At 38.6% G+C, this 144,179-nt stretch overlaps 1 protein-coding gene across 2 annotated transcripts; it reads right to left on the minus strand.

Moving 5' to 3' along the window:
• Positions 1-7,434: 7,434 nt before the first annotated feature.
• ST8SIA4 (ST8 alpha-N-acetyl-neuraminide alpha-2,8-sialyltransferase 4) lies at positions 7,435-113,963 on the minus strand. Of its 2 annotated transcripts, XM_042250791.1 has the most exons (6): positions 113,531-113,963; positions 106,477-106,608; positions 95,753-96,010; positions 71,578-71,871; positions 54,777-54,801; positions 7,435-11,780 (listed from the first exon to the last, which is right to left on the minus strand). In XM_042250791.1, the coding sequence occupies exons 1-6, from the start codon at positions 113,641-113,643 to the stop codon at positions 11,700-11,702; spliced, it is 903 nt and encodes a 300-aa protein (XP_042106725.1). In that variant the 5' UTR covers positions 113,644-113,963; the 3' UTR covers positions 7,435-11,699. The 2 variants fall into 2 exon arrangements, with proteins under 2 accessions (XP_042106725.1, XP_004009144.1); XM_004009095.5 differs by lacking the exon at positions 54,777-54,801.
• Between the last annotated feature and the right edge of the window lie 30,216 nt (positions 113,964-144,179).

Raw genomic sequence — 144,179 nt, forward strand, 5'->3', positions numbered from 1 at the left:
CCTTGGATCTTGGTGTTTCAGGGCCCAGAAATAAACCTGAATGGGATGTGAGAGTTAGACTATAAAGAAACCTGAGCACAGAAGAATTGATGCTTTTGAACTGTGGTGTTGGAGAAGACTCTTGAGAGTCCCTTGGACTGCAAAGAGATCCAACCCGTCCATCCTAAAGGAGATCAGGCCTGAGCGTTCACTGGAAGGACTGATGCTGAAGCTGAAACTCCAATCCTTTGGCCAACTGATGCAAAGAGCTGACGTACTGGAAAAGACCCTGATGCTGGGAAAGGAGGAGAAGGGGATGACAGAGGATGAGATGGCTGGATGGCATCACTGATTCAATGGACATGGGTTTGAGTGGACTCTGGGAGTTGGTGATGGACAGCAAGGCCTGGCGTGCTGCGGTTCATGGGGTCGCAAAGAGTTGGACACAACTGAGCGACTGAACTGAACTGAACGGGATAGTTGCAGCCATTTAGGTCTGTCACACATTGTCGGACACAACTGAGGTGACTCAGCACAGAACACAGGTCTGCCACAGACAAGTCAGCCAAGTGCCAGACTCCTTGAAGGCTGGGTCACCCCTTTGGGCAAGAAACCCACACGAGCTGCATGAAGGAGCTCTAAGGAAGGAGATGATGAATACCAGTTATGACTTGGAACTGTTTACACATGATAGAACTACAGCTGCAAAACATCTTCCCATATAAACTCTTCTGTAAAGCTTACAGCCAGCCAGCAGTTTGGAGAACTGCATGCCGCTTGGGTGCTTTTCTAGCATATGTTTCACCTGTGGGAGCTTAGCTGGGAATTCATGTGTGCAACTCAGAAGTTCAAGGAATTTATGACTCATAAAGGAACACTCAATGGGAGACAGGATCTGATGGGTAATTGCTTCTTCTTTACATTGCTTGAATCCTGAGATCCTTATCATAAATTTCCCCAGATAGTCCAAGTGGGATTACACACTCAGTATTCACAGAAGTCAGTTTGAAAACATATCTTTTATATAGGCTTTTTTTTCTCCTTTATTGTTACACTTTCCCCGCATCTTAGCCCATTCAATATGCTATGTGGGTGTTTTTCACTCAGTCGTGTCTGACTCTTCGTGACCCCATGGACTGTAGCCCACCAGGGTCCTCTGTCCATGGGATTCTCCAGGCAAGAATACTGGAGTAGGTGGCCATTCCTTTCTCCAGGAGTATCTTCCTGACCCAGGGATAGAACCTAAGTCTCCTGCATTGTAGGCAGATTCTTTATCATCTGAGCCACTAGGAAACCAAATATAATAGACTAGGTGGCTGTAATAGAATAGAAACCAAATATAATAAATAACAAGCATTTGTTTCTCACAGTTCTGGAGACTGGGAAGACTAGATTCAAATCACTAGCAGATTGGTGTTACGGTAAGGGCCTGCTTCCTGGTTCAGACACCTGTCTCCTTGCTGTGTCCTCATATGAAGCTGAGGTGGAGAGCTCCCCGGTGTCCCCTCTATCAGGGCACTAATCTCTTTCATGAGTAATCCACCCTCATGACCTAATTACCTCCCAGAGGTCCTCCAAATACTGTGACACTGGGGATTGAGTTTCAACATAGGAGTTTTGGAGGGATACAAATACTGAATCTGCACTCATCTCATATGCTAGTAAAGTAATGCTCAAAATTCTCCAAGCCAGGCTTCAGCAATACATGAACCGTGAACTTCCTGATGTTCAAGCTGGTTTCAGAAAAGGCAGGGGAACCAGAGGTTAAATTGCCAACATCCACTGGATCATGGAAAAAGCAAGAGAGTTCTAGAAAAACATCTATTTCTGCTTTATTAACTAGGCCAAAGCCTTTGACTGTGTGGATCACAATAAACTGTGGAAAATTTTGAAAGAGATGGGAATACCAGACCACCTGACCTGCCTCTTGAGAAATCTGTACTCAGGTCAGGAAGCAACAGTTAGAACTGGACATGGAACAACAGACTGGTTCCAAATAGGAAAAGGAGTACGTCAAGGCTGTATATTGTCACCCTGCTTGTTTAACTTCTATGCAGAGTACATCATGAGAAACGCTGGGCTGGAAGAAACACAAGCTGAAATCAAGTTTGCCAGGAGAAATCTCAATAACCTCAGATATGCAGATGACACCACCCTTATGGAAGAAAGTGAAGAGGAACTAAAAAGCCTCTTGATGAAAGTGAAAGTGGAGAGTGAAAAAGTTGGCTTAAAGCTCAACATTCAGAAAACAAAGATCATGGCATCTGGTCCCATCACTTCATGGGAAATAGATGGGGAAACAGTGGAAACAGTGGCAGACTTTATTTTTCTGGGCTCCAAAATCACTGCAGATGGTGACTGCAGCCATGAAATTAAAAGACGCTTACTCCTTGGAAGAAAAGTTATGAGCAACCTAGATAGCACATTCAAAAGCAGAGATTATTACTTTGCTGACTAAGGTCCGTCTAGTTAAGGCTATGGTTTTTCCTGTGGTCATGTATGGATGTGAGAGTTGGACTGTGAAGAAGGCTGAGCACCGAAGAACTGATGCTTTCGAACTGTGGTGTTAGAGAAGACTCTTGAGAGTCCCTTGGACTGCAACGAGATCCAACCAGTCCATTCTGATGGAGATCAGCCCTGGGATTTCTCTGGAAGGAATGATGCTAAAGCTGAAACTCCAGTACTTTGGCCACCTCATGTGAAGAGTTGACTCATTGGAAAAGACTCTGATGCTGGGAGGGGTTGGGGGCAGGAGGAGAAGGGGACAACAGAGGATGACATGGCTGGATGGCATCACTGACTCGATGGACGTGAGTCTGTGTGAACTCCGGGAGTTGGTGATGGACAGGGAGGCCTGGAGTGCTTCGATTCATGGGGTCGCAAAGAGTCGGAGACGACTGAGTGACTGATCTGAACTGATGGTATCCTGGTTCCACACTTCTGCTTCTTTGGAGCATTTGTCCATTTGACTATTTGCACTAAAATCCCTTTGAGCTATATTTGTAAAAGAACCTAGGCTGAGACGGTAAAGCATCTGCCTACAATGCAGGAGTCCTGGGTTCAATCCCTGGCTTGGGAAGGTCCCCTGGAGGAGGAAATGGCAACCCACTCTAGTACTATTGCCTGGAATATCCCATGCATGGTAGAGCGTGGTAGGCTACAGTCCATGGGGTCACCAAGAGTCAGACACGATTAAGTGACTGCATTTTCTTTCTTTCTATACTGTGAATATGACATATATATGCACATTTTTCTATGAATAGAGTCCTTAATTTTATTTTCTCCACTTGTCCATACATCTGTTTTACAAAGCATCAGAATAGATAAGATCTCTAAAGGTGGCTCACATGGTAAAACGTCTGCCTGCAATGCGGGAGACTCGGGTTTGATCCCTGAGTTGGAAAGATCCCCTGGAGAAGGAAATGGCAACCCACTCCAGTATTCTTGCCTGGAAAATCCCATGGATGGTGCTTGGTAGGCTACAGTCCTTAGGATCGCAAAGAGTCAGACACGACTGAGCGACTTCACTAAACATGTGGAGATTAAAGAAGACAAGAAAATCCTACTGAAACACGTTTTAGATAAGGACATAAAAAAGGGAGCCCACAAAGAGAGAGGGCGTTGTCATTCCCTGAGAGTTAATACAAGAAGGCTCACATTCCGCATCTTGGAAAGTCTAGGCACATGGGATTTTGAAATTCTGGAACCATCCCAAAATCAATCTTAAAATTCATGATAATTTGGAAATATGTTCTGAAGTGAGAGGAATAAATCACTTAACAAGTCATTACTTGGAAGTAAGTACAAGATGCTTTCTTTCATGTGCCATTCCTTCAAGCTGGAAACAAAGTAAATATTGAAACAGAGACATTTGGAAGTGGAGGCTTTTGTGTGGTGGATAATTTCAAAAGGTCTGGTGGCTACTTGGTCTTGGTAGTAAGTGCTGTTTTAGGATGAATTTCAGCTTTATTTAAACTTGTAATTCAACAATGTTTCTGGGGAAATATGGTCAGGAGCTGGGGTGGCAACTGTGTAATTTCCATGAGCAGGGACTGTTGACTGTTGCAGTTTCTTAGGGTAATAGTTTCTCAAACTGGCTAGATTACAAACAAAAGCAAACAAAACCCACAGCTAGATTCTGTTCTTTGGATCATCTGTGTTAAAGGCAATAGCTTGTCTTGATTGGACCACTTGATTACAAATCACACTCAAAGTAGCCTATGTCCTCTGCCTGGCCCCTGCTATGTTCCCCTAACTCTCTGGTCACTCTAGGAATAGAATCCTGGCCACTAAAGGATATGATTATTTATTTTCATGTTTGTTTCTTTCATCTAAATTTTGATAACCATAAGGAAAGGTATTCCTCATGTTTCATGCAATGCCTAGTAGGGAGTATCACTTTATAAATGTTGAATAAATGTAACTATTTTATAAGATAAATTATTTTTAGATAATACTTGCATACTTTATATAATACTTGCAAAGACAGACATATTAACAGAGTTTATAAACTCACATAAGAAAATATGCCATCAGTGTGTGTAGAATTAAATAGAATTACCCCATAAATTAAATGCCTATGTACTGATAAAAAGAAGTAGGACTGAGAACCACAAATACAGATGATTATTCTAACAACTCACAAGAACACTAACAGCTACAACAATGTCCATAGAAAAGCAGAAAGTATACCTACTTTTCTTTTGCTAAGCCTGTTTGACCTTTGAGACGTCAGCAAATAGGGTCTTATTAAAAGCCCATATTTTTTAAAAAGAAAAATCTTGACTTAATAGGAGAGTCTTCAGAAACATTTCTTCATATATGCACATGGTAAATATCACACATTGAATCACCTCCCCTGTGATTGTTCTGTACCCGAGAGACAAATGATCTATTTGGACACAGCGACCTTATGCCCAATCGTGGAGATCAACGCGCTCGGAACCCGAAGCGGAACAGCTCTGGTGGAAGTGCTCTTTCCTGGAAACATCTGCTGCCAGCCGAGTGTGTTTACATTTTGGCAGCCCCGGCAGATGGGTTCTTAGGCAGCCCATCTGTGCCCGGATGGAGGCTGGAGCAGCGGAAGCCGGGCAGGACAGACAGCAGAGAGACAGCTTACTGCCACACACTGAGTGGTTCTAGAAAACGCAAATTAGCACCTCGTTACAGGCTTTTTCTCTTCCTGTGCTATTAATGTTTTAAAGCTAACTTATTTGGTTGCTGTCTGGAATGAGTCATAAAGTTTAGGTTTGGGACTGTTTTTAAGAATGTAGTCATGGTATGATTACTATTATAGAAAAGAGAAAAGCTGTTAGTAAAATTTAATATAAAGATTGTAGAGAATAAATATATGTTTAAAATATTTTCCTATTTGAAAATATTCTTCAAAACTACTTTACTCTACGGGAAAAGAAAAAAAAAACTGAGTTAAGGAAGCATCAACCTTTCTAACTGAAGCTCTTATCTGTTCTCTCTGTACTGGTATTTATATTCAGAAGTGTTATCCAAAACGCTGTTCTGAAGAACATAATTTCATATTTAATAGGATTTTTATACAAATTATGTATGACTTTTAAACAACAGAAATTTCTTCCTTCATTGCCAGATTTTGCCGATCTTGTCCTATGTTAATATATTTTCTGAATCTGCAAGAGACATACAGACTTGTCATCCACCGAGCACATTTTTGTCGTGCGAGTCCGGCACCAGTGTTTGCTTGTATTTACTTGAGAAATTCCACGTTGGGGACTGAGTCAGAAATCAGAAATCTGGAAGCAAAAATATTTTTAACAGAGAGATACTTATGTTAGCATTTCATAATTTGTTGATTGAGATTTCAGAAATTCCGAACCTACATGACTGAAATCTATCTTTTAGGAACAGACTGAACAATGCTGATATTCTTCTATCTGAGATTTTTTATTTTTTGCTTTTATGGGCTCATGCATGATGAAGCCAGTATATAGTGGAAGTCATTAAACTGCTCCTTAATTTGGCGACTCGGTTACTTCCATTCTCAGGAAAAGAAGGAAACTAATTTAAAAAATCAATATAAAATGGGTGAACCTAGTCATTTGCAGAATTTCAACCTCAAGATATTTATGTAAATATTTAGTGCTAAATTGTTAATGGAGAGGAAATAATCAAAATGTTTGTATAGAAATCTCTTAACTAGACTTTAAATGCAGTGCAATATATTTTGTGATACATAAAGTCATTCTAACATAAGAGTAATCCAGCTTCCATGAAAAAATATAGGAAGCAAGAATTAACAGTATTTATGGAGAACCATACAGGAGACACTGCCCTGGAAGGTACAGCTCTGTCATTAGAGATGATCATTCCTTTTTCACTTATTAGACTGCTCCCAAGTCTAAATTATGACACTGCCTATATGACCCTGCCTACAGGCCACGAAGAGGTGGACATGGCCAAGTGACTGAACTGAACTGATAGACTTACCTCAGCTTTTAATCTATGCTCACTGAATAACGACTTACTTGCAAACTAAGTTTCCAAGGGAACTTCTTGCCAGTTTTTACTGGCAAGTATTGCCATCAGTATTGGCATCAAAACCTGATGGTTAAGAAAGTGTACACTGAAGTCAGACAGACCCCTTGAATTCAAATCCTTGTTTTCTCATTTCTGGGCTTTGTGACCTTTAGTGAATCACATAATCTCACATCTATAAAAATGGGATATTGCAGCTTGCATCTCATGGGCTCATGTTGAGGTCTGATTATATCCCAAGAATAAACAGGGACTGCCCACTGTATGTGGATCTTTGAAAGAAAAAAATTACACAAATACAAACAAGATTGATATTCACCAACCTTTGTTCATGGTTCACTGTTGGTCTCTATCAAATATTTTAAAATCATAGAAGGTAAAAAGTGACCTCAAGAAACTAAAGTTAATAATTTCTGGAGAAAATAATGCAGTCTGAAAACAGACTAGTTAGTTCTAGAAAGCCATGAAAACTTTAACAATGCGGTTTTTAGGATCATCCTTTGGAAGATGAACTGCAAACAAGAGCAAGTGGGTGTAATAGCATTTGCAATCACAAGTCACAGGGCAGCCATAAGAACGTGTAAGGAGCCACTGGCTTCTTCAGCCATGAAGCTGGAGTGACTCGCTGACAACAGTCAGTGGGAATACAAATTGGAAATAAATGACTGTAGCTTATGTAACACTCTATTCCCTCAACTACAAACACAATGCACCACACACACACAAAAACTGTTCAGGATTCCCGGATGTCCATGAGAGTTTTGATATTGTCCATACTGCTCTGTATACACTTTAAAGAAATGACTGGCTAAATCGCAAATAGCTGGGGCTGACACGGAGGGAAAACAGGAACCCTGGGTAAAGCTTGTTAAAGATGGTATCACCCACCTTATGTTGACGTGCAAAGTGGAACAGATTTAGTAGATATAAGAGAGAAGAGAAAAATGAAAAAAAAAATGGGGTTTAATTTATTTTACAGTTTTACAAATGATAAAACAATAACACCTGATTGCTATACATAAACAAAAGGGAAACAGTGTTGAAGAGAATGAACTTGACAGAATAAACGTCATTTTTCAATTTCACAAATGATATAAGAAACACTCAGTAGCAATTGTTCTGTGCAGCAATACTATCTCTGTAAACTCTTTTTTTTCCCCTGCTATATACATTTGAAACTCTTGTGCTTTTGCCTACACAAAGAAACAGTAATTATTAAAAGGTGCTACTTAAATGGGGAGACAATGGTTCTGGAGCCACAATCTGAAAACTGCTATTCAAATACATTGCCAGCTTGAAGACTTTTTTTTTTTTAATAATTTTTAATTTTTTTAAAGATTTGGATATACTAGACCCTCATTGTAACTCTAGGTATGAACAACATAGAATTCAGTTACAAAGTAGATCCCTTTAAAGCAGGTTAGCAACTGAAGTTTCAAAAGAACTTCTTAATTCTAAAGAGGTCTTATCTCCAGAGTGTTTCACAGTGCAAACCCTGAAGACATGAGCGTAACACAAATCTAGTGTGTGTATATTACAGATTCAGTGTGTATACACACAGACACACATATATAACATTGTATATATGCATCACACATGTCTATTTGTACTATGTAGCTATATCTATAGCACATATATAATAAAATATCTATTTCTAGGTGGGCTTTATTTGGATTTTCTTTCATCAAATAGGAACGATAACCCTCTCTCACTCAACTTGTCAAACATTGGTATATTGATCATGTCTGATGGGGAAACTCTCTAACTGGTAGAGGTCACAACTAACTACACATAACTCTTCCTACACCCCTTCCACAGTTATGGATACTCCCAACAATAACCACGTGAAACAACTCTTTTATGAACCAAACACCACACTGTGTGTATCATGACTAACTGGCTCAATCAGAAATAAATTACTTTGTTCACCCTCTTCCTGCGTAGTAGCTTAACAACTAGTTGGTATGTACACTACCTACAGCATTATTTAAATAAATTGCTTCTGTAAGCATATATGTAGAAATTCCCATTAGCAACTGATATACATTTCATATGATATATAATACATAAACACATTCGAATGCCCAGCACCTTCTTTCAGATAGAAAAACTTTTAGTCATTTCATCAGTCCTGTGGGCTCAATCATCAGATCTGCCCAGAAAAATCTGTTACTGATTTATTATTTTTTATTCCAGCAACTTAATATTAAGTATAGAACAGGCTGGGACATAATGACAAAATGTTTCCATGGCCTCTTCATGTCAACAGCACAGTTAACAACCATGTTCTCGAAGGGACAGGAGTGTTTCACACTCAGCTGTCTGAGTATTGCCAGGTAAAGGTTTAAATCATGAAAAGGAAATAAAATATTAAAGCTGCGAACATATTCTCAGAAGAAAAAAAAACACAAATATTTCAAGTATGTACTCATAATTTGATTTCATTGTGGTCGCTTTTGCCCCCTGATTGGTTAGATCTGAATACTTTTTCTTATTCTTGCTGTTAGCCTTCAGTAATCTCCCTGCCCCACCCCTGTAAGAAGGCCATAGTGGATGGTGAACGGGGAGAGGAGACGGAAAGCACTACAATAGGGAATGGATTGGTCTTGTACGGTTTGTTTTCTTTGAACACTAAACGCCTTTACTTGAATTCATTCTTGAGTATTGAAAGTTCCCTGAGATGAACAAAAGTAGTCTCAGTCGATACTGAAGCCCTTTTTAGATGCTGAGAATTTTCAGAACTGGGCAATGTATTTAGAGAACATAAAACATAGGGTAACAAAGCAATGCGAAGCTAAAAAGGCACTACTCAATGCATTTATGAGATGAACATCAATGCACGGAACAGTGGATGTCTGGGATGCTTTTGCTGTGGCCTTAAAATTGTCTAAACACATTTGTTGAAAGCGCAGTCAAAATGGCAAGGTACCTTGATGCCGCTTTTTACCTTCAATGAGTTCTGAGATGTATCTTATCTATAAGAATTGACTTGTGATTTCAAAATGTTTATTGAATTTAAATTAAAGACTACTCAAACAGCTTGTCTGCAAGTCCAAATTAAGAAATCGCCTACTTTTGATTGGTTGGGTAAATCAGACTTTTCAACTTTACATTCAAAATATGGACCTAATCCTTTAAAAACTTCCCAATAAGAAGAAGTTCAGTGATAAAAGTACATCATATTCTATCCATTTTTGGCTATGTATCTCCTTTGTGGATTCTATTTTGTTTTGAGACACATAAATTCTCAGAAAATATAATCTTCTTATCCCAAGGTTCTATCATATTTCTAAAAAGAATATCACATATTATTAATATACTGAGAACTGTATTACTATGAATATCCTTTTTCTTGATAACATATATATGTATATATGTATATTCTTTATGCTATTTATTCTTTTTCAGGCCTTCTTTGCCAAGAAACAAAACATATATATTCCTCATGCTATTTCTTCTTTTCGCAGATTGCCTTCCCTAAGAAACAAGAAGTAATCTATGTTGTTTCAGGCCAAGAGTAGAAGTGGGTATGTAGCACTTCTGCTTTCTAAAGAACAATTTACCGTCAGAATTACCTACCAGCGTAGTAATTACCAGAAATTGGCCTGTTGGTCAATTCTGTTATATGTTAAAATTTTCAAAAATCACTTTATTAATAATTTCATGTGCTTCTCTGGAAACACATTAATGTGATAATGTGAATAAATTTAACTATAGAAAAAATATTGGTCAATTTAATCTGAAGTTCAAAATACTGACATACAGTTTCATTGTTAAACCTCTTAAAATTATCTCTGTGATGAAAACAGCACTCTATTAATCATATTATTTCTGCACTGAGAAATTTTAACAGTCATCTACAGAGCAAGTCAATGTTTCTATCTGAATTAACAAGCGGGATATCAAAGAACTGGAAGTCACATTTCAGCCCTACCAGTCAAACATTTACTCTAATGGGCAAAATGCTTCCACAAAATCATTATGAAATGTAAAAGCCATGGAATCTTCCTTCAAACAAAAATGAAGATTGAGTTTGGAAAATTTAAAATATCTAGAGACAATTTTCACATTAGTAGCAGTAGCATCATAATATACTAATATGTTATTTTCATGAAAGGAGACTGGTTTCTCGTGTAGACACATCAGTATAATCTTTGGTACCAAAAGTAATTTTTTTTTTCCTGCTAATTTTACCATCTCAGATGACACAGAGTTTGTCTCTCCTTTAGAATGGCTCGAGATTACTAAGTGAAACAGTTTAGCTGGTACCTTCTACACCACTGGGAAAAAATTGGGAGGTTTACAGTTGTGCAAAATAAAACTTTTTTTACAAAGTTATTGTGTGATAACTGTTTAAAAAATATAAGAACTTTAAAAACAATCACTTAACGGTTATTTATCTCATTCATATTTATCTCAGAAAGGATTTCAAAGCACCCCGATACCCAAACAAAAAGAGACTCCAGAAGGCAAACAAGAACAGAAACAAAACATAAAGTTCATCATGATCAGACTCAGAGTCCTGACTGAAGGCATTTCCTTGAGTTGTTTAACCTTACGGATTTCACTGCTCAAACTGTTTCCATCTTGATTTCTGCTGACAGGACAGTTCAGTTTCCCCAAGGGCTGAGTTGTGTTCCTGGGTTCCTCTTCTCATGTGCTTGGCGTTGCGGTGGCAACCCAACAGTGATGAACATTTTTGCTTCGTTAACTAATGACGAGTGCATTGTTGGATCTTGTAAACACTACTGATTATACATTCAAACTGTGTTCTGAGTGGAAGTGGCACTTACTAGGACCCTTGAAGTCAAAATACTTAATTTTTAGAGCACTTTGCAGGTATTTCATCAGCTGGTAGTAGATTTCTCATGGGTGTCCTTTAATCACCTTTCCGGTAAGTGATGGATGCTGCAACCCAGTCTTACGTTGGATCCCGTTTTTCAAATCTTAGGAAGCATCTTCAGAAAAGAAGTGCATATTCAGTCTGCTTGTGTGTTTCAGGCGTGCTTTACTGCTTTACGCACTTTCCCGTTGTCAATTTCAGAGCTCCTCTATTATGTAGCACATTTAATGTTTTGAATTCTAACGGCATTCTATGAGGACTTGCGTTGGAAAAGTACCTATATTTTAAGTCATCATAGTAATGATATTTGACAGCTTTCCCATTCAAATCCTTGGGGAATGGCCAGAATCCATACAGGTGAATCTCATCACAGAATCTCGTGGCAAGTGTATACATGAGTAGACCTGTGCTGGGTCTTTTGATGGGAACTTTGTTTGTCAGCCAGTAACTGGGAAGAAAAAACATACACACAAGAGAAGAATTTAGAGAAGCATTCAATATAACCTATAGCAAGCATACTATGTATAAAGTAAATGAAATGTGAAAAGTAATTGTATAAGGGACATTAAAAAGATTGCTGAGGAAATAATGTATTTCTCATGCATTTAGAAAATTGAATGCATTTATTTTATCTTTCGTATCTTTTATTTTCTTGCTTATTTTGAGGTCATGTGAATAGACAAGGGACCTAGAATGTGAGTAAATATTACTGTGGAATCTTGTATTTAAAAGAACTAGAAGAAAACATTTATAGAACCTGCAGAGTAGAATTTTCTCAGAAAGGGTTAAAAATGACTGCAAAAGGCACAGTAATTGGGCAGTGATTAAGCAATTTTCTCAGAAAAAGAGGATTTGAAACTATGCCTACAGGTTTCTAAAATCTTTCATATTTCAATTAAAAATCCAAACATAAATGCTTTGCCTGTACTATACTGACTTATTCAACTCCAATTTCTAAGTCACATGTTACTAAAGCTAATTAAGAATACTGCCTCAACCCACAGAAGAGCAAAAACATAGCACAAGTAACAAATATTTGTAAATTGTTCACTGCTTATGCTGTTTAAAATTCGATAGAAAAATATTTTTCAATGCTGGTAAGTATTTTACACTGTTCTTTTAAAAAGGCAATAAAATACTCCAAAATGTTTGATCCACCTTTGTGGCCAAGCTTTGTTCACCTGAACAGCATGCACACTCACAGGTTAATCAGCACCTCAAACAGGAAAGGAGGCGGCCCAGCCTTCTCGCCACAGTTATGATCTTATATGCGATCAGCTAAAGTTAAGGAAGAATGTGGATTTTCTTTGATATAAAAAGTTGTCTAGTTACACTGCCAGAGAACTCCTAATCCCAGGGACTATTCATTAGTGAGAACTTCCAGGAAGGACTATACCTGCATAACAAAGCTCAGGAGCACCCAGCTGCCAATGGCACCCAGTGCAGGACGCCTCTCCCAAACAAGAAGCAAGAAAACACCACAAAACCAGCCATCAGCAGACGGGAGTCCCACAGACACCCCAGATCATACCACCTCACACAGTCCTGTCCGCTGCAGGGGAAAAAGGAAAACTCACCTCCTCCCACTAGATTGTGGGCACAAGTAACCCCCAACACGAAGCCAACACAACCCACTGGACCAACCTTACCCACCGAGGGCAGGAATCAAAAGGAAGAAGGAATACAACCCTAGAGCCTGGGAAAAGGAGACTTCAAATGGAGCAAGTTAGGGGGAAGGAAAAAGACAAGACAGAAATATATTGCAAATGAAGGAACAAGGTAGAAACTCACAAGATCAAAGTTGTCTAGTTACAAATGAATTTAATAAATTTTGTTTTCTTATTTTTGTTTTTATTATCATTTTCTATTCAGGGAAATAAATAACTGGCCATCAAATATGAGGATAAGATTGTTCGATTCTGGTCACTGCTGCGCTTAAATCCTTTCCTTAGATTTTACATAATATTGTTTTCTTTTTTTTCTAAAAAGTAATTTATGAAGTTTTCCTGGCCAGATCAAATACATCTACACTAATGTACACAAAAACCCAAATTTTGTTTCATTTAATTTGGTTAAGGAAATAGTGGACTTTCAAACCTCACTACAAACATTCAAAACAGGGAAAATATACTTAGCTGTTATTATTCCTGTTTTTCTTTTTTTTTTTCCTTCTTTCCCTCCTTTCTTTGAACTAGTATTGACCTGTCACATTTTTTATCTTTCTTGTTGGGTAAAGGGCACGTGCTGAATATTGTGAGCAGCGTGAAATGCGTTATGAACTTTCTGTTAACGTAAGTGTTTTGAGAAAGCATATTCTCAGTAAAGGTTATTAAGGGATTTTTAGAGAAGAACATCTAAGAATTTTCTCAAAACCCAAAGGCATGAGCAAAACCCGCAGCACATATACTGTTAACATCATGAAGAAACCTCAGACGGATTTCGTGGAAGGAGCATAAACTACAGCCTGGAGGCTTTGAAGAAACTTTGATACAGCCTGCAGCTCTCTCCGCTCTGAGAAAGCAGGTGTTTTTAAGATGAAATGGTTATTACAGCAAAGTTTTGTGAGCATGATTTGTGTGTGGTTTCAAATGTCAGCTGAGGCAGTTGGTTAGTTTAAAAAGTGCAAAGTGAGTGAATAAGTTTAGAAGAAAAAAAAAAAAAGATCATTTCCATCAGGGAATGTCAATTACTGGAAATAGTTTGGCCATATATGGGCTTCCCTGGTGGCTCAGACTGTAAAGAATCTGCCTGCGATTTGGGAGACCCAGGTTCAATCCCTGGGTCAGGAAGATCCCCTTGGAGAAAGGAATGCCAATCCACTCCAATATTCCTGCCTGGAGAATTTCATGGACAGAGGAGGCTGGCAGGCTACAGTCCAAGGGGTCACAGAGTCAGACATGACTGAGTGCCTAACACTTGGCAGTATATTGGTCATGCTGAATTATCTTATTTCTAAAGTGGGAGAAAAATAGATAGGAGAAGAAAATGTAACACTATAGCATTTGTATGGGACATCAAAGTCACATTATGCGTAATTACAAGATCATATTATAAATAAACTTTGTGATGTTTGGTTTATAACAACTTGAATAATTTTTAAAAACTGACATTTTTTGAGAAATAATGAAAATAAATCACATCTTATTGATTTCCAGAAAGAAATCACAGGAAAAAAGGCCTTAATAAATGGCATCAATATGTAACAGATAAATTGAAACAAAATCATCTAAAGCAGGTCGAGAACTAAAGTCATAATTATCACTGTAACATTCTGTGAAATTAAAAAAAAATAAATAAGGAGCCAAACCAAACACAATCAGTAAAAGTTTACTGAGTGTTTAATATAGCTCTAATGTTATGCTTGAAATTGTTTAAGTTAGTTAAGTCACTTGCTCAGTTGTGTCCTACTCTTTGCAACCTCATGGACTGTAGCCCACCAGGCTCCCCACCAGGCTCCTCTGTCCATGGGATTTTCCAGGCAATAATACTGGAGTGGGTTGCCATTTCCTTCTCCAGGGGATCTTCCTGATCCAGGGATTGAACCCAGGTCTCCGGTATTGCAGGCAGACGCTTTAACCTCTAAGCCACCAGGGAAGCTAGACCAACCTAAACTATAAAGATTCAGTATTTGTCCAGGAACACAGTACAATTTTAAAGAATCTGTGAGTATCTACTTATACACAAGCTGGCATTTAAAAACTACAAATTTCTTGTGAACAGTTCATCAAAATAGACTGTTAATTTTTTAACTCTAATTAGGAAAAAAGATGGAAAGCAATTAACTGATAAAATAATGAGCTATTCATACTCCAATTTAGTACAAGTTGTCCTAATTTTTATTTCAAATTCTTATCTATTATGGTTTAAAATTCAGCAGTGTTTTCAATTCAGCAAATAATCTAGTTTCCACATATTTATTTCTTTGAAATGATTGCAGAAGAAAAATATTACCTATAATCCAAACACAAATTGATAATTACTGCTACAAGGTGCTGAATCCTTTTGTTTCCCTAGCTGTTTTGAATCAATATATATTACAACCATTCATAGACATACATAGGATATTTTCTATCAGCTAGGCTCAGTTTTATTTCAAAGGCTATTAATCCCCCTTTCCCTCCCTTCCTTTCTACTTAAATATTCTAATACTCTGTCTTGTATGAAACAAGCTCACCTTGGATTTGCCATGTAACTTTCTATAGATATAAAACTTTCCACAGTTATTTCTGCTTCTCAGCAAGGTATCTTATCTTCTCTTCCTCCAAATATCAGTCCCATTTCTTATTTCAAACAAACGCAATTTGAAATGCTTTTACTCACCACATTGGTGTGCTAGAAGGCCAAATTTATTGTCAGAAGTTATGGGTGTGAATCCATAATATAATGCTTATGAGTCCTTGGGAAAACTACTTTACTTCTTCAGACTTTGGTTAATAATATTTAACATATAACATTTTTATAGCTCAGATGGTAATCACTGCAATGCAGCAGATCTGGGTTCTATCCTTGAGCCAGGAAGGTCCCCTGGAGACGGGAAGGTCTGCTGCTGCTGCTGCTAAGTCGCTTCAGCCGTGTCCGACTCTGTGTGACCCTATAGACGGCAGCCCACCTGGCTCCCACATCCCTGGGATTGTCCAGGCAAGAACACTGAAGTGGGTTGCCATTTCCTCCTCCAATGCATGAAAGGGAAAAGTGAAAGTGAAGTTGCTCAGTCAGGTCTGACTCTTAGTGACCCCATGGACTGCAGCCTACCAGGCTCCTCTGTCCATGGGATTCTCCAGGCAAGAGTACTGGAGTGGGGTGCCATTGCCTTCTCCTGAAGGGAAGGTCTACCCACTCCAGTACTCTAGCCTGGACAGTTCCATAGACAGAGGAGCCTGGTGGGCTATGGTCCATGGGGTTGCAAAGAGTCGGACAGGACTCAGTGATGAACACAACATTGTTAGGATAAAGTAAAAGAGGTAGTAAGGACATAAGAACATAGCATAAAGCTTGGCACGCAGTGGTGGCGGGGTTCAGTCACTAAGTCATGTTCTATTCTCACGATCCTGAGGATTGTAGCCCGCCAGGCTCCTCTGTCGATGGGATTCTCCAGGCAAGAATACTCGAATGGGTTGCCACACTCTCCTCCAGGGGATCTTTCTGACCCAGGAATCGACATACAGTGAGTGACAGTAGTTGAACTTTCATGTAGCCCACAAAACCCATTCTTCAATTCCGCGCCTACATCCTACTCTCTCCCAGCAACATCTGAAACTACAAATGGGTTGGACGTGTCATTTCATCTCAGTGGTGCGTTTCCTTAGCTGAGAAACAAAACCATCTGACCGTATGGCTTTAGGGTTTCCTCTGTTTCTAAGATTCGATTACTGTTTCAAATGTTCTCTCTCAGTGAAACTGCATGCTCCCTGAAGCCACGTGAGACTCTGTTCCAGCTCTAGCTTCCCCCTCCCCATTCTGTTCCCTTTACCCGCTTTAGTGTTTAATACATTCACAGCAAATGCATCTGATGACCAATCGATATTATAATGGGTAATCACAAGCTTAAAGTATGGAGTTGAGAGGCCACTGAGGCTCAGGTCTCAGACACATCTCTGCACCACTGAAAACACCAACTGTCTTTGAACTGTACCAGGCCCAAGCTCACCACCAGCTGTGTTCCGAGCAGCACCTGCCAGCTGCAGCATCCAGCTCCCAAGGTCTCTCCCTGTGACTACGCAACCATTTCGGATTCCAACCACGCTTTACTTAACAAGCACCCTTACTTTTTTCCAGGTCTGATTATAATGATTGATACACAACTCATGTAACTAGGGGCTTCCCTTGTAGCTCAGTTGGTAAAGAATCTGCCTAATGCAGGAAATCCAGGTTCGATCTCTGGGTCAGGAAGATCCCCTGGAGAAGGGAATGGCAACTCACTCCAGTATTCTTGCCTGGAAATCCCCATGGACAGAGGAGCCTGGTGGGCTACAGTCCATGGGGTCACAAGAGTTGGACACGACTTAGTCACTAAACCACCGCCACTCATGTTACTAACTGCAACCTTGAGATTTTTTTCCTTTATAAGCCTCCTTTCCTTGTACAGTTCTGTGGTACACAATTCAAGTGTTTCTTGAATATATGTCTCCTGGGCAAATATATGTCTCCTAACAAACTCCAAATAAACACCTTTTTATTTCAATTAGGTCTCTGTTTCTAAAATCCTGCCTAACATACTTAATAGATGCTTCTTGATTTTAAAGCCTGCAACAGGTTACATTTTATCTCATAATCAATTAGATAATAATCAGGAGCCAACATACATGATTGTTTTCAGAAACTCATGTTTTCGAAATGAAAGCAAAAAATGTTAAATTCAAAGTAGTATTTAACATACTAATGATAGCTCAGACTCAACACACTGGCAAACAAGGAATATTAATTTGTATTTATATTTAAACAAAGAAGCCAAAAAGTTTAGAAGTAATATATTTTTTCCTCTTAAAATATTATTCTTCCTGAAATCAACCAAGGAAATTTCTAGAAGAATTTGAATAGAGAGAATGAATCCCCACTGTGCCAACAGTTTTATTTTAATATTTTATTATAAGCAAAATATCCATTCAAGAGTCCAGAAATTATTTTCTCTGGGATGGGAGGTGGAGTACACAGCCCACTGTGCCTGTGCATTCTGAGTTCCGATGAATCTTCTGTATTTCTCCACTCATACTTACACTTCTACAACCGAGCTTTGAGCTTGGCTCCAGAGGAAGATTCTGTTAAAGGTAAACAGGATGGCTTCTGGCTGTACAATGTCTGCAGAAATCTCAGGCATTACAAAAGAATTCGTTTTCATCATCTTTGCAGAAAATGTTTGCATCTTACCAATTCTATACTCCACTCCCCTAAACTAATTCTTTTATAATATCTGAATATTGTATTCTGGAATTGTGTCTTCCATGCTTGTCATTATTTAAGTTCATTGTTAGGAGGAGTATGTGTGTTCAGATTATAAGGTTTAAGACTTCAAAGCAATCATCCCTGGGCATTCTGAAATGGAATATCACCGCTGTTTTATTTTCAACTATTTACATTGTCTTTCCATTGTATTCCCAGTCTGCAGCATACTATGTAACATGATTCGATTTTAAAAGTGCATAAAACTTATTTTTTTTCATAAAACTCTTGTGGTAACCTTCATGATACCTTTTAGGATTGTTGAGATAGCTTGGCTTGTCACAAAACTAGGGTTGGGGATTTTTTTTTTTTTAAAAAAGAACTTCACTGAGTTCTCACTATACTCACTGAGAATAATTTAGTCCACCATGAATTAATTCTATTATTCCAGAGCAGCAAAAAGTGGTAGATCTTATACCTAATTCTTATGTGAGGAAACAAAAGGACAGAGTAGCATATTTAATGTGATTTGGCAAGATAGGAGTAAACCCAGGAGTAAGCAATTTATTAAAAGGTAGTAACAGTAATAATAATGTATTATTTATAATGTGCCAGAAACAGTGTTAAGAGTTCCATATATGTAGCCTTCTTCCTTTAATCCTTACCACAAACCTGTACATGTATTTCACAGATGAGGACACCAAGGCTTGGGGAGGTTAAATAACCAGATTAAGGTCGTGGAATTTGAGAATGACAAGCTCACATGTATCTGGCTATGATGATTTCAATTTCAGCTAAAAAAGAACAGGATTCCTTAGCTTCTACAAAGCCTTCATCTTGGAACAGCAAGTCCTCAGGACAATCTGCAACACACAGTTCACATCAGGAAAAATCAACAACTGTATGGTGTTTTGGTGATTGACAGTCCAGTATCAATAGTGATGTGTTTTATGGAGGGAACTTTCTCGGCTTTCTTTTTTTTTTCAAAGGTAAATAAGAGCTGACCAGTATAAAGTACCCACTTTTCCACATAAGCACTCTCAAAAGTGTTTGAAGTCAGAAGATGATTTCATAGTTTCAATATGTAACTTATTTAACCACATTGAAAATGCCAAAGGCAGTGACACTGAATCAAAGGGTAGGGATTTTCATGCAGATTTGAATAAGTCTTCTTAAAGTATTTTGAAGTGTCATTAAAATGAAAGCAGGAATTTGCAACCTCAAGAGGTCAAATTCATCAGTAATTTTTTCTGTGTGTCCTTTATATGCAGAGTTCTGTACTGAACAGGTGATAAAAAGAAGACAGAAAATTCTTTCTGCTGAGGCCCTTCATAGTATACATACAGAAAATATTTTATCCACCTTCATAAGCCTAATTCATCAGAGGCATAGACAGCGCAGAGCTTACGAAAAGGAATAGGGTTATTACTATTTTGGGCTAATTGTATTCTACATTGTATTTGGTACCTATCTGTTACTTGATGTATACTATAGAAACCAGTGTTTTGCCTGATACTTTGACTCTGAATTCACTTTTCTTTTCATCTGACCAGATACACTGTCAGGTTGAACGTAGATATAGGGTAAGAAAGTCTAGATCCACTTACAGTCTATTGGCTTTGCCAAGAGTCTCATGTTTTATCACTGAATATACAACTTATCATTGTGATGTTACTAATTTCACTTCATACATTTTCAAAGTACTCTCACATGTTCCTCTTAAAATCCTGTGATATATGCTATAGGATATATGACTATCCCTGTTTCACATAAGGTGCAGTTAATAGCTCAAGAAGTAAAAATAACTCGTCCAATTCTGCCCAATGAATGCTGGTGTTGTACACTGACCTGCTGGTAAATGTTTTAATGCAGACACTGGCTAGGGGAGAGAGAGAGTTGCATTTCTGTAGTGCCTGTCAATTTCTGTAGTGTAAATATTCCCATTAGGGCTAATTGCAACTGACTAAGCCGACATCATACTGTAGGGTCCGTCTAGTCAAAGCTATGGTTTTTCCAATGGTCATGTATGGATGTGAGAGCTTGGACAATAAAGAAAGCTGAGCGCCAAAGAATTGATGCTTTTGAACTGCGGTGTTGGGGAAGATTCTTGAGAGTCCCTTGGATTGCAAGGAGATTCAACAAGTCTATCCTAAAGGAAATCAGTCCTGAATATTCATTAGAAGGACTGATGCTGAAGCTGAAGCTCCAATACTTTGGCCACCTGATGCGAAGAACTGACTCTTTGTAAAAGACCCTGATGTCGGGAAAGATTGAAGGCGGGAGGAGAAGGGGATGACAGAGGATGAGATGGTTGGGTTGCATCACCGACTCAACGGACAAGAGTTTGGGTAAATTCCGAGAGTTGTGATGGACAGGGAGGCTGCTGCAGTCTGTGGGGTCACAAAGAGTCAGACATGACTGAGTGGCTGAACTGAACTGAAGCTGACATCAGTGAGCACTGAGCTGGAGGAGGGATGGCAAAATCAGCTCTTGCAAGGTAGTACAAGCCAGCTTCACCACACTACTGGTGGTAGAAAAGAGACGGAAAAAAGTCCTCTTGACCCATGATCTCGTTCCGTTTGCACAATAAAATTCAACACTAAAGAACCTTCCCTTAGAAAGATTCCCAGGTAGGGATTAAAGAGAGAAGATGGAGGTATAATGTGTAACTTTGTAAAGATAACTTCACTATATCCTAAGAGGGAAGCTTAACTTCATTATATAAAGCACAGTGCTCTCTTTCTATTTTTATCACATTATATTTAACTCTGGTGGCTTCCCTGGTGGCTCAGAGGTTAAAGCATCTGCCTGCAATGCAGGGGACCTGGATTCAATCCCTGGGTCAGGAAGATCCCCTGGAGAAGGAAATGGCAACCCACTTCAGTATTCTTGCCTGGAGAATCCCATGGATGGAGGAGCCTGGTGGGCTACAGTCCATGGGATTAGCAAAGAGTTGGACACGACTGAGCGACTTCACTTTCACTTCTATTTAACTCAGTGCTGCATACACACTGAGTACTTAGTGCTTACTTAATGTGTTATTTCTGGCACCTTACAGATCTGTAGTGTTAATGAGATGGAGCATATGCATACCTTGGCCATCTCCAAGTGACAACGGTCAACAGTGGGAAAGTGCAGCAAATGTTGGCGTCTTGTTGTTATGGCTTCAGCAAACTATGTGGTCTTGGGCAAACTACTTAAACTTATTCAGCCTTGGCTTACTTATCAGTAAAATGAGATTCTACATATGGCTTCTCCTACACTTAAAGCTCTCATTTATAAAAGGTCACAAATAATACCTGAATTCTGCCTGAGGAACGTGAGTGTTTATCCACTAGTAGCAGCAGTCCAATCTTTATGTCTCGCTATTAACCATAAATTATTCCGACTTTGACAATGTATCATATGACAGACATGCGGCCTCCTCCTTCAACAACATTACATAGCTCTTTTATAAAAGTCATCCTTGCTGAAAAAACAACAATTCTAGTTTCCTGTAATAGTTGTAATGGGAGAGCAGACGATTTTATTTACTCTCCAAATCACAGTAAAATGATACTTGTTATCTAAAAATTATAAAATCATCCATCACAATTTTAAACATTAGTGCTTAAAATCTTGAACTGGCACATGGACACTATGGTAAAAAAGATAAAAAAAAATAATAATAACGTGGACATAATGCTACAGGCTTTAATGAGTTTCTGTTATAACCCAACTGAACTCTGAAAGACAACTGAATGTATCATCTAAACTCCCAGAGTGAGGAAGTGGTGATGCCCAAAAGGTGAAATATTGGCAGCGTAGAAGGGGGACAGTCTTTTGAAGTATGATGAAGGAATTAAATGAGGTTAACGCTAAAGTGCTTTGTGAATGGTCTTTTTCATGAGGGAGCAGGCGACTTTCTGAAAATGAAAGATTACAGAAACTTTACATTTCTCCTCCTAAAATTAAAAGGAAACAGTGAAGTCCTTTATCATAAGACAGGGAGTCTTACAAGAAAAGAAAGAGGAATTAAGAGTAAGTAGAGTAGGTAATCCTAACACTTATCAAAAATGGCTTAGATACTGGCAGGTGAAAATGATAGCAGTGATTTATCCATGAGATTTTCCCCTTTACATAAACATTTATTCTAAGGAGGCACTTAGAGATTATACTTCCACATTCCCCAGCCAACATAAGCTCAGTTTCTCAACAGAAGTCCATTTTACTTTTCTCCAGTAACAAAATGTAAACAACTCTTCTAATGGCCTGATCTTATTTTAGCTTCATTCAGACTACTTACAAATGGATATGCCCAGTTTACATCAATAACTCAGGTTACAGTAACCTTCCAGGTAGGTCTGGCACTCAAATCTATTTTAAGAAGAGTAAGGAGCAGCAAATGCAATCTATAATCCATTCAATAATAATGTGATCTATAATCCACTAAATAATGAAAAATGCCTACTACCAAAGTGTACAAACTAAACATCAGCCGAAGATCAGTGTTCTCAAAACCCAGTGAGAATCAGAAGCAAGACAGTCATAAGCAAGTTCAAAGTACTTCTTTTAAGCTTTCTCAGCAAGTATAAAAACAATAACATTTGGGGAGGGTAGTCAAATATAGATCAGTATTCTCTATTTTTATTCCTGTCATAAAGCGTGTGACGCTGAAGAGATGGATCATTTAGAAAGCAACACTGTCCTTGGCATCGCACTGTCACTGAATAAAGAGCTTTCTATGAGCATGTAAGCTGAGAAAGGGGTTTCCGGCTGAGAGAAGAGTCCCATGAAGGAATACTGCTGAGACAATTCCAGCAAAGCAGGGTTTATGACCTGTGGTGGCGGTGGTGGTTTAGTCCCTAAGTCGTGTCGATGTCCGACTCTTGCGACCCCCATGGACTGTAGCCTGCAAGGCTCCTCTCTCCATGGGATTTTTCAGGCAGGAATACTGGAGTGGATAGCCATTCCCTTCTCCAGGGGAATCTTTCCAACCCAGGGATCTAACCCAAGTTCGATTCTTTACCGGGAAGATTCTTTACTACTGAGGTGGATTTTTTTACTATTGAGTCACCCAGGGAAGCCCAATATGCTAAAGCTACCTGTCACTAGAAATACTATTGCTGTAATTCTGTTCCACAAGTTTAATTAGGGGATAATTTAAAATTTTCATCTTTAAAAGTTTGAAGGCAATAGGGTGATAAATAATATTTTTCATTATGCCAAATATTAGGGAATTTTACTCCCTCCAGATGTCAGTGTGCAGTTGAAAGTCTAATCTAATGAAATCAATGCTTATTTTCCTATCTTTTCTTTTTTAGTCTCACTTAATGCTGATTCCTTCAACATATTTATAGGTAGAATCACTAAACTTATAAATCACATTTATTAAATAGTTGCTGAATAGAAGACCATTAGTAGATATCAAAAAGATAGTGTTCTGAGGAAATAAAATAATCAAAAACTCAGCTGTAAACACAATTACATTATGTAAATATTATTCTTTGCAAAGGAAAAGTACAAAAGTAAAAAAGCACTACAAAAGCAGGCTGCTGTGTAACAAATTGTACCTTGCCTAGGATTTCCCCCCATTATAATGCTTGTCATAACATTCAGTTAAAGTACAATGCTGAAAAACCGAAGCTGGACCCCTCCATCATATTACATGCAGGAAATAACTCAAAATGGGTCATAGACCCAAATTTCTAAAACTCTTAGAAGAAATACAGAAGGAAAATGCCATGACCTTAGGAAAATCCTTCTTAGGTACAATACAAAATGCTCAAGCTACAAAAGATAAAACCAATTAAACTTCATCAAAATTAAAAATTTTTATGCCTCAAATAAGGCCATGAAAGTTAGAAAAAACCCCACAGAATGGAAGAAAATATTTGCAACATCATATAACTGCTGAGAGGCTTGTATCTAAAACACATAAATAACTTCTACAACTCAATCATAAAAAGACAAAAAACTCGGTTTTTTGTACTTAAAGTACAAAAAGTACTTAAAGGGATAGCCGTTTTTCCAAAGAAGACATACAAATGGTCAACCTTCGCGTGAAAAGGCAATATATATCACCATCCATTAGGGAGATGTGAGAGAATTTTGCAGCTACTAGATGGTTACGATAAAAAAGACAAATGATAATTATTGGTGAAGATGTGAACAACTGGAACCATCATAAATTGCTAGTGACTGTGCCTGAGAGGAAAATGAGGCAGCCTCTTTGGAAACCGTCTGCAAGTTCCTCAAAAGGTAAACATGGAGTTATCTTATCATGTAGCAATTGCCCTTCTCTCAACTAGGCCTCTACTTTTTGGCCTTCTGTAGCCATCTTTGCTGAAGCCAGTTTTAGCAAAAGTCCTGCCCAGGTAGTTTAGTGAGAATCTCTCTACCACTGCTATTTGACCACCACTGATATCTGACCAAATTTCTCATACCCCAACTTTGATGTCCAAGTTCTTGGCCTAACTTTAGAAGAGTCTCATTAAGCCTACTGAGTAAGAATTACCTCCCTGAACATCTTGTCTTCTCTTAGAATTTCCCAACCCATACTCTGTACAATGGCCGTAAATTTCTACCTTTTTTTTTGTCTGCTGTATTCAGAACTAAGCTCAGTTTGATTCTGAAGTCTCTTTTCCCTTATGGCAATAGTTTCTGAATAAAATCTGTTATCATTTTGGCCAGAGTCTGTCTGGCTCAGTTTCTCTTTCATAATTATCAAGAGAACAGAAAACATTTGATCATATAAAAACTTGCAGACAGATATTTATAGTAGTATTATTCATTATAGCCAAAAAGTGAAAACAACCCACATTTTCATCAACTGATAAACAGATAAGTAAAATGTGGATCTATGCATACAATGGAATATTACATGACAGACAAAATGAAATACTAAGGCATGCTACATGGATGTGGATGAGTGATTGCCAAGAGCTGTAGTTGGGGGTTTAGGGGAGAATAAGTATTGACTGTTCTGGAGTGAAGAAAATGTCCCCAAATTGATTGTGATAATAGTTGCCCAGATCTGTCATTATAGTGATTTAATTATATAATTTAAAGACTGAGTTATCTTGTATGTAAATTATGTAGCAATACAGCTGTTATATTTAAAAATGCAATAATGAACATCTATACCTTATATTGGGAAGGAGATAAGGTCCTAAGTCAAAAATTATTTTCCTTTAATGTTATTAATATAAATTCACAACTCAAAAAATTAAAGGGTAGAGAACTATAAGCCTACAGGACCTAAATAACAAATAATTTAAAGTTACAATATCTATCCTCTATTTGGGCTTCCCAGGTGGTGTTAGTAGTAAAAACAAACAAACAAACAAAAAACCCTTCTGTTTGCAGGAGACACGGGAGATGCTGGTTTGATCCTTGGGTCGGGAAGATCCCTTGGAGGAGAAAATAGCAACCTATTCAAATCCTTTTGCCTGGAGAATCCCATGAATAGAGGCGCCTGGCAGGCTATAATCCATGGGGTTGCAAAGAGCCCTCCATGACTGAGCTCGTAAGCACATCATCTATCTCAAAACAAGAAGTGGAACAGTTCAGAAGCGACTATGAAACTGATCTTATTGTGTTGTACAACTATGCGGCTTTGGTACTATGGAAAATCCTAGGACTTAAAATAGAGTCAGCTATCAGAGTGTGCTCTGCTCAAATTGGAATCTGCTTTGTGAGATTCAGCTGCTCCTTGTCATGTCTGTTTCTGTTTCCTGTTCTATAAATTTGAACTAGAACACCTTACCTTCTGGGAATATTGGAGAAATTGAATATATACAAATAAGTGTCCACTGTGAATTCATACACAAATAAATTTTAGGATATTGCATTTGTGCTCAGCTGTGTCCAACTCTCTGCAACACTATGGACTGTAGCCCACCAGGCTCCTCTCTCCATGGGATTGTTCAGGCAACAGTGTTGGAGTGGGTTGCCATTTCCTCCTCCAGGGGATCTTCCCCACCCAGGGATCAAACTTACATCTCTTGCACTGACAGGCAGTTTCTTTACCTTGGATCTACCCAAGAAGTCTTATTCTATTGATGTGATTGTATTAGGTAAGATCAGTAACATTACCTGTGCACACACCTAAGTAACACTCAATTTGAGTTTAGTTTAGTTTACTTTGTTTAAAGAACTTGTTGAATTATTGCCTGCATTATACAACTAGGGCTCAAAAACCATCTAGCAAAACAAAATAAAACAAACAAAAAACCCAGTAGTTACTTTCTTTAAACTTGATAAATTTTAAGAGGCAGGAAGAAGTAATCATTAGGTTTCCATCCAGAATATGAGCTATGCAATTCAACTGAATATAGCAATCATGAAATTCACATAAATTTAGAGGCACTGCCTATAAGAAAAACATTTATTTTCCAAGATTTGTTTTCTTTTAGCCATATCGATATAATAGAAATTCAGAAATGACAGTTACAAAACTTTCTTTTCACACTTTAAACAAGAATATAAGTTGATGGAGATAATTACCTCAGACTTCATAACAATAAACTTATCAAGAGGGTGAAACATAACTCTCTTTAAAATGAAAATGTAACTGAAATGCCTTTTTGTTGTTGTTGTTGTTCAAGAGGAATATTTCCATAATAAAGAATCTCAAATCACTTCTCTGATGATTGATTCTACTTGGGGGAAAAAAAAAGTCTCAAGATAAGCAATTTGTGGGAGTTGGCTTACAAAGCATGTATATAGCATTCCTGACCATCTGCTTCTCTTTGTGTTAACAGATTCATGTAATATTGTTTCGTAGGCTGACCTAAGTTGCATTTCTAAACTTCATTAATTCATGAAACACACGTAGAGTACAGAAAGCAAGAGATGAATCTGGGGAATATACAGGTGCAGAAAGGGAGCAGGCACTTCTGGAGAATAAATTACATTTACATTCTGGAATAAGAGTGATCAGGCTGAAAATATTGAGAAATCTCACACTGAATCTCTATGGTTTTGCTTAACAAATAAAACATCCCTGAAATGTCTCAGTTGCTATCTTACTGTTCATCCTTTCAAATATGGGAGATAAATGAAACACAATCCCAGAAAGGCTGCAAATCATTAAAATTTGCAGAGACTCTGTTGTAAGAGCTAGCCAGAGGGTCCTTCATTTTGTAAAGGCAGGAGCACAAGCCTTTTCATCTTTGGTCTAACAACGGTATATGAAAGCAAACTCAGGAACTCAGGGACGGAGCAGCACATCTGAAGAACACTAAAGTATCGGCTCCAAGAGAACAAAAGGAGCCAACGTAGGGCATTCTGGACAGTCTCTCAATTAAGTAAGAAAATATACCTAATGAGTTCTTGGAAATGTCTGCCTACATGAGAGACTCAGTAAATAAGATCTTTAACCCGCTTCATTAGAACCAGTGATTATTCACGGAAGAAGGGGAAACAGGCACATTTTTGGAGTGAAGTGAAAAAATTAATAAACATTAGAGTTGTTTTGACTGATGGTTTAAGTCATACCATTTATTTTGAAATTGCAAATATAATTAAAGGGTATGAGATTTTGTGGGTTTTAAAAGGGGACAAAGTTTAAAAATGCTTTGAGGATTGTCTACACATTCTACCTAAAATATTTTACTATATTAACATTAAGCTTCCTAAATGATTTCGAAATGTAGTAAGAAGTACAGACACAAAATATGTATGGATAACTGTCTTTGATAATTGGAGCTCCCAAGTTCTTAAGCATTTAAGTATTCTTAATTCTCTAATCTAGACCACTTTCTAATTAATTTAGTCTCAAAAACCTTAAAGAAATTTAAAAACATTCATTATAATTTTTATTCTTATGGCAAGAACTATCAGGTCAGAGACAAGCTCTGGAAGTATAGGACAGTGAATGAATTTAGACATTAAAAGGGCTTTTTAGGCCCCGAAACTGACTACAGTAAGAAAAAGACATTATATTGTTTGCAAATGGATGATCAATGTATAGATACATATGTATTTTATAGCTATAGAATTAAGACCTGTCTTAATAGGTAGATTTTTTAAATTTTTTTTTTTACAAAAGTATATTCAATTTATAGTTTGTTAATAGCTTTTCCTGAAACTGGATTGCCAGTAAGTCTCAATTTAAGTTGACTATATTAAAGTCAAAATATAATTTTAATTTGTATAGTTTACTTAAAATATAATTTGGCACAATAAATCAAATCCTAGCCAGAAGGATAGTTCATTTCCTTTTCTCTTAACATTTCATCAGCACTTTCTGCATTTCCAGAACTCTAGTTCTTTGAAGAGTATTTTAACCACAGAGAAAAACAGGCAATTTTTACACTAGCTAAAAACTGTCCTTTTTTAAATTTTAATTGGAGGTTAATTACTTTACAATATTGTATTGGTTTTGCCATACATCAACATGTATCCACCACAGGTATACACACGTTCCCCATCCTGAACCCCCTCCTTCCTCCCTCCCCATGCCATCCCAGTGCACCAGCCCCAAGCATCCAGTAGATGTAACAGAAGTGTGGTTAGTTTGGAATGACCTAAAACTAATTTTTTACATGTGGTTCTACAGACGAAAGAAACTGGAACTGTGATGCAATGCTAAGTGGTGATCGTCCAGATCTTAGTCACATACTCTGACCAGTTTCCCTGCTGACTGTCTCTTGCCCATATTTAGGAGCTGACTACGTATTCTAATGTGGGAAAATACTATTCCTTTTCAAAAATGAAGTTCTACTTTAAATTTTAATTTCCAGTTGACTTATCAAAACTAAGCTGGTTCAGAAAGGGGAAAAATTATAAATTGCTTATATCTCTTCAACCTAAAACATTATTCATAATCTGCCAGTGATGATGGCTAAGCCATCTGGGGAATATGATGGGTACTTGGGGGGAAAAATCTGTCACAGCACAATGAAGAAATGACGTGTGAAGGTCTTAAGGTTACTTCATAGTTCAGTGATGGTGTTCAGGTATTTTGGAATAGACAAGTTCTGAATTTATATACACACAAACCACAAAATATTTATCTATTCAACAATTTTACACAGTAAGCAAGGACATATTTGTTACATAAAATGAGCTGTTGAAAGCAAGAAATAAATGAGTGAAACAAATTAACAGAGGTTATGACTGGGAAATAGGACATTTTACTATAATTAATAATGTGAATCTCCCTACAAGTATACTATTAAGTATGGCCGTTATATATATATATAGTTATATGGTGCACTGGAGAAGGCAATGGCACCCCACTCCAGTACTCTTGCCTGGAAAATCCCATGGACAGAGGAGCCTGGTGGGCTGCAGTCCATGGGGTCGCTAAGAGTCGGACACGACTGAGCGACTTCCCTTTCACTTTTCATTTTCATGCATTGGAGAAGGAAATGGCAACCCACTCCAGTGTTCTTGCCTGGAGAATCCCAGGGACGGGGAGCTTGGTGGGCTGCCATCTCTGGGGTCGCACAGAGTCGGACACAACTGAAGTGACTTAGCAGCACACTTAAAGTACAATTATACATTAATACCTAGAAATGCACATGTAAATAAACATATATACACAAATATGTGTAATATGCCTCACTAGTTTGCTATGAAAAGATGTATACATACAAATATCTCACATGTGTGCATGCTAAATTACTTCAGTTGTGTCTGATTCTTTGTTACCCTATGGACCATAGCCCGCCAGGCTCCTCTGTCCACGGGATTTTTCAGGCAAGAATACTGGAGTGGGTTGCTGTGCCCTCCTCCAGGGGATCTTCCCGACCCAGAGATCGAACTCGCATCTCTTATGTCTCCTGCCCTGCCAGACAGTGCCACCTAGGAAGCCCACAGATATCTCACAGGTACATTAAATATCAGAATATGTAGGTGACAACATTGCCTTAAAATCAAAAATAGTTTGAGACAGCAAGATTTTTGAACTCTAGTATTAGTTGCATCAAATATTTCTCTCATTTCCTTTTTGCTATTAGAATGAAGTTTGTTAGCTGAAAATGTAGATCTGCATAATTCCTGATAAAACTCTGGCATTTTTGTTATGAGACTCATTTCAGCAGTTTTATCAAGAAAATGACTCTATTTCCTACTTTCTAGAAGCTTTAAAAATGAAATTAAAAGAAAAGAAATTTGCTCTAAAATTGATTTACTGTCATCTATTTGGACACACTTGAGGGACCATGTATGTTAATTCTCTATTAATAAAATGCTCATATAATCACTCATCTTACTCCCTGAACTTCTCTTGACATTAATGGTACAAGTAAGAAGTTTTCAAACCCTATTATAAGTTTTGGTTTTAGTGCTATAAGTTGGTAAAAATGTTGATTAGAATAAGCTCCATATCAAGGAATAAATATGAAATAATTCTTTAAAATCTGGGTTATGGAATCATCTGTTCTGCAAACATTTCTTTAAAACACCTTGGGGGAATCTAGCAATTTCGTCTTCATTGAAGAAAGAGAAGGATACCAACATGTAGTTTAAATCCGTCTGGTTTCCAAACACTGCCTAACCCTCTCAAATACAGATGGAGAGAAAGACTGAACAAATCTGCCTCCAGAAAACGCTCAGCAATCAACGTTGATAAGAGGCACTGGGGGCACTTCCACCCATCTGCATATTTAGTGCAGACCATCCTGTTAGGAAAAAAAAAAAAATCACATTCGAATGTGACAGAGCCCTGCATTTGTATTCATTCCACCATAGAAACGGTTTGAAGGCTTTTCTCCGGAGACTTATGTATCTCCGTGACAGCTGCATTGCCACAATATGCTGAAGTGCCTCATCTCGACAGGTCATATCCTGGATTTCACATTCTGAATGGCAGCTGGGATACCAGAGAGTTTTCTCGCAGTGGGTCGGCCCTGGCTTTAACCAAGCCCTCCCCAGCTTCTGTGACAAAGTTGCACGTGTGGCTACAGGCCAGTCTGAGAAGTTCAAGATGTCCGTTTTCCACTCCCTAAATAGCAGGGACATTCACGGCAGCAATTCCCGCGGCTCTGTGAGAGCCTGATAAGCGTCTTTGCACTGGGACGTCCTTCTTAGCAGTGGGACACGGATTTCCTGTGTCCCACTGTAGAGCTCTCTCCTGATACCACACACACTGTTGGGAGACACTGGTTAAGTGATTCAAGTTTCAAACTGAAGTCTGTGCCTCACATCCATTTATTTCAGTCTATACAGAGGTACGAAGTGAAATTTTAAAAAATCATCTTAATTTAGTTCTGAGACACCTTGCCAACCAGAGCAAATCTGATTTTAATAAGAAAACATGGGCCCCCCCCATTCACGGGAAAGAACTACGTGAGTTATTGCTTCCTTCACTGCTGGAGTTCCTTACCAAATGTGGACTGCATAAACTAACCACTATGCAAGACCCTAACGTGCCTACATATTCAAAACACACGGAAGAAAGAAGTATTACTCTCAGCTTTTCCATCCCCACTTTGTGCCTGAAAGGCAGCTACCCTCTTTGAAGACCTTTCTGAAAGAGGCTTGTAAGGAAAAAAAAAAAAAAAAAAAATCTATGTCAGAGGGGGACATAGGTTGAATTTCAGATTTTGAAGCACATCTTTGCAACAAAACTCCTTTTGGGTCAAAAGTCTAGCCTGGGTCCTAGTTTTTCTCACTTGAGGGACTCCAGAGACATCTAAGGCCATGTTTCATGATTAAACCTGCAATTTGCCTGTGGCAGCTTTAGGTAGATGGCGCCAATATAGTCCAATAGAGAGGATGAGCAATTTGCATGGGGCGTGAAAGATGCTTAGTCTGTAGGTGTCAATTCAAGTCAGCAGAGGTAAAGGGCTTCAGCTCACGTGAAAAAGTGAAAGTTAGCTGATTTGTGTTGAGTTCTTTGCGATCCCAGGGACTGCAGCCTGCCAGGCTCCTCTGTCCATGGATTTCTCCAAGCAAGAATACTGGAGTGGGTTGCCATTTCCTTCTCCAAGAGATCTTTCCAACCCAGGGAATGAACCTGGGTCTCCTGCACTGCAGGCAAATTCTTTACCGTCTGACCCACCAGGAAAGCCCCTTTCAGTTCACACCACTCCCTAACTGAGCAAAAGATGAGAGCTTATGAACCAAGAGTTCTTGCCCAGCACTGTCTCTTTTCCCCCTTCAAAGCCATTATCTTAAGGCTTGATGCCCTCTCCTGTCTTTTTTTTCCCCTCTCCTGGATTATAAATTAAACCTCAGTCTTTTTTCAAACAAGCACATATATCCTGTTTTATCCATTTTTCTTAACTCCTTCTAGCTACTGCCTAAATGCTTTGATAAATCTTTTCATTTACTTGAAGCTTTTCCTTGCCTTAATTCTATTTTAGAGTAATAAAGAAAAGGTTGAAAAGCAAAAGCTATGGACAGTGATAGATCTATAATAGGGAAAGGAAAGTCATAAGTTAAACAGAAAATCGACATAATAAATCACTTATGCTCTTGACCTCTAAAATGCTTGAGCATACTTTTCAGAATTACCACAATGTTTCTATCTAGCAACATATTCTCTTTTAGGCAAAACTAATCTTTCTAAAGTGCAATTCAAAAAGATAAAGATTTATAAGATACTATCTATTATTTATGCTGTATTTACTATTGAGCACAAAAATATAGACACAAATGGAAATTAAAACTGATTTATGATTAAAACTAATTTTTGATTAATTAAAATTAATTTTTAAAAGAGATACAGACATGATTTCTACTGAGGATTAAGCACACAGGCATACGTATTTATATAACCATGCCTGCATATGACCTCAAATCTAAGTATTATTTTTTTATTACATTTGCTTAGGTTGTAACTATATAAGTAGTGTTTCAAGAACAAAATGCTAAAATATAGTAAGGCCATTAGGAACACTAGTTCTTAAAATTTAGACCCACTGTTTCTCAAAATAATCTTACTGTAAATACAGATAGGACTGACTTTGAGTGTACACTGACAACTCTCTTTAATAATATAAACTGAAATTGAAGTTGCTGATTTTACCAGTGGATCATTATATTTTCAACATTATAAATTATTTTGGAAATATTTCTCTTTTTTTGCATTTATGCTCCAGTCCTTAAGTGACCACTTAGCTCTGATGGTCTACTATCTTCCAGGTACTCTGCTGGGGAGCAAGTATAGAACAAGGTGTGCTCTTATCCTAAAAGGAGACTTACAAATCCATCTATTATCCTATTATGAGGATTAAATGAGAAAATAAATGTTCAATAAACAGTTCTTATGACTGTTGTTCTTCTTCCCACACAGAGACACACAGCTCTTCTCCAGCATATTTTCCCATCTCCAACCTGGTTCATCGTATCAATTTTTCCTTCCTTCCCTGCTACTCTGTTACCTAACATTCCACTGGAGGTGGAATACAGTCGTTAGCTAGGTAGACTGCAAGGAGATCCAACCAGTCCATCCTAAAGGAGATCAGTCCTGGGTGTTCATTGGAAGGACTGATGCTGAAGCTGAAACTCCAATACTTTGGCCACTTCATGCGAAGAGCTGACTCACTGGAAAAGACCCTGATGCTGGGAAAGATTGAGGGCAGGAGGAGAAGGAGACGACAGAGGATGAGATGGCTGGATGGCATCACTGTCAAGGGACATGAGTTTGAGTAAACTCCAGGAGCTGGTGATGGACAGGGAGGCCTGGTGTCCTGCAGTCCATGGGGTCACAAAGAGTCGGACACGATTGAGTGACTGAACTGAACTGAACTGAACTGAGAGTGCTCCTAGATGATCAGATGTGACCATTTCTGAGGGGACGAGCCAAAAAAATCATTTAACTTGAAAAATGTTCATCTGCTTCAGTGTAAATTTCCTACACTTTTTTGAGGGGGGTAGATGGGTGACATAGGAGTTGAGACATAGTAGGAAACTATATATGCAAGCGAAAAATATTTGAGTACACTCTCAGGATCTAGAGCCAAAATTCTGTTTAAAATGTTGATTCCTCAAAACACTCAGAATTTATCTTTGAGTTCTTAACAGCAACTAATTTTGCTTAAAAACAACACCTCATAATGGTCTACACAGATACCAGTTATTAATAGTGGAGACTTCATATCTAGATTAGTTAAATGTGCTGTGTTCATTCACACTTCAAACAAGAGCTCTGATAGAAATCAGTCCACACTTCGGGTTTCAGCTTTCTTTCTTCTTTTTAAAGTTAATTTAACATGGACTAGCTTTTCCTTCTAGGCTCTGTGGGCCCACCACAGTTTTGCAATTAGACCTCAAGTGTGCTACAATATATCTGGGACATATGCCTGAGGGAAGCCTTCCCAATTCTTAAAAAATATTGAAGATATTTCCGTATCACAGATGTTTCATTTTCAAACATGCTTTGGACCACAGCAACTATATCAAGAGGAAAGATTTGCTCTTCTCATCAATGAAGTGAAGGAAATTGTTCTTATTTTCAGTGTGACTCATTCTCTCTCAGATAATACAGGTTAATGCCCTGAACCATGTCGCAGTGTTCTAAAAATTCAATATACCCTTAGCTAAGTTTCACATCTGTTTCCTTCTCATATTTACTGGCCTTCTTTAGACTATGAGAAATTCGTACACAGTTTAACAAATTAGCCTTTAAAATATTCTTATAGGCTCTGGTTACCCAAAAAAAGACTAATTTTATGAAAATACTGCTCTGATCGGATCAGTTCTTGCTCACAAACCTCTGCTGATTCTCTAACTTTCAAAAGAATAAAGTTCTTTGTTACAGGATTTGAAGCTTTCTAGAAACTTACTCCAGTCAGACTCTTTTGTACATTGTCTCACCCTCTTAATTATTCTCCACTGTTCTGTTATTTTTTACCCTAATGATTTTGTTCATCTCCTGTGTCAAGCAAGTTTTGTTTTGTTTTCTTTTTTTTTTTTTTTACATTTTTTTAGAGGTTGATCTAACCGTCTTAGATTAGGGAAATCTAATCCATACTTTAGAGCTCAAAATGTTCCCTTTTAATTAAGTAGTTCATGATTTACACCGATGAAAGTAATTCTTCCCTTCATAACACATTGTTATAATCATTCAACCATTCTGTGTCTAATCAGATGCTAGGCACTGTGTGGCGAATTCAGAGGTGAATACGACAGATTCTCTGCCCTCATATCGCACAGGCATCTATTTGGTTGCATTTGTTGTATCTGACACACTGTTTTTGGTTACCATCTCACTTTCCTGGGCAGAACTGAGAATCCCTGGAGAGCAGAGATTAAATGAATTGCTGCCCCTAGGTCCTAGCAGAGAACACTGCGTGTGGAGGAAGACAGCAGATCTTTGCGGAAGGGAAGTGAGTGCTTGTTCTGTTCTGACTTCTGATTCATGATAAATGACACACAGACTTTTTGGTGATTCGTATTATTTTAGCTATGGTGAACTGGTCTCTAAAATAATCATACTGGTTTTATTAGACTCCAAAGTGAATACCTAGCATCCTAAATGAAAACTGAATTTGAATGCCTTTCCAGTGTAACAGGCACTGAAGAGTGCAGATAATGAGAACAAGCTGCCCAACTTGCGTTCTGGCTCTGCCTTTGAGTAGTTGCGTAAACTTGAGCTAACTTCTTACTTTCTCTGTTTCCTTATTTGGAAAATGAAAGAAACAACAGAATTAGCTTAGTGGATTGTTTACATGGTGTACAAAATCACTTGTAATAGTGACTGGTACATAGTGTTACATGAGTGTTGTAATATTATACAGTGAAATAATTGCAACAAGGCATCTGTCTTTACATATGTCATTTTCTCTGCCTGAAACACTTCCCTCCCCATTCCTTGCATTAACCCACCAACTTTGGGGCTTCCCTGGAGGCTCAGTGGTCAAGAATCAGCCTGCAAATGCAGGAGACACAAGCTGGATCCCTGATCTGGGAAGATCCCACATGCTGAGGAGCAACTAAGATCCCTTGTGCCACAACTATGGAGCCTGTGCTCTAGAGTCCGGAAGAGGCAACTGCTGAGCCCATGAGCCACGACTGCTGAAGCCCCTGTGCCCTAGGGCCCTTGCAACATACAAGAGAAGCCACTGCAATGAGAACCTGTGCTCCACAACTAGAGAGTAGCCTCTGCTTCTCACAGCTGGAGAAAGGCCCGCACAGCAGTGAAAACCCAGCATGGCAAAAAGAAATAAATCATTAATTCACTAATAAATAAATGAAGCACCGAATTCTCCAGCAGGTCTTTCTCTTGTCATCAAGCTCCCATTCTCATTTCTTTTAGAAGTGATCCTCCCACAGAGTCCTTACCTCCCCTTCTCATAGCTCTTGTTACACTGCCCGTGGGCTTCCCTGGTGGCTCAGAGGTTAAAGCATCTGCCTGCAATGTGGGAGACCTGGGTTCGATCCCTGGGTCGGGAAGATCCCCTGGAGAAGGAAATGGCAATCCATTCCAGGATTCTTGCCTGGAGAATCCCATGGATGGAGGAGTCTGGTGGGCTACAGTCCACGGGGTCACAAAGAGTCAGACACGTTTGAGCAACTTCACTATAATTATCTGGTACTAATATAATCATGAAGAGGAGAAACTGTATTTCTTTAGTCCAAGTTGGAACCCTAGACCAAGCAAACTACCTGGCATATAGCTTATGTTCAATAAAAAAACTGAACGAATAGGTGAAAGTAGAAAAGAAAGTGAAAGTTTAGGAAATCATCTTAGTGAGTACTAATATAATAATAAGGGATAAGTATAAGATGCAATCTAAACATATAGGCATGTACAAAATGCGCAGGTGAATATAATATTGATGTCTACTTTTAACAGAATTACAAGAGTCAAAAAAGGAAATGATAATAAATAGAAGTGAAGCATGAAATCCTACAGTGACAAAAGGAGCAACTGTTAATTTGTGGGGCGTAGAAAGAGTAGTGGGACTTCCCTGCTGACTCAGTTTGTAAAGAACCTGCCTGCAATGCAGCAGCTGCAGGAGACCTAGGTTCGAGCCCTGGGTCAGGAAGATTCCCTGGAGGAGGGCATGGCAACCTACTCCAGTATTCTTGCCTGAAAAACCCAATGGATAGAGGAACCTGCTGGGCTAGAGTCCAAGGGTTGCAAATAGTTGGACACAACTGAAGGAAGCTAGCAACACATGCAGAGAGAATAGATTAGCTTAGGATGCAGCATTTCTTAAAACTTTACTAGGATATTAAACAAAGCCACCTCATGGTTGTCTATCTCACATAAAAGAGAAATGTGCTTAAACTTGACAATGCCTGTAATTTGGTATCTAATGGGGACATTTCACAACAAACTGTAGAAAATTCTTAAAGTGAAGGGAATACCACATCACCTTACCTGCCTCCTGAGAAATCTGGATGCAGGTCAAGAGGCAACTGTTAGAACTGGACATGGATTCTGGTTCAAAATTGGGAAAGGAATACATCAAGGCTGTATACTGTCGCCCTGCTTATTTAACTTATATGCAGACTACATCATGAGAAATGCTGGGCTGGATGAAGCACAAGCTGGAATCAAGATTGCCAGGAGAAATATCAATAACTTCAGATATGCAGATGACACCACCATTATGGCAGAAAGCAAAGAGGAACTAAAGAGCCTCTTGAAAGTTAAAGAAGGGAGTAAAAAAGAATTCATTTGAATCAGTTCTGATGAGATGGATGAAACTGGAGCCGATTATACAGAGTGAAGTAAGCCAGAAAGAAAAACACCAATACAGTATACTAACACATATATATGGAATTTAGGAAGATGGCAATGACGACCCTGTATGCAAGACAGGGAAAGAGACACAGATGTGTATAACGGACTTTTGGACTCAGAGGGAGAGGGAGAGGGTGGGATGATTTGGGAGAATGACATTCTAACATGTATATTATCATGTGAATTGAATCGCCAGTCTATGTCTGACGCAGGATGCAGCATGCTTGGGGCTGGTGCATGGGGATGACCCAGAAAGTTGTTATGGGGAGGGAGGTGGGAGGGGGGTTCATGTTTGGGAATGCATGTAAGAATTAAAGATTTTAAAATTTAAAAAATAAAAAAATAAAATTTAAAAAAAAAAAAACCAACATTCAAAAAACTAAAAAAAAAAAAAAAAATGCAGGCTTAAAACTCAACATTCAAAAAACTAAGATCATGACACCTGGCCCCATCACTTCATGACAAATAGATGGAGAAACAATGGAAACAGTGACAGACTTTATTTTCTTGGGCTTCAAAATTACTGTAGATGGTGACCGCAGCCATGAAATTAAATGACGCTTGCTCCTTGAAAGAAAAGCTATGAACAACCTCAACAGCATATTAAAAAGCAAAGACATTACTTTACCAAAAAGGTCTGTCTAGTCAAAGCTATGGTTTTTCCAGTAGTCATGTATGGATGTGAGAGGTGGACCATAAAGAAAGCTGAGCACTGAGGAATTGATGCTTTTGGACTGTGATGTTGGAAAAGATATCTTGAGAGTCCCTTGGACTGCAAGGAGATCCAACCAGTCCATCCTAGAGGAATTCAATCTGAATATTCATTGGAAGGACTGATGTTGAAGCTGAAGCTCCAATACTTTGGCCACCTGATGAGAAGAACTGACTCATTGGAAAATACCCTGATGCTAGGAAAGGTTGAAGGCGGGAAGAGAAAGGGACAGCAGAGGATGAGATGGTTGGATGGCATCACCGACTTGATGGACATGAGTTTGAGCAAGCTCTGGCAGTTGTTGATGGACAGGGAGACCTGGCATGCTGCAGTCCATGGGGTCGTAAAGAATTGGACACGACTCAGTGACTGAACCGAACTGAATGGGGGCATTAAAACATATTTGCTGGAAGGAATTATTGTGACTTACTTTAATTTGATGGCTTTGAATTTCTGAATGCTTAAATTTTTTTTTCTCATTCTCAAGTGATGACTCTTGATGAAACTGACCTATCCTTCTTAAATTAGTTTTTTAAAGGCATAAAACAAAGAAAAATGGGAAGAAGTCTTTCAATTTATATTCTTTCACGTATAGCTATAGCAATTTTGCATCCTATGATAACTCTGCATAGATTTTATCCAAAGTGGATTCAATTGTTGGACATATACTTGTTGTCCAAGGAATTAGAGAACTGGTCACCGGTATCAGAAAACACTCCAGAGTTTACTGTGCGGGGAGTTAGTCAATTGTTTACAGAAATGTTGGATATTCTGACAGCCAAGCCTGATTCTCTTATTTATTTTGAATGATGTTACCGTATTCCCCAACATAATGTGATTATGTGGGTGAAGAAATAGAAAATACATGGGAAAATCATTAACTTTGAAAAAAATGTTTTTCAGTCACAACCTAAGTGGCCAGCTGAAATCGGAACATGTCTGATGTTACAGAAGGTAAACTCTGGACAGTGCGTTTCATGCAGTATCGAAATTACTAGCAGTTGAAGCATGTTTCGTTCTTATTCTTACTAAATGTTGCATCAGAAGTTGTACTTGTCACTCACATGGAAGGTCTAAGATGAAGTTTAAAATGGAAAAAGACATTATGGATGCTGTGGTTGCCAAACAGTATTTCAGAAATAACAGAAAAGATGAGAGAGATTTCCCAGCAACAAATGCAGACCTGTTTCACCTGCCACGTTTAGAATAGACATATTTCCCCTCTTAGTATGCAATAGACATATTCATCCATTATTAATATTCACCAGAATGGAAAGATAAACATCAGTTAACTTCAAACCAAATTGAGGGAGTCATAGAAGTGAAGAGGAATCTAAGCACGGACATCTGGAGCAGTGTACATTCTGATATCAGGGTGAGGCATAAGATCTATTAACAATTACAGTGTCTCCTATTATTTTAGCTAAAGATTTTCATTTATTTCAATATATTTTATTAGAAGTACCTGCTATTAATTTAAATAAATCAGCAGAAAGAAGAGGTTGGCAGCAAAGAGAGGGATATCTGAAGAGAGAAATAAGCTTTTTTTTACAGCAAAGGAAGCCATAAACAAAATGAAATGAGAACTTACAGAATTGGAGAAAATATTCTCAAAAGAGGGCTTCCCTGGTGCCTCAAAGGTTAAAGCGTCTGCCTGCAATGTGGGAGACCTTGGTTCGATCCCTGGGTCGGGAAGATCCCCTGGAGAAGGAAATGGCAACCCACTCCAGTATTCTTGCCTGGAGAATCCCATGGACGGAGGAGCCTGATAGGCTACAGTCCACGGGGGTCGCGAAGAGTCAGACACAACTGAGCGACTTCACTTCACTTCATTCTCAAAAGATGCAACCAACAAGGGCTTACTTTCCAAAATCTGTATACAAACAGCTCATACAGCTCAAGAACAAAAAACAATCCAGTTGAAAAGTAGGCAGAACGATCTAAATAGACATTTCTCCAAAGAAACAGACACAGACAATAGACAAACGATGCTCAACATCACTAATTATTAGAGAAATGCAAATCAAAAGTGCAATGAAGCACCACCTCACGCCAGTCGATGACTATCATTAAAGACTTTACAGATGAGAAATGCTGGAAAGATATACAGAAAAAGGTACCTTCCCACACTGTTGGTGGGAATGCAGATTGGTACAGCCATTATGGTTCCTCCAAAAACTAACAGAATTACCATATGATCCAGCAATCCCTTTCTTGGGCATGTATCCTGACAAAACTAATCCAAAAAGACGCATGCACCCTTATGTTCAAAGCAGCACTCTCTGTAGTAGCTAAGACATGGAGACAACCTAGATGTCCATCGACAGATGAATGAACAAAGAAGCAGTGCACACATACAATGGAATACTCCTCGGCCATGAAAAGCACAAAATAACGCCATTTGTAGCAACATGGGGGCAACTAGCCATTATCATACCAAGTGAAGTGAGTCAGAATGAGGAAGACAAATACCGTTTGATATTGCTTATATGTGGAATCTAAACTATGACAGAAATGAACCCACTTACAAAACAGAAATAGACTCATGGAAATACAGAACAGACTTGCGGTTGCCAAGGGGAAGATGGTGGGGGAGGAATGGAGAGGGGGACTGGGCTTAGCAGGTGTAACTATTACTGATAGAGTGAATAAACAACGAGGTCTCCCTGGGTGGCACAGAGGACATATTCAGCGTCCTCTGATAAACCACAATGGAAAAGAATAGAAAAAAACAATGTGTACACACACACACATATATAACATGTATTTATATATAAATATATACAATTGAATTCATATAAATATTATATATATATACATATACACACATATATATGTGTGTGTATATATGTATATATATATAAAATGGAGTCACTTTCCTGTACAGCAGAAATTAACAGCACATTGTAAATCAACTATACTTTAATAAAAAAAGAAAAAAAAACTTTTCTTAATTGCCCAAAGGGTAATTTATTGAACCTGTTTTTCAGGTATCTGTTAGTTAGAGCCAAGCCTAATTGTTTAGTACTGACAATGTGTCAGGCACTAATCTCTATGCTTTATATATAAGCAATATAAATGCTCCTCTCAGCAATGTTATGAAGTAGATGTTCTTAATAGCCCCGTTTTACAATGAAACCTGAAGCATAGACGAGCATGAAGAATAGGCCCAAAGAGTGAGCAGGTACTGGGTACTGGGAAATAACAATCTCCCTTCAGAGTTTGTGCCCTAGAAACTAGGTTGAGCTTAATATTAGTAAAGCTATTAACTTGGCCAAGCCATTTTTAACTGGCATTACATCAATTCAACTGGAAATTAAAAAACTACTAAAAAGTAAAAAGTGTCTGAGAATCCTATATTCCCTCCATGTTAGAACTTTTGTGAATATTATTCTGGGATTAGTTAGTAGGTATGTTACATTAACTTATAAAATGCAGAGAAGTAGGAATACTTCTAAAATCTAACATAGAAAAATAGGTCAATGTGCTTTTCTTGGTTAAATATATGGCACTCTTATTAAGTATAACCTAGAATTAAAAAACTTTCACTTTTCTATGGCAAATGTTAAATTCCAAGTTTACTTTATACTTGTCAAGGTTATTATGCTATATCTCTAAGGGGGACAAATAATTTTAGGACTAAAAATAAACAATAAACTTGAATTATGCATAATTAGAAAAAATTCTAGGAAGTATTTTATCATCTCTGGATTTTATTTTTACTTAAATTTGGCAGCAATAACATTGATATTTGGAAAAGAATAAAATCCATCAGAGAAAACTGCCACTGTTCTGTGCTGACATTGAAATGGAGTACTTTGGAGACTGACTCTCCAATTTCCAGGCAGAAACACTCCCATGTCAGTTATTATCACTATTGACTTTACTCACAGGAGCTCTAATGGAAGTTTAGGGAATTTTGTCATTAGTGCTAACACACACACACATACACATAAACACACCCATTATACCTGAGGGAAATAAGAGGTCATTCTGATTATTAGCTCTGCTTTCACTTGTAAAATCCAAGTCATCATGTTAGAGGTACTTCGGGAGTCAAGACTGAATTGGTTTACAAAGAAAAAAAAGAGGGCAAGTATAAGATAGTTAGACAGACAGTTTAATAGGTAGATGATAAATAGATAGGCAGAGTCCTGCAGCTTTATTTTCAATATTTTCTCCAAATTTGGGGAGAGCACATAAAACACAGTCATAAGCCAATTTGTCTTATGTATCCAAATTCTGTCTTGAAGATAATTCTAAAATATTAAAGCACAGGCCATTTTACTTTTATGTATTTTTCTTTCATATATTGTTCAACCCAAACTCAGAATACTAGCCCTCTCCAATGTGTGTGTGTACATGTGTGTTAAGCAAAAGAAATTATTTACTTTATGTGATAAGTGGAGAACTATAAATAACAGAAGAAGGTAGAGATCACCAACCGTGCCAAGTGATTCTTCCAGCAGCACAACATACACCACCATGCGTGCACACACACATAAACACCTGCACACACACGTTTTTCCATTTTGTCAGTGTTCTCCACAGAAAAAATAAAATAAATGGTGTCCACAGGTCCTGTAAGCATCAGGAACCTTTCACTAGGATTTACTTGCTCATCTCCAAATACTGTTTCCTGCTTTCCCTAAATCAAACACTATGTCTGTTGCTTCTTGCTGCTTCTTCAGGGTAAAAACAATTAATGGAACAAATGGAACATATTTGATGCCTATAACATTGACTGGTTCTATGGCATTGAGCAAGCCATCTCCAGAGAGTAGGAGCAAAATGTTGGAGATGCAGTGGTTACAATGGAATGACATTCGAGTGAATGTAAGAGGTTTTTAGATAAAACACCCACTATATTATTTTGCCTGTGTTTGCTTGCTAAGTTGCTTCAGTCGTGTCTGACGCTATGTGACCCCATGGACTGTAGCCTGCTAGGCTCCTCTGTCCATGGGATTCTCCAGGCAAGAATACTGGAGTGGGTTGCCATGCCCTCCTCCAGGGGATCTTCCCAGCCCAGAAGTTCAACCCACACCTCTCACCTCTCCTGCACTGGCAGGTGGGTTTCTTTACCACTAGAGCCACCTGGGGAGCCACTATTTTGCCTGTACAGCTCTATACAGTCAGTTTTTCGACAAAAATCCATCCTCAATTAAAATATTAAAACTGCTAAAAAGAGAGTAATGGTGAACTGATGATTTCAAGTATTGGAAAAGGTTTGGTTATAATTCTCTTTGCTGAGAAGCTTTTATTATTAAATAAGAAGAAAACAATATTTCAGTTACTTAACATAAAAATCTCAACTAAATAACTAGTTATAGTAAATCATAGATTAAATGAAATATTTTTCTTATAAATCTGAGCTACTTCACACATAAACTTTTTTTCTATTTTCAAATGAGTCTTAATCTGTCTTAACAATTATTTCCATAGAAAACTGCATTAGCCTCCCGTAATACCTAACATAGAATTAGAAGCACAGTAACATGCACATACATATTTTAATCATGTATTATTATACTAAGTATTAAAACTTACTTCTGCTTTCTTTATAATATTTTTACCCAAAACTATCTTCTTATATTTTTCAGTTATGACTAAAAGAAATGAAAATACAATTTTACTTGTTCAGATAGATAGTTACCATTTTTACATATTATCTTTGTTTTCATGTTATGTCATTAATAAATCAGGAATTTCAAATCATGTAGGTAAACAACTCTCTTACCTGTGAGAATAAATGTCAAAAAGCAGGATAAAATGGAAAATTTTGACTATTGTCAAAACACTTTCAAGCATTTACAATAGAGAAACTAGAACATAAAAATTTTGCCATATCATAGCTATCATTAATAAGATTAGGAGTTCTTACATTTTAGAAAAAAGAACAATATTTAGATAATAAAAAGCTTATAGTACATATCCATTTCTGACAAAATAAAATTGAATGCCATTCAAAGTGCTTAGCCAGGCCAAACTCAATAGCAGATAAAGAACTCAAGTACTTTTTCCTTAGTCAATAACACTCAAAGACTCCACTTTAGAAATTACCATATAAATGGTCCATTATGCATGCTTATATTTGGTCAGAATAATAAACCAAAGAGATGAATTATATCAGAGTGATTGATTTTGCTTTCATATGTATCAGTATTGTCAGTGAATTTCCATTAGCTGATCTAAGCCATGATAACAGATAAAATAAAAGGAAAATATTCTCATAAGTGAGACAGACATTTTTGATAAGGTTTGCCAGTTCAATAGAAAGGATTTTGTTTAATAAGCATGTATGTTAGTCACCTGAATTTCTCTAATATATGCAAGATCCTTGAATCAACATGTATTCTGGAGGGCTGGATGTGGCTCAATGATTAACGATAGCTATTGCTAAATTTTCTTGACTTTTATAAGTTGGTTGATGTCTCATTGGTAGCTTGAAATTGAACATGGTGGGAGTATTTACACTATCAGCAAATGCTACAATCCAGGTTTGTTTTCCCAGAGAGTTGATATTAAACATTTATTCGCACACACTGCCTGAAAAGAAATTCTACTGGTGAAACGCTGAGTAATTTTCTGCAACTATTTCACAACCAGTTTCTTAAGATGGTGAAAAGAGCATGACATTTAGTATCAATAGATGGATATTTGAGACTAAACACCTGTTTATATGCAAATCTTAGTAAGTCACCTAACCTGTCCAAATATGCATAAATGTCACTACTTTTAATGAGAATTTTGGTTAGATGATATGAAAAGTTTTCTCCATTTCTAAGACTGTCTGACTCATTGCCATATATGTTTATACCTCATTCTCCTCCCAGTAGAAGAGTGAAACTAATGGTTAAGAGCTGGATAAAGCGGAAAACTATGATAAGTCAATCAGGCTGACTGTCAGGATGGAAGTGACAAAGGGCTGTGTGAATGATGAATAACAGGATAACAACAGCTAGACACAGAAGACAAAAGTTCAGTTCTGGCTCACAGGCATTTTGAAGAAATGAAGGACCAATCACTGCCAGATGTTCTAAAGAATCAACAAAGATTAAAATTTTTATTTGATTGTTCAAGGATCTTAAATATTGGCAACAAATTACATTTGAAAATATCTGTGTTGTTAAACAGATCAGTAGGCTGGAAACGAATTGTTAGTCATCAGTTTGATAACCCTACTCCAAAATCAAGAAGAGGAACAGAAATAGTGATAGGGTGTTTCTACAAGAGAAATGAAATAAAGCAGGTATTTAGTGAAGTATGAAGTATGAAAGCTGCTCAGTAGTGTCCATCTCTTTGCGACCCCATGGGCTGTAGCCTACCAGGCTCTTCTGTCCATGGAATTCTCCACGTCAGAATACTGGAGTTATCCCTTCCCTTCTCCAGGGGATCTTCCCAATCCAGGTGTCGAACCCAGGTCTCCCACATTGCAAGCAGATTCTTTACCATCTGCACCACCAGGGAAGCCCAACATTATATTGTTTTTACTACTAGCAAAGAGATGAGTGCCAAATAGACACCATGAGTGCCAAATATACACCATAAGAATACATTAAAAAAAAAACTGTTTTGACCAGAAATATTATATAAACTATATTTTTCTTACTCCAGTTGAAAACATTAACAACAAATTATGTTGGGAGCACTAGAGAAAAAACCTGCCAAATTAAACACTAAAGTAGAAGTCCCAGTGTAACTAGCCATTTGCTTATTTATCTATAAGAATGCAGTTAGTTTAATCTGAATTTCAAACAAATACAGACTTGAGTTCAGAGACTCAGGTCTAAGTCATCAACATTGCAGTTACTTAGAATATATTCTCTGACAATTGCCTCAGGTATATCTGCATGAATGATTGTTCTGTACGGAATAATGAATGTATATAATAGAAAACACAGTTGTCACTAGGTATTTTCAGTCAGTTGTGAAACAATGTCATGCACAATAAGCTTTCCAGAAAAATTATTTAAACCATGTGAACAAAGCTAGTTAAAAAAAAAAACCACATTATTTTTTGTTCCTATAGCCTTTTACCAACTTAGAATATGTAAGATTTGTTATTTAGTTATGATACAAATTTCACTGATTCTCTGGGCAAACAATTTTAAAGGTCCTTAATGGGTTTCAAATTTTGCTTAAAATATTTCAAATATACATGGTTTGAGGTTTATAAATAATATGCACAAAATCATTCAGTTTTCTAGAAGAGATATTGATTTTGCTCTGCAGAAGTCAGCTGAAAGCCTAGGTAGATACATGAAGTTCAATTTAATGAAGTGCTTCAGAACCCAGCTATAGGATCTGTGTTATTTCTTTAAGAGTTGGAAAAAAAATGGAATTCAATTTTAGGATTACTTAGAAACTTGTGTCTGAAGTTTGCGGTATAAATCCCTAGCTAAACAAAGTTTCTTCAGTTGTTTCCTCTTTTTGTCTGTGAAAAATAACATTCTTTTATCTCTGGCCAGGAAACACAAGTCAGAAACAGTTCAAGATCTGTGATAAGATATAAATAGGAATGTATTAACTTTTTGAATATCATTTTGGCAAAGAGTACAAAGCTACATAAATTAATACTTTTATTACAGTCAAAAGTCATACATTCAAAAGGAATGATAAAAGGACACAAATATGGTCATGCTAATATAAAGCTACACTCTTCTATAGAGATATTACTGGAAAGTGAGCTGCTGAAATCAGCAATACGGGCTCTGCCACTAATTGAATATCTACAAGCAGTCTTGGATCAGACTGGGTCTCAACAGTCTGCTCTGTAAAATGAGGGGTTTATAGCTCAATTGTGTCTAAGGATCAGCCTCTTAGATATATACTAATTACCTATGTACTATGGCAGAAAGTGAAGAACTAAAAAGTCTCTTGATGAAAGTGAAAGAGGAGAGTGAAAAAGTTGGCCTAAAGCTCAACATTCAGAAAACGAAGATCATGGCATCTGGTCCTATCACTTCACGGCAAATAGATGGCGAAACAGTGAAAACAGCGTCAGACTATTGTTTGGGGCTCCAAACAGGTGGTGATTGCAGCCATGACATTAAAAGATGCTTACTCCTTGGAAGGAAAGTTATGACCAACCTAGATGGCATATTGAAAAGCAGAGATATTACTTTGCCAACAAAGATCTGTCTAGTCAAGGCTATGGTTTTTCCAGTAGTCATGTATGGATGTGAGAGTTGGACTGTGAAGAAAGCTGAGTGCCGAAGAATTGATGCTTTTGAACTGTGGTGTTGGAGAAGACTCTTGAGAGCCCCTTGGACTGCAGGGAGGTCCAACCAGTCCATCCTAAAGGAGATCAGTCCTGGGTGTTCATTGGAGGGACTGATGTTGAAGCTGAAGCTCCAGTACTTTGGCCACCTCATGCGAACAGTTGACTCATTGGAAAAGACTGTGATGCTGGGAGGAATTGGGGACAGGAGGAGAAGGGGACGACAGAGGATGAGATGGCTGGATGGCAACACCAACTCGATGGACGTGAGTCTGAGTGAACTCCGGGAGTTAGTGATGGACAGGGAGGCCTGGCATGCTGTGATTCATGGGGTCGCAAAGAGTCAGACATGACTGAGCGACTGAACTGAACTGAACTGAAAGTATCTCTATATTTAAAATTATATCCTTCAAATATTTTTACCACACCTCAAATATTTTTAAATTATTCCTAATCCTGAACTTTTTTTTATTATGTATGGTTTTATCAATGAGACACAACAAAATTTTCTGATGCATGAAATGACAATCTGAAATGCTTTTCAAGTGAGTTAAAGTTTTCTCAGCAGTTATGCATTTCCTCACACCTTCTTTAATATTTTAAAATATTTTCTACTTATTTTAAGGAAGACTATAGTGATATTTTTTAAAGAAACCCAAGTCAGAGGATACAGTTGCTTCAATGTATGTATATAAATACATGGCAATTTTAGACATTCCTTTATACTCTTAAGAGTCCCTTGGATTGCCAACCTGTCCATCCTAATATTCAGATTGGTCCTGAATATTCATTGGAAGGACCTTCGCTGAAGCTGAAACTCTAATACTTTGGCTACCTGATGCGAAGAACTGACTCATTTGAAAAGTCCCTGATGCTGGGAAAGATCGAAGGCGGGAGGAGAAGAGGACGGCAGAGGATGAGATGGTTGGATGGCATCACCGACTCAATGCACATGAGTTTGAGTAAGCTCTGGGAGTTGGCGATGGAGAGGGAAGCCTGGTGTGCTGCAGCTCATGGGGTCACAAAGAGTCAGACATGACTGAGTGACTGAACTGAACTTAGAGTAAAATATGGGGGATTTTCAAAGAAACTACAAAACTAGTTTTCAATATATTACTCTAACAAAACAAAGAACAAGTTATGAAAATGTTCCCTAAAATCATCAACCATCAGCTTGTTGAGAAAGTCCCCAATCAAACCTAAGTGTTAAAAGGTCCAGAACCCTGAGTGAGGATGTCAAATTCCCCAAACAGTTCACTGTGTTGTGAGTCACAGGCTTGGGCAATGCAGCGTCATTTCCTAACACTAACTGCTGGAGAGGAAACCGCACAGCTCCATCATCTCCTGGCCCGCCGGGACAGCATCACTTTTGAACAGTTCAGTCCGCTTTCAGTCTCCTTCCCAGACAGGCTACGTTTGTGTTTGTGATTTCCCTATCACCAAGTTTCTTCACAATAGAAGAAAACCAATCTACAAAGATTTCCTATTACTTAGATCCAAAAGAATAAAGTGAATGAAAATAGCGGTGTGTCACTATATTTTTTTTTGTAATTGTTTCTTCATCTTCTGTTTTCCAGTAAATCTCTTCCCTCCATGTAATATGCTTGCAGTCCCAGTATGTCTTCTCGTCAATATTTAGTGTCTGGCATGCTGTGAAAAGTCCAAGGACTTAGGTCCTATGCACACCAAGTGAAATGAGAAAACCAGAGCAGGGGAAACTTCAAGCCCACCATATATCATGGCGGAGAAAGAAGAGAGACGCATAAATCTATCTGAATATAATTTTGTTCTGTCACCTTGAATTATTCTAAACAGGTTATTCTTTTTAGTAGCTGTATGCATGCTTAGTCGCTCAATGGTGTCCGAATCTTTGTGACCCCAAGGACTGTAGCCCACCAGGCTCCTCTGTCCATGGGATTCTCCAGGCAAGAGTACTGGAGTGGGTAGCTGTTCACATCTCCAGGGGATCTTCCTGACCCAGGAATCAAACCCTGGGTCTGGGTTTGATTTTGCATTTAGTAATGCAGAAAGCATGGCATTCCTATCAGACTGGGCAAAAAAATGAAACACAAACTTTTCATTACAAAGTTTACATTAAAGTGGCAAAATACTTTAAATCACATAATTCCACATTTGGAAGATATGAACAGATGTGTTTTCTGTTCATATCCTGCATTGCAGGCAGATTCTTCACCGTCTGAGCTACCAGGCTGTATACCTGCTTCCTTCTATCACCTTCCATCCCTTTCTAGAAAAATATTTAGCATGTGGAATCACTGTTTGGATCTTGCAGCTTTTTGTAAACTGGGATTCTAATGAATAGTCTTTCATTAAAAATCAAGCCGTAACGTATTGAAGTCTTTCTATTTATTTCTCTCAAAAGAGGACTATTATGTAGTATTTAGCTATTAGACAATTCACTCCTGTGAATTAGGCACTCCTGTGAATTCTTGGTCTATTCTCTTCTAGTTAACCTTTCATCCTGCTTGGAAACTGTTTTGTGCATCTCTGCTCAGTGAGTCCATTCAGCTCATATATCCCACTGGAGGTTCCAGGCATTTGCCAAATTTCTTGGGCTGGCGTTCACAAATTACCATGTCTCTTCCTTATATGAATCTCTGAATAATGCAGGAGGGGAATCCATCACTAGAGGAAACCCACACTTCTGTTGCTTTCTTTGCAGTTTTAGACCCCGCCCAGCTCCTGGAATGCTGCGATTCATGGAGTCACAAAGAGTCGGACACAACTGAGTGACCGAACTGAACTGAACTGATAATCGGTGAATGGGTCAGCATGCCAAAACGCATCTGTTCATACCTTCCAAATGTGGAATTATGTGATTTAAAGTACATTAAAGTATTAAAGCCACTTTAATGTAAACTTTTTAATGAAAAATTTTGATTTCATTTCTTGTCTAGTCTGATAGGAATGCCATGCTTTTTACACTACTAAAATATTTGTCTGAAACATATTTTGTGTTTATTATTTTCCATAAAATAATCATAAAATAATTACTAATTTTGAAACTGACAGTTAATACTGTTGTAGGCATCTGTTCTAGAGAAAAAAGAAAGAAAATATTTTCCAGCTGAATAAACTACAAAATGTGCTGGCTTTGCCTATTAGTGACTTTTATTAACAGAGACCTGCTGATGGGTTATATGACTACAACTTTATGAATTCTACAAACTGTCAATTTCTTTTTTTTTTTTAATATGGTGACTACCATGAAGCAAAAACAAAGATGAGAGTTTTGGGAAACTGCCAATTTTCCACTCCAACTGTTTCTTTAATTTTTTATTATTTTAAAATAGACACTGCCAAGTAATTATAATGACTGTACAATTTTCCCAAACTCTACTGAAAAATAGACACTTTAATATAAGATCAGGTTGTCATATTGTGAAAATTTTATATATAGCTATAAAGTAATTTCTGTTACAAAGTTTACAAAATTCTGTTGAGTAAGATGATTTAATGCAATAAAATGCAAAATCATGACTTTAGCTGTAATAATTTTGCCTTAAGTAAGATTCACTGAAGCAAAGGAAAAAATAAAGTTAGATTCTATTAGACTAAATCACCAAAAAATATTAATATAGAACCCCTTGCATTTTAAATTATGAAAGAATATCCAGATGTCACACGATTGTTTTAGCTATTTAATTTCATCCAAGTGTGAACTGAAAAGATATCATGGGGTACCTGAAATAAGGAAGCTCTAAATCTGAACTCAGTTGCTTGGTGCTACCGTTTTATTAATTTTGGCCAATTTCTCTGATTTTATGATAAAGGCCAAGGAAAGTCAGTACATATAAGTCATTCAATGGAACCCATACAAGCTAAGTACCAAGAATTCCTAGTTACTTTATTGCACTATTCCCTTATTCAGTCGGTTCAGTTCAGTTCAGTTCAGTTCAGTCACTCAGCCGTGTCCGACTCTTTGCGACCCCATGAATCACAGCACGCCAGGCCTCCCTGTCCATCACCAACTCCCGGAGTTCACTCAGACTCTCGTCCACCGAGTCGGTGATGCCATCCAGCCATCTCATCCTCTGTTATCCCCTTCTCCTCCTGCCCACAATCCCTCCCAGCATCAGAGTCTTTTCCAATAAGTCAACTGTTCGCATGAGGTGGCCAAAGTACTGGAGCTTCAGCTTTAGCATTTTACTTATCTTTTAAAGAAGGAAAAATGGATTCTCCCACTGACTTTACTGTCTCTAGAAGGACATCAAAGGGTGATATTTCTTCAAAAAGCTTGCTTTAAATGAGTAATTAAAGAATAGGACAAGAAGTATGACCCATACTTCCATTATGGTGAAACAATTTGGTGTTGACAGTGGAAATGTATACTGCCTGAAATAAAACCTGTTACATGTTTAGTAAGGAATTAATGATAAGACAGTAACTGCCAGCCTAATCTCTGTAACACATTTCACTTGACCACCAACAAGGTCGTTGGATGATGGTTTCAGGATAAAAGTTAAAGCACAGTGGAACTGAATGATTGTGAGTTCTTAATACACTAGTACTTGACTGACACTGTCTCCAGGAACATTTAATCAGGGAATATAGCTAAATAATACCATTGCTGTGCTAACAAGGTCCTGAGCTGAAAACGCACATAAAACCAAGAATGCAGCAGGTATTTATCCAATACAGAGCAGTGACTTGTCACCAACAGTTTTTTGTAGTAACCTTAACTGAGATCTAACTTCATGATCCAGTTGGATAAAGACACACAGACAGGGTAAGGGCCACAGTAGCACAGAAATATCAGCACTGCTGCTCCCAATGTATGTTCACTGGGCCTTTATGATTACTTTCCTTTAACCCTAGGGCTTCCCTGGTGGCTCAGACAGCAAAGAGTCTGCCTCTTATGTGGGAGACCTGGATTTGACTCTGTGTCGGGAAGATCCCCTGGAGAAGGAAATGGCAACCCACTCCAATTTCTTGCCTAGAGGATTCCATGGATGGAGGAGCCTGGTAGGCATAGGGTCTCAGAGTTGGATGCGACCGAGCAATTTCACTTGTTCCTTTAATTCTAACAATTTATTTTCCACTAAGTAAAAACTACTTATCGGTTATATATAGCTTACTGCTTATCTAAGCTGCTCTCTCCTGAATATCTTAAATTTAGGTAGTTATTTTTCCTTAAGACAAAAATCTGTTCAAATTGCACAGAAGTAAAATCTTTTGAGGGATGAGGAATCCTCATGGCATATACAAAAATTCTACCAAACAGGCAGAATTGTAATTTATGGATGAGGATAATAACAACATATTAGATGGCTAAAATTCATAGGATATGATAAAAACTGTTTGTAAGAATGGAGAAAATACCTTAGGATTTTACGTTCAGTTGGGCCCAGTACAATACTAATTGGAGGAAATGACTGCTTAGATGGTAAAGAATATGCCTGCAACGTAGGAGACCCAGTTTGATCCCTGGTTTGGGAAAATCCCCTGGAGAAGGGAATGGCGACCCACTCCAGTATTCTTGGCTTCAGAATTCCATGGACAGAGGAGCCTGGTTGGCTACAGTCCATGGGGTGGCAAAAAGTCAGACACAACTGAGCAGCTAACACTTTACCACTTTCAAGAAACTGTACATTTTAAAAGATTTATGGGACACTTGATTCAGTTATATTCCTCAGCAAACTTAGACAATATATAGTCATACTGCTTAAAAATTTATTATATATTTGCCTTTTATTTAAAATTCACAACTAATTTTTTACTGTATATAAGAAGTCTCTGAATGTAGTCACTGCTAGATCACTTGAACTTAAATTAGAATAGCTTTATGCAGACTAATTCGAGACATATTCTGCATAGTGATCAGTGTTCTTTTTTCTTTAAAGGTCAGAGAAACAAGGGAATTTCTAATGTTATTTATGTATTTTCTACCACTCATTACAAGATTGGGTCTTCAGAGTAGAAAGGAAATAAAAGAACCAAAAGCAAGTAATGAATACAATCCATGAAATACATTCATGAATGTTTTGTGTAGCTCTTAAAATAGCAGAGAAAACCTTTGTTCTGAATACTAAGTGTCAGTATAGGAATTTTTTAAAGTAATGAAAATAAATGTATTTCCTTCCTTAACGTGTTTAAAATAACCATTTTCTTTCAGAAAGCATCATAATCAAACAATAATAGATACGTATATATATACAGAGAGAGAGAGTGTGAAAAACTATAATGAAGAGAAAACATTAAGTTACTGAATTATGGAACAAAGACAATATTCCTCAGGTGGCCAGGATGAATTCGTAGATGTTTAGTGTGAATGTTCCCATGCCACACTTCGTTATGATGATCTATTTACTTTTTAGTTAGAACTTATTCCTATATTTTCATTCTAGCAACTTAGGCACGTAAAATTTAGTAAGCACTGCTTTCACAATTTTGTGAATACTGAGCACAGGATGGTTCTTTATGTGTACCAGTTGATAAATTAATAAATTGTGGGAAAGACTAGTTATTCTAGTTTTAACCGCATTATTTGAGTTTCAAGCCTTCCTTCTTTCCATGATTTCCTTCTATTTCAAAATAAGCTGAATGGTTAATGTGATTCCCAGTGGTATCCAAATTCATATTAAAAAAAACTCATTTCCTCCTTCTGCTTGCTGTTTTGCTTCTTTGCTCTAAATAATGAACCCTTAAACAAAACTTCAAAGTCTTTTTTCAGCACAACTTGGCTCTTTTTCATGACTCCATTCGCCGTCCCCTTGCACCCAGGCCCCAGGCCCCAGGCCCCAGGCCCCAACATAATGAACACAGGGTTTTCATACTTTTTCTTAGGTATACAAAGGGATGAATAAATCAACCTTTTCTCTCATGAAATATACAATATAAAAAGACAGAGAACAATATAAAAAATAATCATACATTCTGATGATTGTTCTATTCGAAATATACGCCCCTTCTGAAGAGAAAAGACATCCAGGTTAATTTCAGAGAAAGGGACAAGAGTGAGGAATTGTGTCCAACTGGCTCTTACCTTTAAAGTGAAGAAGCAGAATGATCTAGGTGGAGAAAAGAAAAAAAAAAAAATACCTATCAAGGAGAAGCTCCAGGATACATCAATATCAGTGAGTGCTATGAAGGATTCTCTATTCCCCCAAAAGCACTCTAGATACCATGCAAAGTCTCAATGAGAAGAATCAAGAACTGGAAAACAGGCTGGCTGAGGGCATCCTGGCAATCCCACAGGGTCCTGTTGAGCCATACACGTGTGAATGACCTCTCAGATATAAGTTATTTATACTGTCACATTCCACAGTAAAATATGAATGATGGAAGCTGCCAGAAGACAATACCACTGCTCAAGGCCAACTAGATTAAGATATCAAGAAACCCTGCAATGCGGAAGGGTGGATATCAGAGTTGCCAGGAAGGGAAGAAATATTCTATCACGGAAATATCATGATGTTTAAAATACCCATTAAGCAGTCTCTAGCTGCTCAAAAGCATTAAAGAAGGATACATGTTTTACAAAGAAGTATTACAGCTGTGTTGCTCATTAGTCAAGATGGAAACCATATGGAAGTGTTTTTGGCTTAAAACTAAATTTAAAACAAGTAAGCCATTTTCAGAAAGTGTTCCGAGTGAATGTCTCCATTTTCAAAGTTGTCTTTTAAAATTGCATTTCCTTATACAATTTTGAGTTGATTCAATACTTTAAAATAATCCACTTGTATAACAGAGGTAAACTCAAGTTTCCTTAAGTCTAGTATTGGTCTGCTGCTGCTGCTGCTGCTGCTGCTGCTAAGTCACTTCAGTCATAAACGACCCTGTGCGACCCCATAGACGGCAGCCCACCAGGCTCCCCCGTCCCTGGGGTTCTCCAGGCAAGAACACTGGAGTGGGTTGCCACTGCCTTCTCCAATGCATGAAAGTGAAAAGTGAAAGTGAAGTCACTCAAACCTGTCCTACTCTTTGCGACCCCATGGACTGCAGCCTACCAGGCTCCTCCGTCCATGGGATTTTCCAGGCAAGAGTACTGGAGTGGGGTGCCATCGCCTTCTCCGAGCATTGGTCTATATCCGTGTATATTTTTACCGACGATTCTATTGGAAGCCTGGTCTGATTCAACTTCTTCTTCAAGTACATGTCATTCACATGAATTTAGCCTGCAGAGGATCAACCTAATTTTATATAGCCTTTTATCTTTATACTCATTAAAAAGTGACAGATTTTAACATCTAAAAGATAAGTTCAGAAAATAAGGTATTTGATACAGTATTTTTGTTTGAGTCCTACTGGAATAGACACTGATGCTGAAACATGTATGAAAATACAATGTGTTCACCTGTAAGAACCATATTGAAAATCATACACTGTAACAAAGGAACTAATATGCGCTTCTTTTAATAGAAAAGTACACTTGACCAATGAAATAGTTTATAACAGAGAGAGAGAGCTACACAGATAAGGGGTAAGCTAGAGATGCCACTTGATATCATTTCTGTAAGGTGTATCATTCCTTCCTACATTAAAATCCACAGACTAGGAATTACGACTATGCTCACTGCATTGGGAATTAAACACTCAGCTATAATAGTTTACAGGCTGCAAGTTAAAAGAAAACATAAATGATTCAGCAAAACTCTGAGAAACTTGGGAGGTTTCCCATTGTTCAACATAATATTATTTAATAAAAATGAAGAAATAAGTTTACTGATCATGAAATAGATAAACTAGAATATATCTTATATTCTGAATAAGAAGAAAAATTCAAGTTATTTAAACGCTTACAATAATAATATAATAGAAATAATGCAAAGACATAGAGAAAAACAATAGAATGGGAAAGACTAGAGATCGCTTTAAGAAAATTAGAGATATCAAGGGAACATTTCATGCAAAGATGGGCTCGATAAAGGACAAAAATGGTATGGACCTAACAGAAGCAGAAGATATTAAGAAGAGGTGGCAAGAATACACAGAAGAACTATACAAAAAAGATCCTCACAGCCCAGATAATCACAATGGTATGATTACTCACCTGGAATCAGGCATCCTGCAATGCAAAGTCAAGTGGGCCATAGGAGGCACACTATGAACAAAGCTAGTGGAGGTGATGGAATTTAGTGGAGCTATTTCAAATCCTCAAAGCTGATGGTGTGAAAGTGCTGCACTCAATATGCCAATAAATTTGGGAAACATAGCAGTGGCCACAGTACTTGAAAAGGTCAATTTTCATTCCAATCCCAAAGAAAGGTAATGCTGAAGAAGGCTCAAATTACTGCAGGGTTGCACTCATCTCACATGCTAGCAATTAATGCTCAAAATTCTCTAAGCCAGGCTTCAACAGTACAAGAACCGTGAACTTGCAGATGTTCAAGGTGGATTTAGAAAAGGCAGAGGAACCAGAGATCAAATTGCCAACATCCATTGGAATATCGGAAAAGTAACAGTATTGCAGAAAAATATCTATTTCTGCTTTATTGACTATGCCAAAGCCTTTGACTGTGTGGATCACAACAAACTTTGGAAAATTCTGAAAGAGATGGGAATACCAGACCACCTGACCTGCCTCTTGAGAAATCTGTATGCAGGTCAGAAGGCAGCAATTAGAACTGGGCATGGAATGAAAGACTGGCTCCAAATAGGGAAAGGAGTACGTCAAGGCTGTATATTGTCACCCTGCTTACTTAACTTCTATGCAGAGCACATCATGAGAAATGCTGGGCTGGAAGAAGCACAAGCTGGAATCAAGATTGCCGGGAGAAATATCAATAACCTCAGATATGCAGTTAACACCACCCTTATGGCAGAAAGTGAAGAGGAACTGAAGAGCCTCTTGATGAAAGTGAAAGAGGAGGGTGAAAAAGTTGGCTTAAAGCTCAACATTTAGAAAACTAAGATCATGGCATCTGGTCCCATCTCTTCATGAGAAATAGATGGGGAAACCATGGAAACAGTGTCAGACTTTATTTTTTTTGGGCTCCAAGATCACTGTAGATGGTGACTGCAGCCATGAAATTAAAAGACGCTTGCTCTTTGGAAAACAAGTTATGACCAACCTAGACAGCATATTCAAAAGCACAGATATTACTTTGCCAACAAAGGTCCATTTAGTCAAGGCTATCGTTTTTCTAGTAGGCATGTATGGATGTGAGAGCTGGACTATAAAGAAAGCTGAGTGCCGAAGAATTGATGTTTTTGAACTGTGGTCTTGGAGAAGACTCTTGAGAGTCCCTTGGACTGCAAGGAGATCCAACAGGTCCATCCTAAAGGAGATCAGTCCTGAATATTCATTGGAAGGACTGATGATGAAGTTTCAGTAATATGGTCACCTGATATGAAGAACTGACTCACTGTAAAGAACCTGATGCTGGGAAAGGTTGAAGGCAGGAGGAAAGGGGAAGACAGAGGATGAAATGGTTAGATAGCATCACCGACTCAATGGACATGAGTTTGAGTAACCTCCAGGAGTTGGTGATGGACAGGGAGGCCTGGTGTGCTACAGTCCATGGGGTCACAAAGAGTCAGACACAACTGAGAAACTGAGCTGATCCCAACTCAGAACAATATAGAAGGAAACTTAGTCTTCCAGCACAAGATGAAATTACTAGAAATAAGAAATTCAAGATGGCACAATAATTGCCAACAATATAAATACAGAATGGGAGACTGCTATATATTAAGCAATGTAAGACAATATATTATTGAGTATTGTTTGACACACACAAGGTGTAGCAAAGCAACCTGCATGGAATAAGTTCTTATATATGTATTATTAGTATACTGTACTTTATATATGTATATATAAAACAGTGTATAACACATTATTTACTCAGTAAATATACATAAGGTATTAATAATATATTAATATATTTTAATAATATACCCCTTGTCCAAGGTAAGGAGCAGCAGCTGCACTTTGCTGGAGCAGCCGTGAAGAGATACCCCACATCCAAGGTAACAGAAACGCAAGTAAGACGGTAGGTGCTGTTAGAGGGCAGACACACTGAAAGCCATACTCACAGAAAACTAGTCAATATAATCACACTAGGACCACAGCCTTGTCTGACTCAATGAAACTAAGCCATGCCATGTGGGATGGGTCATGGTGGAGAGGTCTGACACAATGTGGACCACAGGAGAAGGGAATGTCAAACCACTTCAGTATTCTTGCCTTGAGAACCCCATGAACAGTATGAAAAGGCAAAATGATAGGATACTGAAGAGGAACTCACCAGGTCAGTAGGTGCCCAATATGCTACTGGAGATCAGCAGAGAAATAACTCCAGAAAGAATGAAGGGATGGAGCCAAGCAAAAACAATACCCAGTTGTGGATGCGATCAGTGATAGAAGCAAGGTCCGATGCTGTAAAGAGCAATATTGCATAGGAAGCTGGAATGTCAGGGCCATGAATCAAGGCAAACTGGAAGTGGTCAAACAGGAGATGGCAAGAGTGAACGTCGACATTCTAGGAATCAGAGAACTAAAATGGACTGGAATGGGTGAATTTAACTCAGATGACCATTATATCTACTACTGCGGGCAGGAATCCCTTAGAAGAAATGGAGTAGCCATCATGGTCAACACAAGAGTCCAAAATGCAGTACTTGGATGCAATCTCAAAACGACAGAATGATCTCTGTTCATTTCCAAGGCAAACCATTCAATATCATGGTAATCCAAGTCTATGCCCCAACCAGTAATGCTGAGGAAGCTGACGTTGAATGGTTCTATGATGACCTACAAGACCTTTTAGAACTAACACCCCCCAAAAATGTCCTTTTCATTATAGGGGACTGGAATGCAAAAGTAGGAAGTCAAGAAACACCTGGAGTAACAGGCAAATTTGGCCTTGGAATGCAGAATGAAGCAAGGCAAAGACTAATAGAGTTTTGCCAAGAAAATGCACTGGTCATAGCAAACACCCTCTTCTAATAACACAAGAGAAGACTCTACACGTGGACATCACCAGATGGTCAACACTGAAATCAGACTGATTATATTCTTTGCAGCCAAAGATGGGGAAACTCTAGACAGTCAGCAAAAACAAGACTGGGGCTGACTGTTTCTCAGATCATGAACTCCTTATTGCCAAATTCAGACTCAAATTGAAGAAAGTAGGGAAAACCACTAGGCCACTCAGGTATGACCTAAATCAAATCCCTTATGATTATACAGTGGAAGTGAGAAATAGATTTAAGGGCCTAGATCTGATAGATAGAGTGCCTGATGAACTATGGAATGAGGTTCGTGACATTGTACAGGAGACAGGGATCAAGACCATCCCCATGGAAAAGAAAGGCAAAAAAGCAAAATGGCTGTCTGGGGAGGCCTTACAAATAGCTGTGAAAAGAAGAGAGGTGAAAAATAAAGGAGAAAAGGAAAGATACAAGCATCTGAATGAAGAGTTCCAAAGAATAGTGAGAAGAGATAAGAAAGCCTTCTTTAGCGATCAATGCAAAGAAATAGAGGAAAACAACAGAATGGGAAAGACTAGAGATCGTGTCAAGAAAATTAGCGATACCAAGGGAACATTACATGCAAAGATGGGCTCGATAAAGGACAGAAATGGTCTGGACCTAACAGAAGCAGAAGATATTAAGAAGAGGTGGCAAGAATACACGGAAGAACTGTACAAAAAAGATCTTCATGACCCAGATAATCATGATGATGCGAACACTAATCTAGAGCCAGACATCTTGGAATGTGAAGTCAAGTGGGCTTTAGAAAGCATCACTACGAACAAAGCTAGTGGAGGTGATGGCATTCCAGTTGAGCTATTTCAAATCCTGAAAGATGATGCTGTGAAAGTGCTGCACTCAATATGCCAGCACATTTGGAAAATTCAGCAGTGGCCACAGGACTAGAAAATGTCAGTTTTCATTCCAATCCCAAAAAAAGGCAAAGAATGCTCAAACTACCACACAATTGCATTCATCTCACACACTAGTTAAGTAATGCTCAAAATTCTCCAAGCCAGGCTTCAGCAATATGTGAACCCTTAACTTCCAGATGTTCAAGCTGGTTTTAGAAAAGGCAGAGGAACCAGTGATCAAATTGCCAACATCCGCTGAATCATGGAAAAAGCAAGAGATTCCAGGAAAACATCTATTTCTGCTTTATTGACTATGCCAATGCCTTTGACTGTGGGGGTCACAATAAACTGTGGAAAATTCTGAAAGAGATGGAAATAACAGACTACCTGACCTGCCTCTTGAGAAATCTGTATGCAGGTCAGGAAGCAACAGTTAGAACTGGACATGGAACAACAGACTGGTTCCAAATAGGAAAAGGAGTACGTCAAGGCTGTATATTGTCACCCTGCTTATTTAACTTCTATGCAGAGTATATCATGAGAAACACTGGGCTGGAAGAAGCACAAGCTGGAATCAAGATTGCCAGGAGAAATATCAATAACCTCAGATATGCAGATGACACCACCCTTACGGCAGAAAGTGAAGAGGAACTAAAAAGCTTTTTGATGAAAGTGAAAGAGGAGAGTGAAAAAGTTGGCTTAAAGCTCAACATTCAGAAAATGAAGATCATGGCATCTGGTCCCATCACTTCATGGGAAATAGATGGGGAAACAGTGGAAACAGTGGCAGACTTTATTTTTTGGGGCTCCAGGATCACTGTAGATGGTGACTGCAGCCATGAAGTTAAAAGACGCTTACTTCTTGGAAGAAAAGTTATGACCAACCTAGATAGCATGTTGAAAAGCAGAGACATTACTTTGCCAACAAAGGTCCGTCTAGTCAAGGCTATGGTTTTTCCTGTGGTCATGTATGGATGTGAGAGTTGGACTGTGAAGAAAGCTGAGTGCTGAAGAATTGATGCTTTTAAACTGTGGTGTTGGAGAAGACTCTTGAGAGTCCCTTGGACTGCAAGGAAATCCCACCAGTCCATTCTGAAGGGGATCAGCCCTGGGTGTTCTTTGGAAGGAATGATGCTAAAGTTGAAGCTCCAGTACTTTGGCCACCTCATGCGAAGAGTTGACTCATTGGAAAAGACTGTAATGCTGGGAGGGATTAGGGGCAGGAGAAGGGGATGACAGAGTATCACATGGCTGGATGGCATCACGGACTCGATGGACACGAGCCTCAGTGAACTCCAGGTGTTGGTGATGGACAGGGAGGCCTGGCATGCTGCGATTCATGGGGTCGCAAAGAGTCGGACACGGCTGAGCGACTGAACTGAACTGAACTGAATATATTTTAATGTATTATAGATTATATTATATAGGAATATATTTTGTGAGTATGTATATACAGCATATATGAACATTACTTTTATTTTTCACATATGCAAAAAAATCACTTCTCCAGAAATAATTTTCCTTAATTTGCATTTATAGAAAGATCTATGCTTTTTAACAATAACTGCAGAAATCAAAGAAATAATAATTCAATAGATAAATGGCCCCATAACAAACATATATAATTATCTCTTCTATATCTTCATATATGCACGTACATATTTATATGTGTATATGAATGTGTTTATGTGTGTGTAACATTCCAATGAGGATCTTAATTAATTCTGGTCTTGAAAAATATGGCGAATATTTAAATTCCTAGACAAATGACTTTAAAGCAGGAATATTTTAGAAAGCTACCTCAGTTATTGTGAAAATCAAAAGTTAAATGATACCTCCCTTAAGGTAGAGAGGATATTCCTGAGGATATGTATGAAAATTCAGTACAAATGTTTGTGGCATTTTGAATATTCATGTGAGTAAGAAAACTAAAGAATAGAACCAGTGAAATTCAAAGCCCAAAGGATCTCGATGATTATTTATGTCAATATCCACATTTTATAGAATATAAATCTGAGGCTCAAGATTGTAAACAGTCTTGTCTATGGTGAGAATAAGAAGGGTTTGTTTTGACTGTCTTTAGAGGTCAAACTCCTGAGTAATTTTTAAAAATTCTGTAAGCCAGTGTTCTCAGTTTGGATCAATATAAAAACATGTTTTAAAGAGAGTAAGTATTTTTTCTCAGAACCTGAGAAATACATCTGTGAACTCCAATTTGAATGACATTGCTGTAGGTCATGAGGGTTATCCCAAGCATTTCAAATAGAAATTCTTAATTCCAAGCAAATTTAAAGCAGTCATATAGTCAAGTTATCTCACATTTGCACATTTCTTTTGTAGTTGCAAAATTATCTTTCAAAGAAAAAAAATCATTTGGAATTTTTCTCAAATACAAGGGTAGATACATATTCTAAGCTAAAAGTTAAGGAAGAAATTCATAAAGAGAATTCATATAAAATATTAAAGAATATGTATGAATTGAATTTATCATTTCCTTAAAAATCGTTTTGGTGAAGATATTTGTTTACAAAATTGTTGGATAACTTTAGAATTATTAACTATGAAGGTTACATCACTGAACACTACGCATGTTTATCAATCTCAATGATCACCAGCGAATCATCAATCCTAGTATTTATTCTGATTAATACAAAGTATTAGCTTGTCAACGTAATGAGTATAGTCCTTATTATAGTATTTATATTAAAACAAATTATTAATTAGAATGTGGTGATAAAATAAGGTAATTGCCTTATTTTTGCTTTGGTAGAATTCAAATAACAAAACTGGATCATAAAAATTTATAATATAATTAAAGGGGATATTTTACTTTTGCTTTAAGTACTTCAATAATAGTTCATAATATTTGCCAGGAAGCAAAGCATTCAAATAGAAATGTTTGAATACTTTTTCCAAAACTATTTATATAAACAAATCTAAAATTTAAATCAATTAATATCTTTAAGGGGCTGCCCAGGTGGTGCTAGTGGTAAAGAACCTATTTGTCAATGCAGGAGACATAAGAGATGTGGGTTTGATACCTAGGTCAGGGAGATCCCCTGGAGGAGGACACAGCAGCCCATTCCAGTATTCTTGCCTGGAGTATCCCACGGACAGAGAAGCTTGGAGGGCTATGGTCCATAGGGTTGCAAGAGTCAGACACAAATGAAGTGATTTAGCGTGCACAAGCTCTTTAAGAGAGATATCTGAACAAAGTTAAGCATATTCTAAGGGAATACAGATGAAAACTACAAATAAACTCTTCAAAGTACAAACTCAAAAGAAATTGCAGAAAGTACACATGATTCTAATTTAGAACACTTTACATATAATATATTTCTGCATACAAAATATAATTTCAAAATATGCTCATTTACTTATTGCCTGGAATTCTTAAGAAATTATCCATTGTAGTTGGTAGTGGAACTGAGAAGCTACTTTATGCACTGCTTAATTTTATTTGATGTAATGATAAAAACAATAAGAAAATAAAAGTATAATCATCCCATTATTAAAAACAGCACTTGACTATCATGAATCAAACTACAGTAATTATAAAACTAGAATTTTTGGTCTATCATTATATATTTTGCAAAAATATATTTAATATATCTTATAGAATAATTCAATTGCATATTAAATCACATTATTGGGTTGAATTCTTTTCAGATTTCAGGTTATACATTGATAAGTTTGTTTTCAATATAGAAAGAAGAAACCTTGATTTTTACATTTTGTAATCACATTTTTAAAATTTCAACAAGTCACTTTAAAGTTTCAAAATTCCTTCTTCACTCTTAAAGTCTTAAGGAAAATTGTTGCATTCTTCAAAGGGAAATCACAACATAGTAATAAGAGTATCAGACATGTGAAGCTTCAGAATAAATACAAACGAATAGCTTGCAATCCCAAACCAGTGTAAACATTGATTCATTCATTTTAATTTGTAATTATAGTTTATTTTTTAAAATTTTCCCCATTTGACTACTCTTTCATTATTTTGTAAGACTGTTTCAAAATTAGAAAATAAGATATTTTCCCCTCCTGTTTCACTTAACATGGCTTGGGAAGAATGACCACACATCCAAAACCATCATCAAATTCTGTGATTGATGGTTATATTCTCAGAGCTTTAAAACACGTACAATTAATTTGATGCTTAAAGTTGGTAAGCCATCATAATTTTCAGAGAGGAAAAAATTTAAATCATGAAGCTTGACAGCATGGAAACTAAATGATTCTCATGGGTGTTCAAGGACTTTTTTGCTTTCCAAATCATTTAAAATTTCTACTTGTAACTGTAGTACTTGGAAGAGGCTTTCCACTTTAATACTGTGATGACGTGCACCATAAAATGCATGGACTGCATGAAAGACCTCTCATGGGACACAACTCTAATAATCCATAGAGGATACAAAACTCTCTGAACTATTTTCCTGAATTGTATTAACCACAGGGTTTCAGAGACATGTGAAAAAATATGTAAATAATATATCTTTGGGGAGTTTGCTCATGGTTTCACATCATGTGAATCTTGTTTCATCAGTATTCCCACTTCCTTATTTTCTTTCTGAGTCTCAGTAACTTTGTAGAGTAAAAATATTATGTTGAAATGCTACATTTGCGTGAATCAATGTGTTAATTTCATTAGTCCCATAAATGAAACAACCTTTGACAAACATCATGTGTACAAATTTCCAATGTACTTGAAAGGTGAAAGGTAAATTTAGGGCTACTTTTTATACCCTAGGCCACAGTTGAGAACTTGACCTTGAGGGGAAAGATGCTGATGTGTAAGCATGAAAGTAGCAAGTTAAGTTCTTTCTGGAGAATACAAAATAAGTCTTGTCAAAAATATCTAAAGTACAGTAATCAAAAGAAAGCGTATCACTGACTTCACTAGTAGTCAGAAGCTTGACTCTGTTGTTCTTTGGAATGAAATGTTTAGAAAATGGTGAGATATTTTATATGTATAATGTTTATGGAAGAAAAGTGAATAAGACAACATCAAAGGAGAGGACTGATGAAGTAATTAGTAAAAAGTTTTGCACTTTCTATGTTTAAAATAAATGCAAAGGGGCTATATGAATTTACTGTTGTTAAAGATATATAATTCTATCTAGAGTCTAACTTATTGAAAATGCCCTATTTCAACCATTCCTCTGATTGGTTTGCTGTTTTCAGTAAATGGAGAGAGAAAAACCAGAACCTAGGGAATAAAGTAATAAATCCAAAGTTTATGCAGAGATGCAAAAACCCAGAATAGTCAACACAATATTGATGGAGGAATAGAGTCAGAGGACTGACAATACCTGACTTCAAGACAATACAATATTGTAAAGTAAAACAAATAAATAAAACTGAGGTGGAAAAAAGACTTACCATAAAGCTTCAGTATTCAGGACAATATAATGTTGGCAAAGAAAAGACAAAATAGATCAAATGGAACAGTTAAAGAGCCCAGAAATAGACCCTCCCAAATTTAGTCAACTAATGTTTGACAAAGAATCAAAAGTAATACAAAAAGGCAAAGACCGTCTTTTTAAGAAATGGTGCTGGAACTATTGGCCATCCTCATTAAAAAATGACTCCTGATAAAGAACTTGACACCTTCCACAAAAATTAACTAAAAGTGGATGATAGATCTAAACATAGAATGCAAAACTATAAAGCTCTTAGATGATGACTCGTAAGACAATCTAAATAACTTTGGGTTGGTGATGACTTCTTAGATACAACACAAAAAGCACAATCAATGAAAAAAATAATTGGTAAATTTGACTTCATTAAGACAATGGGAACAGAATGAAAAGACAAGTCACCGTCTGGGAGAAAATATTTTCCAAAGACAATTCTGATAAAGGCTAGTTATCTAAAATACACACACAAAAAACCTCTCCAATAAGAAAACTAACTTGACTTAAAAAAAATAAAATGGGCCAAAGATTTCAACAGACGTCTCACTAAAGAAGAGATGCAGGTGGAAAATAAGCATATTCTAAGATGCTTCACATTATATGTTATAAAAGAAATGTAAATTAAAACAACAATTGAAAGTGAAAGTCACTCAGTCGTGTCTGACTCTTTGCGACACCATGTACAGCCCATGGAGTTCTCCAGGCCAGAATACTGGAGTGGATAGCCTTTTCCTTCTCCAGGGGATCTTCCCAACCCAGGGATCGAACCCAGGTCTCTGGCATTGCAGGTAGATTCTTTACCAGCTGAACCACATGGGAAGCCCAAGAATACTGGAGTGGGTAGCTTATCCCTTCTCAAGCGGATCTTCCTGATCCAGGAATCGAACCGGGGTCTCCTGCACAGCAGGCAGATTCTTTACCAACTGAGCTACCAGGAAGGTACTACTATATACCTATTAGGATGACCAAAATCACCTATATGTAAACTGAAAACACCAAATGCAGAGAAGGCTGTGGAACAACAGCAATTCTCAATCATTGTTAGTTTGAGTGTAAAATGATACAGTCACTTTGGAAGACAGTTAATCAGTTTCTTACAACACCAAACACTCTTATCATGTTGTTGCTGCTAAGTCATGACAGTCGTGTCCAACTCTGTGTGACCCCGTAGACGGCAGCCCACCAGGCTTCTCCGTCCAGACAAGAATACTGGAGTGGGTTGCCATTTCCTTCTCCAGTGCATGAAATTGAAAAGTGAAAGTGAAGTCACTCAGTTGTGTCCGACTCTTCACGATCCCATGGACTGTAGCCCACCAGGCTCCTCCCTCCAGGGGATTCTCCAGGCATAAGACCCAGCAATCAAATGAGCTGAAAATGATGTCCACTCAAAAACCTGCACACAGACGTTTTTAGTTTAGTTTTATTCATAATTGCTAAAACTGATAAGAAATAGATGAATGAATAAACTGGTACCTCAAAACAATGAAGCATTATTTAGCCCTAAAAAAGGAGTGAGGCACCAAGTGGTAAAAAGATAAGAAAGAAACTTAAACGCATACTACTAAGTGAAAGAAGCCAATATGAAAAGGCTACATACTGTATGGTTCTAACAATATGACATTTGGGAAAAGGCAAAAAACTATGGAGAAAGTAAAAACATCAATGCTTGCTATGGGTTAATGGGAGAAAGGGATGAACAGTCTGAGCACAGATGATTCTTAGGACAAGGAAACTTTATATGATACTATAATGGTGGATACATGTCATATAACATCTGTCAAAACCATGGAATGTACAATTAAGGGTAAACTCTGGTATAAAGTATGGACTTCGGGTGATGATCTATAAAGTCAAGTCCACTAATTGTAACAATATAGGTCTCTACTGGAAGATTTTGACCACAGAGACCATGCATGTGTGGGGGCAGGGATTATATGGAACATCTCTGCACCATCTTCTCAATTTTTCTGTGAACATAAAATGGCACTAAGAATAGTCTACTGGAAAAGTATTCATTCACAGTAACCTTGAATTTTCTTATTAGTTTCCTACAATCAAGGTATCCTTAAAAATATTTGTATTTAATCTTAAGATATCACTGGTGTGTGCGTACGTGTGCATGCTAAGTCACTTCAGTCGTGTGCACCTCTTTGAGACCCTTTGGACTGTAGCCCACCAGGCTCCTCTGTCCATGGGATTCTCCAGGCAAGGATACTGGAGTGGGTTGCCATGCCCTCCTCCAGGGGATCTTCCCAACACGATCCAAGGATCGAATCCGCGTCTGTTATGTCGCCCGGCAGGCAGCCAGGTTCTAAAATATTGCCACCTGGGAAACCCGAGTGTGTATATGTGTATGTATGCACATGTGTATATGGATGTGTACATGTAAGCATATATGTATATGTATGTGTTAGAGTGTGTGTGTGTGTGTGTGTGTGTGTGTGTGTGTATGTAAGACAGGACAGAGTGACTTCTTTGTTTTTCTATGAATCAATGATACTCAATTTTTAACACATCAAAAAAGATGTGTGGAGAAATAAAGATTTCACTAAAGGTAAATTCATGGGCAATTATAAAAGTTAGTATTAGTTTAACAATGGTTGTAACTACTGTCATCTGTTTCTACATGACTTAAGAGATTAATACATTAAAAATTATTAGTGTGAAATCTAGGATTACTGTAACTTTGGTTTATATCTAAATCTTGTTTTCTACATAATTTAGGATACTAAGGCATTAAAAATATTAGTTTATGTTTTGGGACACACTATGTATAAAAATATAATTTTGTGACACCAACAATGGGAAGTAGTGGGGAGAAAACTTTTTGTGTGTTACTGAAGTTCAGCTGGTATAAATTCAAATAAAAGTGTTGTAACTTTAAGATTTCAAATGAAATCCCCATGGTAACCACAAAGAAAATAGCTCTAGAATACACACAAAGGAAATGAGAAAGAAATTCAAATGTTTCACTACACACATAGACACACAAAATACCAAAAAACAAAACAGTAATATAAGAACAGGAGTGACTATACCAATGTCAGACAAAACAAATTTTAACTTAAAAAAATTACAGGAAACAATAAAGGACATTATACTAAGTGAAATAAGCCAGTCATAAAAAGACAAATACTGTATTACTCCACGTATATAAGGTAGTTGAGTTGTCCTGGAGAAGGCGATGGCACCCTACTCCAGTACTCTTGCCTGGGAAATCCCATGGACGCAGGAGCCTGGTGGGCTGCAGTCCATGGGGTCGCTAAGAATCAGACATGACTGAAGCGACCTAGCAGCAGCAGAGTTGTCCAAATCATAAAAACAGATAGTAGCATGGTGACTGCCCGTGAGTGGGGGCAGAAGGGGATGGGGAGCCATTGTTTAACAGATGAAGAGTTTCAGTCTGCGAGAAGAGAGTTCTGCATGTGGATAGTAGTGACAGATGTACAACAAAACTAACGCACTTCATACCACTAAATTGCACACTTAAAATGGTTGAGATGGTAGATTTTCTGGTATGTGTGCTTTATCACAATTTTTAAATGAAGGAAAAAACATAGACCAAATTAAGTGAAGTGAGTGAAGTTGCTCAGTCGTGTCTAACTCTTTGAGACCCCATGGACTACCAGGCTCCTCCATCCATGGGGTTCTCCAGGCAAGAATACTGGAGTGGGTTACCATTTCCTTCTCCAGGGGATCTTCCAGACCCAGGGATCGAACCCGGGTCTCCCGCATTGGAGGCAGATGCTTTAACCTCTGAGCCACCAGGGAAGCCCAAATTAGGTTTTGTTAAAATTAAATTCCCGTACATCAAAGGGCACCATTTAGAGAGTGAAAAGCAAACCACAGACTGGAAAAAATATTGGCAATACACTTGATTAATAAAGAAATTAAAAAGATATGTTCCTAGCACAACACTTTATGAAGTTTCTCTCTATTAAGAACTCTTTTTCTTTTTCCAGACTCAATCTGTAATTACAGGGATCAGTAACTTAAAAAAAAAATACTTATCTTCTGAATGCATGTATTTTATCTTTGTTAAAACTTCATGCCAAATGTCAAGAGAATGAAAGTTGAATAACCAGGATCTAATTGCAAGAATGCAATCTATTTCTGTGCAGAATAACAATTAAAAAAAAAAAAACTGTCTCAAGAATTAAACAAAGAAATGACAAATTCCTGAAGGAAATTATCTCAATAACAAAACAAAACAGAAAACACCTTAGCCCAGTCCAAATGACAGTGTATAAAGTAAGCTATTTTAAACTCTGAGTTTGGAAAGATTTTTCTTTTGGGACATCTGTCCATTGGATTTACTTGGTACCCTGAACTCGCCCATCATTTTCATGTCCACTGACTTTGCTCTACATTTTTATCATTTTATGAGTAAATTAACCAAAAGCCTCTATGATCTTTGTATCTCTAGCACTTTTCCTTGTCAATACAGTCTGCAGTTACAAGATTTAATCTCCTAAATTCACATATCTAATAATGCTTCATGAAGGATAAAACTGATTATCTTCCGAACCAGATCACAAAAGTTATTTTGTATCCTATTGCACCAACATGGACTCCATTATTACAGAAATTTACAATTCATTAAATTATTTTCCTGCCTCAGTTTGCTCTAATGATGCAATAACATTTCCTTCTGGCTTCTTCTTTTTTCCCCTGACAATCACGTTAAAGTTCTTAAAAATCACTTCTTGCATTAAAAGTCCAGTTCAGACGTTAGATTTTTGGGACTTCTTTGTTAGCATGCGGAACAAATTCTACACTTCAGACAATATTCCCCCTTATCATTGTTTATGCCTTAGCTCACTTTACAGGCCTCTATTTCTACCAGAAAGCCTATGCATTCCTCTAAAGCAGTGATCAGCTCTTCAATTTTGAATCTACAGTATCTGACATTCAGTAGATATTTAATAAATATACAGTATTGCTTATCTTTATGTTATACATGTTACACACACACGTATGGGCAACTGAATTTACCCTTTTGGTTATTTGCCACTTTGAAACAAGAGTCTACTCTGAGGTCTTTCTGTTGAGCTTGTATTAATAAAAGGAAAATATTGACATAATCCATAAAAGTGGCATCTGTGACTTTAGTGGGGAAGCATTAAGGCATATTATCTCAGCCAGCTTTATCACTCGTTGGCCTCTTAACTACAGATGGGATTTAATTACTTCTTACAGACATTTAACATTTAAGCTTCCACAACATTGCCCACTAGCTATTTAGCACTTCTGTTCATAGTTTTTACCCCAAATTCATCAGATTATACTATGAATTCTTATTATTCTTTAATGCAGCAACAGATAAAAATCAGTCGTTTGTTCATAAGCAGATAGAAGTAAGTGCCAATATCATATGTTTGCCTTTTCAAAGAAGAGAAGAGCTAAAATGAAGTAGTAGGTAAATAAACTTCAAGTTGGTAAGCAGAGTAGCCATTATAAAACAATGGAAACTATTTCTATATACATATATATATATATATGTATATATAAATTACTGAAGTTCCTTCTGGTCTAGGGAAACTGTGTAGGTATATGCACCATTGTACCCAGGACAGACTGGTCCTTTGCAGACACTTACCCTCTGACAGCATGAATAAGTCTCAGTGATGGATAAGCAGTCCGCACTTTCAGTTTATTCTTAAGGATTAACGCATTAACCCACTCCACGTGCTTCTCTCCTCCTTTGACCATGAAAGCAGGGATCCAAAGGACACTGTCATTCAGCATGGAAAGTCTACGCACAAATTTTTCTCTGTCACTCTCATTCCGAAAGCCTCCAAACGCTCTTTGTACAACTGATGGATTCATGGTAATAAAATCCGATTTAGTTCCCACATCTGCAGCAAACTCCACCACAGGAGCTAGATTACACCTGAAAAGGGAAAAAATTAATGGATAAATGAAAAGTAAGTATGAAGCATTCACTTATAAAATAGCATTCATGAAAAGGAAAAGCGGAATGAGCATGATTTTTGTTTTTTAGGTTTTTTTAACCAGGTAGGGAAAAAAACATCATCTGCCTGGTAAAATTACATTTTCAGCAAGTCAACACACTTTCAGGAATACAGTACTGTCTTCAATAAGGATTACAATGGGGCTCAAATTGTCATTTATACCCACACAACCTGGTGTTGAATAATACTCATTGCTATTATCTTCATAAAACCACATGATATGAATTCCTAATAAGGGAATTTATGATGGTAAATTCATAAGAGCTCTGCCATGAAGTAGGCAGTCTAAGCCACATGTTGTTCAAAAGTAAGTAAAATACACTTGACCTGATAGTCTAACCTGCACCGCTTGTCGAGGCTAAGTCACTTCAACAAGTTTCTAAACATATGTAAGTGGAGATGGCTTTTCGGTACCCTGAGGTTAAGGGAAAAATATAACTTCTTGCAACATTTTCCACAAACCTATTTGTAATTGCTTTCCCTAGGCCTAAATGGGGAGGAAAAGTAAGAAAATGGAGTTACTGCATTTACTATGCCTTTTTGAGATGTTACCAGAGAAAAATCCTCTACCAAGGGATCAGATATCTTTCTGTCCCTTTTGAGGACATCCTCAAAATGCCTGCCTTCACTACTAATCAGACACGAGCCCTTTGTGGAGGAGGACCCCTGTTCTCACTACCCGAGCTCTTGAGCCTCACAAAGTACCTGATTCTGATTCTTCTCTTGTAACCTGATTTTTGCATTTTAAGAAAGCTTTGGAAAGCACCTGGAATTTGTCTTCCACTTGTGATACTTCGATTCTGTCACAAAGAGTTCTGGATTTGATGAAACTTAAAAAACAGGTTTTAAATTGTACAATAGTTTAACTTGCTAAAAAAAAAAAGACACATTTTAATTAGTTGATCAGTGAAAAATTAGATTTTTAACAAACAAGAGTTTGCTATTTGGAAAAAAAAATAATTTGAACCTATCCATTCACAAAAACACACTCTCACACGCACAGATTTTTTTTGTTTTCTTTTCTTTTCGGCTGTTTACATCAGCCTTTCAAGTGAAGGGAAGATAAACTAATTTCCTCTTGCTGCATTTTTGCAGGTTTGACTGCATTATGCAAGTTTCTCACATTTCTCTACCTGCTGCATTTCTCCACATTAATTAAATTCTCAAACCAGTTAAATTTAATTAGAAAGTAAAGTGTGTTCTTCTATTAAAATTATTGGCTTAATATCGTTCCTTATCTCTCTTAATTAATATATCTGATTACTTCCTAGGTCTCTGACAACACTTACCTAACACAACCAATATCTTTCATCTCAAACAATTAAGCAGAGTCTCTGTTCTCTAGGCTGAGCTACTGAGAGAAAACAAAGTTAACACATCATATTATTTAGAAATAATCTCAAGTCATATAACTTTAACTATACCCACTAGATTATGTGATAGAGTATTTATCTGTCTCCATCTGTGATCCATGCGCTGTTGGAGATTAGTTATTACTCATTCCTTTCACAGCAAGAATACTAGCGACGGGACTGCCCTGGGAAAGAACAGCTACATCTTATAGTGTAACTCACGGAAGACTAAGGACATGATTATTTTTAAAGCCTTAAAATGCACTCCCCATCAGCTTCAAAAGTAGTCTAAAATTCTAACCAAGCTGATTATAAGATGGGTTTGGAAACTGTGGAAATACCTTCTGAACAACATGGGTACAGACACTTCCCCTTCCTTAGGTAAAAAATAGACAGGGCTTGCTAGCATGACAGTTAACATGTTCCTGTCTGGGGAGACAGCTTCAGACAGATCTTTCTGCTGTAATGATACCTCAGCCATCCTTTTCAGAGGATTCTACCAGATGAAAAACAATATCTATAAATGTAATTTTCTCTATAATTGTACAAGTAATCAGAGCCAACCCTGTTAAAGACAGCCAAGATAACATCCCAATGAATTAGCTTTTCAGGAAAAAAAAAAAAATGACTTAGTTTATGCTTTTCATTCCTTTTTCTTATCACATGTTTAAAAGCCCCTTCACATCTCGTGTTTGCAAACACCCACTCTTTAGAACAGCCTCAGCTCAGTTTCTGAAACAGGACTGTCTGGCCAGATGTTATTGAAGAGTTATTAAGGTAGTCATCAATAAAGCTGGGTGCTGAAAGGCAGGGACTTTCCACCTGGGAAACAAAAGGAAACTAACAGAATAACAAGATTTCTGGAGAACCGGGGTCATCAAGAGGGAACTAACGTATCTGAGGAGGTAAAAAACGCTAAGTGGCTGTGATGTAAACCGAAAGGGCATCAGGCGATCAAAGAATCATCAGTCCACCTGAGCTTTGCTGTAGTTTCTATGACCCAAGCACAGCCCAATCAGGCCTGGTGAAGGATGGAATTGGAAGTACTGAAAATAGCCCGACAGGACACACTGTAACATTTAGACTGTGCGGGCTCCACAAGCCTGCTTGTTCTTTTGGTTTGGAGTGCCTATGCCTAAGGAAAGATTAATATCATGTCCACATGTGGCCAGCAAATTAACTTTGCTGCGGTTGGATTAGATATGTAGTCATATAATTAGCTGAATCATATAATCAGGGCAAGCATTAAGGAAGCCAAAATAACCAACCAGCTGTGTTGTACTCCAGCAATTCAGGAGACTTGTGAACTTCACAGCATTACTAGTAGCAATGGTGCTGATTGAGCAAGATTATAAATAGGTTTGCAATCACACATTCTTCATCTTCCTTTTTAATAAATCGTCTCAGGAATTACAATAATCAAAAGTAGCCAGAATGGGTAGCAAGCATTTATGAATCATTATTTCACGTTATTCTTAATCTTGTAAAATTAAAGAGTGCCTGACTTTTAAATGGTGGATTTCTGTAAGTCAAAACTACTGAGTATATAAGAATATTTAATGCGCTCAAGTTCCGCTTCTTCAGCCAAGTTAAATTTGTGTGTGTGTGTATTAGATGCTCAGTCGTGTCCAACTCTTTTTCGACCCCATGGACTGTAGCCCACCAGGCTCCTCTGTCCATGGGATTTCCCAGGCAAGAGTACTAGAGTGGGTTGCCATTCCCTTTTCCAGAGGATTTTCCCAACCCAGGGATGGAACCCTGATCTCATGCATTGCAGACAGATTCTCTATCATCTGAGCTATCAGGGAAGCCCCAAATTTTTATACTGACCAACTATTTTGACATATCATAAACATGAAACCATATCTAAGAATTAGGTATGGTGGCCAAACTCACTGCTTATTCAAAGCTGCCCAATTTCAATTTGTTTGTGTTTATTTTCCAAGACTGATTAAAAACCTTTGGGAATGCAGCCAGCTCCATTTCCACCCTAGACCTCTGAAATTTCTTCTGTGATCTCAAGCTAGATGTGATGCCCTCTCAACAGTCCTTTTATGTAGAATTGAAGGCACTTTCATTTATCTCACGGCCATATAAAATATTCTTTATTGCATTTACATTTTAATTCATTTAATTTTTAAGGAAAGCTGTGTTTATTTCACAATAATCGCTCAAGACCACCTAATTCCCCAGCAAGACATATCTTTTAGACTTGTCAATATTCTCTGTATTTCCCTTAAGTTATGGCTGAACAGTTGTCTAAGCAACTAGGAGGTCCCTCTTTCAAAAGCTCAACAGATATGCCTTAAGAGTTCATTGTGCAAATACAACACATTGCTCAGAATTGTTTTCTTTTTTTCGGGCTATCTTACACTTTGTGCTAGTTGGCAATGATGTAATCTGGCCAAAGTATGATCCTGACATTTATTATTAGTAATAGCAATATGAAAATGCTCAATTACCCCCTCCGTCCCCAAGCCAGGGTCCTTATTGCTCTGTGATGTCCAGGGTGGCCTGAGGCCTGCACCAGGCAGAACTGGGACCTTTCGTTTCCAGGCTGGGAGACAGCCAAGGATGCTTGAGCTGAATCACATGTTGACAGTTCTTCAGGCATTTCTACCACAATATTGGAATTGGACACACTGGCCAAATAAAGTTAAAATTTTCAAAAAAAAAAATGCTCAATTAGCCACATGTTTACGTATCCCACAGTGTGAGTTATATACCCTTGTGCTACCTAGAGAACTAGTCATTTGAGACACTGAGGAGAAACAGCAGGCACTGTGATACAGGAGGCTGTTAATAACAACTCAGGGGATCACAGCCTTATCTTTATTTATTCTTTCTCACATTAATGTTCAGACAAGTTCCAATCACATAATTTTACAAACACATCCTTTTTTCTGTTAGCCAATCTCACTGTGTATTTTGCTGTACTAGCACTGAAATCCCTTAACTCAAACCATCATAACCTTGGAACCACATCTGTCAACTGGCAATGAAATGGGAGACGACCTCTTTTCTTTTCTGCCCTGAGAGGAAGCACATGGTTCCTAGCTGCTCCCATCCTGTTTTTGAGCTTGAAGAGTCAAGAGAACACTGACTCTCTAATACCTGGCTTTGTTCTAGGCTTTGTGATTACCCTCTCAAAACTGCTAGGGGAAGGCGAAACATGCAACCTCTCAGCCTCTCTGGCTTTTCCTGAGGTGAAGTCAGTAGAACTGAAGCCAATACTTTTTGCAATACTTTGAGGTCAGGAGGGGTATTATTTCCACTTAGGGGTGAGGAACTAGGTCAAAGCCGATTAAGAAACAAGTCTAAGGACAGAGTGTATAGAAAATAAAAGCATAACTATTTAAAAATTGCTCCAGGACAGGAGTTTTAATTGACACTATTTACACACTGATTTCTTTCAGAATCAGTGAAAATCTCTGTATGCTCATCTTTCCCCCAACCCTCCTGTAAGGAATAGAATGCCTTACCATTTGGTCTCAAGCATATTCTACAAGGCCACTTAGTCACAACATTCCCCAAACACTGAGCAGTTATTGAACAAAGGGGTTTTAAATATCTAACGCAGCGAAACAATAGTTACACTTCAGGTCTCTTGAAAGAAAGGATTTTTTAAAATGCCAGTAAAAGGATTAAATAGCTAATTGATGTCACTTTTTGAAATATGAAGCCTAGGGTTAACAGATGACGTATATGGGGTATAATATTATGTAGCAGACAAAGCATAAGAGTTGGAGATGAAGCATCATGTTGCAGATTTGAACTTTCAGTATGGTAGATGAACACAAAAACACACATCGTGCGCCATGCTTGCTGGTAACAATGAATAAAATCCTCAAGTTGACAGAAATAAATGCAAATGACACATATCATGAAAATGACTAAGTGACTAAGTAGAAAAGAGGTTTCTTTTTCACAAACCCAGATTTGTTTATATGACTGGCAAGGGTGGGAAAACAGTGTCATAGTATTTCTAGGGAAATCACAGAATTGAAAAAAAAAATCAAACTCATTCTAGAAGACAACGATCCATGTAACAAAGAAATATCTTAGATTACGTCATTCCAATACTTCAGTCAAAATCAAAGTAGCATCACCCATTTGGCAAATTTGCTATAACTGCACAGATATTATTCAATAAAACTTAGTTTTTTTCCTGGTGGGGAGAAGGAAAGGGATGCCAAAGAATGAACATATTGTGCTTAAATCAAATGAATTTCCATGCATGTGATTGTTTTCTTTTTCACAAAGTGAATATATATAGTTGCAAGACAATATTTATTTGAATTATACATGTAAGTTTCTTGAAAATGCATATGAAATGAATATTAAGCATACACGCTAAATACTTCCTTTGCAATTAAAAGTGAAGGATCATTTTAACTTTTCTGAAAGGGGTATAAAGGAAAAATTCTGGCAAAAAAAATTCCTGTTGAGGAATTCCTTTTCTCTGGTAAAAATTCATTACTAGAAATATTTAAGACAAGAAAAACCAAGCAAGATTCTTAGGATGTATTTTTCAGCCCTCTTGTCCTAGTCAGGGAACTGAACTACTCCATTTATCAGTGGTTGCTGAGCAGTTACTATTTTTTCTACAGAGGGAAAAACTGATTTAGCATGGAATTTATGTTCTTAAAAATTATGCTGTACATTAAAAGGAAAGAAACAGCATTCATGAAATATTATAGCTGATACTTTAATCACCCACGCCAGAAAACCGAGGCAGAAAAACGATAACATTTTATCTTTGCAATTCATAGTGTTAATAAACTAAGTACCATGTGACCGTTACGTTGGTGGTGGGAAACACACCCGAATTTTCTAACATTTAGTGATGATACCAGCAAACTCGTCACAGTAATATCATGCTGACACAACTTTCTTGTTTAAGAAGACAAAAACTTGTCATTCTAAGCTACAAATATCATTCTAAACTACAAATGTACTTCTCTTGTCATTTGTTTTGAAAGTACAATCCAAGATTAAAAGATGATTTCTTACTTAGTATATATAATCTATTTGACACATGGTCCTGGAAAGACGGTTGATATAATGTTCAGAAGAGTCAGGTATTCTGATGCTCACCAAGCATTCAGAAAAGTATCATACCATGCATGGATAAAAATGAATGTTTCATTTGCTAATATCACAAGGCAGGCCAAGGCCATCTCACATTAATTGCATCATATTTATTCTAAGTGGGTCTTTATCTCCATTTAGCAGAAAGTCACATTCTGACTGACTAAAAGGACTTGATCTCCACAATTCTTTTATCTTCCGTATCTGGTTCATCACAAAGCCCTAAAAATCCATGTTAGAAAATCTCTCCTGAGTATGTTCTCTCTTCTTCATTCTTATCGGTATTTTCAAAGCTTAGGCACCACCATGTGCGTTTGAACTATCACTGGAATAATTTTCAAATTGATTATTACTTAGCTATAACAACTGATGAATCATGAATTAATCTGCAATTTTTATTTTTAAAGATGAAGGAAAATAAAATGGATTATAACAGAACATGACAGTGCTCCATGCACATCATCTTACAGAAATTTATTTCAGGTTTACATGTGTGTAGCATTAATGACAGTAGCTGGGGAAGCAACAGGAGGAGGATATCATGATGTAAGTTGTACTTCTTGCTGTAATATTTATTAAGCAGTACTGAAAAACACTGCTCTAACCAGTTCTATAAAACCCGGACTCCATCTTGATCTGTCAGTTTCAAGGATAGTATCATCTTATTAATAAGCATGCTGCTGCTGCTGCTGCTAAGTCACTTCAGTCGTGTCTGGCTCTGTGTGACCCCATAGATGGCAGCTCACCAGGCTCCGCCATCCCTGGGATTCTCCAGGCCAGAACACTGGAGTGGGTTGCCATTTCCTTCTCCAATGCATGAAAGTGAAAAGTGAAAGTGAAGTTGTTCAGTGGCATCCGACTCTTCGCGACCCCATGGACTGCAGCCTACCAGGCTCCTCCGTCCATGGGATTTTCCAGGCAAGAGTATTGGAGTGGGATGCCATCACCTTCTCCGATTAATAAGCATGTTTGATCACAATACTATCCCAACCAAAAACCTTCAGTGACATCAGTCCAAGGGTTTTCATAACTTGCCCCTACCCTTACTTTCCAGAATTTTCTCTCTACATGCTTGCCTGTCTTGCATCCCAATGGCATCAGACTACTCCATGTAGTTCTCTGTCTGTGTCTCTTTATCTATGATGAACATCTCTGACTGTAATTATTCCCTCTCTAAGACACTCTAGCCTCCAACCTCAAAATGTCCTATCTTTTCCTAAAACCCAAAGGTTAATATCCGTTGCAATGCTTTACATGTTTTCTTTGGCAGAACCGACTGCTTCTGTCGCACTGCTCTAAAATATTTGCCTTATCTTTATTCTACCACGTATGAAACTCCATTACATTTAGTTGCTTGTGTAGGGTTGCTATTTCTTTAATGCAATTAGTTAAGCCAAGAATAATAATAATGTCGGTTACTCTGTGTATGTGAATTGAGACCCTGTTTAATTTACAGTGGTTACTTGATCTCTTAGTCTTCTAGGAGTGCTGCTGAGGCTCTCAACCTAGTCCTGAAAATTCACAGGCCTCTGGGTCACAGGTTAACATAACTCTGAAAAATGGGCAATTTTGCGGGGCTATTTCCCCATTTAAAAGGGACAGGCTCTCGTGGGCTGATGATGATAAATGCCGAAGAAAACAAAACTACCACTTGGTTTGTGCCCCAAGGGTGTCAGTTCGTGAGCTCTGCACTAAATCTTCTGATTCTCTGTACAACCATTTCAGTTTTCACTTTTAACATGTTTGTTCTTTAAATACGTTAAAGGCGTTTCATTAGAAAGCCGATACAGTGTGTGTTTGGGAAAGTGAATTAAGGAACACCAAACATACTAATAAACAGGTGTTAAGCTGAAAACTCTGAAGCTGATAAAATGTTTAACCGTCAGAAGGTATGCTAACTAAAGTACACAAAAATTGGAAAACAATCATCCTTTTTAGCTGGAATTATTTACATTACAATAAGAAATGCAATCTGTTTCACTGATGCACCTATTCTAGGTGACGTGTGTTTTCTATGTACCAAGCCATCATCATTCAAAACAAGCAAGGTAAGGCTAGAGGAGTTCTAAAGGCCGATAATAATTTTTCAGTCTGATATTTAAAAACACTCAGAAGTCAAAATGTACCCATAAGAGAATACACAGGGATGATAGGTGGAGAAAAGAAACTATGCTGCTTAGCATTCACTGACTGGTGGGGTTCCCTCTCCCTTTTATTAAAGTCTCACAGTTTCAGTCCATGGTTTGTATAACTGATACTTTGAGTTATCCTTTAACCAAGACAGTGTTCTGTTTCTTTGTTAAACATCAGATAAAATGTTGAGATATGCCTAAAAGTCTATTATACATTAAAATTACCCAAGACTCTGAAATCTCGGCAGATAATTAAAGAATGGACTGGAAACATCTTTGTATTAAAGGAATCAGACAATACATTCCAAATGTTAATAGCTTTCTTAAGTTACATACAGAAGATCATGCCTAGGAAAGTTGAAAAGATAAACTGAGGGACCAGGCATGTGTATCTATATGTTTACAAGGTAAGTAGGGTTTTTATTAACGATCTCAATCACTGAAGTTAAAAAGCATGAAAAGCATATCCATGCAATCCTTCGATAAGATGGTGTATGCCAAGAGTAGGGGCAAGAATATTCATACGAACACAACATTCTTGGAAAGGGAGGCTATTTTCCTGTCCCAGGTTGAACAGCCTTAAAACTCAGTTTCACTCATTTTTATAATTAATTCCTTTTGTCTACCTGGCAGCAATGCTATGTTCTTAGTTTCATTTTTACTGTTATTATTACTGTTACTGTCCTGTTTTGTTATTCATCTCTCCATTAGACTGTCTCCTCCATCAGACTGTGAACTTCAAACAGAATAGACCACGTAATTTATCCCTATATCCCGAACACCGACTGAAATCCCTCAGATCTTGTCATCTAGTGGCTGCTTGATAATTATTAGTTGAATGAAGAAATACTTGCTGATATGACTACAAATTAATGGAGTCACTGCTTCCATTTAAAACTTCAAGTAAATGCTTCTTGTTATTTAGGAGACATATATTTGTGCCAAATGTGATTTCCGTACTTACAAAATAATTGTGGACCCTAACTCTGGACTTATTTTCTAAACAATTATTAATCACAATAGAAAAGTCCCTCTTACCTCTTTATAGGATCACCATGCTCCTGACATTGTTCAGTCTGATCATTTATATAATTCACTAAACATAATAAGAGCTATCATATTCTACCTTATGCTAGATACTATACATATCTGTTATTCAAACTTACAGAACATCCAAATAATTAAGTACAAGTAAGTAATCATATTCTACAAATGAAGAAAATCGTTTCAGTTTATGAACCTTCAGAGTTGGGATTTAAATCCAACTTTGTATCTAAAACATTATGAATCCAAAACTTACTGCACAATACTGCATGCAAATGATTGTCATTGTCTAAAATACATATTCATTTTCTCCCCGCCCCCACACACTACACTTGGCACTAAAGACAGCATACTAAAAGCAACAGCCTACAAAATCTATAAGTTGCAGTTTTATGTATTTGTTTAAAGAAACATTTCCAGATTTCTCAGGTAGTGATAGAGCTATAACATGACCCCAAATGTCCTAAGTCCCTGTTTATCACTCATCTTATCTATAACTCAGGTTTTTAAGATAATTTTCAAAGTTAAAATTGTTCTCATTTCCAATTTAAAAATAGTATTGGTATTCACTACATGGAAAAACATGCACACACACAAACACTAACAAGAACAGAAGCCAAATTACTTTTCAAATATAGGACACTTGCAAATCTTCCCATAAGACCATCACTATAAACATTTGGTACCAAATTGAATTCTAATATTCTGAAAAAAGATTCCATTAATGGCATAAATCAAGCTGTAGTTCCAAGAATCTTGGTGGATGCCAGTGAAATAGATGGGAAATTCTGAAAGAGATGGGAATACCATACCAGCTGACCTGCCTCCTGAGAAATCTGTGTGCAGGTAAAGAAACAACACATAGAACTGGACATGGAACAACAGACTGGTTCCAAATGGGGAAAGGAGTACGTCAAGGCTGTATATTGTCACCCTGCTTATTTAACTTATATGCAGAGTACATCATGAGAAACGCTGGGCTGGAGGAAGCACAAGCTGGAATCAAGATTGCCGGGAGAAATATCAATAACCTCAGATATGCAGATGACACTATCCTCATGGCAGAAAGTGAACAGGAACTAAAAAGCCCCTTGATGAAAGTGAAAGAGGAGAGTGAAAAAAAATGGCTTAAAGCTCAACATTCAGAAAACTAAAATCATGACATCTGGTCCCATCACTTCATGGCAAATAGATGGGGAAACAGTGGAAACAGTGGCTGACTTTATTTTTCTGGGCTCCAAAATCACTGCAGATGGTGATTGCAGCCATGAAATTAAAAGACGCTTGATCCTTGGAAAACAAGTTACGACCAACCTGGGCAGCATATGAAAAAGCAGACATTACTTTGCCAACAAAGGTCCACCTAGTCAAAGCTATGGTTTTTCCAGTGGTCATGTATGGATGTGAGAGTTGGACTATAAAGAAAGCTGAGCGCCAAAGAATTGATGCTTTTGAACTGTGGTGTTGAAGGCTCTTGAGACTCCCTTGGACTGCAAGGAGATCCAACCAGTCCATCCTAAAAGAGATCAGTCCTGGGTGTTCATTAGAAAGACTGATGTTGAAGCTGAAACTCCAATACTTTGGTCACCTGATGCAAAAAACTGACTCATTTGTAAAGACCCTAATGTTGGGAAAGACTGAAGGTGGGAGGAGAAGGGGATGACAGAGGATGAGGTGGCTGGATGGCATCACCGATTCCATGGATGTGAGTTTGAGTGAACTCCAAGAGTTGGTGATGGACAGTGAGGCCCAGCAGTCCATGGGGTGGTTAAGAGTTGGACACGACTGAGCGGCTGAACTGAACTGAGTGAAGTATACATGAGAAGTGGAAGGTCTTCTCTCCCAGAAAAATGTCAGGGTCCTTTCCCAAAACTGTACTAAGTGATACTGCTGTGAAACAATTTCTCTCTCTTTTGATAGTACTTTTACTCACCAGTTCCTCATGTATTTTGTACATATGGTGACTTCCCAAGGCCCCGACCTCATCACACTTAGAATAATCTGTATAAATCATTAAAACTTAGTCTTGATCCATAAATAACAAACTTATGGAGGGCTACAGTCCATGGCATAGCAAAGTGTCAGACACGAGTCAGCGACTAAGCACAGTACTTAGTTATCAAAAGGGAAAGGTTTATGCACATAAAGTTGAACCACTTCGCTATACACCTGAAATTAACACAGCACTGTAAATCAACTATATTTCAATCAAAATTAAAAAGAAACAAACAAAAACTTAGTCTTATTTTTCTTTGTCTGAGAAGTAAAACCCTTCCCCTGATTTTAGGTCTTAACATTGGCTCGCATACATCAGGAGACAAGGCAATACTCCTGGCCCAGAGGAAACAGAAAACCAGATTAGAGGATACACAGTATTAAGCAGAGAATGCTATTTATACAGGTTGATTGATAAGAAGGAAATTTATTCATAGAACATGACAACCAGAAGGGAAAAAATTCAAACCACAATGCAAGTTGACAGGCTCTATTCCAAAGCTGTCTACTGAATCATAAGAAGATAGTCACAGACTTTTAGAGCCAGAAAGGAATTTACGAGTCCATTTGGTTCAATGGCTAGATCTGGCATATTAGGAAACTGAAGCCCCAAATGGTTTACAGTATTTGTTCAAAGTCACACGGCTATATTTAGAGGCAATGCCAGCCAGGGGATCCAAGTTTCTGAACTCTCTGACGAGTATTATTTTAACTGCACTTCATGAGAGAATACGTACTGCTGAGCAACAACAACCATTTAAGCACAAATATTTACATCTTCTGTGTACCTGGGGCACAGATATAATTTTACCATCATGAGTATCCCACCAATATGTTAATGCTAATACCATCAAAAGGAAGGAAGATCTTTATTTATTGAATAGCTGCTGTGTATTTGGATTTATTCTAGACAATTTCACACATATTATCTATACCCACAGAAAAAGGGAAGAAAGAGATTATTTCCATCATATTACATATAAAGAAACTGGGGTTTAGAAAACTGAAAATAAATTGGATGGAAAAGATGGAACTTGAAACCAGATTTATCTTATTTAAGGGTTTATCACATCTGATTATCTGAGAGAAAAGGTCATGAGTCTCCTCCTCTATGATCTGTCTCTAGAATATTTTGACATTTTTGGCACACAGCAAGTGCTTAGTAAAAGAAAAGAATTCTCATTGGATGATCCACAGACCACAACTGGAGACAATGCTAAACATTATAAGGTTGCTTTGGTGTTTATTTAAGCTTTTTTGCCTTTTTTTGTAGCATTGAAGTGAAGTGTCTCTCTCAGTCGTGTGTGACACTTTGCGACCTCATGGACTGTAGCCTACCACGCTTCTCCGTCCATGGCATTTTCCAGGCAAGAGTACTAGAGTGGGTTGCCATTTCCTTCTCCAGAGGATCTTCCCAACTCAGAGACTGAACCCGGGTCTCCCACGTTGTAGGCAGATGCTTTACCAGCTGAGCCACCAGGGAAGTGAGATATAATTGACATATAGCATTGTATATGTTTAAGGCACACATGGTTATTTTATACTTGTACATATTTCGAAATGATCGCCATATATAGCTACCATCCACACAGCTTTTGCGTGTGTGATTTTATTTGTTGTTCAATTTGCTTTGTTAGCCCAGCCTTTGAAGAATTGCTGGTGCCTCGAGGAAATGTCAGACATTAAAAATGGCCTTCCCTCTTCTGCTTTTCATGTTAAGTCATCAAAATTTGAAATATACCCTCATTAAGATAATTTCTCACTGGTCTCCACATTTCAGAATAAACATGCAACCAAAAACGTCACACTCTAGTGCAACACGATTATTTCTAATTTAAAAAGATAAATGTTTTCAGGGACTTACTGGGGGTCCAGTGGCTAAGACTGCGCTCCCAGTGCAGGGGGGTCTGGGGTCAAACCTTGGTCAGCAAACTAAATCCCACATGCCACAACCAAAGGTCTGCATGCTGTAATCTAAAGACCTGCACACTGCAGCATAGACTGAAGACCCCACGTGCCACAACTAAGGCTTGTGCAGCCAGCAAATAAACAAATATGCAAAAAGACAAGCGTTTCCAATCTTCATTTAAAAATAAAGCATTAGACTCTGAGTATTAGAGGAAAAAGTTCTACTGTTTCCTTCTTCAACTTACTGTGTACACTCAGGAAAGTCATTTAGACTCTCTGATCTATGAGAAAGTGTGGTATGTTAACCTAAGTCTCATTAGAAAAGACCTTGATGTTGGGAAAGACTGAGGGGGGGAGGAGAAGGGGACGACAGAGGATGAGATGGTTGCATGGCATCACCGACTCCATGGACATGAGTCTGTACAAGCTCCGGGAGTCGGTGATGAACAGGGAAGCCTGCTGTGCTGTGGTCCATGGGGTGGTAAAAAGTCGGACACGACTGAGCGAGAGAATTGAACTGAACCTAAGCCTAACTTTCTCAGAGGAAGGAATGGAAACCAGTTTGGATTATTCAAGATCCATTTTCTGCCATCTAAAAATATGTTATGTTTTAAAACATGGCATATTCATGCTCACTATTACTTGCCCTTTCCATGAATTATTTGTTGTTATTCATTCTCTAAGTCATATTGGACTCTTTGTGACCCCATGTAACGCCATATAACAGACCCTAAGCAACAGGCCAGGCTCCTCTGTCCTGACTGTCTCCCAGAGTTTGCTCAAATTCACATCCACTGAGTCATAAATTATACAATTCATATATTCTTTGACTTTCTTAAACTGCCTTCTACCATGTATCCCCACTATCACTCTCTTACTTTACCTCTTATTATCTCCATATTTAGACTATTTTCAGTATTTTCTCATCCTCTGTTGCCATCTTCTCCTTTTGCCTTCAATCTTTCCCAGCATCAGGGTCTTTTCTAATGAGCTGGTTCTTTGCATCAGGTGGCCAAAGTATTGGAGCTTCAGCTCAACATCAGTCCTTCAAATGAGTAATCAGGGTTGATTTCCTTTAGGATTGACTGTTTCGATCTCCTTGCAGTCCAAGGGACTCTCAACAGTCTTCTCCAACACCACAGTTCAAAGCACACACCCCACAGTTCTTTGGCACTTAGCCCTTCTTTATGGTTCAACTGTCACATCTGTACATGACTAGTGAAAAATCTGTAGCTTGGACTATGTGGACCTTTGTTGGCACAGTGATGTCTTTGCTTTTTAATACGCTGTCAGGTTGGACATAGCTTTTCTTCCAAGAGGCAAACATCTTTTAATTTCATGGCTGCAGGCACCATCTGCAGTGATTTTGGAATCCAAGAAATAAAATCTATCACTGCTTCTACTTTTTCCTCCATCTATTTGTCATGAAGTGATGGGACCAGATGCCATGATCTCAGTTTTTGGAACACTGGTAGGCAAGTAGCAAATGCTTTAACCCCAAAACTGAAGCTATATTTTGAAAATCTATGAAATGGTGAACTGCCCACTTGCTAATGCTTCTCTGGCGTCTGGGAAGGATGATCCCCACCATATTTTACATTAGTATGACTCTTACCATCAAAGTCTATCATCTTACTCTGTCCTGTGATTTGTAATTCATCACATCTGCCTCCTCTAGTATCTTATTGAGTGCTCTTTTTCTTTCTTATCTTTGATTTATTCATTATCACGGTCTTTTCATTTGCAAATATGCTGATGCTTCTTTACCTCTGTATTCCTCTCCTGCTTACAATAGGAAGAACAAAACCCCAACAAGAACAAATAAATAAACCAACAAACTGCAAGGCCGTCTTTTGGACTATAGGATATCATGTGAAACCTTCATGTGAAACAATCCTTGATAATTTAAGGCCAGCATTCCTTGCCATTTTCCCTTCCACAGCGTGTCTCATTAAGAACCTAAGAGCAGAGGAGTCCCAAACACCGCCTTCTCCTAAGACCACTGAAGGCAATTGTCTTCGTGCTTACTCATCTCTGCCTGAGATTCCTTTTTCATGTGCTGAATGACGTATCATCCACATGTACTATGGTTTACTCATCCTTTTCTTGCTCTGTGTTATAAAAGTATTTATACTTAAATAGGTGTCCACATTTGGGTAGATTCCTAGAACTGGAAATGGTAAATAAAGCAATCTACTATTTTTAAGGCTTGGAGGACACTGTCAACCTGAGTTTTGGAAAAGTTGTATCAGTTTTCATTTTTAAAAGCATTTCATACGAGTCCCAATATCAACATAACTTTGTGCTGAATATTAAGAATTTTAAATATCCTTGTTGGATTGATAGAAGAAACTGTATTTAATACTGCATTTTTAGAAAATGAGATAAGCATTTTAAAACTTAAAAATAGCTTGTCAATTCATTGTTATTTCCATTATTTTTTTTTTCTTCTGGATTAAATCTTTTCATCCAAGCAGTCACATGATTATAAAGAAAAAAGAGTCTTATCTCACATCACATGTGCTTATTAATCACTTAGTCATATCTGACTCTTTGTGATCCCATGGACTATAGCCCACCAGGCTCCTCTGTCCATGGGGACTCTCCAGGCAAGAATATTGGAATGGGTTGCAATGCCCTCCTCCAGGGGCTCTTTCCAACTCAGGGATCGAACGGAGGTCTCCTGCATTGCAGATGGATTCTTTACCGACTGCACCACCAGTGAAGCCCAACTCACATCACAAGCCACAAAAATTCCATATTTAGTTTTAAGTTAATTTTTAAAACCATAACTAATTAGAATTAAATAGAAATTCTGATTTCTACCTAGAATATGAATTTTATGGTTAAATCAATAGAAATAACAATGGTAGTTTCTTGAAAACGATAAAATTTCATAGATCAAAAATATGAATAACATACTGAATAATCAACATTGTTATTTCTAAAATATAATGTGGTTATCTTAATCAATAAGAATTAAAAAAAAAATCTTTCTAATGCCTGTATCAGATTCACTACCAGAAATTAGCTGTTTGCAGCTAAAACACACTTGAATTAATGACGAACATTCTCAGTGAAAGTGGAAGAAAAAAAAAAAAAGACCATTTTTGTGAACACATGGAAAAGCAAGCATAATTTTTTATCTCAGAAAAGATTCTATTTTGCTATAAAAGAGTTAGCATTTATAGAAGGTCAAAGAGAATGATTTAAAGTTTCCCATAAATTATCTACCAATGGAGAAAGAAACACTGAGTTATAAAAATACATTGGGATCAGTCAACGTAAGTCAGTTCTTCCATCTTTTCATTTTGTGAAACATCTCATCCCTTCTCTTAGGAAGCTAGATCATCATAAAGTAAAACATTTTTACCTTATAATTTGGTTTCCTGAAGAAATATATCTCTTCACTACAATTATTTCTAATTGTATACACTCAAATTTTATAGACACTCTTGAGTAGTGTTCTTGTGTCTTCATGTTATCTCATATGTTATTCAGTATCAACTACAGACATGGTTGGTAAAGCTGACAAATTTGGGGAAGGTCTGACGTCTTGTTTATGAAAGACAGAGATAATCTGCACTTCCAGCCAATGGTCATGGCTATTGGAAAATGCAGTAACAAATTTAACTTTCAACTCTGACACTTAACTCAAGCAAGGTATGCTTTAATATCATTCTTCATTAGTTTAGATTTACAGTTTATACACATCTTTATTATATTTCCCATCTGATACTTGGAAAATCACTTTGAAATTATAGGTCTATTATTATCATCGCCACTGGACACTGGAAATAATAATATTTAGAAATTAAGATATTTTGTGCAATATTAATTTTCTGGCTTTATTTTTCCATTTTATTTTTATTAAATTATAGTTGATATACAATATTATATTAGTTTCAGGTGTACAACATAATGAATCCAGTAATTGTCAGAAGCCCAGCTTTTCTGATTCCCAACATCTAGTACATTTCATTATACTACTCATATTTCTATATTTTCTTGTTAATTGTAAAGGTTTAAATGACCATAAATAACCTTATATATGACTCTTCTTACATATTAACTTTGAAATTCAGTAGTATATAAATTTAATACAATAAAATGTGAATACAAACCAAAAGTTTCTCAAATCCTACCTTAATTCTTTCATTCAATAAACAGCACATGCCTCAATGTATCAAATTTGGTGCTAGGTTCTTGAAGATAACAGGCTACATAAACCAGACTACTGGGTAGTGCCAGCTTCTGTAGAGCATGCTGTTTAGCCATATTGAGAATTCTAGTACATGGCAAACCTTAATGTACAGAAGAAGCACCAAGGCACGGTGATCAAAAGCACATTCTGGCTTGGCAGGCCTTTTGCAAGTTTTGACATTCTGTATTCCCAACAAGCTTCCAAGTGATGTCAAGGCTGCTAGTTCAGAATCTCAATCTGAATGACAAAGATTTCTTTATATAACTATGTATACATTTAAAGGGATATTTTAAGTGATCTTTCCTTGCTGTTCCTGTGCTTTTAGGAAACAAAAACATTAATGAAAAGGAAACTAGAAAGGAACTGGTCAACCATGGCAGGAGTTGAGAATAATGATTAACAAAGGAAAAACGAGCAAAGTTGTCTATCCGAGAGGAAGACAGGGACAAGACAGAATGGGTAAATGAAAGGTGGAAAGAGAGCAATCAATAAACAAAATGAACTGAAATCCCAAGCAGCCAGAACACCACCACAAAGTGTTTTTTCGGCTCTTAGCTAACCATGTCCAAATCACTTAAGTCTTACTCATTGCTTCTAGCATCTCTGTTTAAGCACAACGTGGAGACAGGAGTGGCAGCTGATGGTCAAAACGTGTCAGCTGCGAACTATAACTGTTACTAACTCCTCCCTCAGTGTCCTCCGGGCTTCCCTGCGGCTCAGCCAGTAAAGAATCCGCCTGCAATGCGGGAGACCTGGGTTCGATCCCTGGGTTGGGAAGATCCCCTGGAAGACTACCCACTCCAGTATCCTGGCCTGGAGAATTCCATGGACTGTATAGTCCGTGGGGTCGCAAAGAGTCAGACACGACTCAGTGACTTTCACTTGACTTCACTTCAGTGTCCCCCATACGGCATCAAAGAGCATACTGTGGGCTCAGTTTACTTTAGATGAGGCTGGACGCTGTCCTTCTATGAAGAACCTGCCCTGGCAGATGCTTGCCATTTCCTACCATCCGCACACGCCCAGAAAATGGAAAGAATGCACGATCGCTTCCACACCACGATGGGGGTAGAGAAGAACCAGGGAAGATGGTCTTTCAGCACCTTTCAGGGTTAGTTTTAGGAAATACCTTACTTTTCTGGTTCTCATTAGAAAAACCACTCTTGGTGGTGGTATGGGGAGAGAGATGGGAGGAAGGTTCGGGAGGGAGGGGATATGGGTCTACCTATGGCTGATTCTTGCTGATGTATGACAGAAAACCACACAATTCTGTAAAGCAATTATCCTTCAGTTAAAAGAATAAAGTGGCAGAAAAAAAGAGAAGAAAACTACTCTTGTTAAGCCTATGAAATTCTTGAATATAGACAATACAAATATTATAATGTACTTTTTTTTTGTAAATATACACGGGACTAAAGCATCCAAAAAAATGAGAAAACATTCAAAAACTGCAGGACAATTGAAAAGCAGTTTAAATATCATTTTGCAAAATCCAACTTTGACCACTAAAGAGGTATATTCTTTAGTCTAAGATATGAACTGTTGAAATAACTTTATACCTAACACAAAGCAAAGCAAAAAAAAAAAAAAAAAAAAGACCCAGGAAAGGATTTAAAGATTCTTTTAAACAGACTGCATGAAGGGAACTTCTGTTTTCTTTTACTTAATCTGATACATAAATGATGCATGTCTTCCAAACTCTAAATTCTTGAAATTTTACAGCATACCTTTAGATGAGTATATAGGCTAAATTTAGCACTGACATTGTGCAGTGACAATTCATCACTCTAGGTGTAACACTCCAGGAATAGAGAAACAGTTCATACAATAATATCAGTTTCTAAATTAGAAAACTAAAGTATAGAAAGGTATACAACTTTATCCAGTATCATAGACAATGAATTCTGCTTGAAATCCTGGATTCTATGTTGGGTAATAGTCTTCCTTTGAAGCATTGATTTTCTCTCTCTTTCTTTCCAATATTTAGCATGTCAGGCCATCCAGATATAAAATACAGAATGTAATATCAATGGGACAATGTTTCTAATGCTTACGAGGTGAGAGAAGGTTTTTATCTGACACACTGGTGCCAGATTAAATTGAATTTTTGCTTATCTGGAGCTATATTTCAAGATCTTTAACATCACAAGAACTTTATCATCCTTAATGAACTTTCCCTTTCAGACAGGATTTCAAGTCCAGAAAAGCGAGGTATTTTCAATTTGAGTGAGTGACTGCCCACCTGTGCTCTGTCCTGGCCTCCTTCTTTCAGCACGGTACTCACCGATTGAGGAATTACAGATTAGGGGTCTTAAGGGTAGCACACGTGGACATAATGCTAATATTTGAATTATGATTTTAGGCATTTTTATTAAGAAATAAAAATATTTCTCTGCCCATTTTTCTGTTTTTTAGATACATGTAAAACCTAGATTTTACAAATCAGTTCAATATTTAGTAATTAGAGAATCAGAGTAAGGTTTTGATTTTTCTGACCCTCATTTTTTCCCCTTTAAGCATCCTGATATTGATCGAACTCCCATTTTGTGTAACATCCCTGCAAACCCAGCATTTAATTTAATTGATTAACTTCTAATACAAATAGCCCCTGAGGGAGTATCTCTTCTAAGAGAAGAAATGCATGACAATGTGTGTGTGTGTGTGTCAATTCTTGTGCACAGCTATCACTATGCGTGCAGGCACTTAACATGAGCAGTTTTCAGCAGCTTATTTAAAAATATTGTGGGACATTAAAAGTAACATTCTCCCAAAATACCGATACACTTCACAGGCCAATTATGCCATGCACCTTGCTCTCCTTCTCAACAGGACAACTGCTTGGAGAGAAAGATTCCTGTTTGCATGTAATAATGCATTCTGTACATCATTAAACAAAGAAGACAGCATTTCATTTCTCTAAAGCACCTTCAGAAAAAATACAGATAAAGTTTGAAATCTAATGTTGAACGAATATTTTATCTAAAAAGAAAGCTTTGCTTCATGTCAGAGGTCAAATTGAACATAATACCAGGGTGAATCTGATCCTTGAGGGGTCACTGAACTAACAGTGTCCTTGGTAAGAGCTCAGACATAAGTTGTCTCTCCCATAACAAACTTATTATCTAACAAGAAGAAAAGAGAAACAAACAAACTGGGAGCAATAGGCAATACAGGCAAACAACCAATTAAAACTATATACCTAAGCAAATGCACGTACACACCATATAGCTCGGAGAAGATGGGAAATTTGGAAGACTTTTAAAAATCGTTACTAAAATTTGTGACTTTAACCAGTTTGACCTGGATGGGAAACTATTAATGTTTCAAGGAATGGGGTTTCGATTGAGTTTTAAAGCAAAAATCCTTTCTGTTGTTCTAGAGTAGAACAGACACTTGTACACTAACAAAAGGTCACATACACCTGGGGAAGGAAGATGCACACAGATGACATGCACACACATGCCAGGGGGAAGATTAGAGTTTTAGGAAGGGTGGAGGTCTGGTATAACAATGTGTCACTGAAGTCTCTTGTGTCCAAGAGACTCAAAGGAATGGGTTTCCAAACTAGATATTATGACCAAAAAAACAGGTTTCGCTGCAGGGATTACCTGTTTCTAATGTTAAATGTATTCTTGCCGAAATTATTCTTGGAAAATCAGAAACCCATCCGTAGGCTACACTTTCCTAGTACATATTTTAATGTAGAACATTCCAGCTTCTAGTTTCAGAAACTAGTAAAATAGAAGCAAAAAAAAAAAAAGTAATTATGGCAATAATCTTATGCCTTCATTGAAATGCTTATCCTCAGTGTTTTACACTTCTTGGTAAGACCGTAACACACTTAGGGACCCTAAGAATTGACCGCTATATGGTGTTCTTGTTAATAAGCTTTTAAAATAATCATAGCTGAGGAAAGTATAAAGAACTTCTGAAGTTCAGTTCCTAAAAACACTCTACAATTGCAAATGCTCAAACATCGGTGGGTTAAGCCGTTCAGTCACGTCCAACTCTTTGTGAGCCCATGGACTGTAGCCCACCAGGCTTCTCTGTCCAAGGGACTCTCCAGGCAAGAATGGAGTGCGTTGCCATTTTTTCCCTTAGTGGATCTTTCCGACCCAGGGATTGAACCCACGTCTCTTATGTCTCCTGCATTGACAGGCAGGTTCTTTACCATCAGTGGCACCTGGGGAACCCTCAAACGTTAGTGAGCGACCTGCAACAAACACGGACGTTCAAGAGATCTAATTCAGCCCAGTGACTATAGTCACCACACCGCACTACCCACTTCAAAGTGGCTAAAATACAAGATCTTAATTATTCTCACCACAAAAAAGAAGACACAATTATATGCTCTGGTTGAGGTGTTAGCTGACATTACAATCTTAATTTCAGAGTTAGAGGTGAGGTTGAACCCAGTGCATTATGTAGGTCTCAATGCTGAAGTTTAAAGAGATGTAGGAATAAAGAGTCAGTCCTTATTAATAAGGATACAGGACACATTCGAATCCTGTATCCCTCCAGTATTAATCATCTTTACAGATTATCTACTTTCTGAAATTTCTACTATACTCTAAAATCTTTTCTTCCTCATTTTATCTGAGCTCTGATTTTAATCTCTTCAGAAATTCTAGAAGCCTTACTGTTTCTTCCCAACCATACTTCATACAGACTTCAACGTCTTAAGCTCATTGCTTCCATTTCCACCATCATTCCCTCATCAAACAATTTGTCTCCTCTTTGGACACAATTTTGTTTGTATACCTACATTTTCACAGGGTTTTTCACTCTCAGTTCAATCGATTTAAAAGCTCAGGGTTTTAAAGGGTCAACTGATGTCAAATCTATCACTAACACTTCATGTGACTGAGCAAACTAAGATAGTTATACAAAATGTTCGTAGCAATATTCATTGTTATGAATTGTATTCCCTGAGTGTTCTCTTATGATTTTTCACAGCTATTATTTCTTTATAAAAAACCTGTGGCCTATTTATATTAATATTTATTATATTTATTTTTAATACCATAGTTCAAAAAAAATTTTTTTTCAAGATCTATACTACCACAAGCAGGATTCCTACATAGCTTCAAGACTTCAAGCCTTTTGTCAACATGGAATCAGCATACTTTCCTATCTATCTTTATATTGCCATATTTCATATTTCAATATACATGTTTCATTTATTTAGCAAGTATTTATGAAGAAATAAAAAACCAACAACTCTATTCAAAAATAATAACAGAATTTAAAAATGCTAATTAATATCTATGTCATTATTATAATCCTAAGTCTATGGTTGTCCTTCTTTCAGTTAATCAAAAGCTAACCAAACACATGATTCATCAAATATCTGTTGAACATCAATGAAAAACAAATAGCTATGTTTAATTCCATGAGAAAACTAAAAAATCAAAATATACTAACATTCACAAATACTACATATAAAAAGTGATGAAATCAATTTGGCCCAAGGTATCAAATATAAATTTGCTACAGTATATTCCTAGAATATGTTAAATAATCATTATTAAAACAGTAAAATTAAGTTACACCTGTTATATCATTGCAGAGTAATGTTCATAATTTTGTGAATAAGTAAAATAATTTATTGAATATAAATGGCTTATAAATGCAATTAAGTGAATTAATTCATTCACTAATAGAAAAGAATAATTATAAATATATTATAAATTATACACAGAAGAACTATTCAGTAATAGAAATAAACAATTAAATAAATTAAATTATAACAAGTAATTACATCTATTAGCAAATAGTTTTTCTATGTATTATATGTAATATAATTATCATTTGGCCAAAAAAATTAAAAAGAAAAGCTGGTATGAATTATTGCTATAAGATCACCTTTTCTGTCAATGATATAATTTTAATTTGACATTTCAGGGTAAGTAAATGTGGATATTACACAGATAAAGATACTGTCGATGAATGCTAGGTTTAGCTTTCACTAATTCTTTATTAATATTAGATTTACATATTTCTGTCAGCGTTCTAGTCCTAAGTAAATGGTCTTTGAAGAAAGTACACATTTTAGCAACAGAAGAAAACTCACCTTATTACAAAATTGTGACTGTCGATCTCTTTTCCACACTCACTGTCCAGCAGAATGCCCGAGTTTCCAACAACAGCGCAAGTCTTAAACCTGCGGTTTTTCATTGGCGAAACTTCAGGCAGGAGGCTGTGCAGGTCCTGAGAAATGTTTAGTGTCCGACGCCTGTCCAGCACGTAGTGTATGACGTCACCAGGCTTAAAGCTGCTCTTGACCACGGAGACGTCTCGTTCGGCATCTAGGAAACGAAGAATGTTCTTCCTGCATTTGAGATACAAGCAAAGTTTCCCGTTAACGACAACGCATCCAAGGACTGGTGACATGTTATTGACTGGGGGATTTTCGCAGAAATTCATGCAGGTGTCAAGCAATTTGTTATGTAAGTGAAACTGAAACGTCTCTGGTCAATAATGTTCAGGAAACAAAAGATGCATGAACGTGCCTCTGGTCAATAACGAGGTAATATCATTTATAAAGAAACGCATTTGGTAATTAAACCCACCAATTAAGTTGATACTTTAGGAAATAAAATATATTTTTAAAACGTCATTTACACATAGTTTTTCAATGATTCTGTAAGTAGATATACACTATATACACCTATATGTGGAGTGAAAAAGGCCCCCTATCTATCAAACAGAAAATTAGTTTATTAAATGAAATACTATTGCCATGAGTTGACTTTCCTGAGCCTGATAGTATTCTGCCAACCTTCATTAATTATCCATAATCATCTATTTTGTTCAGTATTGTCTAGTTAAGGTGCATAGAAGAAACTTGAAATTGTTTGGAATTATAGTTAGCTCTATTAAAGGACTGATCATTCCAATAAAATTATTGACACTTACCAAGTCATGTGTATATTGTAATTATTTGAAGTAATGCTAAAGCTACAGCAATATGTACTTATGAAAGTTTCCCTCCAAGCTCAAGAATCCTGGAAACAGGATGGCTATCCTAGAGGAAAACACGGACAGATAGAATACTGGACCTTGTACAGCAGGGACAACTCACTGTCTCTGTGTTCTTTCTTCCCTTCTCTCTTTTCCTAATCGAATCTTCCAAGTTTTACTTGGGGACATGGATGCTCAACTAGAACATGTCCAAGTTTCCAAACCAAAATATAGCTGGATTTGGTCATCTGAGTTAGTTTTCTTAAACAGGATATGAGTGGATCAAGTATATTCCTATAGGAGAAAGAAATAAGCTTCCAACTTGTTTGACCAGCCCATTGAATTTTTTAAAAGTTTTAATCGGAGGATACTTGCTTTACAATGTTGCGGTAGTTTCTGCTATACAACAACGTGAATCAGCTGTAAGTACACGCATATCTCCTCCCTCTTGAACCTGCCTTGCACCTGTCCACCCATTCCACACCTCTGGGTCATCACAGCACCAAGGTGAGCTCCCTGTGACCCACTGTATTTTAAAGTTTCCCTTCTATGGAAGCTTAGCCTATCCCCTATCTACTAAAGAAATTGGTTAACAGATGTGAGAAGCTACATAAAAATATATGCATTTATGCTAAGTTAAATGATGGAAAATGAGAAAATAGATACAGCTGCCTGGAAAGCTGGTGACTCCTGGCATGATACAGGATAGCATCTGCTAAAACTGTGGTCTGTAATAACCTGCGAGTCATATTCTACATATAATAGCTTGTTGCTCTTGGATAACTATGTTGGTTACCCCTTTCAGCAAGGCACTAAAAGAGGTTAAGTCAGACACAAAACAGCCAAGTTGCAAGCTGAGATAGAAGGAAGTAAGTCTAGCAATGGCTTACAATTTAAACTGTGTGAAAGTTCAGTAATTGGGACCTCCCAAATGTCTCCAGTAACTCATGGACAGAGGAGCCTGGCAGGCCCCAGTTCATGAGGTCGCAAGAGTCAGGCACAACTGAGTGACTTTCATTATATATTAACAAAGAAATATCTATGAACCTAGCTTACAAAAGTCTTAGACTGCTTGATCCTCAAGTTACCAAACAGAGACCCACTAGAAGAAATCTGAGAAATCAGTCTTCTGAGTTGGATGCTGGATATTATTTACTGAAGTGCTCTTAACTTCAAGCATGAATTTTCAGAAAGCACGAAACAATGTCATCATTATAATATTCATGATATGATAGATACATTTTCCTCTAATGATATTACTGTTTAAGCTTTGTCACTATTTGTAAATTTTATTATTGAGCAAAAAAATATGATCTCTTCTTAACACTCCAACAAAAGGGAAATTCCCCAAATCCTACTTAAAAGCCAGAAGCATGACTAGCAAAGAGGGATGTAAAACAATTCATATCTTTGCTTATCACCACTCTAATGACAGAAAGTAAAGAGAAACTAAAGAGCCTCTTGATGAAGGTGAAAGAGGAGAGTGAAAAGGCTGGCTTAAAAGTGAACATTCAAAAAACTAAGATCATAGCATCTAGTCTCTTCCTTCCTGGCGAATAGAAAGGGGAAAAGTGGAAGCAGTGACAGATTTTATTTTCTTGGGCTCCAAAATCACTGAGGATGGTGACTGCAGCCATGAAATTTAAAGACACTTGCTCCTTGGAAGGAAAACTATGACAAATCTAGAGAGCGGAAACTATGCCTTTTCCAGCAGTCATGTACAGATGTTAGAGTTGGACCAAAAAGAAGCTTGAGTGCTGAAGAATTGACACTTTCGAACTGTAATACCAGAGAAGACTCCTGAGAGTCCTGAGACAGCAAGGAGATCAAAGCTGTCAATCCTAAAGAAATCAACACTGAATATTCATTGGAAGGACTGCTGGTGAAGCTGAAGCTCCAACACTTTGGCCACCTCATGCGAAGAGCTGGCTCATTTGAAAATACCCTCAAGCTCAGAAAGATTGAAGACAGAAGGAGAAGAGGGCAGCAGAGGATGAGATGGTTAGATAGCATCACTGACTCAATGGTTATAAATTTGAGCAAACTCTGAGAGTTAGTGGAGGACAGAGGAGACTAGTATGCTATAGTTGCATGGGGTCACAAAGAATTGGACATAACAGCTACTGAACAACAACAATCTTTCCTTTTCTTTTTATTTATTTCTTAATTGGAATATAATTGCTTTGCAAATTTTTTAGTGTCTGCTCTACAAGACGAATGAGTTATATGTAAACACATATTCCTTCCCTCTTGAGCCTTCCTCAACCTCCCCCATCCCACCTGCCTAGATCATCACAGAGCAACAAGCTGAGCCCCTTGTACAATAGAGCAGCTTCCCACCAGCTATCTCTTTTGCATATGGTAGTCAAGGTGTAATTGACATTGCAAATGTCAATGCTACCCTCTCAATTCGTCCCACTCTCTCCTTCCCCCACCATCTCCACAAGTATGTCCTCCACGCCTGCCTCTCTATTCCTGCCCTGCAAATAGGTGCATCAGTACCGTTCTTCTAGAGTCCATACGCACGTGTTAATACGTGGTACTTGCTTTTTCTCTTTCTGACTTACTTCAGTCTGTATGGCAGACTCTAGGATCGTCCATATCGCTACAAACGGCCCTCACACTGGTCAGAATGGTCATCATCGAAAAAAACATCAAAAACAATAAATGCTGGAGAGGGTGTGAAGAAAAGGAAACCCTCTTGCACTATTGGTGAGAATGTAAATTGATACAACCACTCTGGAGGTTCCTTAAACAACTAAAATAAAACTATAATATGACTCAGCAGTCCCACTACTGGGCATATACCCTGAGAAAACCGTAATCCTTTGGTTTTACTTTGGTTTGCTTTAAACATATCCCACTTTAATGTGTGATCTAATTAGGAAACCAGATCACTGAATATTTTATTTGTCTAGATTTGACACACAAGGAATATGCCCATTAGCTCTGAAAAAAAAAGAAGATTTTTTGAATTTTTATCAAATATTTGGATTATCAGGCTTATAAGGAGTAAAATTTATACAGGAAAATGTATATAAATGCCCTACAAATGAAAATTTTAAATTAACAAACCTTATAAGGCATCATAATAGTCATCTTAACAAAGTACAGACTACATCAGAAGAGAATTGCTGTTGAAATCAGCAACTATGGAGCATATGAACTGCAGAAAATTAAGAAGCCTTTCATTATGTTAAGCACATGTGAGTCTTCATAAAAGTTAACTAGCGCCAAGAGCAGCAATCAACTTTTGTACATATTAACTCCCACTTACTTCTCTGGTGAAAAAATTAGCTAATGCCTGATACCTGTATTTTAACAATTTTTTTTTTTTCATTTCCTGTGAAAATGACAAGCTTGACTTTAAAGACTGCACGGATGTGGTCGAATTGACAAACTAGATGATGTTTATCATTTTCCTTTGAACATAATTTAAAGGAGTTGCTGTAGGTATTTGAAGATTTAACACAGGAGTTGTGGTATGTTTGCAAGCCAAAGGTGAATGGATTACAGGTCCGGCTTTGAAAAAGGACTCTTTAGCTTGGAAATCCAAAAGGGAAAATCCCCTTACTCATAACGTTAACACTTAAATGTTTGTCAACGGATGGCAAGAGGGACTTTCCAATCACAGTATCTTTGCTGTGTTATAAAAAGTTAGCAGCAAAAATATTTTCCAACACAGGTCTCTAAATCTCTGAGTTTATATAAGTTCATTCTTAGGGAAAATTGACATTTAAAAAGTGGACTCTAAGAGTTCAGGAAAAAATAATGCTTAATGTGATAAATAAGTATTAAGTACAGATGATATTATTGTATGTATTATTCCAATGCTGTCTTATAGGCTCAACAGTGTTTTTTTTTTTTTTTAATGGAAGCAGTAACAATAGTAAAAGTACTTTACAAAACAGAATACAAAACACCAATTCACACAGACTAATTGAAATATAAAAATGTAATCTTCTTAGATAAAACTCAGAACAATTGTTGCCATAGAATTTGCTTTCTTAAGCTGAAAAGGGGAGGTGGACCTTGAATGCCTCCAGCTTATTCTTTTTCCTACATTGAACCAAACTTTTCATTTCTATGGGCTTAAACCTATGCTTTGAGTATTATCTGAACTAAAATTCTTGGTGTAGGGTGAAATAAAGACTGAAAATAATTACAATGAGTGAAAATATTGATGAAAATGCTTGATATTTGTTTGGAAACAGTAAAGAAAATTTGGTTGTTTTTTTTTTCCTCCCCAATAGGTTGTATTTTTTAGATTATAGGTTTAATGTAATATAAAAATTATATGGATTTGCTAAGTCTAATTGTTGTTCAGACTATAAATCTATTGAAGAGAAAACCAGAACAAATAAATTGAGGGGGTGCTTAGTCGTGTCCAACTCTTTGTGACCACAAGGACTGTAGCCCATGAACCTCCTCTGTCCATGGGATTTTCCAGGCAAGAACCAGGGGATCTTCCCAACCCAGGGATCACACCCAAGTCTCCTGCATTTCAGGGAGACTGCTTACTGCTGAGCCGCTGGGGAAGCCCCAGAAAGAAGAAAACTAGTGCTTAAATATAATTAACTGAACGTCATTGGGAGCCTGAAAAGCTCGTGTACTTATGTTGAACTGAAACATGTTAAGTATTACCAAGGGGAACATACATGCTTTGCTTAAAAGATAAAATCGACATGAATGAAAGCAGCTCGTTTAAAAAAAAAAACAAAAACCTACTTTGGAAAGAGATAGAAAACTCCAATTTCTGGACTTGGAAGCATAAATCAACAGAAGCTAACATTGAATATGCAGGCTGTACCAGTGTAAGCTTTCTTAATATGTGGTCAAGTTATTACCAGCTTTTTAAAGCAGAGAATTGTGTTGTCTGTGTGTGACCTCAAAGAACAACACAACGGAAGGGTTTCATCTGAGCCACGGAGGAAGCCGGGAAGACCTTACAGGTCTTTAACTGTTACTTTGTTAGCATAATGTAACTTCTGAAACCTTATTCAAAAGCAAACACCTAAATTCAGCAACTGTCTTAAAGATAAAGATAAACTGACAGAATCAGAAAATATTTTTCACTTTTGGTAAGACTAAAAAGTTAGTCATAAAGATACTATTTTGTTAGGCAATGTTGGCTTAAACTGAAAGACTGGTTTAGACCATGAAACCGACAGGAATAGATGCTATACAGAAACTTTTCAACTGAATTTTCAACTACAACTTCCCTTTCAACGTCACCCACCACTTGAAATAGCAGCTGCAGAGTCCTGGGGAATTAATTTACTAAACATTGTTTTCACTTGTGAAATGTTAAATATAGCTAACCTATCACCAGGTGCCACTCTTTCTTCTCTGTAGGTTTCCTGTCAACAGCAAGCACACGTGCTGTGGCAGCTAAAATTTAATCTAAATGACATTGTTGACTTCATCAGTAAGTATTGTGAGGCTGTGAGGCGAATCTTACAGCTGGAAGGCATCACACGTTGAGAAACGAATTAGGTAGTGATACACATATATTAGGAATCAGTTTTTGCAAACTTTTGACTCTAGACAAAAATCACTGAATCAATTCAATTGTTTTCACTGAAAAAAAAAAAAAAAGTTTAAGAAATGCCAAGTGTTTCATTACGCCTAGAAAAAGCAGACAATTTTTTGTCTCAAAAGATTAATTCTGCAAGGTAACGTGACTTAAAGCTCTGAAACAAACAAACAAACAAAAACATAACCTATAGCTTGTTGGAGAAGGACATGGCAATCCACTCCAGTACTATTGCCTGGAAAATCCCATGGACAGAGGAGCCTGGCTTGTTAGGGCTTCTGAGCTTAGGGTTCTAGCTGTTACAGGAAAGATATTCTAGTTAGTTTAAAATAAAAAAAAAAAATTCTGAACACAACTAAATGAAAAGGCAAAACTGTCTTAAAAAAGCTTGAAGAAAAGCCTGTTTTAGTTTAATTTACACCTCAGGTAGCCATTTGATTTTTGGTTCAGCATTTGGCAATATTGGATGGATACTGTTATATTTTATTATGTTAGAGCAAAAAAACTCCACCTTGTGAACTTTACATAAAGATGCGTTTTAATAGTATGCACTTTTAGTATTAAACTTGAGCCTTCTAAAATATTTATCTCTTAATAAGAGGCTCTGGTTGCACAGTCAGAGAGGCCTGGCTTTGAAGGATGACCAGGGAACTAATGCACTGTGAGACCCAAAATGGTCACTTACTGGACAAGTGGAACGGTACGTGGACCTTCTTCTATAGTAAATCAATGCGTGCAGGAGCAAGCTATTGTTGACAAGCTGAAGCAGGAACAAATCTGCTGCTATGGTTACTCAACCTGCAAACTGTATCCACTGAAGAACTTTGATATATAATGCCACTACCAGTTGAAGATACATTTGCTGACTAATCACGATGTGCTTATTCTGATCCTGATGAGCAGTAGCTGAGCTCATACGTTTCCGCACATTTATATCTGGTATTGTAATTCTTTAGATTCCTATTCAACATATGAAAAATGAGGGAACAAAAAGAAACAACCCAAAGATGAAAAAGAAAGTCAAGTCACAAATGTTGGACATGACTAGTACAATTTCTCAGTACATTGTTCACAAATAGACTGACAACATCTGATGCATCTTAAACATGTCATTTCTTAGCTTACAATATAAAGAACAAGCTGCTGCTGCTGCTGCTAAGCCGCTTCAGTCGTGTTCGACTCTGTGCGACCCCCTAGACTGCAGCCCACCAGGCTCCCCCGTCCCTGGGGTTCTCCAGGCAAGAGAAAGAACAAGCTACTAACAATAAAATCAAACCTTTAACCAAGCTAATTAGTTTAATTGTGAAGTTAGCTGTGGGATGCATAAACTTCCCTCAATCTCGATGAGTTTTCAAAGTACAATGAACTAATATACGAAATCATCTCTCTCAGATAACTCCCCAGAGGTACAGTTGTTTGATGAATATATATGAATCCTTTCTTGATGTGCATATGTAAGCAGCAGAGTGTATATAGGGCTGGGAGAATTAGTAATAAGAAAGAAAATCATGTCTACAAAAGTAGGGGAAAACAATTTATCTTCAGTGACTGTTTCACATTTTAATGTAAATAGATAAATAATTTATTAGGAATGTCACAAGAGCATAATAAGTTTAATGAGATTTCAAAAATGAGAAAGATTTGTAAGCACTGTTCAATCATGTAAGGTCAAAATTGACTAGTTGTAATGTCTTAATCAAAAACTTCAAAGTAGAATTTTGAAAACATAAAATAGGCCCACACCCACTCACTGACACAAATTTAATGTGGTTCTTCATAAATGCTATAGATGTGGGGAAAAACAAAGGAAAATAACCAAAATTAGTTTTAGGTTGGACTTAAAAAGAAAGTTAAGCCACTAACTAGCTATTTTATATTCTACATTTTTGTATATTAGGTGTCAAATTGATACTTACTAGTCACTACTGTGATAGGCAATTATATAATTTTTATAAACTGTATATTGAGCAGTAATAGTTTTATAAATTATTTCCTTGAAAGGAGGTGATAACTTTGTATGTCTTATTCAATATTTGCTCAGTGTTTAATTGTTTATTTCTTTACCTGCTAAGGAGAACCATATGAAAAGAGTATTTACATTTCATTCACATTATGAGCTATTATAATTGAAAATAAATCACCCTTAAAGATATGAATGCAACTCTCATTAATTTGTAAAGTTGTAATAATAAATTGCTTGGGTCAACTTATGTTAAATACTTTTAGCTTGAATATCTTAAAAACAGCAATAGATGGAGCCTCATGCCCCTATGTAGTATTCATTTTTTCACAGATACTAAGAAGACATGGCCAGATTTATTGATTAAACTATTGTTAATTATGTATTTTTATTTATTAGACTTAACCTGATTTATTATTCAGCATGGTTAGATACATTCATTACATCAATTATTAGATATAATAATTATATTAAAGTATTTCAATTTCTGATTTTACTTTTATTTTCTTTCATTACTTTCCTTTACTTGACCTACAGAACCTTACATAACACCTTTCTCATCAAATCGTTCACAATTAAATGTTTTCTTTCTAGCCATTCTTGTAGGTCATATATTTTCTTTTTAATCACCCATGTGTCTCTCTCTCTGATCTACTTCTAAGAAATATTAAATCCTTACTCCATTCTAAACTCAAACACACTGTACTCATGGCCCCTTCTAGTTCCACATCCTGTAGCTTTTCCTTCATAATTATCTCATCTCTTAAAGGGTTTCTAAATGTCAGTGTGGGCATAGGAGTATGAGATAGTAAGGATGACACTAGGTGGGTATCATGAGAAAACAGAGCCAAGGTATAAAACCGTCCAACTGGAGATACCATGATTAGTGTTGGTTTCAGCCAAGGAAGTCTCAGGAGGAGTACAGGCCCAGAGTCATACATTTTTCAATCTCTCAAGAGAATATGAAAATCTGTACTTTTATAAGGAATCTGCTAATGTATTAGAACTGTTTGAAGTTTCCTTTTATCCATTGATTGCTGCACACATTCTACCCGGAAGACATTAATTTATAAACTGTCAGAGTTGTCCTACATCAGTCAGATGCTACTCATCTCCTTGTTCTTGTACTCTGCCCTCAAATATACAAAGTTCACCCTCAACTAAAAACAACCAAACATACACCACTTGACATTGCCAAGTGTCAGATTTGATTCCTGTTTCCACTCCAGTTAGACTGAAAGTTTTAAAACAAAGATGTCTACCAATTCCTGCATTTCCATGGCACCCATCTCTTTTTAATTTGCAGCCACTCTTTCAATTATATTTTAACATGTAGTGAGTGCCTTCGATGCAATGCATTCTATGAATTGCTATGGGTACAGTGAAGATGAGGGTAGTAGATTCTTCCTTCAAGTGGCTTATTCTGCATTATATATAGATGTGAGGCAAGAAGTGAGGACATAGAAACCCAAAGAGATCAGCCAGCTTACCCTCTTAACCACTAAACCACTCTTACAAAACCTGTATGTTAATATTCAGTCATTGAGTAATTAGCATTTTACCAATGCTAGAAAATGCAATGTTTTATTATGTAAAGGATGGTTGTTCTCTTGAACTTTTAAGAGTTCTGATTTACTGAAATGCTCTGATTTAAACATGCCAACCAACACAGCAGAGTAACTATTGTGAAAATGATCTTGCTTCCTCTATAATTAGGAAGGCCCTAACTTTCTTCTTAGTTATAGAATTATAACTGAATAAACCAAGATATAATGAATATAGATAGGTGCTGTATTTGATTTCAAGAGCTTATCTACATGAAAATACCAGAATCTTACAAAGAATAAACCTCTATTCTAGAAACCTTATTTGCTAATTTTTACCTGTTTAGGATATAATTATTGAATAAGTACTCATGGAGTAAGTAAAGTTTATTTAGAACTGTTGGCAAAAATAGCAGTTGAATAGGCTCTACTTGTATCCAGTATGAGAAAACACAAGATTATTAAAGACTTTAGAGAAGTTAAAGATAATTCTCAAAATATATGTCCATCCAGACAGAAGTTATGTTAAATATTAGGGTTCTGCTGACTGTTTTATTTCATTAGTATAAAGACAGTATGTTAAAAACTCACATATTCATCCTTATATTTCTGACTGTATATTGATTTCAGTCTTACAACTTCACATCTTTCAGTGAGCAACACTAAGCACTGGTCCACTCTTACTGAAGTATGCACACTTAAATTATAAATCAAGCATTCAAGGTAGGTTTGCCAAGTCCAGCATATTCTCGAACATGATGTGAAATTCATTATGCCTTATTAAAGAAACTCACCTTATTTCTAGGACCAAAGAGGAATTGATTTTCCAACCTTCTACAGAATGCTGGAAGATTGAAGAACCAGCCTTCCGAATGATTTTATCCGAACTATTGACAAGGGATCGACTCAAACACAGCTCACCTTCTCTGGAACAGAACACAATAAAATCTTTGTAAAAATAAGAAACACTTTGTGTAATATCATAATACCTGATGTAGATTATGGTGACAGCTTACAGATACAACATTTTCTATATGTTAGAAGAAGACGTATGAGCATGAGGAAAGGTATTACGAAGATTAGGTAAATGTGACTTTATCAGGTAATCATCTACATTTATCATTTCACTTACTCTTTTAAAATAAAACTGGTTTCATGTAAAGAAAAGACCTTTGCGGTACTTAAAGGAAAAAATTCTCATCAAAGTTCTGCTCCCCTTTAATCCCTCCCTCCCTGCTGCGCTTAACAATAGAGACAGGATGTTTGGCCAGTTCCCCTGCATCTGGGTAACTGTGACTCCTAAGAGAGTAATTTTATTTCCACAGGAGCCATGAGACATAACGGAAAGAGCTTTTGTTTTGGAGTAAGAAGACGCTGGCTATCAAGTGATCTAGGCATGTTTGTGACTCTGTTGCTTGCAAGCGCCTAAATCCTTGGACCCTATTTTCTTTCCAGGCCACGGTGGCTTTCAGTTCAGTTCAGTTCAGTCTCTCAGTCGTGTCCGACTCTTTGTGACCCCATGAATCGCAGCATGCCAGGCCTCCCTGTCCATCACCAACTCCCGGAGTTCACTCAGACTCATGTCCATCCAGTCAGTGATGCCATCCAGCCATCTCATCCTCTGTGATGAGGTGGCTTGAACCTTACCTTGAAAACTGCAAAAATATTAACTAATATGCTTCGACTTTGTGAGGATTAAATGGGACTCTGCACGTGAATGTAATTTATAAAACAACTGAAGTGCTAATTCTGAAATAACATTGGTCTCAAAAAATCTCTACAATGAAGTGCTTTCTGATAGTTGTTTGGGGTGGGGAGATAAGAGATTGCAATTGGGGGAATACTCATTCAGTAGCCATTATTACTGGTACTTTCGGTTACATCAAAAAATCAACTGTGCTGCCCCCACCAATCAACAGCATGGGACAAGTATATCATGAGGCATACTAACAGCAGGGGTACTGACTGTAAGTGACAGATACCTATGATGGCATTTAGGCCCTTAGGGCCTTTACAGTTGAAACTGTTCATTGTTCAGTAGACTATTTCTGGGCATTTTATTGATGTAAATCCAGACTTAGAGTATAAAAAAAAGCCTCCTGTCTATGGCCTAGCCCTTTCAAATCTGTATTTCTTCACATGTCACCTCTTAATTTTTTTTTTTTTTAAGAATCTCAAGAACATAGTTAAAAAGCAGCATGGCTATTTGCTCAGTCACAAAGTCTAAATCTGTGTTTATTATGTAGGCAATCCTCCCCTACTATCAATGGAAACACTGCCTGTGCAACAGCTGCTAGATGAATTCTGTAATTGGAGCCTTATAGTTTGGTATTTTGGTTTGCATTCTTTTTGAAACATGTAGTTCCAATTTGAAGCAACTCAAAGCATCAAATGCAACTACTCCCTGTAAAATTTAGAAGTCTATAAAAATTAATATTTTAAACTGTTCTACTGATGAAAACGATGCACTCGCATGCCTAGGCATGGCTAATAATAGTCATTTTATAGAGGTCATTTAGGATGTAAGGAAACAGGGTGCAATTACTACTCAGTGGTCCAGAGTCAATTTTTGTATTACATGTCTAATCATGTAACTATATATGAATGAAAATGTGGATGTACAGAGTTAACCTTCATATTTTTGGAGATGTACTTCCAAGGGTATGGACACAAATATTTCTAGGGGGTCAGTATCTTTCCAGTCTTCATCTTGTTAATACTTGGCCTGTCAATTCATCTTTTTCTAAACACAGATTGCTACTGTCAGGCGAGGGTATGGCTCCTCGGTTTCTGTCTCACAACGAAGATTTGGAGTGACGGACATTAAAGCCCCCTCTGCGAGTTACAGTTCTGGGGTCTTGGACAGGCCTTGTTATAGCTCTCAGGTCGCGAACAGACCGTGTTATAGCTCTTAGACAAATCAGTGTTACAGCTCTATTTTATTTAGAAGATAGCAGGAAAATCCATCTTCTAGGCGTGAGGGCACTTCGGTCCAAAGATGCGAAGAGAAGAGTGCCCCAGTGCGCAGGGGCAGGAGAGAGAGAGCCCTTTGGCTCCTCTTTTTATTATTATTTTTCTTCCCCCCTGGGCCTGCCATATGCAGATTTGGCTTAGTCAGGAATGCTATTCTACTTGAAGTCCTCACTCTGTCCTCGGACCTTCCTTTGACCTTCCTCTGTTCTATTTTTGTGGGCTTTTCCCTTCCTTGTCTTTTAGCACCGCCATTTTGGACTCCTTTTCCCTATTCTAATTAAAATAGCTTTTTGCCACCAATAAACTTTTATAGAAGAAGTAAGCTGGCGTTTTAAATACCTGTGGAAGATTGCTTTACTGACAGGTAGATAAAGATACATTTTTATAAAGCAGGATGATTGCCGCAGTATGGTATGCAGCCTTTTTAGAACTGCAAAGATTTAAAGAAGTGCTTTAAAAGTTTAAATCAGTTTTATTAATATATTAACGAAATGCTGCCACATTACTCTGCCCTTTGAATTGTTTTGTTTTCAGTAAACTGGTGATCAGCCAAACTTCAGACTTTTACTTCTGGAAAGTATTTTGAATGAAAGTATCTACAACCAGTCACACTTCTCCTTGAAGTCAGTGGAACTCATGTGTGAGAAGGCCAGGCTTCCAGCAATCTGAGGCTCTGGAGCAAACTTCTTTGTATAAAGTTAAATGAGTCCCAGGGGGTTCTTCACTTGTGACCTTGGTAGTACTTGGTCTTGGACAAGCCTTTTCCTTCCTGTGAATGCAAGGCATGAAGGATGTTGCCACCCCCTCCTAGCTTCTCATCCCAGATCCAAACAGCTGCACTGAAAACATTTCTTGCATGGGCTATATACAGGAAGGTTCAACATGTACTTCTAAAGGGATAATTACACACCATATAAAAGAAATAAAGCAACATATAAAGTATTCCTGCTTATATGCAGCTAAAACACCCACTTAGATGGCCATCCGTGTAATACCAGGGATAAAGTTAGTAGTTATGTTACTAGACTTTATAAATGTTTTTCTCTTTGAAATATGAGCTGCCAGGCATCGCTATAATTTATTCTATTAATTCTGCAGTACCTAATACATAGGATTAATTCAGTTTCATGAAATTAGGTACCCAAAAGCCCTGTATTCACCTCATTGTAAACTCTTCTTGATTTGGCTTTGGGATCTGTTCTCTTAGGTTAAACTTCCTATTTAAAATGAAAATGTAAGTTATTTACACAAAAAGAACTTGCATCAAACTAATCCTCAACAGAAATAGCAGGCAGTTTTGTGTTTTCATAACCTAAGTGTAAAACAACTGAAAGACAATGAAATGTGCTAACTTAACTTACAGCATATGGCTTTTAGTAGAATTCCAAATATAACATATGAAGTAACATGCAGATTCTGGTTTCCTGAGTTACCAGAGGGTGTTCTACTCTAGAACAAACTGGAATGAACACTGCTGACAACGCTAAAACACTCTTAAGTATGAATGCTTATCTCCATTGTCAATCCTAAGGTTCAGAACTAATACTGGAGATAATCTAGTGAGACAACCTAAAGTGCACAGTCAAGTGAAAAAGAGATCTCTAGATAATAAGTAAGTTAAACTGCCATTTAAAGTCCACCATTAAAAACGTATGTGGCAAGTTTTAAGGAGTAACAAAGCAAATGTCTATTTGGTATTAAAGTTTGTTACTTTCCCAAATGCATTACTTCATTAAATGAGTACACCCACATAATTTTATCTGTAGGATCTTTAAGTTAGCATATTTCTAGTTATATCCAAAGAACACAGTCAGTAAAAGAATATGCCAACTGACAGCAAATGCCATTTTCCCTCATTAAGTAAAAATATCAGTTAAGAACAGAGCCCTTTATATCCCTAAGTGCCCTTTCAGTTAAACTTTATTAACTAGCCAACAGATCAGGCAATTAATAGGCTAGCTTTGAAAGAAACAATTCTGAACATCCAATAATTACTCGACCTATCCTTCAATCCTTGCTTATGGAATGATTCCATGCTGCTGGAATTCCTCTGGAGATGTGTGAATGTGGTTGCATGGTGTGGGAAGCTGAGAGGCTGTTTCCTGCTTTTCCTTCTGTGTGGAATGACTGCTCGATCCTGGATATAAGAAGAACCAGGTCACGCCGACTCTAGGTAGGACCTCCAGTGTTAAAAGGCAGGCAGGTGGAATAAAGAAAGTAACTCCCGGTCTGCTGCCAGCTGGAGGCAGGGACGCTGAATCCGAATCCAGAAGGATGTCCTAAGATCCAAGGACTATGGAATTGCCCTTCACCGAATCTACGCCCGCTCACAAGAGACGCAGCGGCGCCCCCAAAGGTCAGACTCCTGTTTACCTCTCGGGCGATGAACGGGCTTGGGTTCAGGCGGCCAAACCGCCGCGCTGGGTTACTCATCTCCAAAGAAACCAGCCCCTCCACGTGGCTTGGGTAGAAAGAGAGTCAATGAGAAGAACCGTTGTTTGGGATGAGTCAACCCCGCCACCAGGAGCACTACTCGGGGGAGTTGAAATAATCAGCTGCTATCCCCAGCTTTTCAGGGGCATGTTGCAGCCGAGGGGAAAGCGCTGGGGCGAGGGTGGGCTGGGGGGGAACAGCTGTCCTCCGGGTGCGACCCCCCACCCCGAACCCCGAGCAGCGCCAACTCCCAGGTTTCAGCGAGGCGCGGCGCGCGCCGCCCCGCGTGGCCGTGATTGCGGGTTTTAATTAGGGAGGAGGCGCGCGGGGGCCGACTGGAGCAGTAAAAGTTATTGTTTTATTTGTAAAGGGGGCCTGATTCTTGCAATAGAGGCTGGTTCCTCCACCCGGGCGGGCAGCTCTCTCGTGGAGGGGCGCCCGGAGAACCCCCGTTCCGCGCGCAAGCCTCTTCCTGCCGGATGCGCCAGCCCCGCGCATCCTCGGAGGGGCGGGCTCGGCCCGGAGAAGGTGCGAGAGAAGCCCCGCGGGGCTGGCCCGACCCTCTAGCCCAGGCCGACGCCTGCTCGCCCCCCGCCTTCACTCCCCTCCCCTTCCTCCTTCTCCCGGGCGCCCTGGGCTGCGCCCACCGGCCGGCAGAGGCCACAGGAGGCATGTCGCCCAGGAAAGGGGGAGCATCCCAAGACTCGGGGTGCGCCCCGCCTTCCTGCCGGCCGGTTACGGAGGCCTGGGGAGGGGGCCCCCCGGGGTGCCCCCCCACCCGTTCCTCCCGCTCACGCCCCGCAGGGTGGCCCGCCGCCGAGGCCCCGACCCTCGGAGTCCTGGCCGAGGACGCGGCCGCTTTGTCTGGGCTCAAGGCGCGTCTGCGAAGCCCACCGAACCCGGAAGATCACCGAGAGCCTCGACCCCCCACCCCCAAGCCCAGCCTCAGCCTCTCCCCCTCGGGCGCCGGTTCACCACCTCCCGAAAGACCCTTTTGTCCGTCAGCAAAGCCCCAGGTCTACCCAGGGATGCCCACCCATTCACCCCCGCCCCCTCTCCCCCGAGTCCTTCTCTGACAATCGAGCCAGGCTGAAGGTTCAAGCCACCCCTTCCCAGTGTTAAGGACCTCACACAGTTCGGGGACCCCCCCTCCCCGAATAGCCCATTTGGAGATTTATTGAGGCATAACGACCATCCCGCACATGCCTCTTTGGCTTTTTCTTTCTCTTCCAGTCCCCTTCGACTGTACTTCTGTGTTAATTTTCTATCAAAGAACAGCGTCTTCTGTACAGATAAGCCGGCTTTTTGTTCACTTAAATTCTCATTACTTAGGGAAGAGCAGAAATATTAAGAAATGGAGTGCGTTAAGTTTAGTGTGTGTGTGTGTGTGTGTGTGTGTGTGTGAGTGCGCGCGCGCGTGTACACACGTTTTAGCTGTCCTGTGCCCCCGCCTCCCCGCCCCAGCGTGCAAGGGTTCTATCTTCGTCCTCATCTTTAGGGAAAAGAAAAACCAGGCTGGCATCTCTGCCAGTTTGGAGTTTCCGATAGCGACAGCAGACACCTCCGGATGAGGCAGGATTTCCGAAACAGGACTTCGAGCAGAGTTGACAACCAGGGGTCACATCCTCAGAAAAAAAAAAAAAAAGAACGTTTCCAAGCTATGTAAGCAACACAAAGTTGCAACCACCTCCTGGGTAAACTTCAAAGTCACAGAGGCTGGGGAGAGGGAGGAAGGAAGTGTGATATTTAGAGAACTGACTAGGGTGGAGGAAGATTCTGAACTCATCTAGACAAACTAAAGAAAAAGCAGAAATCTAGTCTGTGTGAAGTAGAACCCAGTTTCCAAAACTGTAACCATGACGCCCATGCATTTGACCCACGGACAGCAAAGAAGCAAGTATCACTGGTTGACCTGGAGTTTCTAACTCAAATGATGATACACAGATCTACTCGACGCCAAACAACAACAACAACAACAAAAACCAACACACAATTGTAAAGAGGAGACGCATTTCCTACTTTCTGGGCTTTAACTTCAGCCTTTCAGGAAGCCAGTTTCTGCTGGTACCTCCCTTTAGAGCTAGCACAGAGAAGGAAGGAAGGGCAGTAAAGACATGTGGACCGAGTTCTGCCCTGGGACTAAAAAGGGCAAGGGTGCCCGTTCTTTGTTGACACTCTGCGGGGACTTCTTTGGCTTGCGAGCCCCGGCAGCAAGGCAGCTGTCACTATCACCGCGCAGGGCAAGTTGAACTCCTACTGAGAACCCGCCGTGGAGAAATCACACACCTCAACAACATCCTTTGTTATTTACTTCACGAGACTAAGCGCTCACAGGCGGACCCCACCGCTAACACGACCCCAACGCTCACTCGACCGCTTCTATTCACATCTCATTCGCGGCTGGACTTTTTGTCAGATCCTAGAATGAAGCTTTGCATTTACCCGATGAGTTGCGTCTCCTGGTGCTCCTCGGTCCGTGCCATCTCTTTTGTCTTATAAAAGATCAGGAGCAGACTGATGGTGCAGATCGTCCACCGCTTCCTGATGGAGCGCATCTTGGGTGCCCGGGAAACTCCTGGTGGCCCCAGCTCCCTCACCTCCTCTTCATAGAAAGATTCCGTTCGGGGGAGAGGTAGTCGCGGGGCGTGGGGGCAAGATCTGTAAAAGCCGAGGAGACCGTGGAGCCGGAATCTCCCCAGCTGGTCTCGAGGGTCCTCTGCGGCCGAGCTCCGGCTGGTACCCGAGCGCTGCGCGGGGCGCTCTCTCTCGCGGTTCCCTCCAGCTCGGCCCGGGTCGGTCCAGCGCCTCCTCCCTGGGGCTTCGGTTCCTTTGCAGGAGAGACACCTTGTGCATTGGAGGTGGCGGCCGCTTCTGCAGCGGGGTTCGGGGGCGTCACTGGCCCTTCCCTTTTTGCTAGCATGGAAATGATGAGCAAAGCCAGCCAATCACGGCGCCGAGGGGGCGGAGGCTGCTGTTGCCTTCGGTCTCCGGCTGCTGCTTGCAGAGTAACGTCGCCGGCATTGCCTGCGCGGTGCGTAGAGAGGAAGCTCGCGAGCTCAGTCTTGTACATACACAATCGCGCTCACACACACACACACACACACACACACTCATACGCACGCACCAGTGCTCGCACACCGTGGGAAGAGAGCGGCGCCCGAGGAAAATGTCAGCTCGTCCTCTCGGGACAGTAAAGCTTGAGCTCGATCTGGGGACCAGGGCGCACATAGATAGTCTTCTCCGCTTCCGCGTGGAGAAGACCCCGCGGCTGGGGACACAGATCGGAGACGCGATCTGAGAGCTGAGGGTGGCTAGCAAGAGGGGTAGCCGCTTCCAGGCGTCTTTGCTAAATATACACCCTCGCGCGCGCACACAGGCCAAACGCAGGGCCTCCAGAGGGGAGTGAATGGGGGGCGGGAGGAGGAGGGGTTTGGAGGACGTTTGATGTGCTGGGCGCCGCTCCATCCCGAAAGGAAAAACACGCGCGCAAGAGCGGATCTCCCACTCCGGGTGGGTGGTGGATGACCAGCCCAGCTCAGAATCTGGCAAGGAACCAGTGAGATGGCAGAGGTGTCATCGGGGACTTGATGGATATTTAGGAGGGTCGATCGCTGCCATTTGAAAACTCCTCACGCAGAAGTCAAGGAAACTCCAATCCCACTTTAACTTTCAGAGTCTGAGAAAAGCAGAATCTCCTTTTTAAAACGCAGGTAGACTTACACACACACACAACCATACACGCATACACACATGCACACACCCAGAAGAAAGAAGGGAGGAGAGGAGAAATGAAGGAAGGGAGGGAGGAAGAAGGGGGAAAAGGAAAAACAGCAAGCTTTTCTCTCAAAGTCGTAGTAAATTGTATTCAGCCTAATTCTCACCCTCTCTTTCCCTCCACTGTTTGTTTGTTTGACTTCTACTGTATTGGTGGCGGGAGCACTTTTTCTTTCCTAGTCTTAGTTAGAGTCCCTCTCCAACTCTTGGGTCCCCTAGCCTCAGCCAGAGAGAAGCTTGCGACTTAGTTTGCCTTGGTTTGTTTTTTGCATGGTGTGAGTATGGTGGAGGTGCGTGAGGGAGTCAGTCCTAAAGTGAGACAGTGCCTGGAAGCCAGAATTTCCCCCATCTATCTGAGCAGGATCCAGACCCTCTGCTTTTAGTCCTTCCCCCTGAGCCTCTCTCAATTCTATTTCTCTTCCTTTGGGTTCAGCAATGGCTCCAGCTGTCATCCGCCCTTGGCCGCTAGGCCTTCCACCCCCCTGAACTTAGAAATGGTGAGGTTCACTGCCAGTCCTCTGCTGGAGGGGAGCAATACTGGCAAAAACTTCTAGTCCCTTGACAGCGTAAAATAACAAGGATAACAGCCAACACCTTTGCTTAAAAACTTGGGATCCCTGGCGATGTTTGCCATTCTTCACCTAAGATGTAGAAAATTAAGAACCACTCAGGTCTCCAGCCTCCTATTCACAGCAGAGTGAAAGGAAGTTGGGTCTAAAAAGCTCAAAGGAGCAAGTAATTATGAACCTTTATTGACACTACAAGTGGCCCACTGGGAACCTTTCGAGTTTATTGATGTCTCGGGAAATCCCGCTTGCATTAATGCAGCTTGAACACAGTTCCTTCTCACTAGCAGAAACTGCAAGAATAAACAGCTTCTTATTTAAGTGAGAAGGGTGCCTGGATGCAGAGGAAGTGGGCAATGCATGGTTAGGATGTGAGCTAAGTTAACTTCTGATGTTTAAGCAGTAAACAAACATATTCTGAATTCCAAATAAAACACTATTTGCTGCTGCTGACAGTGTAATATATATAATTTAATTAAATTCATCCAACATTTCTTAAGCAATTCCTATGGACCAGAAAATGCCTTCAGTTCAGTTCAGTTCAGTTCAGTAGCTCAGTGGTGTCCGACTCATTGCAACCCCATGAATTGCAGCAAACCAGGCCTCCCTGTACATCGCCAACACCTGCAGTTTACCCAAACTCATGTCCATCGAGTTGGTGATGCCATCCAGCCATCTCATTCTCTGTCGACCCCTTCTCCTCCTGCCCCCAATCCCTCCCAGAATAAAGGTCTTTTCCAATTAGTCAGCTCTTTGCATGAGATGGCCAAAGTACTGCAGTCTCAACTTCAGCGCCACTCCTTCCAATGAACACCCAGGACTGATATCCTTTAGGATGGACTGGTTGGATCTCCTTGCAGTCCAAGACTCTCAAGAGTCTTCTCCAACATCACACTTCAAAAGCATCCATTCCTCGGTGCTCCACTTTCTTCACAGTCCAACTCTCACATCCATACATGACCACAGGAAAAACCATAGCCTTGTCTAGACGGGCCTTTGTTGGCAAAGTAACGTCTCTGCTTTGCAATATGCCATCTAGGTTGGTCATAACTTTCCTTCCCAGGAGTAAGCATCTTTTAATTTCATGGCTGCAGTCACCATCTGCAGTGATTCTGGAGCCCAGAAAAATAAAGTCTGCACTGTTTCTACTGTTTCCCCATCTATTTCCCATGAAGTGATGGGACCAGATGCCATGATCTTAGTCTTCTGAATGTTAAACTTTAAGCCAACTTTTTCACTCTCCTCTTTCACTTTCATCAAGAAGCTTTTTAGTTCCTCTTCACTTTCTGCCATAAGGGTGGTGTCATCTGCATATCTGAGGTTATTGAGATTTCTCCAGGCAATCTTGATTCCAGCTTGTGCTTCTTCCAGCCCAGCACTTCTCATGATGTACTCTGCATAGAAGTTAAATAAGCAGGGTGACAATATACAGCCTTGACGTACTCCTTTTCCTATTTGGAACCAGTCTGTTGTTCCACATCCAGTTCTAACTGTTGCTTCCTGGCCTGCATATAGGTTTCTCAAGAGGCAGGTCAGGTGGTCTGGTATTCCCATCTCTTTCAGAATTTTCCACAGTTTATTGTGATCCACACAGTCAAAGGCTTTGGCATAGTCAATAAAGCATAAATAGATGTTTTTCTGGAACTGTCTTGCTTTTTTCCATGATCCAGTGGATGTTGGCAATTTGATCTCTGGTTCCTCTGCCTTTTCTAAAACCAGCTTGAACATCTGGAAGTTAAGGGTTCATGTATTGCTGAAGCCTGGCTTGGAGAATTTTGAGCATTACTTTACTAGCGTGTGAGATGAGTGCAATTGTGTGGTAGTTTGAGCATTCTTTGGCATTGCCTTTCTTTGGAATTGGAATGAAAACTGACCTTTTCCAGTCCTGTGGCCACTGCTGAGTTTTCCAAATTTGCTGGCATATTGAGTGCAGCACTTTCACAGCGTCATCTTTCAGGATTTGAAATAGCTCAACTGGAATTCCATCACCTCCACTAGCTTTGTTCGTAGTGATGTTTTCTAAGTCTCACTTGACTTCACATTCCAGGATGTCTGGCTCTATATGAGTGAGCACACCATCGTGATTATCTGGGTTATCAAGATCTTTATTGTACAGTTCTTCTGTGTATTCTTGCCACCTCTTCTTAATATCTTCTGCCTCTGTTAGGTCCATACCATTTCTGTCCTTTATCGAGTCCATCTTTGCATGAATAATTCCCTTGGTATCTCTACTTTTCTCGAAGAGATCTCTAGTCTTGCCCATTCTGTTGTTTTCGTCTATTTCCTTGCACTGGTCACTGAGGAAGTCTTTCTTATCTCTCCTTGCTATTCTTTGGAACTTTCAGATGCTTATATATTTCTTTTTCTCGTTTGCTCTTCACTTCTCTTCTTTTCGCAGGTATTTATATGGCCTTCTCAGACAGCTATTTTGCTTCTTTGCCTTTCTTTCCCATGGGGATGGTCTTGATCTCTGTCTCCTGTACAATGTCACGAACCTCTGTCCATAGTTCATCAAGGACTCTATCAGATCTAGTCCCTTAAATCTATTTCTCACTTCCACTGTATAATCATAAGGGATTTGATTTAGGTCATACCCGAATGGTCTAGTGGTCTTCCCTACTTTCTTCAATTTGAGTCTGAATTTGGCAATAAGGAGTTCATGATCTGAGCCACAGTCAGCTCCCAGTCTTGTTTTTGCTGACTCTATAGAGCTTCTCCATCTTTGGCTGCAAAGAATATAATCAATCTGATTTCGATAGTGACCATCTGGTGATGTCCATGTGTAGAGTCTTCTCTTATGTTGTTGGAAGAAGGTGTTTGCTATGACCAGTGTGTTCTCTTGGCAACACTCTATTAGCCTTTGCCCTGCTTCATTCTGTACTCCAAGTCCAAATTTTCCTGTTACTCCAGGTGTTTCTTGACTTCCTACTTTTCCATTCCAATCCCCTATAATGTGTAGGTACCTGGAAATACAGTAGTGAATAAAATATAGCATCTAAGCAGATAGGAAGAGCACTCACTCAGAGGGGGAAAGATTGAGAAAAAGAAATCAAAATAAGTTGCAATGTGAAAGTTGCATGCGACTCTTTGTGACACCATGGACTATACAGTCCATGGAATTCTCCAGGCCAGAATACTGGGATTGGGTAACATTTCCCTTCTCCTGGGGATCTTCCCAACCCAGCGATTGAACCAAGTTCTCCTGCACCACAGGGGGATTCTTTACCAGCTGAGCCACCAGGGAAGCCCAAGAATACTGTAGTGGGTAGCCTGTCCCTTCTCCAGGGGTAATCCTGATCCAGGAATGAAACCAGGGTCTCCTGCATTGCAGGCAGATTCCTTATCAGCTGAGCTACCAGGGAAGCCCAAGTCACATTTAGGCGCCATGAATTAACAGTAGGTTTGCAGTATGTCTCTCATATGTAGGTAAGCTACTGGATGGAAGCACATAGAGTGCTCAAGTTTTTGGCAGCAAGGAAGGTAAGCTTTCTAGGAAAGGGCACACATAAATGGAATTTGCAAAGCTAAGAGGTAAGTCAGGCAGAGGGTTCAACAAGCACAGGAAAGATATGTGTACACAGGGAGGAATACATTGCTGGAGCTTTGGAATAGATCAGTACTGTTGGAACAAGAAATGGAAAAGGAAAACAGTGGGATATAGTCCTCAGTGTGATCATACTAATCTAAACCTCCACAATGTCAAACTGTTTTCTCTAATAGGCAAGTTACAACATGAAAATCTTCAAGAGGACTGTAAGTTTATTTCACGAATTAAGCTTCAAGTTTGGTGAAAATGTTCACATGACCCAAACAAAACAAAACAAATCCATCAACAGCAAAACTAAAGCAAACCAAGAACTAGTTATGGGAACACGTAAGACAAATTCAAACATCTGGGGGAAAAAAAGAACTCTCCAATTGTATAATGCTGCTGTTTCTGCATTTGTTAAGCAGAACACCTTTTACTTAGAGGTGAACACTTCTGAATGGTTGATAATGGTTCAGTGAAATTCAAGAGATTCCTCCTTTCCATATTTGAACAATTAAGTGTTGAGAGTATAATTTAATGTCAATTATTTCAGGCTTATTAGATTTATGAAATATGCATCCACATTCATTTGCCAAGTTTAGAAATACATAGAGACCAACAGTATGGCCAAATTGAGGACAGTCTGATTCTTCTCAATGTGCTATTAGGGACAAGAGCCATAAATACGTAAGTTGGGTAAAAATTCTTATCCACGCAAGTGTCTATTGAACTTACAGCCCTCCATTAGAATGCTGGTTTTGATGATCCTGAAAAATTAAAGTTGCTGCTAAATTTCCCTTCTATCTTTGGACTGTAAGTTCTTCAATAAAGAGAACACATTTGTCTTTATTCAGCACAAATCTGCAATTACACAGTACCCTATGAATAAATAATACAAGTAATGGCAGTTGGTTTCAAACTGCAACTTTATCCTTTAACTTAATGTAAATCATGTTTTAATTACTGGTTGTGCCCTCAACTTCAGCTGGAAAGAAATGAATAGACACATGGAATCTCATAGTGGGGTTTTTAAATAGCCCATGACATTTTTAATAGGCTATTTTTTAGAGCAGTTTTAGGTTTACAGAGATATTGAGTAGCAAGTTATAGACTGCCCACATATGCAGTTGAGAGGTGGAGACACTGAATATCGTCCAAACTGAGAAGGAACTTTGGAGACCAAAAAACAAAGCAGGCAACTCCAGAAAGTGCCAACGATGAAGTTTATTGTGGGTAACTTACAAACGGAGGATCCTGAGACGTTTGCCGCTGCATTCCGTCCAACAAAAGGGGTACTGGGGGATTCAAAGGGACAAACTCTAAAAAACGGAACTAACTACCCAGTGAGATGCATATAAACAGGGACTGGAACCAGGGGTTTTCCCTCCCCCTGGAGGTGTCATGACTGTTAACCATCTGCATTAGCAAAAGACATTCTTCCAGTTTCCGCATCTGGTGAAGGCAAGGGTAAAGGCTGATGGGGAACCCGTTTGGCTTAGGTGCATTCCTTATGAGTAGACAAATGTTCGGTCATAAGGAAACGGGGGTGGCTTGGACTGTGGGCCTAACAAGGAGCTGACCAATGGAGTCCAGGTGGGTCAGCCACACACACCTTTACCTCCAAACACGCACAGCCTCACTGACTATCAACATCCCACAGCACATTTGTTAAAGTCAATGAAAGCACACGTTCCCATCATTGTCACCCATAGTCTGTAGTCGACTCTTGGAATTGTACATTCTATGGTTTATATATCTAATTGCTTTGACAAATGTACAATGATATCCACCAATATAATGACGGGATAATATCTACGATTCTAATGTCATACAGGTAGACTCACTGCTCTATGTTCTGGCCATTCATGGCCCCCTCCCTGGGCAACCACTGTTCTTTTTATTGTATCTATAGGTTTGCCTTTCCCAGAAGTCATATAGTTAGAATGATAAAGTATGCAGCCCTTTGCTTCTTTCACTTAATAATATGCTTTAAAGATTCTGCCATATTTTTTCATGGCCTGAAAGCTCATATTTTTAACACTGAATATTTCATTATCTGGGCTTCCCCGGTGGTGCTAGTGGTAAAAAACCCACTTGCTAATGCAGGAGACGTAAGAGGTGAGGGTTCAATCCCTGGGTTGGGAAAGAGCCCCTGGAGGAGGGCATGGGAATCCACTCCAGTATTCTTGCCTGGAGAATCCCATGGACAGAGGAGCCTGGCGGGCTACAGTCCATAGGTCACAAAGAGTCAGATACAATGGAAGCAACTTAGCAGACACAGACATTCCATTATCTGCATGTACCACAGTTTGTTTATCCAAATGCCTGTGAAGAGCATTTGGTTGCTTCCAAGTCTGGGCACTCATAAAGCTACTACAAACATGTATAGGCTTTTATATTTGTGTGTAGGCATGTTTTAAACATTTGTGTAAATACCGTGGAGTGCTGTTGCTGGTAAGACTGATGGTGGCTCAGTGGTAAAGAATCTGCCTGCCAAGCGGGAGATGTAGATTCAGTCCCTAGGTTAGGAAGATGCCCTGGCGAAGGAAATGGCAACCCACTCCAGTATTCTTGCCTGGAAAATTCTATGGACAGAGGAGCCTGGTGGGCTGTAGTCCATGGGGTTGCAAAACAGTTGGACATGACAAGAAGAAGACCATAATTAGCTTTGTAAGAAACCTGAAGTGTAAGACTTCCAAGTGGCTGGATTATTATCCATTTCATCAGCAAAGAATGTGATTGTGTTGCCCACATCCTTACCAGCATTTGACGTTTTGGGTTTTGGCCATATATTAGGTATGTAGTGGTATCACTGTTGATTTAAATTTCATTTCTCCAGTAACACACAGTACATTTATTTGCCCCATGTTTATCTCCTGTGATGAGAGCTGTTCAGATCTTTGGTCCATTTTAAAATTACATTGTTCATTTTCTAATTGCTGGGTTCAAGAGTTCCTGTATATTTTAGATAACAGTCCTCCATCACATGTCTTTTGCAATATTTTCTTCCAGTTCATTCTCTTGACTTTCACAGAGTAGAAATTTTTAATTTTGATGAAGGCCAGCTTATCAGCTATTTCTTACTCATGTCATTGATGCTGTATCTAAAAAGTCATAGTCACATCCAAGCTCATCTTGATTTTCTCATGTGTCACTTTCTAGAAGTTTTATAGTTTCCCAAATTACACGTAGGTCTATTGTCTATTTTAAGTTAAATTTTGTGACAAGCATACAGAAAGTATACTTGCATGCTGATGTCTGGTGTTTCAGCATTATTTGTTTTGAAATGACTGTTTTTTTCTGAATGTTGCTGCTTTACTCCTTTATCAAAGATCAGTTGAATGCACTTGTGTGGGTGCTTTATTTGTTCCATTGAGCTGTTTGTCTCTTCTTTTACCAGGATCACATTTTCTTGATTACTAAAGCTTCACAGTGAGCCTTGAAGTCTGGTAGCTTCACTTCTCCAACTTTGTTCTTCTTCAATATTGTGTTGGCTATTCTGGGTTTTTTCTTTCCACTATAAACTTTGTAACTGGTTTGTCAATATCCTCAAAATACCTTGCTGGGATTTTGATTGGAATTGTGTTGATTCTGTTGAAAGCAGAGAAGAACTGTCATCTTGGCAATACTGAGTCTTCCTATCCATAAATATGGATCATTTCTTCCTTAATTTAGTTCTTTTGTGATTCATCAGAATTTAGTAGTTTTCCCCATATACCTTTTGTACATATTTAAATTTATACTCAAGTATTTCATTTTTTTTGAATGCTCATATAAATATTCCTTTTTTTCCATTTCAAATTCCAAGTGTTCCTTGCTAGTACCGGTGACATTTCAATAGTGAGAATGTTGCTGTAGTAGTCAGGAATCTCCAGAGGAAAAAAAAACAATAGAAAGTGTGTATGTACAGAAATAAAGAGATTTGTTTTAAGGACTAGATCACACGATTGTGGAAGCTGGCAGTTTCTAACTTTGCAGGACACGCTGCCAGGCTGGAGACAGGGAAGAGGAAAGAACTGATATTGCAACTCAACTCTCAGATCATCTGGGGGCAGGTGTCCCTCTGGGGGAACCTTGGTCTGTTTTTCCCTTAAAGTCTTCAGTTTACTGGCTAAGGTCCACAGTATGGAGGGTAATTTGCTTTACTCATAGTTTATTGGTTTAAACGTTGTTGCTATTTAGTGGTTAAGGCATGTCTGACTCTTTGAGGCCCCGTGGGCTATAGTGCCAGTAGTGGACCATATCCACCAGGTTCCTCTGTCCATGAAAGGTACCAGGCAAGAACACTGGAGGGGGTTACCATTTCTTTCTCAAGGGGATCTTCCCGACTCTTGCCTCTTCTTGCATTGGTGGGTGGATTCTTTACCACTGAGCCACCTGGGATGCCCAGTATAAATGTTACTCTCATCTAAAAGACGGGCTTCCCAGGTGGCTCAGTGGTAAAGAATCTGCCTGCCAAGCAGGAGATACGAGACAAGGGTTCGCTACTTGGGTCAGAAGATCCCCTGGAGAAGGAGATGGCAACCCACTGTATTCTTGCCTGGAGAAGTCCATGGACAGAGGAGCCTGGTGGGCTACAGCCCAGGTGGTTGCAAAGTATCAGACACAACTAAGCAAGTGAACAACTACCACCACGACCTCATCTAAAGGACACATCTCAGCAATATCTAGACTGGTGCTGGGATCAAATATCTGGGTGTTGCGGCCTAATCAACTGTAAAATTCACAGACAAGCTAAATGAAGGTCTTATGTATGACCTAGCAATACAGTAAGAATTATTCAAACAAATCCTTTTACCCATGAATCAATTATCAATAAGAACAAGAAGCATACTAATGAGAAAATTCAGATGTTCATCAATAGGCAACTCAACCTCTTTGTTTCTGGACAAAATATCTAGTCTTTAAATTTCATTCTATATTAATTCATTTTGCCCATGTAAAAATTCATAAAATCTTCACATATTTTTATATGTATATTCACTGTCTGTTACTATTTTCATTCACAGTAACCAATTTTCTAGCCTTATAGTACAAGAGTGGTTTTGACTTTAGGTACCATTTCAAGCATAAATCTAGTATAACTGGAACAACAGGAAAAATTCCATCATTGCCATTCTCAGTTCTTCCCCATCATTTAACGCATTATTTAAGTGATGCATGTCACTTACATCATCATTTGCTTTTAATGCTTAATCTCAAAACATGAACGTCCTTAGAAGAGACAGTTCTTATGTACTATTAGTCAAATATTCTTTAAGTTGTAATATCCATTTGAAATATTCTCTGACATCTTTTAACTTCTGTTTGTCAAACATAGCTCAGTTGGAAATAAGCACTTCTTTTGCTCACAGTTCACATTTTAATTGTTTACAAACTGCTATTTCTTTTAGACATAGTTCCTGGTGTTTTATTTCCTACTGCACACACCTCTGGAATGTTAAAATAAACAGACACACACCCCATACATGTTCTGGCAAGTTCCAGGTGCCCTACCTTATTACCTAGTGATACATTTTGTGTTCTCAGTTTGCTGTTTTTCTGTGCTTAATGGTGATGGGAGAAGCTATCTACCAGGATAAGAATAACCATAAGGCTCAATATTACTTCAAACTGCTCAGCTATTGAATAGTGGTCACTTCAAAGGCAATTTTGTGTGTCACCACCTAGGGAATTTACTGTTGGGGTTGTGATTTCTTTAATCTTTTTGTACCTTCTAAAAGTCTTGTCTTGTATCTGATTCACCCAATTTATCTTTTCTTCCATTATCTATATTTCCTAAAATTTCCCAATCTAATCACCCACTTAATATCATCTTTTATGGAACCCACCTTCTTTGTATATGACTTTCCATTCATCACAATAAAAGCAAAAGGGAAATAGTAATAAAAATTGTTCAAGGCTAAAAAATCATTTGTGTACGTCTATCTCTTTCCAGATATCTATATTCAAGTAATTGCTTTTATAGTTAAAGTAGTATTCAGCGAGTATCTCTGGAAAATATTGTTTTGATGTATATATTATAACACAGAACCGTTCTATGTAAATTGAATTTTGTGAAGCAGACATTTCAAGTTATTTTTAATTTGTCATTTGAAGATTTTAAAGAAAAATAATATTGAGGTAATTATTAACTGGCAAACTAGTGACCAACATAGCCTGTAAAAGGCATTTTGTTTTCCCAGAAAATGGGGAAATGACTGAAATAAGATACACAGACACACACACGCACACACAGAAAATTAGTTGTCAGTACTTCAAATTTCTTTTTAAAAATATCATAAGACTTGTTAATATCAGATTCATCTACTCTGATAGTAGTAATTAGGTGAAGTTAAGCAGCAGCTGTTTCATCTCTCTCTTGTTTGTGTTTATTCCACAATTTAAAAATTCACTTATACTTTAACTTCTTGGCCCCTGCAGGTATTTGAGTTGCAGTCCTTCAAGTAAATGATTCCTTTAACAGATATATACTTCATGATTAACCTGTCCAAAGTACTGAACTTTAGACAATATCAGCTTTTTTTTAAGTAACAAAATAAAGCTCTTATTAACCAAAATTTAAATGCCAAGTCTACAAATGTCTGTCAGAAGAGAAAGTTGCTCTGGGAGAATGAATCAATAGATATTCCCTAGAGGGCACCTGTGGGAATAAAGGAAAAATAATGAGTCTAAATAACATATGACCTGTGCCTCATAATATAATAATTGATCTGTCTTCTACATTACTACTAGAGGCTTCCCAGGCGGCTCATTGGTAAGGAATCTGCCTGACAATGCAGGAGACACAGGAGACGCAAGTTTGATCCCTTGGTTGGAAAGATTCCCTGGAGGAGGAAATGGCAACCCACTCCAAGTATTCTTGCCTGAAAAATCCCATGGACACAGAAGCCTGGCCAGCTACCACAGTCCATAGGGTCACAAAGAGTCAGACATGAGTGAACACACACACACTGCGTCACCACTATCGTATATCCCTGCATTACACCAGAAAACTTCGTGTAAATAGCTATGGATAATGGAGGCGTTGTGGCTAACCACATACTCACAAATACACACCTTATCAAACTGTGATAGCTTGTTAGTTACAATTGTGATCCTATCCTCAGAAAAATAAACATATGCATTTTAGAATTCTACTGGGAAGATAAAAAATATCTGGGGATTTTATCCCTTCTGTGTGACCTAAATGTGAAACTCTTTACCTTCTGACTGCATGTCTTAGAAAGAGATAGGAAGAAAAATGCTGATTGGATTTATCCACTCACAGTCTTTCTGACAGAGTAGTATGCTTACAGGGAGTTCTCTGACGTGAGTGGACTATGACTATAACATTTATGATGTATAGAATTCCTGGGGAGACTAACCTAGAACCTATGAAGATTTTGAACGTGTGTCCTTGGTATTAGAGATATCTGTCATAGGTCTGTTAAGGTGAGCAGAGATATTTGGGCAGTTGATTCCTGTCCATGGATGTTGCGATCCCTTTGAAGATGAAGTCACCTATAGTAAGCATGAAAACCAGTCTTATATAGCTCTCTGACAACAGCTGGTAGAACAAGCATAAAAAGACTTGTCAAACTGCCCGTACAACTAGTATTCAACTATCCACTTAATCCTGTGATAGTTATTCACAACTTACAGTTAAGGTATTAATTAAAGAAATAGCTAGAATCCTATAGGAGACCTTGTAAACCATACACTATTATGTGTACTAATACACCCTCACTTTACAAATTTAAAAAATGACTATTATATGTACTATTCCATCTTCATTTTACACATTGTAAAATGAATTAAACTATTATCAAGTGATTTACAGATGGTATTAATTCATTTATTCATTAGCCAAAATATTTATTGGATAATTTCATATTGTGATTAGTGTGTGAAGCAGTCAACAGGGCAATGGAATGGAGGGTAATAAAGATGTTTTTCTTTGAGTAAGATGGTCAGGCAAGGGCTCTCAGAGGACATAATGGTTGAAATGAACTTGCCGAATGAGAGGGATATAGGAATCCACAGAACTCAGTAAGAGAAAAATAGGCTAAGAGAATAGCAAATACAATGGCCAGGAAGCAGAAAATGGCTCGGCAGATATGTCATAAATAACAAAAACAATGGCAGCCATTATATGAAAAAGAAGTGAAGATATTAGTTGCTCAATCATGTCTGACTCTTTGCAACCCCATGGACTGTAGCCCACCTCTGTCCAGGGAATCCTCTAGGTGAGAATACTGGAGTGGGTAGCCATTCTCTTCTCCAGGGGATCATCCCAACCCAGGGATCAAACCTGGGTCTCCTGCATTGCTGGCAGATTCTTTATAGTCTGAGCCACCAGGGAAGCCCCTAAAGGCAAGATAAGTTGGGCCAGCCAGAAGTCATTATACAGTGCACAATAAATTAAGTGAAATAGAAGATATCATATAAGGTATTTGAGGAAAACAAACTTCTGAGATATATATATATATATATATATATATATATATCTCAAAGCCTGTGAAAGCCAACTTATTTAGGACATGTAGTATTATTTTTAGGCAATCCTCCTTATCTATTTGAGGCTTTAGCTCATGGATTTAAGGAGAGACATGTCTGTATGGTTATATGACTACTTCCTACTTCTAGTTGAGCTCAGTTATACAGGTTTCAAACACAGAATATGTATATACTTTTGTTCAACCAGGGTTGAGGTTTGCCAGACAAGAATGGCAAAGGGAGAGAGTTGACAGTGATTAACAAGGGTTGAAAGGGCCACCAAACCTAAAATGGGAAAAAAGGGAATCAAAGCAGAATAGTACCACACACGACTGTCAATCAACTATACTTCCAAACATTTTTTAAAAAGAGGTACAGATGTGTGAAGTCTGTAACCCAAGAGGATGAAATTTCGAGACACTGGTCCGTCTAGTCAAGGCTATGGTTTTTCCAGTGATCATGTATGGATGTGAGAGTTGGACTGTAAAGAAAGCTGAGTGCTGAAAAATGGATTCTTTTGAATTGTGGTGTTGGAGAAGATTGAGAGTTCCTTGGACTGCAAGGAGATCCAACCAGTCCATCCTAAAGGAGATCAGTCCTGGGTGTTCATTGGAAGGACTGATGTTGAAGCTGAAACTCCAATACTTTGGCCACCTGATGTGAAGAGCTGACTCATTGGAAAAGACCCTGATGCTGGGAAAGATTGAGGGCTGGAGGAGAAGGGGACGACAGAGGATGAGATGGTTGGATGGCATCACCGACTCAATGGACATGAGTTTGGGTGAACTCCGGGAGTTGGCGATGGACAGGGAGGACTGGCAATGTTGCGATTCATGGGGTCGCAAAGAGTCGGACACGACTGAGCAACTGAACTGCACTGAAATAATTTTAAAGGGCTACAGGAGAAAGTTCAAAAGGTGACAGTCAGTACTCAAAGAGTGAGATACTAACAATATGCATTTCAGGGGAAAATGAGCCAATGGCAGTGTAAGATACAGAATATCGATGGGATGGGAGACTAAATTGAGGTGAAACCAAATTTTGCTAGAGATGAGACAAAAGGCAAAGACAAGGATTTCAGATGGATCACTTAGATGACTATTTGAAGTCACCGAGGAGGACAAGAGGAGTGAGTGTGGACTGTGTGAGCTGAGCAGGCCTTTAATTACTGGGAGTGAGTAGCTGTTCTGTCCAGTTCAGTCAGTTCAGTAGCTCAGTCATGTTGACTCTTTGCGACCCCATGGACTGCAGCACACCAGGCCTTCCTGTCCATCACCAACTCCCGGAGTTTACTCAGCCTCGTGTCCACTGAGTCTGTGTTCTGTAAATGACAGCATCAGAGTTGGTAGACAAGGATACTACTGATGGCATAAGCCTCAAAGGATATGAAGAGATGTTTTGTATATGTAATGGGGAACCAAAAAGGATATTTCTTCTATTACTGTCCATGATTTATACGACATGTCAAGGAAGAACAGCTTTCATTTGTGAGGACTTGTTGGAGAAAGAGAGACCTCTCTTCAAATGCTTGGAGGTGTTCATTAAGCGATGAGAACGCTAGTTACTTAATCTTAAATAATTATAACCAAAAGACAAATAAATCATTTTTTAGCAATCTTGGATTGTAGTTGCTGCCATAGTTAAGATTTTTCTTATTTGTATTAATGTGAATGTTAAATTGCTTAATTATTTTTGTTTGTGTGTGTGTTAGTTGCTCAGTCATGTCCGACTCTTTGCAATCCATGGACTGTAGCCTGCCAGGCCCCAGGCTCCCCTGTCCATGGAATTTTCCAGGCAAGAATACTGGAGTGGTTTGCCATTACCTTCTCCAGGGGATCTTCCCAACACAGGGGTTGAACTCAGGTTTCCCACATTGCAGGAGGATTCTTTACCAACTGAGGCACCTGGGAAGTCCTATTCTTCACTCTTATGTGATATATCAGGTAAAATGGATTCAAATTTGCTGTCACAAGAGTTCAGATTGATTATTTCTTAATTCAGCTTATGAATTTTATTAGTAAGCTTTGTTAAAAACAAGTGACCCCACCCAAATCACAGTGGCTCACAACAACATATATTTAGGTCTTGCTCATGGTAGATGTCATTGGCCTGGCTCAAGTTCTGTGGTTCTGATCCACAAGTTTTTTCATTCTAGATTCCAGCCCCAGGGAGCTGGCCTTATTTGGGACATTCAGAAAGGCAGCTGGCAGGAACTCTTGATGTCTCCTAAGCTTCCCCTCAGATATTTCTGTACACTATGTTCTTTCACATTGCTGTAGCCAAGACCCAAATCAATGAGTTAGTACTGTGGGGGCCTACCTGCATGCTATGTGTCCATAATGAGGATGGGTAAAACCCTTACTAGGAAGAAAGTGAAAATTTGGCAGAAAAATAAGACCTACCACCGGTAGATCTAATACCTGACTCAAAAGATAAGATTTAATAATAAATCATTAAGAGATGACTACTCAGGAGATAAATCCATACTGGGCAGGTAGAGTTGCATCTATCATGGATAGAGATCCAAGCTGACAAAGTCTGTAGAGTCTGAAGGGATATGAGATTTAAAGACAGAATAAATGTTAGCAATATTTTTTTCTGTAAAAATCACAGAAAATAAAAACAGGTTAAGCAATGGGAATAATACCGTTAGAAAAGAAAGTTTTGTCAGTCCATGCCTTAAATCCTTCACAAAGTAGCAACTCTTCCACTGTAAATTATTCATGATCCAACATCTAGCCACCAAATTTAGTGATTCTGACATATTAATTTTGTCATCACTACACAAAAGCTCTATGTGTCAAAGAGCAAAGCTTTTTTTTTTCCCTTTTGTCTCAGCATAGGGATGTGGGCTAATGTATTTGAAGGCTGATGACCAAAGCTCTCTTTCTGTAAGTCTATTCCTTGGCTGACAAAAATTTATCTACAAGTTTCTTCTATGTAGTATTTCTGGTGTAATCTTGACCCTTTTTGATTGGCACATTTCTTATTTAGCAGGCTTATCCCATTTAAGTTACATTAATGAATTCACAGCTATGTAGCTATCCTGTAATTCTAGAGAATTCACATAATATACATGTCTTCCTGAATCTTAAACTTGGAGAGTTTTCCCTTAACTATATGGCCTCATTAAATTAATAACATTTATATATAGTAATGGGTTTCCCTTGTGGCCCAGCTGTAAAGAATCCACCTGTAATGCAGGACACCAGGGTTCAATCCCGGGATTGGGAAGATCCCCTGGAGAAGGGAACGGCTACCCACTCCAGTATTCCGGCCTGGAGAATTCCATGGAGAATTCCAGTGGGTCCTAAACAGTCAGACATGACTGAAAGACTTTCACTTCACTTCAAATATAATAATATAAATTAATATGTTTATATCTTTTGAAGATAGACTTCAACACTCTCAAACATCAAACCAACAACCCTAAGTAATTATCTGCTCAAGGCAGAAAGACTTACTTAAAGGAGCAATTAGATATGAGAATTGAGGTATTCATAAAAGCGTAACAATGAGTTAGCTATTCACTCTCATGGTCCATTGTGGACTTTGGCAAGGGTCATTTTTATTTCATTATCAGTGAATCAATAAATATATGAAAATACTTGACATTTGGTGAAATGTACTATTATGAAGGGTACAATTTGATGAATTAAGCAAAAGCTGGCACTCTGATCAGAGCATAGGACATTTCCATCATCCTGGAAATGCCCTTTGTTCCCCTTTCCAGTCAATCTCCGTCTACCATATACAGTGAATCTTTGTTATTTATCTCGCTATCCATTTGTTTCTCTTGTGCTTGAGCTCCCTAGGGATGGACTTATGCAGTAATATTCTTTCCTAGCTTGGTCTTGAGATTTTTCAGCTTTATGTTACAGCAAACCGTGTTCTGTTTGACTTCTAATTCCTTACACTTTAATTCAGAAAGTGGCATGCACTCAGCACCTAGTGCGAACATGAGGCTCACCTCAAGCATTTCCCTTCTCTTAGAGATCACAGATGTGTTAGCCCATTTCTTCTGAGAGGCAGAAGCTAAGACAGGATTAGACATGCAAAAGATGTACTGGAGGATGGGACCGTGAGGAATACCAGGAGGCAGGGGACTCCATCAGACTGGTATGCAAGGCTCACCCCTAGAAGAAAGAGGGGAGGAAGGAGGGCTGGGTAGGAAAATAAATGTCAGCCTCAGTACAAGTCTATGAGAGTTTCAGTCATGGCTATGGAGAATCCTGAAGACAGAGTAGCCCACTAGAAGGCATTGGTTTTTCTGCCATAATCATTCGTTGGCTAGGATCAGCTCATAGGAAGTGGGGTCCTGGCAGGATGGTGGCAGGGGAATTGTGGCAGTGGATGGTTGAACAAATAGTGTCTGTTATTGCTGTTGGTCATGGGGCTGTACCCTGTACTCACTCTCGCCTCCCTGTTTCACCCTCGGCAGGCACCTTTGAAAGTCTCGGTGGCTTCCCTAGTGGTTTCATGCAGACCTCCATTCATGATGGTTCTAACCTCTTGGTGATCATCATCTTCCCAGGACAGGTTTCCTGCTTGTGTCTCTTCACAATTACTTCAGAGGAAAGTTGCTCCTGTTGGAGCATCCAAGTGGGTCACTCGAATTCCATGTTGATGCCTCTCTGCCCCCATCACATCTGCAAAGGTGTTCTCTTCCCCAGGGCTGCTTTCACAGATCACTACCAGTGTGAATATGAGGGGCTGGGCCACGTCTTAGGTCAATGTCCCACCTGCTGTTCAGGATTGCATTTCCTCTGCTTGCTGGGTAGTGCCGGAGCCAGTCCCAAGTCTCAGTCTTAGCATGTGCTTGGGGGAGACTCATACCAGTAGTATTAACATTATTTCATGCTGTCAGAAGGGAAACTCTCTGAGAGGCAACACCTGTGGCAGCCATACCTGTTTCACTACTCATCGTGGCAGCTGCACCCACGCTGCTTCTGACGGTTTGATGCTACCTTTGACCTCTGCATTTTCAAGATTCCATCGTCCTTCTTATCTGCAGAGAACACAGTTCTATGACAGTATTTTATTGCCCTGAGTCCTGCCAACAGACAATAGCTGTCCTTGAGCTTTTCAAGGACAATGGTGTTTCAGCACCAGAGCTCCACTGTTGCTTCTGTAACTGAGGAGTATCCCAGGCTCTCCCTCAGGACATGATTAACTGGTGGGTTTTCCGGCCGTATATAATCCAGGAGCTTGGCCATTTTTATTAATTTTTAAAATTCCCTTTTGCCCACGTCTGCCATGGCTGTTTTGACGTTTTGACTCTACTTATTATGGGCTTTCACTGTCTCCATGCTTCCAAGACCTATCTTAACATTGACTCGACACTGTTCTTTGAGATCTTGTCAAGCTGCCAAACCCTTTATCCCAAGACAGTTCTCCCCTTCTTAATAAATTAAGGAACTATTATCCAATCTCATGTTCTACTGTTTTTGATACAGGACCATCAGGATGCAGTCTCAGTAAGATTCTCCCAGCTCCTTTCCTTGTATACTGACTAAGTCCTGCAGACCCACTAGGAGTCTGCTGGGAGGTGCCCTGGGGGTCATAATTCCTTGCCTCCTTTCACCTGCCCAGCACTTCCCCAGCTTGGAATCTAAAAGGGGAGCTAACAGCCAGGTGCTGAGTGGTGTTTATGTTTCCTTGTGAGGCAGTGATCACTGAGTAATTTTTAAGCAGTGGAGACACGCAGGCCCTTATTAGGAAGGAGCAGGCCTCTTCTTCAAGTCAAAATGATTTAAGGGATCTGGAGTTAATATAAAGAGTTCATCAACCCAAATGTCCCCAACTTGAGCCTCAGGATCTCAGTCTTTCCAACCAGGGATCTATCACTGGCACAAATTTTGCAGGAAAGACTGATAATTCAATCTTCTCTGGAAGGCTCTCTGCTATTATTGTAATTAATTCCTGGACGGAATACTCAGTTTTTTTCCCTGTCTCTAGCTGCAGGAGATAAAAGTCCCTTTATAATCTGCCAAGGAGGCCCTCTGAATTTTATACTTCACCTTCAATTGGTGATTAATCCCCCATGGCCTTTTATTGGTTTTCTCGGATGCATCAAAGTCATGCAATATAAGACCCCTGGCATGATTTCCTTCTAACTTTCCTCAGCCACGCAAAAGCCTGAGATACTGTACCTGTGAGTGTATACCAGTTCACCAAAGGTGAGGGTTTTAACAAATGCACTGCTATAATTGTAGGACTGTGCCTACAACCAGTGACAGAGTCTTCCTTGCCAGCTTGCTGCCAGAACATCCAGCTTCAACAACTCATATTAAGAACTATTAACCTGGACCACTGCTGACATATTGTTTTAAGTCAGAGCTCTGGAAAACAGACCATGAGTGGGGGATTTTCAAGTGGAACGTGTTTGGGGCAAAAAGCAGCAACAAAAAAAGGTGTCTTGGGCAGTGCCCTCAATACCAATATTTAGATATAAACACTCCAGAACTGGACAAAGAGAGAACCTGAATTTCAGTGAGTTACAAAGATAAACTCACAGTTTCATGGGAATCACTGGACTTGGGGTGGTCATTTAGAGTAGTGTTGCCTTGAGACCATTTGGGGATGGCAGCCGACCTGAGTTTAGATGCTTACTTGAGCTGAAGGAAATTTCTGGAGAGGGACACAGCTGTTGGTGTTCCCCAAAGGAACAGGAATGAGAGTCTCAAGTCTTTTTTTTTCAGTTTTATTTTTTCACTTTATAATATTGTATTGGTTTTGCCATACATCAACATGAATCTGCCACGGGTGTACATGTGTTCCCCATCCTGAACCTGCCTCCCACCTCCCTCCCCATACTATCCCTTTGGGTCATCCCAGTGCACCAGCCCTGAGCATCCTGTATCCTGCATCGAAACTGGTCTGGCGATTCATTTCACATATGATAATTTACATGTTTCAATGCCATTCTCCTATATCATCCTGCCCTCCTCCCCTCCCACAGAGTCCAAAATACTGTTCTATACATCTGTGTCTCTTTTGCTGTCGTGTATACAGGGTTATTGTTACCATCTTTCTAAATTCCATATATATGTGTTAGTATACTGTATTGGTGTTTTTCTTTCTGGCTTACTTCACTCTGTATAATAGGCTCCAGTTTCATCCACCGCATTAGAACTGATTCAAATGTATCCTTTTTAATGGCTGAGTAATACTCCATTGTGTATATGTACCACAGCTTTCTTATCCATTCGTCTGCTGATGGGCATCTAGGTTGCTTCCATGTCCTGGCTAATTATAAACAGTGCTGCGATGAACATTGGAGTACACGTGTCTCTTTCAATTCTGGTTTCCTCGGTGTGTATGCCCAGCAGTGGGATTGCTGGGTGATATGGCAGTTCTATTTCCAGTTTTTAAGGAATCTCCGCACTGTCCTCCATTGTGGCTGTACTAGTTTGCATTCCCCCCAACAGTGTAAGAGGGCTCCCTTTCCTCCACACCCTCTCCAGCAGAGTCTGGCAGGGGGAGTCTGGGTGGCACACTGTATCATCTACTATAGAAAGTGACTGAAAATGGCATTGCGCTGTTTCGTCATTCCTTGGTTTTGCATTCATAAGAATTTTAGGGCCTTTATTTTTCCCTGTTTTTAATCGTAGTTTCTGAAGGTATGAAGTTGATTCAAGTTCCATTAGGTTTATTCTGTACTGTCATGAATGTTGACACACATGTCAGCCATTTTAACTTACGAATGTTGGAGTTTTGTTACTTAACATTTTTCTGAGTAAGACAATATATTCCTTTCAAGAAACCCAGGATTTAATAACAAAAAAGGCAGATTATGTCTGACACTTCTTACAATGGCTAACTTCAGCAAGCCCAGTATCTCTGGTAGGCTTTAGAAAAATAGGCTGTTTAATTAATTCTTGGAGGTTTAAAGGAAAATGAAAAGAAGGGAAGAAAAAAAAATACCACGTGTAGTTTGAAGTGGATTTTCTTCATCTTGCTGTGTGAAGCAGCCAACTGTTAATTTTGGAAATGCTTTGCAGTGTTTAATTTTCAAATCACCCTTAATGACACTGAGACTTACTAACTGAAAGAATCAAAGTAAGAGACACCGATGTAAGTAACAAGCACCTCTGTTCTTCCTTCTGTTTGCACTGGGATAACAGAGCGCAGGTCCACTGATCCAGACAGCAGTGTATAGGAGCATCCCATGGCTCATAGCACAAAATCCCAAAGATGATATGTGCAGAATCACATTCTAGGATGATTTTAAAAGCCCGATGGTAAGGCAATAGGTAACATTATGGTTTGAAGAAAGAGGATACTTTTTGTACGAGACTGCACATTCAAACATATTGAATGCTCAATGTGGCATTTATTTGGATGGGCAATGAAAGATTCATATAAATGTTCATGAGTTATCACACGGCTGCACATAACGTTCACCAACACTTACCTAAATGTTTTCATATTGTGGGAGATAGCTTCATCTAGAAAGCCTGAAAGTGCACATTTGAATGGGTGATTAATGAAAATAGACCTCGTTGATATTTATTGTAGCATCACCTACTCACTCCAATGTTTACGTATGTCTTTGTGTTGTTTCCAAACATCGAAATAAAACTGTGGTAGGAGAGCTATAAGAATAGTCTGCATGTTATTATGCAAAATGAAGGAATAAAATGACAAATGAATTACGGGCCATTTTATATGTTCAGAGATTAAAGAGAATGTTTGAATGAGTGTTTAGAACCTTGTGATTATGGAGGTGGCTCAGTAACCCTTGACTCCCTGGGAGAGTACTGCGTCTGGCAGACACAAAAGGCACAAGTTCCTGTTCTCTGTCCCTCATTTCAGACAGTGTGATGGCAGAGTTGGACTAAAATGTTCCTAATCACCAGACAGGGCACTTATTTTTGAGAGTGGAGGATAAGAATCAAAGTAGCACAGGAATTTTACATATTCAAGTATCCTGGGAGAAAAAAGAAAATAAGGTAGCCAGGGAAATTTCCTCACAAATCAGTCAGGAATGCATCCATTTTTTGGCTCCTGCCTCAAGACCGATAAGGGAAATTAAAAAAAAAAAAAAAAAGGCAAAGAAAAAAAAAACTGATTGCTATGGATTGGGAGGCAGACTTGTCATTGTTTAGTTGCTGGGCCATGTCCAACTCTTTTTGTGACTCCATGGACTGTGGCCCACCAGGCTCCTCTGTCCATGGGATTTCCCGGGCACGAATACTGGAGTGGACTGCCATCACCTTCTCCAGGGGATCTTTCCGACCCAGGGATCAAACCTGGGTCTCCTGCATTGGCTGGAGGATTCTTTATCATCGGAGCCAGCAGGGAAGCAGTAGGCAGATTAGGAACTCCTTTAACAAAGTTTAATTATTTAATTCTCACTGTGTGTAATATGGCTTTCTCTTTAGCAATGTTTACACCAAAAGCTAAGGCTAAAAAAGTCTCTTAGCCCTTGTGTGACTTAAACTGCTAATTAATTATCACAGACAGTAACTGTAGGGTTTTCACATGCGACTCAGTACCTGCAGTCATTAGCGCTCACAAGGCTTCACAGTTCTTCTGTGCCACTGGCAAGTAAGGCTTTCAGACAGTAGGTACTCGACTGAGATTCAACAACAGAATATGACAAATACACCATTTCCCTCTTTATCTCAACCTCTTGAATATTTCCCATTCTATTTTCTTTAACCCACAGCTTCTCCTCCTCACAATAACTCTTGCCATTTCATCCTATAAAATGAGCATGTCTTTGTTAACTTATCCAACGTTTTTTACAGTAAGTTGTCTATTTCTCAGTATTTTCATACGCCTAAGGGATTAACATTAAATGTTATTGTGATGGCTGCTTTTATGTGTCAACTTGGAGGGTTTTGGATGAAAATAGAATATAAATTAGTAAACTTTGGGTGAATCAGATAGCCCTTGATAACCTGCTGCTGCTGCTGCTAAGTCGCTTTAGTCGTGACTGACTCTGTGCGACCCCATAGACAGCCTCCTACCAGGTTCCTCTGTCCCTAGGATTCTCTAGGCAAGAACACTGGAGTGGGTTGCCATTTCCTTCTCCAATGCATGAAAGTGAAAAGTGAAAGTGAAGTCGCTCAGTCGTGTCCGACTCTTAGCGACCTCATGGACTGCAGCCTACCAGGTTCCTCCGCCCATGGGATTTTCCAAGGCAAGAGTACTGGAGTGGGGTGCCATTGCCTTCAAATTAGTTGAAGACCTGAGTGAAGCTTTAGCAGACCACCTTTGGACTTCACCTGCACCACTGGCTTTACTATGTCTTGAACCTGCTGGTCCATATTACAGAGTTCTGACTCATCAGCCTCTGTAATTGTGTGAGCCAATTCCTTATAGCTAAATAACCTCTATCTCTCTCTCTAAACATATCTCATTGGTTTTGTTTTTCTGGAAAACCCTGGACTAACACAGGCATCACCCTGCTTATTTAACTTATATGCAGAGTACATCATGAGAAGTACTGGGCTGGAAGAAGCACAAGCTAGAAGATTGCTGGGAAAAATAGCAATAACCTCAGATATGCAGATGACACCACCCTTATGGCAGAAAGTGAAGAGGAACTAAAAAGCCTCTTGATGAAAGTGAAAGAGGAGAGTAAAAAAGTTGGCTTAAAGCTCAACATTCAGAAAACTAAGATCATGGCATCTGGTCCCATGACTTCATTGGGAATAGATGGGGAAACAGTGGAAACAGTGTCAGACTTTATTTTTGGGGGCTCCAAAATGACTGCAGATGGTGATTGCAACCATGAAATTAAAAGACACTTACTCCTTGGAAGGAAAATTATGACCAACCTAGATAGCATGTTGAAAAGCAGAGACATTACTTTGCTGACTAAGGTCCGTCTAGTCAAGGCTATGGTTTTTCCTGTGGTCATGTATGGATGTGAGAGTCGGACTATGAAGAAAGCTGAGCGCTGAAGAATTGATGCTTTTGAACTGTGGTGTTGGAGAAGACTCTTGAGAGTCCCTTGGACTGCAAGGAGATCTAATCAGTCCATCCTAAAGGAGATCAGTCCTGGGTGTTCATTGGAAGGACTGATACTGAAGCTGAAACTCCAATACGTTGGCCACTTCATGTGAAGAGTTGACTCATTGGAAAAGACTTTGATGCTGGGAGGGATTGGGGGCAGGAGAAGAAGGGGGCAACAGATGATGAGATGGCTGGATGGCATCACCGACTCGATGGACATGAGTTTGAGTGAACTCCGGGAGTTGGTGATGGACAGGGAGGCCTGGCGTGCTGCGATTCATGGGGTCGCAAAGAGTCAGACATGACTGAGCAACTGAACTGAACTGAATACAGGTATCATATGAAACTTGGGCGTTCAAACTTAGGTAAAAGTATACTTCAGAAATTTAACTGTGATTACAATGTCACCTTTCTCTGAGTATAACTAGACTCTTAAGCACTGTCTGCTTAGATAGCAGAGCTTGCTTAATGGAGAGATTGCATCACTAATTGCATAACCAGGGCAGGTTCATGACTGTACACTAGTGATCTCTCCCAAGAAACTGACAATAAAAGCCATTTATTGAATATCTGAAATCCTCAAAACCAGCAATAGAAAATGGAAAAGGAAGAAAGAGGGAATTACATAGAGAAAGTGCTCTGGAAATCTACAGATGTGTCTCTCGGGGTCTTAGGCTGAATACCAATCTGCATGTGTACAGTGAAACTCCATGACAGCAAAGAAAAAAAAATCAGAGGAAAGAATAATTGCCAGGTACTTGTAAGAAAAACAAGTATTCTTGCTATAAACGCCACATCTAGTACAGCCTCATACAACTGGGAAGGAACCCCCAACTCCCACCTCCCACCATCACTGAGGTTTGTGTCCATGAAACCTACAAGATCACAGTGAACAAGGGAACAATTGTTAATGAAGGCAAAGGCACTCCCATTCCAGTGCCTTTCCTACTCTACCCAGGGCTCAATGTAGAGGGAACAGTTAAAATCGCCTATCTCCCCGTCTTTCCCTGAAAGGGGTCCATCTGCACACTTTGAAAGCTCTATCCAAGAGTTGGGCTTCTCTGATTCGGCACACATCTCTGTCTCTACCTCTGTTTATCTATATATCTTATGTTTCCTATTTCTATCGTTAGAAGTCAGAGATTTTGTGATTTTTAATTCTCATTTACATATATGTTCCATAGTGATTTTTAAATGGAATTTGCAAGATAGAGAATGAAATACTGTTAATAACCTTTCTCAAAATCGAGAAAGATAATTTACTATGTTTTTGATAGTTGTTTTATTGGCCTTATCATTGTCTTAAATTTAATGGTTATGGTGCAATATTCAACCTACTAAGAACTGTTCTCAGGTATAATTAATAAAATCAGGTCTATTCAATAGAACGTTTCTTTTAGGTTTCTTCACATTTTCCCACAGAATGTTGGAAAGGTAATTTGCATGCTTTGGCTGAAGATTATTATTGCTACAACTTTAGCTTTATATAGTTTAATACATTTACTTGATAAGTTGTATTACATTTATATTTTAATATGAGGTTCTAATTTTCACTGGGTTTCTCTGGTGGCTCAGTGGTTAAGAATCCGCCTTTCAATGCATGAGTTGTGGGTCCAGTTGCTGGGCCAAGAAGATCCTCTGGAGAAGGAAATGGCAACCCACTCCAGTACTCTTGTCTGGGAAATCCCATGGACAGAGGAGCCTGGTGGGCTATAGTCCATGGGGTCGCAGAGTTGGACAGGACTCAACGACTAAGCAACAACAATTTTCACTAGATTACATGAGTCAAGTACTCCTTCCTGAAAGATTTAGCTACTTATATATTAATTTTTGCCCTGATTTTACCAACCCGGTGCTTTCTTTTAAAATTTCATGGTACCTAACTGGTAACTAATAGATTAAATGACCTCAGACCCAGGTATGGAAGACATATTCTGAATCAAGTTCTAGCATTTTGTCTGAGCTATAACAATGCAAATTATACCACTGCACTAGAGCTCTGAGATGTACTAAAAAAATAAGAGGCATAACACTAATTGTGGCAGGTGGTGCATTTCATTTGCAATGACAAAGCTTATTACTATACAAAATGAGTTTACTGTAAAAGAATGTTAAAAATTTCTATCTAGTGCATTACCAAGTCTTTAATTTCCGCCTGTTAATGCACCTTCAATAGCAATACACAGTTCAGAGAAGCTACTAGAATTAAATATTTAAATGATATTGTGCATTTTTATTAAAGGAAGTATTTAAATTAAGCAAAAGTAACTTTATGTCTAATAAGCCTCACTTATGTGATTAAAGATTAAAGCAGTGTGTATTCTCTCTCAGGGAACTTGATAGCAACTGCTGAATTACTTTAATAATGAAAAATTGGATTCAACAAAATTTAAACAATACAAATAATCATGTATTTTAGTGGTTCAACAGTTTAGTGTTAATTACCTTCAAAGATATATTCTGCCTCAAAGCCTCCTTGCATGCCGAGGAACATATTGAAGAATTATAAATGTGTCGTGTAAAATATGTTGTCACATATTCTGCAGTAACTGGCTTTTAGAAAAACCTGCCCAAGGCTTAAGGAAAAATGAAAGAGTTTAAAGTGTTATTTGTCTACATCAAAAGCAGTAGTTCATCAGTGAAATGAATTATGGTAACTTTGTGAAATAAAGAAATAAAGATGCATCTGTGTAAAAGAATAATGTGCAATCAGTAGAACAGTATAAGCAAATCTGAAGTTATTAAAATGTTCATGATATATTAAATAAAATACAGTTGATATAAAACAACATGTATCTTATGTTAAAAATAGCATGGGTAAATGTTGTATGCATGCATACATGTATATAAACAATGTGTGTAGAAACTGAGAAAAGATTGCTAGCTTACATCTTGAAAGAATTGTAACTGAATGGCAACAAGAATCATCTGAGTAGTGGGGTTTTGTGTTCTTATTTGCCTTTGTGAGCTTTTAAAATATTTTTAAAACTTTCATTGTGAATGTGTATGACCAGTACAATAAGACAGTAATAACTGCAAGAGAAATATTACAATTAATGATTGTAAAAATAGTTAATTATTTAATACATGCTGTCCTAAAAACTGCCTATTTCAGCAGAAAAAAGACTTTGTTTTTGCTAAGAAGAGACACAAGTATTAACCAATTATTATCTCCTATCTAGCAATAAGATACTATTATATCTTATGATTATGATAACACCTAGAATCGTCTTATTCATTGTATACTCATTCTTTTATTTACCTTCAAGGAAAGAATCCTGTTCATTCTTGCACCTCTAATTTCTTTTAACTTATCTTTTCTGGTTATTCCCATAAATGCACATGAAGTTTGCAGGGGATGTTGGGTGCACCTCAGGAGACTCATTCCATCAGAATCCAGGAGTGTTGCATGGTGGAGACCAGCAACAGAGTAGTTCCCTCTGAAATGCCTTTGTTTGAAGGGAGGTGAGGCACTGAAATTTGACAATTCCTCTCCTGGAGTGGCAGAAAGTGAAGAGGAACTAAAGAGCCTCTTGATGAAAGTGAAAGAGGAGAGTGAAAAAGTTGGCTTAAAGCTCAACATTCAGAAAACTAAGATCATGGATGGCATCCAGTCCCATCACTTCATGGGAAATAGATGGGGAAACAGTGGAAACAGTATCAGACTTTATTTCTTTGGGCTCCAAAATCACTGCAGATGGTGATTGCAGCCATGAAATTAAAAGACGCTTACTCCTTGGAAGGAAAGTTATGACCAACCTGGACAGCATATTAAAAAGCAGAGACATTACTTTGCCAACAAAGGTCCATCTAGTTAAAGCTATGGTTTTTCCAGTAGTCATGTATGGATGTGAGAGTTGGACTATAAAGAAAGCTGAGTGCCGAAGAATGGATGCTTTTGAACTGTGGTGTTGGAGAAGACTCTTGAGAGTCCCTTGGACTGCAAGGAGATCCAACCAGTCCATCCTAAAGGAGATCAGTCCTGGGTGTTCATTGGAAGGACTGATACTGAAGCTGAAACTCCAATACTTTGGCCACCTCATGTGAAGAGTTGACTCATTGGAAAAGACCCTGATGCTGGGAGGGATTGGGGGCAGAAGGAGAAAGGGACGACAGAAGACAAGATGGCTGGATGGCATCACCAACTCAATGGACGTGAGTCTGAGTGAACTCCGGGAGTTGGTGATAGACAGGGAGGCCTGGCGTGCTGCGATTCATGGGGTCGCAAAGAGTCAGACAGGACTGAGCAACTGAACTGAACTGGACTCCTGGAGTGGCAGAGTCCAGCGATGGCTACTGTGGGGCTGGGTTTGGCTGGCCCCTGGGCCTTGATGCCCAGCTTCTCTCAGGGGCCACTGTCATCTCAGATCTCCTCTGGGATCGTCTGAACCTTCTGTTGCAGCTGCATCCAATTCCTCCCTTCTCTCCTCCCAACTCTGCCTCATGCTGCTGCTGCTGCTAAGTCACTTTAGTCGTGTCCGACTCTGTGCGACTCCATAGAGGGTAGCCCACCAGGCTCCGCCGTCCCTGGGATTCTCCAGGCAAGAACACTGGAGTGGGTTGCCATTTCCTTCTCCAATACATGAAAGTGAAAAGTGAAAGCGAAGTCACTCAGTCGTGTCCGACTCTTAGCGACCCCATGGACTGCAGCCCACCAGGCCCCTCGCCTATGGGATTTCCCAGGCGGGAGTACTGCCTCATGCATTCCCTCGCAAATTCTGTCCTTTAGAACATGGCTCAATACAATGTCTGCATACATTGTCTACAAACAATATCTGCAAACTTGATGATACAAAATTGCTTCCAGGGAATATTTATCGGAAAATGTAAGGCCCTATATAAGAAGGGCAACTCACTTTCAGTTCAAATCCCTCATGAGAGAAGTGTCTTTCTTTTGCCCTCACACTTAACATAGCAAATAACCCTGAAGTAGGCAGAGCATTTCGGAACAGACAGAGCTGCAGCCAAAGCTGCCAGACAGACGCTGCTCCTGTGGAAAACAAGTCAGACTGTCAGTCAGCATACTGCAGAACATCTCAGAGGGAAGCAAAGTCTCTGTAGAAATCAATTGATGCAGATTCTACATAAAGTGAACTCTGGTCTTTTATTGTTTCAAAGGCTAAATACTTAGTGATAATGGCTCATAAAATCATTGTCAGAAGGAAAAGGATCAGCAGAGTTGAGATAATTTAATTGGATTCAATTAAAGAAGTACTTATCAAATTCTTACTCTTCCTACATGTTTTTGGCACTGTTCTGATGCTGGGAACAGAGAAGCAATGCACATAGAGTAAAATAAAAATCTGCTTCATTACTAATGCTAAACATGCAGGGGAAAAACAAAACCAGGGAAAGAAATAGGTAGTTCTAGGTGGAGTTGGGGATTTAAATGAGACGAAGGAGGAAAGAGTAGCTGATATTTGAGTTAACACCTGAACGAATTGACAGTGTGAAGCATCTGGTTATCTGGGGGAAAGAAAATGAAAAAATGAATTTTTGAAAAGAATGTAATATTTTATGGGGAGAAGTTGGAAAGATCCTCTGGATTAGGAAATGGCAACCCTCTCTAGTATTGTTGCCTGGAAAATTCCATGGACAGAGGAGCCTGGTGGGCTACAGTGCATGGAGTCACAAAGAGTCACAACTGAGCACCACGACCACCAACGTGGGTTAACATCTCTTTACTTCCACAGTGAGATGAAACGCAAAGCCCCCTGCCTGTCCATTCCTCACCCACTTCTCATCCTTCAAACCCTTCCCTTGCTTAACCTGCATA

This window comes from Ovis aries, chromosome 5 (genome assembly GCF_016772045.2).
Source record: "Ovis aries strain OAR_USU_Benz2616 breed Rambouillet chromosome 5, ARS-UI_Ramb_v3.0, whole genome shotgun sequence".
Taxonomy (NCBI): Eukaryota; Metazoa; Chordata; class Mammalia; order Artiodactyla; family Bovidae; genus Ovis; species Ovis aries.

Coding starts and splice junctions, on each gene's coding strand:
- ST8SIA4 (XM_004009095.5), bottom strand. CDS start 113,643: ATGCGCTCCATCAGGAAGCGGTGGACGATCTGCACCATCAGTCTGCTC. Junction 71,872..95,752: donor AGTCACAATTTTGTAATAAG/GTGAGTTTTCTT, acceptor TTCCCTTTTCAG/GTGTAATCTAGCTCCTGTGG. Junction 11,781..71,577: donor CTTATTCATGCTGTCAGAGG/GTAAGTGTCTGC, acceptor TTTTCTTCCCAG/TTACTGGCTGACAAACAAAG.